We start from the raw sequence: 144179 nt of genomic DNA on the forward strand, positions 1-144179 counted from the left end.
CCAGCAACGGATTGTAAACTCCGGTGGACCTTGGCAGACTTCAGCAGCGACACCTGGTGGACGTCGGAGGAACTGCCTTAGTGCTGGAAGACCCGAATCCACCGCAGAGAACGCGCCGCTGGATCGCGAATGGACCGGGTAAGTAAATCTGCCCCTTTGTGTTGGGATGTCATCACAGAGAGGTGCAGGATCGGCAGTATACAGAATATAGCAAAGGTCTAGGATTTTTTATATTTATAACCTCTCCTTGGGACTACAGCATTCGGATTAGCACTGTGGCTTCTTCCGTTTCACATTTCTTCTGCCAAATCCTTGTCATAGTGGCTCTTCTAGGTATTGCAGCTTCTTCCATACCTTTAAAAAACATGAGATTTTGGTACGTCCCCTTTAACATATACATTATTCATATAATGTATTATAACTGTGACCACAAACTCTATATTAAATGGTATAAGATAATTTTATGCCCCATATTATGTTTGGCTAATTGGGCACCTTTTGATGATAATTAATACAGGACGGGACTAACATATACGGTAAGCTCTTCCTCAGAGTATGGATTATTTCTAGTCTTCCACATAGAGGTGAAGCAATTATTTTTTTTTATGTGTTTTTCACTTTAAGATATGGCAGAGCATTCACAGGACTAAGGTGCAGCAGAGAAGCAGTTTTTCCTAAGAAGTGAATTTTCCCGTGTTCCCGCCATGCAGGAGCAGTATGGATAATTGAGCGCAGTGTGGAAGCAGAAAGGTGTCCTCTGTAGATAGCGCAGTGCCACCTCTTATCTGCGCCTTCCTTTGCCGTACTGAGTATCTTAATGCATTGGGCTTAGTGCTGTCTATCAGTATAAAAACATGTCTATACTAACAACATTGTGACGCAAAAATAAATCCTCTATATAAACAGCACTGTGCCGTCATTTAAAGGAGGTGAATCAGTTGTCTAAAAAAGTTTAAGCAAGTTCTACCAAACTATTTCAATGGCCCAATGAGTAATTTCAGTATAGGGCTAGTGTCTAAATTTAAAGGGGGTTGTCTACAAATACAACTTATGATGGATGGACATATGTTGGATGAGTTAGAAATCAGTGGGAGTCTGGGTGATCTATGAACCCCCAAGCATGAGCACCCTTGTACTTCCATCTTATTTTGGAAGTTTCTGAAAGTTGCGTAGAAATAAAATAAATGCAATTATACGGAAATGAGCCTGACCTCTAGGGGGCGGTATCCAGTCCACATATTCCTGCTTGGCTATTAAACAGCTGTTATTGACTTGACTTTCTGGCTCCTTGGTGATATTTTCAATTATTCTGCTGTGTTTTGCTGTGATTGTGATTCTTGACTCTTCTTCTACTTTACAATGTTGTACCTTGCCTCCATCTTGGTTTTGATCTGGTTTGTCTATCGCGGCAGGACAGGGGCTCCAATGTAAACACCGCTAATAAGCCTCAAACGTACCCAGTGCGATTTACAGTTTAAGAATGATGTGGGACTCGGGCCCCAGGACTTTTGATGTTGATACCTTTTCAAAATCAACAACTTTGGAGACCACAAGTTTAATTTTTGCATGTAATACAGTAGTAGTGTAGAAGTTAAATATAAAAACAGTTATCTCTTGTTGCTTTTACAGAAGAAACCAATAAGTCTCTGTTAGCGGTCATTTATACATTTAAAAATATACATTTCTGTACATTGGGCCTAAAATACACAAATTAATAAAATAAAATAATACTGTACTCTTTATGTGGTAATATTTGAGTTCCATAAATCCATGAATTTAACTTAATAATAAATTAGAAAGATTTTAGTTGTAAAATGTAATTGTCATCAACAATATAGACAGATTTACTTGGTTGTATGTACAACTAAATCAGCTACAGAAATCCTAGATCTGTCTCTGTGGGCTAATAGGATTCTAAGGTGATGCTAATATCCCATAGACAATGTAAAGGGACAACCTAATGGATTTTGAAAGAGTTTTTGGCTGCAATCCAGAAGCTACAGTAGTTACACCTGGGTTGGAGGATGTCCATTTTCTATGGCATGCCGAAAACTACCATGATAGGTGGTGGCACGGAAAGTATAAGAGTGTCCTCGAAGAGAGCCATCGGGTTGGCTGTTTTGCAGTTTGTTCTTGCAGCCAAAAAACAAAAGAAATCCATTCCTGTAATTCTTATTCATCCAACCGTAGAGGAGAGGGTTAGCAAAGGTAGAGCACATGGCAATAACATGAAAGATGGAGTAAAGGAGCTTGTATTCCCTGAATACAAGGACCCAATCTAAGTCAATGGCCAACTGGAAGACATGAAAAGGAAGCCAACAAACTGCAAACACAACCACCATCATCACCAGCATCTTGGTCGTATTCTTCCTTCGTTGTTGGGTATCACTTCTGGGTGTCGGACTTATGTGGTTCCTTAGCTTCAACCATATTCTGATATAAGCATAGCATATTACAACAAGAGGCAGAACATACTGTAGAAGAAGCATGGAGACACTGTAGATGGCGGCATCCCTGCTGTTATTTGAGGGCCACTTCTCAGCACAAACAGCTATTTTGAGGTTCAAAGCTGGCAAGTCCTCGAACCTATACTCTCGGAAAATAGCTAAGGGAATAGCGAAAATAGAAGCTGCCACCCATGTGATGGTGACAATTAAGAAGCTAAACGTCTTGGAGATCCGACTGCTAAGGTGAAATACAATGCACCAGTATCTATCCAAAGCGATGACAACAAGGGTCAACGTTGAGACATTGACACTCATGGCTTGTGCATAAGGGAACAAATGGCAAAGTACAGATCCAAATTTCCACTCATCCATCAATGTGTAAACCAGAGTGAACGGTAGGCAAAGACTATCCACCATAAGATCTGCCACAGCTAAATTGGCAATAAAAAAGTTTGTGACCGTCCTCATATTTTTGTATTTTACAATCGTGTAGATAACCAAAGAGTTTCCGACAAGCCCAAAGAGGATAATCAAAGAATACGCTGTGATGAGGATCACTTGAACCCAAATGAGATTGGTGCTGTCCGTCATCATGAAACTGGATCCATGGAAATACTGGACAGGGGACACTGTGCTCTTTGTGTGCCATCCTCTCAAGTCAAGTTCTTCTGTCATGTTGCTTTGCTTTAATGGGCCCGTTTGTACTGAGAACATAACTTGATTTTACCTACAATTGAAAATAAGAACGGTCATCAAAATAATTATGGAAATGTTATCACTTTATGTCATAGTAAAAAATTATTGAACTTATTCAGAACTACCCGATACAGAGAAGCAGAATGTAGGTTGTTCATTGGTGGGGGCTGGATAGAGTGAATGAAACTCTGGGAGTTTCAACATTACACGAAAAAACCCTTTGAACACTGCATGCAAATGACCTACGGAGGAGTTTCAGGGGTGGAGAAGGGTCAGTGTGGCCTCTTCTGCAGGTAGAACGTCATAAGTTACATTCAGCACTTTCCAGCCCAGACTTTTGATGATGTACCTGGCCAATGGGACATGAATTTCACCAAGAGGGGACATCCCATTATAACTCTTCTCCACCACCATGATGCCTTATGACCATTGTTATACAGAATTCATAGATCTATTTATATGTAGTGCTGACTCTTCGAGAATAATGGACATCAATGTGATACTGTCTCTGTCCTGAAAAATGGGTTGGTTTTGGCTTGCAGACCCAAATCCTCAAGACAAGACAAGTTGGGGAATCATCACAAAAACATATCCTCCTTATATCCTCCTAGTCCTGACCCAATTACCCTACAGATTGGATATGTCTTTCCATATCTGTATTTTTGGCTCTATTTTACCCTACATAATGTCACCAACTTTGAAAACGATTTTGAAGTTTACTACAAATACAACATCTTTCTATCAAAGTTGGTCATCTCATTCCACTCATCGTGTGAAACCTTAAATGGGGATTAAATGTACACCTTTGCAAATCCAATCTTTTTCTAATCTTGTACAACCCCTTTACTGGTAGATAAGGGAGCAATTTAACGAGTCTTCATCATCGATTTTTTTGTAGCTGGCTTTACGAGCCGGCGCATGAGCAGTGAGGCCCATTGTGTCACTGTATATACTCATCATGGCTTCGTGATGAGGTGATTAAGCAATGCTCCACAAGCATGTAACAGCCGTAGACCATGGAGTTCGAAGAGGTTAGGGTGAAAACCCCTTGTGCGTCTTTCATGAGCCAGTGTGGTGGATTCATCCAGAAAATCAACTTTGAAGTAAGATTTAAATTGGTTTTATAAAGTCAAGGAGGTGGAGATTTTAACACTGAAGTCAAGCTCTCTCTTCCTCAGAAAGCCCTTTTCTCTGTAATTGATAGTCCTACATCCAGAGACAACACTAGATCTCCTGAACTAAATTCAGACCTCCTGAAGTCTGATCCATGTCAACCACAGAGGAGGAGGCGTTCAGAGTTCCCCACCTTGACTTCAGTGTTAAACTCTCCACCTCCTTGACTTTATACAGCCAATTTACAGCTCACTTGAAAGTTGATTTTCCCGGATAATGCCATCACACTGGACCTTGAAAAAAACAATAACTAGAAGGTATTACGCTGTTTGACAGTATACTGGTAGTGGCCAATTGCTGATGACAGGTTCCTTTTAAAAATACTTTTTTGCCCCAGAGATCCCATTATTGTACTAATCAATATCACTACCAGCATCACAGTGCCCTGGGGGAATCTACCATGGGATCTACTTGGGTACGAAGATTACCCAAGTGCTGAGGGAGAAGGGAAACACAGTGTAACAGCTAATAAAGCCAGATCACAGAGTGGCTAGGGTAGCACCTCATGTTTCTTAGCATTATTTTAAAAGTTGATTTTAGAAGGAACCAGCGTGTCTGTGTTTTTCATTGTCCTCTTTACACAGCAGAGCAAAACAATGAAGGAACGCAACCGCAACATGCCAACAGCTATGATTTACTAGCCTCATACAAACCCTTACACAAGTACATACTTCCATTATAGGGTAATTCCTGAGAGGTTAGACCAGAGGTGATCCTATAGCTGGAATGCAGCTGGTGCTGTACAAATTACATTCTAAATTACACCTACAAATTCTGGGCGAGTAGAACATTCAGAAATGAAAGCAATCTGTCACACCTAGGGAGACGGCGCGGCACATGAGAAAACGGGGATAATACTAATGACTATTTTCTTCCGCAGCCCTATACGCTGCTTTATTAGAAAGTGTAAAGAGGTTTATTCACAGAAGAGATTGTGAAAAGACAGCAGGGAGCAAATGGAGGTGTTTTATGAAAATATGTTAAGAGAATAGACAGACACAGATTTAGATTAAGAAATTTAATGGGGGAGATTTATCATAAGTCTCTTAGAGCAGAACTGTTCTAGTTGCCCATGGCAACCAATCAGAGCTCAGCTTTCATTTTCCCATAGTTGATTATAAAATTAAAGCTGAGCTCTGATTGGTTTTCGTTGGTAACTAGAACAGTTTATCCTTAGAAACTTGATGATAAATCTCCCCCATACTATCTGGATAGGCAAAAGTGTTTTCGATTAATAGGGATCACCTGGGACCACCAGTGATGACCAGTGTGGATTGGATCGAGCAGCAGTGGGCTTACTGAATTCATTTCTATCAAATTTTTTATCCTTTATGTTTTTGATAGGGAATAGGTGTCATTACTTCTATCAATTTGGGATACCTGCTCTTCAAAAAAGAATTCTACCAACATGATAAACCAGGGGCACTGATCCAGGCACTGTGACAGTGGTAATCTTCTTATATTAGTTATTCATGGCCTCCTTCCTTCTAAAATAATTTTGTATTATTATACTAATGAGGCTTCAGAGGCTGTACACAGTACAGGCGCACTAACCCCCTCCAACTGTGTGAGATTAGAGCAGGCAAAGGGAGAGGAGAATTGCCCAGGAATCAGGGGGAGGCAGAAGCCAGAGCACGGATGAGCTCTGGGAATCTACCCAGTAGCCCTTTAGGTTCGTAGTACAATAAACCATACATTATAGTCTGGAGCCTGGCACAGACTTTGCACTGAAGCCCACCAGCTGAAAGTTTTGCCTCTAGTCCCCGGATAGTCTAATTTACAACATCCGCAAAGAGTTTGTGTGTTTTCTCTGTGTTTGCATGGGTTTCCTCCAGGTCCTCCGGTTTCCTCCCACATTCCAAAAACATACTGTTAGGTTGTTTAGATTGTGATCCCCATGGGGACAGGGACCAATTCGCCATGCTTTGTGCAGTGCTGCGTAATCTGTAGGCGCTATATAAATAAAGAATTATTATTATTATTTCCTCAGAAAGTGGAATCATAAAGGTAAAAAATTTCCAGGTATGGAATGAGTTAATCATTAGCTTCGTTATCTGTATAAAGTGAAGGGTATTCAGATATACTGCTCGCTACAGGAAAATGAAGCAGGAAAAGGCAGAGAAGATGCTGTACTGGAAGGGAACTTGTCATCAGAAGCCTTTTTTCTGGCTCCCCCATGTCCCATGTACACAATTTATAGTAAAACTGTCTTTTTCAGAAAAAAAAAGTTAGATCAAATTTTTTATTTCTGTATGCATTGTTATGTCCCTAATCCCAGTGAGCCAATGCCCAGTAAGGAGTGGTTTCATGCATCGATTTCAAATTTAAAAAAATCCCATGTCCCCCATTTCCCCCCCAGGAGGTCATACATGTCTGCCCCACTCTTCACTGGCCACTCCCATGGGACTAGGGACACAGCTCTGCATACAGAAAGGTGAACTTTTATCTTATCTTTTTTTTCTGAAAAAGGGCTCCTGATGACAGGTTCCCTTTAAAGAAGTATATTACAAAGTTTACCATTATCACCTGCACTATTCATTTCTGAAGTTAATTAAAACTATTCTTCATTGTACAGTTACACTTGAAAGGTAAGGCTAGACCTTAAGTTTAGGTAACCACCTGTACTAACCTGTCCATCAGTTGTAGGTAATTATATTACAGTATGCCATTGCTTACAGTATATTTTGATATTTCGATCTGTTTGTGCAGTCCTAGTATCGTAGTCCAGCTGTATCTCCTATAGTCATGGCCACCTTATAGTATGTAGAAATCATGGTGTCATTTTTCTTTATACAGGCAGTCCCTGGGTTACGTACAAGATAGGTTCTTAAGTTGAATTTGTCTGTAAGTCGGAACTGTATAGTTTATAATTGTACCTCCAGCCAAATTTTGTTTTGGTCTCGGTGACAATTGGATTTTAAAAATGTTGGATTGTTATAAGAACCAGGATTACCAATAAAGCCTCATTGCAGACACCTGTGATAACTGTTACAGCTGTTTATTATAGCCTAAGGCAAAAGTACAGTAAATTACCAACATCCAGAGGTCTGTTTGTAAATCAGGTGTTCTTAAGTAGGGGACCGCCTGTATCAGCAATAAGTACACATTACCCAATAAGTGTTGGCTATAGCCCCAGAATATTCTATATTACAATACATTCATGCGTTTGGTTTTCTCATTTCTGTTCTCATCCCACCTGTAATACCACGCACTGAGGGTGACATTCAATGACAGGAATAACTAGAGCATTATCCAGCCCCAGCAGCTTTTGTTTAACTAGTGCTATCACTGGGATCTTTAATTATAGAGGGGAAATGGGAAAAGGGTCTTCATACAAGCCCTGCTTAACCCAACACCTGCTGGAAAGAAGAGAAGCAATGTAGCAGAAGCAGAATTTCTGTTTTAATGCTTTGGTAATTATTTGTCTACCATAAAACTTAAGACTTAAAGGGAACCTGTCACCAGGAGACCCCTATTTAGCAATCCCCCAGTCCCCACAGAGCATAGTACATACACTGCCAAAGTGTTTTTGTATAAAAAAAAATAGGTTTTACAGAAAAAAAGATATGTTATATTGTACCTTTCATTAGCATCTGCTGTGTGACTAGGCAGTTGCCAATTGGGAGGGGCTGGAAAGGAGCAGTTCCCCCGCCACCTTTGGGAAACATGTGACCTTTTCAAATATATGAATAACTCCCCACACTCGGGATTGGCTGTAGAGGAGCAGGGGGCGTCGCTAAGCCCAGTGATGGGTGTTTTCATATATTTGTAAAGGACACATGGAGGAGCTGTTCCCCAAGGGTGGGGGGTAAACTGCTCCTTTCCAGCTCCTCCCAAAAGGCAACTGCCTAGTCACACAGCAGATGCTAATGAAAGGTACAATATAACATATCTTTTTTTCTGTAAAACCTATTTTTTATGCAAAAACACTTTGGCAGTGTATGTACTATGCTCTGTGGGGACTGGGGGAGTGCTAAAATGGGTCTCCTGGTAATCTACTATTAAAATCCATCATGATAAACCAGGGACATTACTCATAGATCCAGGCACAGTGACTGTGGTAATCTCCTTATATTTGTTATCCATGGCCTCCGTCGTTCTTAAATAATTTTTAAAATTATGCTAATGAGCCTGAGGGGCTACCCTAGCCCCTCTGTGATCTGGCTTTACAGGGTAGTTGTACTCAATCTCAAACTCCCTCCCTGCTTTCTCAGCACTTGTGCGATGAGTACTTCCTGCTGTGATCTCAGTGCTGAAGGAGCAGGGGGGAATGTGGAGCCTGTAGAGCCAGATCACAGAGAGGCTAGGGTAGCCCCTCAGATTCATTAGCATCATTTTAACAGTTGATTTTAGAAGGAATGAAGCCATGGATAACAAATATAAGAAGATTACAGCAGTCATGATACCTGGATCTATGAGTAAGTGTCCCTGGTTTCATGGTAGATCTTCTTTAAGTGTAACACCATACATTGTAATGACAGTTATATTTGTGCATATCTATCTATCCATCCATCGCTGGGGTCCTGGGTTCAAGTCCCAGGGGCAACATCTGCAAAAAGTTTATATGTTCTCTCCGTGTTTGCGTGGGTTTCCTCCAGGTCCTCCGGTTTCCTCCCATACTCCAAAACATACTCGTAGGTTGATTAGATTGTGAGCCCCATTGGGGACAGGGACTGATGTGGCAAGCTCTGTGCAGCGCTGCGTAATCTGTGTGCGCTATATAAATAAAGGAATTATTAATTATTATTATCATCTTTATCCGATGTAGACCAGCAGACATACTACAGTTTCCTCATGAGATTCTGGCCTTATCTGAGTGAAAGAAGCCAGGTGTGAATTTACAACAGCCGGGACTGATTCGCACCTAAACCAAAGTTGCCAACATTTCAGATTCTTGTCCACAGACAATTTATTAGTATGAACTCATCGTCCCAATCCCATACGTCTCCTATTAGTCATCCTGAATAAATACAATCTCAGAGAAAACAGTCGCAGAGAACAGGGCACATGCTTTTCAGCATTTACTGAGTGGTGCAATTCCTAATAGTATTACTGGACTTTCATTATTTGTTATAGCCATCATTTGGGGTGGACAGGTGGTAGCCTAAGCCTTCTAGGGGACTCCTGGCAACCCAAACCACTACCAAATTTTATACTGTAAAGGACCTTCACCAATGAAATCTGTTTATGCTCTCAAGACACATATACAAAAGAGCCATTTCGGGACCTTTGAAGGTCCTCCAAAGGTCCTGAAACCGCTTTGTAAAAGCAGGTAGAAGGGATGTGTCCTCCAATTTCAAAGAAGCTGATTCTAGTACCATATTTATGAAGTGACTTCCAGACTTGTAGGGGATACAATATTCATACAGCCCAGGGCCCATGGAGGTCTTAATGCGCCTCCTGATATCCATTATATGGATATGCTGTTTTTGGTGTTGAACAGTAGCATCAAAGCGTCTAAATGCAACCCCCCACCTATCGTCCTGGACACCCATTTTTGGTTTGGGTACTTTTTGTCCTATTACTCCAGCACTTGCATCCCCATCTGTGGCAAGCAAAAACAGGAGACAGTCTTAATACTGGGACCTGGAGATGGAGTAAGATATTATCCTGGACATCCAATTTCAGTAAACCCCAACCCTTTTTCAGGGACCAAATTTTTAGTTTTTCTACAATATTAGGCAGTCCAGAGAAGTCTGGTTGTCCAATTAAAAGAGGTTTCCAGGAAAACTCCTGAAGGCTGAAATAACAAAAAAAAATAAAAGAGGGTATTTACCCCGCTCTGGGTTCCGGTTCCAGCATTGCGACTGACTCCTGTTCTTGGAAGTGGCAGAAGTCATGGGACCAGCTTTGACTAGGTATGTGCTCAAAAAAGTTATAAAAATAAGAGAAAAAAAATGAAAAACTAAGATAAATGACCCCCCATAGACTTGAATTGCTCTCCATTACTTACTGGAAGCAGTCATATGTTCCTGCATATGGAAATTATGGCAAGTAGTTAAAAAGTAACCTACATATATAGTATCCCATGCTAAATGGATAAGTTTAATGGGAATAGAAAAATATGACAACAAAATAGAATAGAAACATATGAAATACATGACTGTGGGATGTGCCTGGTACTACTGCTCTACCATGCAAAGGGTTGTCCCACCTACTGCTGGGACCTCCAGTGATTGGGAGGGTAAGGGAGTAAAAGTGCTACAAAAGGTAAAGGGGTTTTGTAAATAACAATATTTATTTAAATTATATACATATAAAATTGCTAAAAGCATTGGCTGTGAGACCCATCAAAATCAGCAAAAAGGGGGATCTTAAGCCCCCCTGATCTGCTCTGTACACAGAGACTTCTTAGTTTTACTGTAAGCAATCTGGAAGTTCCATAAAAGTCAAAGGAGCATAGAACGGAGCTCATTCCTCTGTTCCATTTATTTCTATGGGACTTCCAGATCAGCTGACATTATAGCCGAAACCGGGAGTTCAAAGCATATCAGGGAACCTCTTCTGATTGCCATCTGCATATACACAAAACTTCCTCTCTCTCCACTGCTCTAGGCTGTCTTTATGTCTTCTCCCACTGTATCTTTATTCTCACAGTCCATCCTCAATGATAAAGACAGAAAGAGGGGAGAGAGGGAGAAGGATAAGTCATAACTCTCCAGCTACAGCTACTTCTATCCAGCTGAGCTCCGACATGTAAACAAAGAAGCATGGAGAGTCTGCAGACAGTGCAAAAGTGAGTAGCAGGAGTACTTAATCACTTGATCATCATTCAGGGATTATTATTAAGGCAGTAAATGCACATGGACAACTTAGATAAAAGAGTGACCAACCCCTTTGATAAAGCACCACTCACACATGCACAGTGAAGTTCACTCCACAGAGGAACCTAATGATGAACAGGATATTTAACAGATACTTAGATTATCAAGTCCCTTAGTAACAACCGGTGATGACTTTGGGGCGAGGAGGTAGCGCTCTGCCAGGTTGCTGTGCGCTTGTATATGTGCTTATATTGGATTAATTAGTTGGGATTTTTAGCTTTATCCCGCTGCTGAGTTTATCTCGTCTACCAGATGGAAAATGACTCCGCAGCACGTTTCTCTCTGCCAGTTTGCTGGTTATAAAATATATTTCCCTTGCAATATATGACCTTATAAACAGAAAGCAAACAGAGCAGACAGCCGCGTGAGTGGCAGAATACAACATTCATTATTCTAGTTACTCCATGTTTGGGTAGTAAGGGTCCAACCTCATGTAGAGTGACATGAATTATTAATAGCTAACCCCAGAAATAGAAAGAAGTGTAACTACAGTAGAGCTGTAGTGTGGCCACAGGAGACAGCAAACACTGGGTAAAATTGTAGTGTAGGCTACAAAACTTGACATTTACTACAATAAATAATAAGAAAAAGTGATACCGGTATGACTGTCTCATGCTTTATCTTAGTTTAGACCTGGATGTTACTCAGTGAGCACGTGCAATGAATTTCTATGTAGCTAAGTGACTCCCTCTGCAGTCTATAAAAATGACTCAGGCAAAAAGTCACTCTTCTCAGGTCACACTTTAGAAGTGATTTATTTATGGGTAAAGAGGTGAGATTTCACATAAAAGAGTTAATTTGTATCCTACTGAAAGGGGGTTTGTAGTTTAGAGGTGTAAAAAGTCCCAAATCCTCTAAAACCCCATGGGGCTGGGGTAACAAATAGAAAGTGTACTTATCTGTTTCCCAGATCCAGTGTTGTAGTCGTGTTCCCATCTTTGGCACAGATAACTCATCTTTAATTTGGCGAATCACGGGACTCGGTTCAAACAGGACTTCTAGGACCATGGGACATCACTTGTTACCTAGCCAGAGCTGGGTAAGTACAATTGTTTGTAAAACGCGTAGTGACATATAGGGGGAGATTTATCATCAGGTTTCTGAGGTAAAACTGCTCTAGTTGCCCATGTAAACCAATCAGAGCTCAGCTTACATTTTAAAAACAGCTGTGGGAAAAAGTGACCTCTGATTGGTTGCCATGGGCAACTAGAACATTTCTGCTCTGAGAGACTTATGATAAATCTCCCCCAAATTGTCTTTCAAGAGGACACTTGTTTTAGTGTCCAGTCATTGAAATGATTATTCTTAAAGGGGTTTTCCCACAAAAAATAAAAGTTAGGCCCAATCTAACTTGCTGATGAGTGGGGGTCTCAGTGATAACCCCTCGTTGCTTCGTCAGACTAATGGAGCGGACGGCCGCACATGACCGTTCTGCTCCAAAAATCTATATGGAGCTGACAGAGATCGCCGAGGGGCCCGACGCAGGTGCGCGGATCCCTAGTTTTTGTGATCTGTTGGGGTCTCAGCACTGTTAGGCCCTATCCTGTGGATAGCGCCTAACTTTTCTTGGCATGAAAACCCCTTTAAGGAAGTTGACTAATTTGCCCTAATTTCAATAAAATCTTGTACCTCTTTATCCAAACTGACTTACTATAGGGCACCCTGGGAGTGTTATTGACATTTTTTACTTTAGATTTATGTATCATTTCACAGAAATCCCTCTTTATCAATATGCAAATGAGGATTTCTTCCCTTTCTGTATCACAAAAACATCATTCATTTTTAGACATGTCCTTTTCCTAGAGCGGATTTACATCTCAGCCGTGAAAAGCTTCCTTATATTGTGTGCATTTGCACATCAAGAATTGTGGGGTGCAGGCTGAAGAAGTAAAATCTAGAAGATTTGGGTAATTCTGGAAAAGAGATTATTTTAATAAGGGGTGGAGTTTGCGCCTCGAAGACGGCTCGATGCAGGGACTCGGGATGAGCTGACCCATTTGGCTGAACCTGGAACAAAAGTTAAAACGAAAAAATGTTTTTAACCCTTAAATGCCACCAACACCACAATGTTCCTTAGAATTGCTGCTCCGTGGTGCTGGGATAGATCTAAACTCTCTGCTGCCTGAGGCGCGTTACAGAACGTCGTCACCTCCGCTCCATCCAGATGTAATATATCATGTTATTTATTTTTAGTAAGTGGGTTCTTCATGCGGTGTCTCACTATTTATAGGTGTCAGGTCCTGCTTTATTGCCTGAGGCAAGAATCTCAACTCCCCTTATGGATGGTGCACCCCTGCCATGACATCATGAGGAGTGAGAATCCTAGGGGAAATTTAAATGGTTAACACTTGAGATCAGTGCCATTGTTATTACTGATGGGTGAAAAGGCTGGGCTGAAGTCCAGATTCGGGGGACCCGAACCGCAATTTTCATCACTACTCAGGGGCTTAGAATAACAGAGGAACATTAAAAAATATCTCAAAGTGCCCTATAAGCCTCTATAGTTACTTTGCATTCAGTTAGGGAGAGGAAAGGTTCTTAAAAGGAATTCCAAGATCAGAAAACATGATCATTATTACCTAGGACTCTCTGTAATCTAAAGAGGTTTTTAATTTTGGACAAAAAAAAAATTATGTAAAGTTTTTTCAACAATAAATGTAACCCATGATTTTCTATCTGATCGGCAATGCTCAGCTATGGAAGAACTTGATGTCAACTATACCGTTGCCCTGCAGTGCCTCTACAGGATAAAACTGAGCATTACATGGAAGTCGTTGCAGTGATAGGATTATTGGGGGTCATTTACTAAGGGTCCGATTCGCGTTTTCCCGACGTGTTACCCGAATATTTCCGATTTGCGCCGATTGTACCTGAATTGCCCTGGGATTGTGGCGCACGCGATCGGATTGTGGCGCATCGGCGCCGGCATGTGCGCGACGGAAATCGGGGGGCGTGGCCGAACGAAAACCCGATGTATTCGGAAAAACCTCCGCATTTAAAAACAGAAAAAGTGTCGCTTGGGAAGCGCTTACCTTCACTTGGTCCGAGCTGGTGTATTCCGGCGCGTTCAGATGATTTTCAGCGCAGCAGCGCCACCTGGTGGACGGCGGAGGAACTACCTTCATAAATCCCGTCCGGACCCGGACTAGCGCTATATACGGCAACGCCGTTTCAGATGTATTTTTTCCAGGTTTTCCCACTTCTGAAAACAGCAAATAGCTATACAGCAAGCAGCGTTGGCACCAGTACTGGGCACACCTGGGCAAGTGCCAAGGCCCAGAGCTGCTGGGTGGCCCACATAAGGAATCCATGGGGTGAGGGGGGCTGTATCTAAGGAATCCATGGGTGATGAGGGGAGCTTTATATAAAATAACCATGAGGGGGCTCTTTGGGATGATAAACTAGGGAATATTTTAGGGAACAGGAGACTGTTTTTAGTTTCTGAACTTTTAATGCTGCCATGTGTCTTGTCTGTCTGCTCTGTCACCCAGTGACCTACTGAAACCTAGAGCCAACCCTGACGGCAAGACATATGTCACAAGGCTGAAACATTGTCAACAGAAAATTAAATTAAAAAATCAGCTAGAATAAAATACTTGAACAAGTTTTGTAGTATTTTATGAAATGAGGTCCTTCCAAGTAACCAAACAAAGCCCAGACTCCAAGGTGCTTGTACGTTTCCTCCATCATATTACGCATCAGATAATTGTCCCCATGTAAATATTTACTTGAAGTATTATGGGGCCGTGCAGGCTGGCCTCCGAGACGGAATAATCCAAACAAAAGTTTTCTCCATTTCCCATGATAGGTTGTTTTTCCGCTCTGTGATTAAAGCAGCAGGAGAAAAGCAATTGGCGGAGTAATCTACTAACTGGGCACACACCTCAGGGAACATTACAGAATAAAAAAAAATCACTTTGTGCATAATGAATGTAGAAATGGAGGTTAAAACAAGGTGACTTTCCTGCCTTACAGCATAATACGTATAAGACAATGTACATGTTCACATTCCACTTACCAAATTCCATCTTTCACAGTCGCAGTCAGTGATTGAGATCAGTAGGTGCGCTTACATAGCGTGAGTACACGCTCCATCGCACACGAGAGCTCGGAAAACTTATTTAAAGGGGCTGTCGGGATTGGAGAAACATGGCCGCTCTCTGTCAAGAACGGAGACGTGACTGTCTAATTAGACTAATGAGAATCATGCGATGGACAGTGCACTGGCCGAATTTCACAGACCAACCAGAATGCAGAGGACAGGACTCCGAGCATTGTAGTGGTATATGATGCAAGCAGTCCCTGCTTCCCAGTGGCACAGCATCACCGAACTCTGGGATGAATGAACTCCTAGCCTTGTGTAATAATTATAATTCCTTTATTTATATAGCGCACTTAGATTACGCAGCGCTGCACAGAGCTTTCCAAATCAGCCCCCATAGGGCTCACAATCTAACCAACCCCCAGTATGTTTTGGAGTGTGGGAGGAAACCAGAGGACCTGGAGGAAACCCACACAAACACAAAAAGAACATACAAATTCTTTGCAGATGTTGACCTGGATGGGAGTTAAACCCAGGACCCCAGCACTGCAAGGTGTATCACTATGATGCTCGGAGTCCTGTCTTCTGCACTGTGGTCAGTCAATGAAATATGGTCACTGCACTCTACGTGGTTCATGGACCGGTGTGTTTTAGACCCTTAAGGGAGTACAGCAGCAGTTTGGACCATACATAGTTTGGTATAGGTCCTGGAGATATGTGTAACCATACCATTGTTAGCAGCAACACTCTGAAAATTTATCCATTTTCCAGGATTGTATTTCTTATGTCCAGGCTGGGGAGGGCTATTTAAACACAATAAACATGTACTTACCTCCTCCGGTGCTGCCGATGTCCCGCGCCGCGGCCAGTCTTCTCTGTGCACCAGTTTCATTACAAGTGCGCACAGGGAGCTTCCGGCCGTCCAGAAGCTCCCATGCGCACCATCTCCCAGCGCTTACAACGCTGAGAGATAGGGACGGATGGGAGGAGCCGTCCACATCGCGGACCGGAAGCTCCCTGTGCGCGGCTTCCGTGCCCCTGTAAACAAACAGGTGCACGGTTCGAAGGGACGGCGGCGCGGGACATCAGCGGCGCCGGAGGAGGTAAGTCCATGTTTATTATGTTTAACTAGCCCTCCCCAGCCCGGCCATAAGAAATTTTTTAAACCCGGTTAACCCCTTTAACATCTAAAAAGTTTGAGATGTCTTCACTGAAAACAGCATCGGCTCTCTTCTCTGCTTTTGGTAAGAGATGTAGCAGGCTTCTGTTTAGATATTACAGCAGAGGGAGCAGCTTGAATGTCAAGATCAAAGAACACAGCAGTATGAAGAGACATCCCCAGGGCCCCAAGTACAGCTACAATCCTGGAACATAAAGGCGTATTTCACAGTCCTGTGGCTACTAACAGCAGACACAAAGCCGTGGTTACAAAGATCTCCAAAGTAGCCATTCTTGTATTAGTACAGCGTAAAAGTTATGATTAGAGATGAGCGAACATGCTCGTCCGAGCTTGATGCTCGGTCGAGCATTAGGGTACTCGAAACTGCTCGTTACTCGGACGAATACTTCGCCCGCTCGAGAAAATGGCAGCTCCCGCCGTTTTGCTTTTTGGCGGCCAGAAACAGAGCCAATCACAAGCCAGGAGACTCTGCACTCCACCCAGCATGACGTGGTACCCTTACACGTCGATAGCAGTGGTTGGCTGGCCAGATCAGGTGACCCTGGGATAGACTAGCCGCTGGCCGCGCTGCTCGGATCATTCTGTCTCTGGATGCCGCTAGGGAGAGAGCTGCTGCTGCTCAGGGAAAGCGTTAGGGTGTTCTATTAGCTTACTGTTAGGCAGGAGTGATTCTCAAAGAACCCAACAGCCCTTCTTAGGGCTACAATAACGTTCTACTTTTTTTATTTTAATTTGCATCTTTTACCATTTTGTGAGGAATTAGCAGGGGGACTTGCTACCGTTGTGTTTAGCTCTTAGTGGCACACATATCCATAGCAAAGACCGAAGTGGGAAAATTCAGTAGGGGTTGGATTTCTATTAGGCAATAACTCAGTGTCATCTCATCTGGCATAGTACTGTGCTTCCTTTGATACTTGGCTAGAAAATAGCCATAGGAGAATACAAACAGCTTCTTGAAGCCTACAGTAGCGTTCTATATATTTGATTTCTGGTTGATCTGCTGGTGACTGTAGTTTCTGCAGTGCATGTACTTGCCAATTCTGAGCAATTTGTAGTGGGACTTGCGACCGCTGTGTTCTGCGCTTAGTGGCGCACATATCCATAGCAAAGGCTGAAGGGGCAAAATTCAGTAGGGGTTGGATTTCTATTAGGCAATAACTCAGTGTCATCTCATCTGGCATAGTACTGTGCTTCCTTTGATACTTGGCTAGAAAATAGCCATAGGAGAATACAAACAGCTTCTTGAAGCCTACAGTAGCGTTCTATATATTTGATTTCTGGTTGATCTGCTGGTGACTGTAGTTTCTGCAGTGCATGTACTTGCCAATTCTGAGCAATTTGTAGTGAGACTTGCGACCGCTGTGTTCTGCGCTTAGTGGCGCACATATCCATAGCAAAGGCTGAAGTGGCAAAATTCAGTAGGGGTTGGATTTCTATTAGGCAATAACTCAGTGTCATCTCATCTGGCATAGTACTGTGCTTCCTTTGATACTTGGCTAGAAAATAGCCATAGGAGAATACAAACAGCTTCTTGAAGCCTACAGTAGCGTTCTATATATTTGATTTCTGGTTGATCTGCTGGTGACTGTAGTTTCTGCAGTGCATGTACTTGCCAATTCTGAGCAATTTGTAGTGGGACTTGCGACCGCTGTGTTCTGCGCTTAGTGGCGCACATATCCATAGCAAAGGCTGAAGTGGCAAAATTCAGTAGGGGTTGGATTTCTATTAGGCAATAACTCAGTGTCATCTCATCTGGCATAGTACTGTGCTTCCTTTGATACTTGGCTAGAAAATAGCCATAGGAGAATACAAACAGCTTCTTGAAGCCTACAGTAGCGTTCTATATATTTGATTTCTGGTTGATCTGCTGGTGACTGTAGTTTCTGCAGTGCATGTACTTGCCAATTCTGAGCAATTTGTAGTGGGACTTGCGACCGCTGTGTTCTGCGCTTAGTGGCGCACATATCCATAGCAAAGGCTGAAGTGGCAAAATTCAGTAGGGGTTGGATTTCTATTAGGCAATAACTCAGTGTCATCTCATCTGGCATAGTACTGTGCTTCCTTTGATACTTGGCTAGAAAATAGCCATAGGAGAATACAAACAGCTTCTTGAAGCCTACAGTAGCGTTCTATATATTTGATTTCTGGTTGATCTGCTGGTGACTGTAGTTTCTGCAGTGCATGTACTTGCCAATTCTGAGCAATTTGTAGTGGGACTTGCGACCGCTGTGTTCTGCGCTTAGTGGCGCACATATCCATAGCAAAGGCTGAAGTGGCAAAATTCAGTAGGGGTTGGATTTCTATTAGGCAATAACTCAGTGTCATCTCATCTGGCATAGTACTGTGCTTCCTTTGATACTTGGCTAGAAAATAGCCATAGGAGAATACAAACAGCTTCTTGAAGCCTACAGTAGCGTTCTATATATTTGATTTCTGGTTGATCTGCTGGTGACTGTAGTTTCTGCAGTGCATGTACTTGCCAATTCTGAGCAATTTGTAGTGGGACTTGCGACCGCTGTGTTCTGCGCTTAGTGGCGCACATATCCATAGCAAAGGCCGAAGTGGCAAAATTCAGTAGGGGTTGGATTTCTATTAGGCAATAACTCAGTGTCATCTCATCTGGCATAGTACTGTGCTTCCTTTGATACTTGGCTAGAAAATAGCCATAGCAATAGGATAGCATTGTTTGGTTTTAAAAACTCAAAAAAAAACAAAAAACACAAAAAAAAAAAAAACACAAAAAAAAACAAAAAAAAGTAAAAAAAAAAATAAAGTTATAACTCTCATTTTAAAAATGTTTAACCCGAGGGCTAGGGGTAGAGGACGAGGGCGGGGACGTGGGCGTCCAACTACTGCAGGGGTCAGAGGCCGTGGTCCTGGGCGGGGTGAGACACCACCTGCTGATGAGGGAGCAGGGGAACGCCGCAGAGCTACACTCCCTAGGTTCATGTCTGAAGTTACTGGGACTCGTGGTAGAGCACTGTTGAGGCCAGAACAGTGCGAACAGGTGATGTCGTGGATTGCTGACAATGCTTCGAGCAATTTGTCCACCACCAGTCAGTCTTCCACGCAGTCCACCCATGTCACCGAAATCGCCACTCCTCCAGCTCCTGCACCTCAGCCTCCTCCCCCCCAGTCTGCCCCCTCCCAGGAAAATTTGGCATTTGAACCGGCATACTCTGAGGAACTGTTTTCTGGACCCTTCCCACAGTCACAAACCACTTGTCCGGTTGCTGCTGAGCAATTTTCCGATGCCCAGGTTTTCCACCAGTCACAGTCTGTGGGTGATGATGACCTTCTTGACGTAGTGGAAGTGTGTAAAGAGGTGTCCGACGATGAGGAGACACGGTTGTCAGACAGTGGGGAAGTTGTTGTCAGGGCAGGAAGTCCGAGGGGGGAGCAGACTGAGGGATCGGAGGATGATGAGGTGACAGACCCAAGCTGGGTTGAGAGGCCGGGTGAACACAGTGCTTCTGAGACGGAGGAGAGTCCTCGACCTGAACAGGTTGGAAGAGGCAGTGGTGGGGCCAGACGGAGAGGCAGGGCCAGAGCTGGTGCATCAGCGCCACTGTCAACTAGTGAAGCTCCCGTGGTGAGGGCTCTTGCGGCGAGGGCTAGATCTTCAGAAGTGTGGAGGTTCTTTAAGGAAACACCGGATGACCGACGGACTGTGGTGTGCAACATTTGCCAAACCAGGCTCAGCAGGGGTTCCACCACTACTAGCTTAACTACCACCAGTATGCGCAGGCATATGAATGCTAAGCACACCACTCAGTGGCAACAAGCCCGTTCACCTCCGGCCGTGCACACCACTGCTCCTTCCCCTGTGTCAGCTGCTAGTCAGCCCCCTGCCCAGGACCCTGCCACAAAAACCCCATCGTCGCCTCCACGATCCTCCACAGCATCCACCAGCGTTCAGCTCTCCATACCCCAGACGCTGGAGCGGAAACGCAAATATAGTGCAACCCACCCGCACGCCCAAGCCCTTAATGTGCACATCTCCAGATTGCTTAGCCTGGAGATGCTGCCCTATAGGCTAGTAGAGACCGAGGCCTTTCGCAACCTCATGGCGGCGGCCGCCCCTCGGTATTCGGTCCCCAGCCGCCACTACTTTTCCCGATGTGCCGTCCCAGCCCTGCACCAGCACGTGTCAGACAACATCATCCGTGCCCTGACCAACGCCGTTTCTGACAAGGTCCACCTGACCACGGACACGTGGACGAGTGCTGCCGGGCAGGGCCACTATATATCGCTGACGGCACATTGGGTTAACTTGGTGGAGGCTGGGACCGAGTCTGACCCTGGGGCTGCTCATATACTGCCGACGCCGAGGATTGCGGGGCCTACCTCGGTCCAGGTGTTTCAGGCCTACTATGCCTCCTCCTCCTCCCACCCCTCCTCCACCTCCTCCTCCGAACTACCATCCGTGGGCACGGCGCCATCAGTCAGTAGCTCTAGGCACAGCAGCAGTGCCGTCGCTAAGCGACAGCAGGCGGTGCTCAAACTGCTGAGCCTAGGCGACAAAAGGCACACCGCCCAAGAGCTATTACAGGGCATCACGGCGCAGACTGATCTGTGGCTGGCACCGCTGAACCTCAAGCCGGGAATGGTTGTGTGTGACAACGGCCGTAACCTGGTGGCGGCTCTGCAACTCGGCAGACTGACACATGTGCCATGCCTGGCCCATGTGTTAAATCTGATAGTGCAGCGTTTCCTCAAGACATACCCCAATCTGTCTGATTTGCTCACGAAGGTGCGCCGCATCTGTGCGCATTTCAGGAAGTCCAGCCCAGATGCTGCCACTCTCAGGGCAGCGCAGCGCCGCCTCCAACTGCCCGCTCACCGACTGTTGTGCGACGTGCCCACGAGGTGGAATTCAACACTGACCATGTTATCCAGAGTTTACCAGCAGCGCAGAGCGATTGTAGACTGCCAGATGTCAACTTCCACCAGAACTGGTAGTCAGGTCAGTCAGCTTCCTCAAGTCTACAATGAGGAGTGGACGTGGATGTCTGATATCTGTCAGGTGCTGAGTAACTTTGAGGAGTCAACACAGATGGTCAGTGGCGATGCCGCCATCATCAGCCTCACCATCCCGCTGCTTGGCCTGTTGAAAAACTCTCTGGTCAGCATGAAGTCGGAAGCTTTGCGCTCGTCACAAGAGACGGGGGAAGAATATTCCCTTGTTGATAGCCAAAGCACCCTGAGGTCTGTTTCTCAGCGCATATCGGAGGAGGTGGAGGTGGAGGAGGATGAGGAGGAGAATGTTGGCGAGACACAAGAGGGGACCATTGTTGAGTCCTTCACTGTTCAGCGTGTATGGGCAGAAGAAGAGGAGTTGGAGGAGTTGGAGGAGGAGGAAATGGACAGTCAGGCCAGTGAGGGGAGTGAATTCTTACGCGTTGGTACTCTGGCGCATATGGCAGATTTCATGCTAGGCTGCCTATCCCGTGACCCTCGCGTTCAAAGAATTTATTCCAGCACCGATTACTGGGTGTTCACTCTCCTGGACCCACGGTACAAGCAAAATCTTCCCACTCTCATCCCTGGAGAGGAAAGGAGTGTGAGAATGCATGAATACCAGCAGGCCCTGGTGCACAAGCTGAAACAGTATTTCCCTTCTGACAGCGCTAGCGGCAGAGTGCGTAGTTCTGCGGGACAAGTAGCGAGGGAGAGTAGGCGAGCAGGCAGCTTGTCCAGCACTGGCAAGGGTACGCTTTACAAGGCTTTTGCCAGCTTTATGTCACCCCAGCAAGACACTGTCACCTGTCCCCAGTCTCGGCAGAGTAGGGCTGATCTTTACAGAAAGATGGTGAGGGAGTACGTAGCTGACCATACCATCGTCCTAAATGATCACACAGCTCCCTACAACTACTGGGTTTCAAAGCTGGACATGTGGCACGAACTGGCGCTGTACGCCTTGGAGGTTCTTGCCTGCCCTGCCGCTAGCGTCTTGTCCGAGCGGGTTTTCAGTGCAGCTGGTGGCATCATCACCGATAAGCGTACACGCCTGTCGACTGACAGCGCTGACAGGCTGACGCTTATTAAAATGAATAAAGGCTGGATTTCTCAGAATTTCCAATCTCCACCAGGTGAAGGAAGCTCAACCTGAATAATTGATCCACTCCTCCTCCTCCTCCTCATTTTCCTCCTTCTCCTCCTCTTTGTACAGTAAAGCAGAGGAAAATGGCTATTTTTTGACAGGGCCCACTGGCTCTTGCTATAGTACTTCATGCATTTAATTTTTCTGGAGGGCCACCTACCCGGTCCTCTGTTTGAAACAATTTTTGTGAGTGCCACATACAGGCACTCAATCTATTCCATTTTTCTGGAGGGCCACCTACCCGGTCCTCTGTTTTAAAAAATTTTTGGGACTGCCACATACAGGCACTCAATCTATTCCATTTTACTGCAGGGCCACCTACCTGCTCCTCTGGTTTGAACAATTTTTGGGACTGCCACATACAGGCACTCAATCTATTCCATTTTACTGGAGGGCCACCTACCTGCTCCTCTGGTTTGAAACATTTTTGGGACTGCCACATACAGGCACTCAATCTATTCCATTTTACTGCAGGGCCACCTACCTGCTCCTCTGGTTTGAAACATTTTTGGGACTGCCACATACAGGCACTCAATCTATTCCATTTTACTGGAGGGCCACCTACCTGCTCCTCTGGTTTGAAACATTTTTGGGACTGCCACATACAGGCACTCAATCTATTCCATTTTACTGCAGGGCCACCTACCTGCTCCTCTGGTTTGAACAATTTTTGGGACTGCCACATACAGGCACTCAATCTATTCCATTTTACTGCAGGGCCACCTACCTGCTCCTCTGGTTTGAACAATTTTTGGGACTGCCACATACAGGCACTCAATCTATTCCATTTTACTGGAGGGCCACCTACCTGCTCCTCTGGTTTGAACAATTTTTGGGACTGCCACATACAGGCACTCAATCTATTCCATTTTACTGGAGGGCCACCTACCTGCTCCTCTGGTTTGAAACATTTTTGGGACTGCCACATACAGGCACTCAATCTATCCCATTTTACTGGAGGGCCACCTACCTGCTCCTCTGGTTTGAAAAATGTTTGGGACTGCCACATACAGGCACTATCCAAATTAAATTGTCTCCATAGCAGCCTCCACACGTTGTCTCCATTGCTACCTCCAAAAGTCGTCCATATAGCTGCCTCCATACATCGTCCCTTTATCAAACGAGGTGTGTCAGGCAGAAATTTGGGTTGTTTTCATGGATTCCACATCAAAGTTGTTAACTTTGTCGCCACCCTGCTGTGTAATCCCCAAAATATACTGGCAAACTTTTACCATTTAGGGATATTATTTCAGCGCTTCTTGCGCATCTGTTTACATTCCCCTCACCCGGCATATCCTAAACTTATAAGAACGCTACTACACTTGATCTTATACAAAAGGTTCTTAGAAGTGCTGTTTGGGGAGTAGCCTAGAGACAGGGGCTTGGATTGGCGAAAGCTCGCCTGGCAGCGGAACGCCAGCTCCATGCGCATCATGCGCTTCTTGCGCATCTGTTTACATTCCCCTCACCCGCCATATCCCAAACTTATAAGAACGCTACTACACTTAACTTGGTGCAGGCTGGGACCGAGTCTGACCCTGGGGCTGGTCATATACTGCCGACGCAGAGAATTGCGGGGCCTACCTCGGTCCAGGTCTCAAAGGCCTACTATACCTCCTCCCACCCCTCCTCCTCCTCCGAATTACCATCCGTGGGCATGGCGCCATCAGTCGGTAGCTCTAGGCACAGCAGCAGTGCCATCGCTAAGCGACAGCAGGCGGTGCTGAAACTGCTGAGCCTAGGCGATAAAAGGCACACCGCCCAAGAGCTATTACAGGGCATTCCACATCAAAGTTGTTAACTTTGTCGCCACCCTGCTGTGTAATCCCCAAAATATACTTGCAAACTTTTACCATTTAGGGATATTATTTCAGCGCTTCTTGCGCATCTGTTTACATTCCCCTCACCCGGCATATCCTAAACTTATAAGAACGCTACTACACTTGATCTTATACAAAAGGTTCTTAGAAGTGCTGTTTGGGGAGTAGCCTAGAGACAGGGGCTTGGATTGGCGAAAGCTCGCCTGGCAGCGGAGCGCCAGCTCCATGCCAAGATCCAACTAACATAGTTTTAACTGCAGCACCTTTAATCTACTACTAGTTCACTGCCTCCATACATGGTCCCCTTATCAAACGAGCTGTGTCAGGCAGAATTTTGGGTTGTTTTCATGGCTTCCATGTTAACTTTGTCGCCACCCTGCTGTGTAATCCACAAAATATACTGGCAAACTTTTATCATGTACCGATATTATTTGAGCGCTTCTTGCTCACCTCCTTTGGTTCCTCTCTGCTACCCATTGGTTTGAAGCCTGAGTCCATTTAGGGTATGTTGCCATGCCTGCCGCTGCTGCCGCTGCCTCTGCATGCCGTCCCCTATAGTGTCAGGGTCAATTATTGGATGTTTTAGATGCTATCTAGCTTCATTCTGTCACTCTGTCATGGCCATGCTGTTGCCCATAATTTTGGCATAATGGTGCGATTATGCAGCCTCAGAGGCATCCATGCATGCTGCCCCTGCTGTTTCCTGTCCATTTCCGTGGTGTTTCCATCCTTTTCTGAGGTTCCCAGGTGTTTGGCCAAGCTTCCCTGTGCAGAGCCTTGGTCCCCTTGAAAAATGCTCGAGTCTCCCATTGACTTCAATGGGGTTCGTTATTCGAGACGAGCACTCGAGCATCGGGAAAAGTTCGTCTCGAATAACGAGTACCCGAGCATTTTAGTGTTCGCTCATCTCTAGTTATGATCAATTAGGACCCTCATATTTGGCATTCCAGGGAGGATCTATACCCTGTAGTAAATTTTAAAGAGAACCTGTCACCAGGCTTTAACCCACTAAACTAATAGCACCAGTCAGGCAAATATGACTCTTCTCATGCCATTGGCACATGAGATGAGTCAAGTTTAGTGGTAGTGTCACATTGGAAGCCCCTAGCTTCAGTTCTACAGTACCTAAAAACATACTTTTTGTGTCATTTTAAAGATATGAATCACATCTTTCAAACGTATGGCTTTGTGAGATACAGGCAGCTAAAACATTGGTCCACATTTATTAAAGCCCCTGCACCAGTTTTTTCTGACTTTGCGCCTTCTTTTCAATGCAAACTGCTTGTAGTTATAAAGTGTCCATGCGACATACACTTCTGTCAGATACTGCATGATAAATGTGGCGCACAGGTTGACTGTGAACCAGAATCCCCCTTTCATTGCAGAATTTTGGGTCACGTCAGGTATAGCACAGCCACAAAATTCTGCAATGGAAGGGGCATTCCAGTGCACAGACGCGCCACATTTATCATGCAGTGTTCGACAAGTGTGGCACATAGCCAATGCTAAAGGTGCCCCCAAAAAAACTGTCGAAGCAGTTCAGAGTTGGGCACATGTTGGCCAAAAAAGTATGTTTCTAGGTACTATAGAACAGAAGATAGAGATTTAGGCTACATTCACACGACCGTATGATTTCTCCAGTCCCGTATTTACAGGCCGTATGAGCCCGTATATACGTGACGTTTTCCATCCGTATGCAGCACCTGTATTTTATACGTCACCCATAGACTTCTAGGGCATACGGAACTGAAATACGGGAGAAAATAGGACATGCTCTATATTTTTATACGGCTAGTATACGGTACGGTACGCTACGGTGTCAAAAACGGCAATATAAATGGTTGGACGTATTGTCCATTGAAATTAATGTGGCCGTATGTAACCCGTAAAAAAACGGTATGGTACGGTACGGATACGGCCGTTTTCATACATCCGTGTGAATGTAGCCTTATGAAGTGACACTCCCCTGCAACCACAAAACTTGACTCATCTCATATAAAAATGCATTGAGATGAGTCATATTTGCCCGACTTTGGGGAGATTTTTTTTTGTTACAGGTACATGGTTAAGATATAACATAAAAGAGGGAATTCTATAAATTACATTTCATATCCTAACTGAGAGGAGTAGTAGTTTAGTGGGGTAGAACATGTTGACAGATTCTCATATTGAGTCCAAAACCTGCTTTTGAGGGAACGAAAAAGTTTTTCTGTATAAGCCCTTAGAAGTCTATTTTTATCAATAGCTAATGCCATATTTCTCTTCTTTATGTTATATATTGACATAGGGGGATAGTTATCATAGGGCGGCGCTCGCATTTTCGCAGCGTGATACATCAAGAGGCTTCCACCTTCCAGGGTGCGTATAAATTAAACGCACCCAATGACATTTCACAGCGAGTGCGCCGGCGGGAGGACAGTACAGCCCAGTGCCGGCCCACTCCCGACCGACCACGCCCTCCGTTCAGTCAACCACGCACCCCTTCACACTCCACTGGCGTGAAAGTGGCGGATTGGGGCAAATAATCGTAAGTGCTACCAATAAACTAGCATTTGGGATTATTGCGGGGCCTGATAAATATGCCCCATAATATTTATTATTTACAAGGTTACGTTAATTACATTTGTATATGTATAAATTAGCTGCAGACATTTTTAATCCTCCTCTCACAAAGCGCAAATGCAATTCCTCCTCTTTACCTCATGCGGGCGCCTGGGATTCGCCGTGCTACGCCTATTGGCAGCGCTCTTTGTGTTTTAATAATATCTTTTGAATCTCTTAAAATAATGGCTGTTTTCGTTTTGTTCTAATTTACATACAGATGAGTTGTTTTTCCAGGGTGCACGTTCTCCTTGCAGCAGGAGCAGGTGAATTCTCTCACACCCGGCACGGCTCCCGCTTATTATTTGACAAAAATGTGGCGATTTCTTATCTACAGAAATAAACTCTGCAGGCAGTGAGACTGTGGGCATGTATAAATAGATCCTCGTAGATAACACGAAAGTTACCAGAAGTTGGTTCAACATGAACTTTTTCAGCATGAAATATTAATGTAGATTTTAGTATTAGGGATTTGTATTATATTTTAATGTATTATATGAACACTATGGGGGGCATTTAGCATGTGCCGGAGCATTGTGCACCGGTGTATGATATAAACCCTGCTCCTCCGCCACGCCAAATATATCAGGACTCTTGGCATCCCGAATAGAATTGTGCGAATACCTGCGTCTGTTCAAGCCTATTCGTGCCCAGTCTGTAGCAAGTGCACACGACCCCTCTTCATGACCCTCCATGCCAAAATAATCGCAATTCCTAATGGTTCGCAAGGCACTTCTAAGCTTGTACACCAGAAAACTGCCGTACGAGTCCTGATAAGTCTCCCCTCTATGTGCCAGTATTTTGTGACCTGTCTAGGGCTATATTCACACTGCCGTTGCCCGCCCTACCATAGCACGGTGGGCACACGGCAGTGCCGCTCACCCCCGCCCCTCTCCGTAGGAATATATGGCGCACGGTGCCATATTCTGGAGAAAGATAGGACATGTGTGTGGCACAGTACTGCTCCCGTTGGGCGCCATGAGTCCATTGCGATGTATGGGGGACGTAAATACGTCCCCATACGTTCGTGCGAATATAGCCTTAGGCTGTATTTAAAGCATATTTTGGATGGTGTTTTTAAGAATCAATTTTTTACCAAATTAACTGGTTATTAAAGTAAGAAAAGTTATAAATACACTTAAAAAGAAATCTACCATCAGAGTCGAGTATGATAAATCAGGGACACTGACTCATAGATCCAGGCACCTTGCTAATCTTCTAATATTTATTATCCTTGGCCACCTTTCTTCTAAAATCATCAACATTATGCTAATGACCCACTTATAATGAGCCAGAAGGGCTCTTTGGGGTGTTACCAAAGCCCCGTCATGATGCAGCTTCTCTGGCCATTACACTGTCTCAATCTCTGCTCCTTCAGCACTTCCTACCTCCCTCTGCCTTCTGTAATCTCACACAGTGGAAGGAGGAAGTGCTAATGTAACAACCTGTGAAATTAGAGCACAGAGGGGCTCTGGTAAAACCCACAGAGCCATTCAGTATCATTAGCATAACTTTAAAAGTTGATTTAAGAAGGGAAGAGGCCCTGGATAACAAATATAAGAAGATTACCACAGTCACGGAGCCTGGATCTATCTTCTGGTTTATTATGATGGATTTTGATGGTAGGTTTTCTTTAACACCATTTCATTAAAAATGTATTGAATCCATAATGAAATAATTTGTGAATATATTTCTTTAAAACTTTACACTGTGCTGATACTCCTATAAATGCATGAATAAATTGACAACTAGGTGAGCCCTGAGGGAAAGAAGTGTCTCTAGACACTTTGAAAAGAGACTGAGGAGTGTGATGGTGATGCCAAGTTGTCAAAGGATATGTAAATAATGGAATATGCTAAAAACAGACATATCAAGCGAGATTACAGGTCTTCTTAAGTATATGAGATGGTGCCATTAAGGGTGCATGGAGAGAGCTCACAGGCTGAGCACCCACCATACATAGCAAGTGTCAGCTGTATTATACAGCAGACACCTGCTGTTAATTGCTACGATCTGTGCTAGCACCAGTCATGGAAATTAAAACAACACTTCCTCCTACAAAAAACAACACCATATCCTTTGTATATCAAATGTGAAAAAGTTCTGTGTGTCGGAATGTAAATGCACAATATATTTTTTCAAGGTTCTTAAATTTTAGTTTCATAATAAACTAATACTAATACATACTAAAACTATAAAAAATTGGTACCTGTAAATTCACAAAGCATTTCCAGCTTCCCAGTACATGGCACAGAATATTAAATAGTACCATTAGGAAATGCAATTTGGCATGCAGATAACAAGCCGTGATATAGTACATCTTTGTGTAATGGCCCGCAGAGTGGGGCATTACTAAGTTTTACATTGCAGCTGGCCCCTGGCAAGTTGATGGAGTCTGGCCAAATCTGTCAATTGCCAATGAACTAATGCCTTATCCTATGCTGCCATCTAATTGTTATTTATGGTATTGCAGCTGAAATTGCCTGTGAAAGCAGGGTTAATGTTTGCATTGTTTATGATTGATTGTAGCAACTGTGTAATCCTTCCCTGCAAAGAGGTCAGCCATTGTTGGAAGCCTGAAATAGTTTATAAATACTTCCTCTGGATGGTTTTCCAGGTCAGTCATGGGGGGTCTGGAAGTCTGTCACCATCTGAAGATATGCAGAAGATAAAAGAGGGAATTCTAGAAATGACATTTCATATCCTACATGAGGAGACTAGGAGTTTAATGGGGTAAAACCTGCTTCAGGTTCTTTTTAAGCATTAACAAATCATCCACTCTAGTCTTGTGGTCAGACTAAGCATAGCTGCAAACGTAAGAGTGTTTTTCACGAACTGCCAACAACAATTCCACAGCTTATGTATAATCTGTGTGAGGTCCGCTTGTGTGCTGATGACAATAGAAAAAGATAAGCCCAGACGCAAACTCTGGCAGGAAGAGGACCTGCTCTATTATTCATGCCACAGTCAGTCAGCTTGCACATGGGGCAATAGAAGCTGTGACGCTATTGAAATACATGGGGACATGTAGCTCTTGTCCAAAATGCATGATCGTGTGCATGTATCTAAACAATAGTTAGACACAGTGGGGCTTATTTACTAAGGGTCGCGCTCTGCACTATCGTCGGACTTTGCGCCGTATTCGGGTTTTGTGTGGCTTTGACGAGTATTTAACAGGGGTCTGTGCTCGGATTGTGTCACACGTGATCGGATTTTGTCGCAGCTGCGCTGGCTTTCATGCGACAAAAATCGGCGGGTGGGCCGTTGGATGATCCGACTGATTCCTGAGCGCGGGATTTCACTTTCAAATTGTGTCGCAAGCTGCAGGACTTACATGCACCATTAAGAAGAAGCTAAACTCCTGTGGACCTGAGCGGGGAAGCGACACATACAGGAAATTGGGCGCACGATCGTAGTCAATTGCGGCAGAGTGCATTATAGACGGACAATGCACTTTCAGGGAACTCGATGGACCGGGTAAGTAAATGTGCCCCATTAGGAGACTGTCAACACCTATGCTCGGCTGAGCATGCATGTAATATGAAAAGGGGAGACACCACAAGAGGTGGCTTATCTTCTTAAAAACATGTTGAAAACAAATTTACAGAATGGGGATGTTGAAAACAAACTTACCCCCCCCCCCCCCCTTGTCTCTAGAATCTGCAGCCATGATAATATCCTCTAGGTCTAGATGAAAGATATGAAACACAATCAAAGGGTTAACTTAAAATTTGTAACATAACAATATGCTTTACCAATTATCAATCTCCCACAACTGGGGCCACCATGTCTATTGCAAATTGTGTCCGGAAAATATATCCCGGAGCTCATTTCCAGTTGTCTTCATACAGGATACTTAGAAGGAAAACAGTTTATTTCGTAAATCAGGAAGAAAATGTTTGGTTGACATAAAACATGTAATGTGATTGTACTACTGCATGGTGTCAGGCGGCGTGACTGGGAAGCCAAATGTTAGGAGTAGAGATGAGCGAACACTAAAATGCTCGGGTACTCGTTATTCGAGACGAACTTTTCCCGATGCTCGAGTGCTCGTCTCGAATAACGAACCCCATTGAAGTCAATGGGAGACTCGAGCATTTTTCAAGGGGACCAAGGCTCTGCACAGGGAAGCTTGGCCAAACACCTGGGAACCTCAGAAAAGGATGGAAACACCACGGAAATGGACAGGAAACAGCAGGGGCAGCATGCATGGATGCCTCTGAGGCTGCATAATCGCACCATTATGCCAAAATTATGGGCAACAGCATGGCCATGACAGAGTGACAGAATGAAGCTAGATAGCATCTAAAACATCCAATAATTGACCCTGACACTATAGGGGACGGCATGCAGAGGCAGCGGCAGCAGCGGCAGGCATGGCAACATACCCTAAATGGACTCAGGCTTCAAACCAATGGGTAGCAGAGAGGAACCAAAGGAGGTGAGCAAGAAGCGCTCAAATAATATCGGTACATGATAAAAGTTTGCCAGTATATTTTGTGGATTACACAGCAGGGTGGCGACAAAGTTAACATGGAAGCCATGAAAACAACCCAAAATTCTGCCTGACACAGCTCGTTTGATAAGGGGACCATGTATGGAGGCAGTGAACTAGTAGTAGATTAAAGGTGCTGCAGTTAAAACTATGTTAGTTGGATCTTGGCATGGAGCTGGCGCTCCGCTGCCAGGCGAGCTTTCGCCAATCCAAGCCCCTGTCTCTAGGCTACTCCCCAAACAGCACTTCTAAGAACCTTTTGTATAAGATCAAGTGTAGTAGCGTTCTTATAAGTTTAGGATATGCCGGGTGAGGGGAATGTAAACAGATGCGCAAGAAGCGCTGAAATAATATCCCTAAATGGTAAAAGTTTGCAAGTATATTTTGGGGATTACACAGCAGGGTGGCGACAAAGTTAACAACTTTGATGTGGAATGCCCTGTAATAGCTCTTGGGCGGTGTGCCTTTTATCGCCTAGGCTCAGCAGTTTCAGCACCGCCTGCTGTCGCTTAGCGATGGCACTGCTGCTGTGCCTAGAGCTACCGACTGATGGCGCCATGCCCACGGATGGTAATTCGGAGGAGGAGGAGGGGTGGGAGGAGGTATAGTAGGCCTTTGAGACCTGGACCGAGGTAGGCCCCGCAATTCTCTGCGTCGGCAGTATATGACCAGCCCCAGGGTCAGACTCGGTCCCAGCCTGCACCAAGTTAAGTGTAGTAGCGTTCTTATAAGTTTGGGATATGGCGGGTGAGGGGAATGTAAACAGATGCGCAAGAAGCGCATGATGCGCATGGAGCTGGCGTTCCGCTGCCAGGCGAGCTTTCGCCAATCCAAGCCCCTGTCTCTAGGCTACTCCCCAAACAGCACTTCTAAGAACCTTTTGTATAAGATCAAGTGTAGTAGCGTTCTTATAAGTTTAGGATATGCCGGGTGAGGGGAATGTAAACAGATGCGCAAGAAGCGCTGAAATAATATCCCTAAATGGTAAAAGTTTGCCAGTATATTTTGTGGATAACACAGCAGGGTGGCGACAAAGTTAACAACTTTGATGTGGAATCCATGAAAACAACCCAAATTTCTGCCTGACACACCTCGTTTGATAAAGGGACGATGTATGGAGGCAGCTATATGGACGACTTTTGGAGGTAGCAATGGAGACAACGTGTGGAGGCTGCTATGGAGACAATTTAATTTGGATAGTGCCTGTATGTGGCAGTCCCAAACATTTTTCAAACCAGAGGAGCAGGTAGGTGGCCCTCCAGTAAAATGGGATAGATTGAGTGCCTGTATGTGGCAGTCCCAAAAATGTTTCAAACCAGAGGAGCAGGTAGGTGGCCCTCCAGTAAAATGGAATAGATTGAGTGCCTGTATGTGGCAGTCCCAAAAATTGTTCAAACCAGAGGAGCAGGTAGGTGGCCCTGCAGTAAAATGGAATAGATTGAGTGCCTGTATGTGGCAGTCCCAAAAATTGTTCAAACCAGAGGAGCAGGTAGGTGGCCCTGCAGTAAAATGGAATAGATTGAGTGCCTGTATGTGGCAGTCCCAAAAATGTTTCAAACCAGAGGAGCAGGTAGGTGGCCCTCCAGTAAAATGGAATAGATTGAGTGCCTGTATGTGGCAGTCCCAAAAATTGTTCAAACCAGAGGAGCAGGTAGGTGGCCCTGCAGTAAAATGGAATAGATTGAGTGCCTGTATGTGGCAGTCCCAAAAATTGTTCAAACCAGAGGAGCAGGTAGGTGGCCCTCCAGTAAAATGGAATAGATTGAGTGCCTGTATGTGGCAGTCCCAAAAATTTTTTAAAACAGAGGACCGGGTAGGTGGCCCTCCAGAAAAATGGAATAGATTGAGTGCCTGTATGTGGCACTCACAAAAATTGTTTCAAACAGAGGACCGGGTAGGTGGCCCTCCAGAAAAATTAAATGCATGAAGTACTATAGCAAGAGCCAGTGGGCCCTGTCAAAAAATAGCCATTTTCCTCTGCTTTACTGTACAAAGAGGAGGAGAAGGAGGAAAATGAGGAGGAGGAGGAGGAGTGGATCAATTATTCAGGTTGAGCTTCCTTCACCTGGTGGAGATTGGAAATTCTGAGAAATCCAGCCTTTATTCATTTTAATAAGCGTCAGCCTGTCAGCGCTGTCAGTCGACAGGCGTGTACGCTTATCGGTGATGATGCCACCAGCTGCACTGAAAACCCGCTCGGACAAGACGCTAGCGGCAGGGCAGGCAAGAACCTCCAAGGCGTACAGCGCCAGTTCGTGCCACATGTCCAGCTTTGAAACCCAGTAGTTGTAGGGAGCTGTGTGATCATTTAGGACGATGGTATGGTCAGCTACGTACTCCCTCACCATCTTTCTGTAAAGATCAGCCCTACTCTGCCGAGACTGGGGACAGGTGACAGTGTCTTGCTGGGGTGACATAAAGCTGGCAAAAGCCTTGTAAAGCGTACCCTTGCCAGTGCTGGACAAGCTGCCTGCTCGCCTACTCTCCCTCGCTACTTGTCCCGCAGAACTACGCACTCTGCCGCTAGCGCTGTCAGAAGGGAAATACTGTTTCAGCTTGTGCACCAGGGCCTGCTGGTATTCATGCATTCTCACACTCCTTTCCTCTCCAGGGATGAGAGTGGGAAGATTTTGCTTGTACCGTGGGTCCAGGAGAGTGAACACCCAGTAATCGGTGCTGGAATAAATTCTTTGAACGCGAGGGTCACGGGATAGGCAGCCTAGCATGAAATCTGCCATATGCGCCAGAGTACCAACGCGTAAGAATTCACTCCCCTCACTGGCCTGACTGTCCATTTCCTCCTCCTCCAACTCCTCCAACTCCTCTTCTTCTGCCCATACACGCTGAACAGTGAAGGACTCAACAATGGTCCCCTCTTGTGTCTCGCCAACATTCTCCTCCTCTTCCTCCTCATCCTCCTCCACCTCCACCTCCTCCGATATGCGCTGAGAAACAGACCTCAGGGTGCTTTGGCTATCAACAAGGGAATATTCTTCCCCCGTCTCTTGTGACGAGCGCAAAGCTTCCGACTTCATGCTGACCAGAGAGTTTTTCAACAGGCCAAGCAGCGGGATGGTGAGGCTGATGATGGCGGCATCGCCACTGACCATCTGTGTTGACTCCTCAATGTTACTCAGCACCTGACAGATATCAGACATCCACGTCCACTCCTCATTGTAGACTTGAGGAAGCTGACTGACCTGACTACCAGTTCTGGTGGAAGTTGACATCTGGCAGTCTACAATCGCTCTGCGCTGCTGGTAAACTCTGGATAACATGGTCAGTGTTGAATTCCACCTCGTGGGCACGTCGCACAACAGTCGGTGAGCGGGCAGTTGGAGGCGGCGCTGCGCTGCCCTGAGAGTGGCAGCATCTGGGCTGGACTTCCTGAAATGCGCACAGATGCGGCGCACCTTCGTGAGCAAATCAGACAGATTGGGGTATGTCTTGAGGAAACGCTGCACTATCAGATTTAACACATGGGCCAGGCATGGCACATGTGTCAGTCTGCCGAGTTGCAGAGCCGCCACCAGGTTACGGCCGTTGTCACACACAACCATTCCCGGCTTGAGGTTCAGCGGTGCCAGCCACAGATCAGTCTGCGCCGTGATGCCCTGTAATAGCTCTTGGGCGGTGTGCCTTTTGTCGCCTAGGCTCAGCAGTTTGAGCACCGCCTGCTGTCGCTTAGCGACGGCACTGCTGCTGTGCCTAGAGCTACCGACTGATGGCGCCGTGCCCACGGATGGTAGTTCGGAGGAGGAGGTGGAGGAGGGGTGGGAGGAGGAGGAGGCATAGTAGGCCTGAAACACCTGGACCGAGGTAGGCCCCGCAATCCTCGGCGTCGGCAGTATATGAGCAGCCCCAGGGTCAGACTCGGTCCCAGCCTCCACCAAGTTAACCCAATGTGCCGTCAGCGATATATAGTGGCCCTGCCCGGCAGCACTCGTCCACGTGTCCGTGGTCAGGTGGACCTTGTCAGAAACGGCGTTGGTCAGGGCACGGATGATGTTGTCTGACACGTGCTGGTGCAGGGCTGGGACGGCACATCGGGAAAAGTAGTGGCGGCTGGGGACCGAATACCGAGGGGCGGCCGCCGCCATGAGGTTGCGAAAGGCCTCGGTCTCTACTAGCCTATAGGGCAGCATCTCCAGGCTAAGCAATCTGGAGATGTGCACATTAAGGGCTTGGGCGTGCGGGTGGGTTGCACTATATTTGCGTTTCCGCTCCAGCGTCTGGGGTATGGAGAGCTGAACGCTGGTGGATGCTGTGGAGGATCGTGGAGGCGACGATGGGGTTTTTGTGCCAGGGTCCTGGGCAGGGGGCTGACTAGCAGCTGACACAGGGGAAGGAGCAGTGGTGTGCACGGCCGGAGGTGAACGGGCTTGTTGCCACTGAGTGGGGTGCTTAGCATTCATATGCCTGCGCATACTGGTGGTAGTTAAGCTAGTAGTGGTGGAACCCCTGCTGAGCCTGGTTTGGCAAATGTTGCACACCACAGTCCGTCGGTCATCCGGTGTTTCCTTAAAGAACCTCCACACTTCTGAAGATCTAGCCCTCGCCGCAAGAGCCCTCACCACGGGAGCTTCACTAGTTGACAGTGGCGCTGATGCACCAGCTCTGGCCCTGCCTCTCCGTCTGGCCCCACCACTGCCTCTTCCAACCTGTTCAGGTCGAGGACTCTCCTCCGTCTCAGAAGCACTTTGTTCACCCGGCCTCTCAACCCAGCTTGGGTCTGTCACCTCATCATCCTCCGATCCCTCAGTCTGCTCCCCCCTCGGACTTCCTGCCCTGACAACAACTTCCCCACTGTCTGACAACCGTGTCTCCTCATCGTCGGACACCTCTTTACACACTTCCACTACGTCAAGAAGGTCATCATCACCCACAGACTGTGACTGGTGGAAAACCTGGGCATCGGAAAATTGCTCAGCAGCAACCGGACAAGTGGTTTGTGACTGTGGGAAGGGTCCAGAAAACAGTTCCTCAGAGTATGCCGGTTCAAATGCCAAATTTTCCTGGGAGGGGGCAGACTGGGGGGGAGGAGGCTGAGGTGCAGGAGCTGGAGGAGTGGGGATTTCGGTGACATGGGTGGACTGCGTGGAAGACTGACTGGTGGTGGACAAATTGCTCGAAGCATTGTCAGCAATCCACGACATCACCTGTTCGCACTGTTCTGGCCTCAACAGTGCTCTACCACGAGTCCCAGTAACTTCAGACATGAACCTAGGGAGTGTAGCTCTGCGGCGTTCCCCTGCTCCCTCATCAGCAGGTGGTGTCTCACCCCGCCCAGGACCACGGCCTCTGACCCCTGCAGTAGTTGGACGCCCACGTCCCCGCCCTCGTCCTCTACCCCTAGCCCTCGGGTTAAACATTTTTAAAATGAGAGTTATAACTTTTTTTTTTTTTTTACTTCTTTTTGTTTTTTTTGGTGTTTTTTTGTGTTTTTTTTTTTTTTTGTGTTTTTTGTTTTTTTTTGAGTTTTTAAAACCAAACAATCCTATCCTATTGCTATGGCTATTTTCTAGCCAAGTATCAAAGGAAGCACACTACTATGCCAGATGAGATGACACTGAGTTATTGCCTAATAGAAATCCAACCCCTACTGAATTTTCCCACTTCGGCCTTTGCTATGGATATGTGCGCCACTAAGCGCAGAACACAGCGGTCGCAAGTCTCACTACAAATTGCTCAGAATTGGCAAGTACATGCACTGCAGAAACTACAGCCACCAGCAGATCAACCAGAAATCAAATATATAGAACGCTACTGTAGGCTTCAAGAAGCTGTTTGTATTCTCCTATGGCTATTTTCTAGCCAAGTATCAAAGGAAGCACACTACTATGCCAGATGAGATGACACTGAGTTATTGCCTAATAGAAATCCAACCCCTACTGAATTTTCCCACTTCGGCCTTTGCTATGGATATGTGCGCCACTAAGCGCAGAACACAGCGGTCGCAAGTCTCACTACAAATTGCTCAGAATTGGCAAGTACATGCACTGCAGTAACTACAGCCACCAGCAGATCAACCAGAAATCAAATATATAGAACGCTACTGTAGGCTTCAAGAAGCTGTTTGTATTCTCCTATGGCTATTTTCTAGCCAAGTATCAAAGGAAGCACAGTACTATGCCAGATGAGATGACACTGAGTTATTGCCTAATAGAAATCCAACCCCTACTGAATTTTCCCACTTCGGCCTTTGCTATGGATATGTGCGCCACTAAGCGCAGAACACAGCGGTCGCAAGTCTCACTACAAATTGCTCAGAATTGGCAAGTACATGCACTGCAGAAACTACAGCCACCAGCAGATCAACCAGAAATCAAATATATAGAACGCTACTGTAGGCTTCAAGAAGCTGTTTGTATTCTCCTATGGCTATTTTCTAGCCAAGTATCAAAGGAAGCACACTACTATGCCAGATGAGATGACACTGAGTTATTGCCTAATAGAAATCCAACCCCTACTGAATTTTCCCACTTCGGTCTTTGCTATGGATATGTGTGCCACTAAGAGCTAAACACAACGGTAGCAAGTCCCCCTGCTAATTCCTCACAAAATGGTAAAAGATGCAAATTAAAATAAAAAAAGTAGAACGTTATTGTAGCCCTAAGAAGGGCTGTTGGGTTCTTTGAGAATCACTCCTGCCTAACAGTAAGCTAATAGAACACCCTAACGCTTTCCCTGACCAGCAGCAGCTCTCTCCCTAGCGGCATCCAGAGACAGAATGATCCGAGCAGCGCGGCCAGCGGCTAGTCTATCCCAGGGTCACCTGATCTGGCCAGCCAACCACTGCTATCGACGTGTAAGGGTACCACGTCATGCTGGGTGGAGTGCAGAGTCTCCTGGCTTGTGATTGGCTCTGTTTCTGGCCGCCAAAAAGCAAAACGGCGGGAGCTGCCATTTTCTCGAGCGGGCGAAGTATTCGTCCGAGTAACGAGCAGTTTCGAGTACCCTAATGCTCGACCGAGCATCAAGCTCGGACGAGCATGTTCGCTCATCTCTAGTTAGGAGTAAATTACTGGTCACTGTTGTTGTGTTAATTAAATCAAAGGTTATTAATTGTCCCCTGCCTAATGGTAAGGTAATTTCCTTAAGTAGCTTCTGGTTTCTGCCAAAAGCAGAGAAATCTAGATTTGTAACTAATATGATAACATACAAAATACTGTATGATAATGCTTGAAAGTTGGTGTATCCTTCATAATTTGCATAAATTTGACCTAAAACGACATCAGAATTGTACAAATATCCCAAATATGAGTTAATAGAACCAAATCCAACAACATAGTCAAAATATTAGCCATTTTTAGTGGAAAGGTGACAACAATAACTGCAACTGGTCATTGTTAATGTGTCCTTTACATCGGCTTTGAGGAATTTTAGCCAATTGCTTCAAATACAAAAAAAAAGGCTTAAAAAAGTGTATGCTGGTGGGTCTCATCCCACGAACCTCTAGTTCCAGGTCCTTCCACAATTTAAAATTTCTCCAATAGCATTGTGGTATGTCCAAGTAATGATTGTTGGCTTTCTCCTCACAATCTACACCATTGTTGTTTAGTATCCTTCTGATGGAGGACTCATGATACTTTAAAAGGGTGGAAAAACTCTAGAGGTGGGCTGGGGGTTTCTGCTAAAAAAAATAAATCAGTAATTACCTCCCATGGAACTCCCAGTCTCCCGTACTGCCTTGAATCAGAGACATGTGCAACACCCCTGCCAATACATTGTCAGAGGGGTAGTTGCAAACAGTGCCCTGTACAGGTTAGGAGCTGGCAGAGGGAGTCGCAAACCCACCAGTAAGGTTCAAGACCTGGTCATCAGGGGTTAATAGCAGTAGATCCTGCCTGAACAGGCAAGAGTTATTATCCAATTGTATTCCTTTATCTGAACTGGAGTGTGATTGGAGAGTGAGACACCACCTGACCAGGGAATAACAAAACCCCTGGACAGGAAGGGGCAAGGCCTTTTGGAATCCAGCTCTCTTACCAGAGAGATATTAGAGCACATGCTCTTGCTACAGGCCTCTTAGGCCTCAGCTCTGAATATAGAGCTCACAGACTGTCAGTGACCAGATAGTGCAGTGTGATGCACACCTCCATTGCCACACACAGAACACCCAGGACAAAGCTGCAGCTTCCATACCTGGACACTGCTACCTCCCAGCCTGCACCCACAACCAAGCTGGTGAATCTACTCCTGAGCAACACTCTCCATGACCACTCCAGTAATCCGGAATCTCCAACAATCCGGTATGTGTAACCAGATCGTTTGGCTCGTTGCCTGCAGTTGTTCGAATAAAGAACCGTGAGTTGTCTGCACCACGTTGCCTCCGTCTGATCCCTAAATACGGCTGTAACGCTAAGGGCAGCCTTCTCCTCTACATTTTCTTGCACACACCACCTGCTGGAGACCTGCCAGGCTGTAGGACAGCCCTCCGATCCCTATCCCAAGCACTGTGACCACAGCGTGCCCAAGGCCGCACTAGCCAGCCACTTCGGTATTCTGGGCCCCGGCTGCCTCCAGGCCCCAAGAAAAGGCTAGGCTAGTGGGGGATATTGCACATGTCTCTATTTGTTTACAGGGGCACAGCACCTTCACTCTGTCTGGCACACTCATATGTCCCCTGCTGTATCAGGCAACACATTTTCACAAGTACTGCTAGTGAAAGGTTTCCACAGATCCCTATTAACAAAATGCAACCCTTCTTTTAGATAAAATTACCTCATATCCCCATAAAATTAACGTTATGTACTGTAGTTATATTACCTGCCCATCCCATCTACTCCTCGCCATGCCTTATGCATCCTCACCATTTGCTACTCATGTCATGTGACTAGGGTAATGTTATATATGCATATACTGTATGGGGTACATTTTGTGAATGTGAAGGGTAAAGGACCTTAGATGACATTATGTAGTCATCTGTAGTTGAATATTGGCAGACGGTCCCTAACCACTACTTCAATAGAGAAGCATGTCCTAGCTGTGGGACCTGTAGGCCAGGTATAAGAAGACAGGGATGTGCCCGAGATTTGAAGTGACACACAGCTATCAGTCAAAATAAGGGGGCGTGGTTTACTGACAACCGGAGAGAATCCAAGAGTAATATCTTAAATATCAAGTAATCTTGAGTCAAGTAAGCTAATTAAAGTACAGTACCTCACTGGCAGCTAATTTTAGGTCACATGGGGAGGACTTTAAGTTAATTATGGCACCACAGAAGTGCAACCATGAAGAGTCACAATGGTTCCTTGTGGTATCTATACAGAATTTATCACCACCACTAACTCTTTGCAGCCATGGTGCTTAACCAATTGCAGCAGAAATTGATTTTCTTCTCTAGGTTCCACTGTTTCTGAACAATCACAGTGATTAGTTTCGGCATCCAATATGCTTATTAGGATCTCTATCAGGGGTTTGGTTCTGGACTTGAATCCATAAGAAGTAATTGGAACATTGGTCAGGCATGTATGGTAGTACCCCATTCACAGGAAGGACTATGTGGGACTTTTAGTCCCCTGTTCTCTTGAGTTCTCTCAGAGTTCAAGTGGTCGGGATTGAAGTTTTTTTTGGATATTCTCTATCCACCAATGTCATCTATGGTATGATTGGTAGGACATATCATGGCTTGTACGCCTTCATAACAGCATACAAACCATGACCAAGTCCAGTGGCGTAACTTGACGCTGATGGGCCCCAGTGCAAAGTCTGTGCCAGGCCCCCGACCATAAGGTATGGTTCATAGTACTAGTCTTCTCATATGGGACCAAAGCCTCCCGGTTGCAACCGCATTCTCTGCATCCCCTCAAGTTACGCCCCTGACCAAGTCACAATACCTAGCGAGGAGTCGGGAATTGCGACTCATTCCCCCTCTACGCCACTTCGATGAGAAGCGTGCAGCGCCGGGCCGTGGAGTGGGCCAGTGTGGGGCAGGGATACCTTCAGCCTACTCACTAGCTTTAGCCTAAGGTCCAGTGCAGACTATAGCACATTTCTGTGCCAGACAGGACCTGGCATAGAACTGTGTCTAGTGGATACTTTCCGCTTCTTTTATAGATGTTAAATGTGTTTCTAGATAACATTTTTAGACACCATGTGAATGCTAGTAATTTCCTTTTCTCTTTATGGCCGGGGGTATAGAAATATTGAAATATGAGGGGGTGTAGATGGCAACATTAAAAAAAGTCAGTTCGATTTCCCTTTCACAAAGGAGAGAATGAGCTCCTGTCGTGTGGCTTTCAGCGTCTGCGCTTTTCTTTTCTCACCTGCACGCGTTGGCATGAGCACTAATTTCCTCTCATCAGCGCCATTGTCCTCTAGCTCAATTAGCCATCTTCTCTGCCAGCAATTACACCAGGGAGTGAGCGAGTTACAGCTGAAATAGACACTGTCTCATCCGCCACCTCTGCTTGTCCGTCACTCGCTGCGCCCGGGTCACTGTCGCTGACCACATCCACTTAGAGCATAAACTCTGCAATTACGAGAAGTTATAAATGACTGTATCGGAATCTGCACCCGTCACTCTTTGACTGTTTTTACACTTTTCATTGCTTTGTATTTGCTAATCTGAAATGTGAATGTATGTGTCCTAATATCACCCCTATTCCTACATTTATTAAGTACATTAATTTTAGCTTTCAGAGCATCTTCTGCATAAATTACCATAATAAAAATGGGGGTTTAGTCCCACTCCCCTTAATGTATTCTTGAAGGAGTTTTCCCACAAAACAAGTTAGACCCTATCACAGGATAGGACCTAACTTGCTGATCAATGGGGGTCTCAGTGATGAGACCCCCCACAGATCATGAGAACGGAGGGTCCGAGGTACCTCCATCAGACCCCTCGTTGCTTCCTGAGATGAGCTGCAGATGGCCATGGATGGCTATTCATCTCCATGGAGCTGATGGAGATTGTCAAGCTCAATCATAAGTTAGTCCCTATCCTGTGGGTAGGGCCTTAACTTGTTCCTTAGGAAAGCCCCTTTAATAATGAGAATACGTTTGAATAGAGCTGGATGCAATCTGATGGCACTTTATATATTAGTTTTCAAAAAACTTTTCAGAATACGGTAGTGCGGTGTATGTGCATGAGATATAGCATAGGTTATGGACACTGTGTGTCAGCTCTACAGTCCTCTCAGAGTTGCTGGATGGAGATCTAGTTGCTGTAACTCACTCTTCCCTCTATATAAAGCATGTGCAACACCCTCGCCGATGCAATGGCGAGGTAGTGCTTGCGAATACGTCCCACCTGTAGGTAACACCATATTACACTACATGGTCCTTATAGGATCAAAGGGGAAATTGCAGTGGTTAATCCTGCCTGGCAAGGCAGAGGTTAAGTATTTTGTATAATGCAAGATGCTATTGACCAATGTCTGTGTTACATCCTGTGCTTTGTGAGCTGAGATGTGATTGGAGGAGCAGCCACCACCTGACCAAAGGGAGGTAATAAAACCTCTGGCCCAGGAATGTTCTGGGGCACTCTTAGAGAGTTAGACTGAGAGAAGTCTCTCAGTCTATGTAGTGAGTGAGTGAGTAAATCTCTGTCTGGCCCATACCAGAGCAGGAAGAGCCTAGCCCCTGCCTCTGAAGAGTGGAGCTATTAGACTAGAGTAGTGTAGTGAGGAAAGGGGTATCATTCCTACCTTCAAGGGTGATACCTGAAGCTCTACAGGACAAGCTGAAGCTTCCTATAAGGACACAGCTGCCTCCCAGCCTGCCCTCTACATCCAGGCTGGTGAACTATCTCCTGAGGCTCCCTCCAACTCACATCTCGGCACTCCAGCTACCTGTTAAAGGCTCGTTTTCTGCAGTTCCTGCCGGTTGCAATAAACTGTAAGTTGTTTGCTTCAACTTCTGTCTCCGTCTGGTCCCTGCTAATACGGCTGCCTTCATCACCGGCACCCTGTCCATCACCCAGAGACTCACACTCGGGACATTAAGGGGTTGCCCCAGGGAGATCCGCTATAGCAGCCGCTCCCTGATCATTTCTTGCCAACACCACCCTGCTGGAGACCTGCCAGGCTGTAGGACAGCCCTCCGGTTCCCCCGTACCAAGCACCGTGACCATAGCGTGCTTAGGCCGCAACCGCCAGCCACTCCGGTACTGCGGGCCCCGGCTGACTCCAGGCCTCACCTTTAAAGGCTAGGCCCCGGTGGGGGATGTTGCAAGTGGCGTCACGAACAGGATATAGACTTCTGTGCCTTATTACGGCATTAAAGACTTTCCTTTATTAAAAAGACTGTGCTGCCTAACCCTGCTGCCATCCGGGTTTAGGCCTAAGGACTTGTGTGTTTCTGAACTGTGTTATACTGCTGCCACGTGCTGCCGAGCGTTGCTCCAGCGCTCTGGAGGTTAATCCTGGCAAGAACTGTACCAGCTCTGCTACATCCGGCGCTGCCGCGCCTGAAGATTTTTACCTCAGAAACTGTGGCGCAGCAAATAATTCAAGCCCGCCAAAACCTTCACTGGCGGGAAATCCAGATGACACACCAAGCTCCACCCACGCGCGAATGGCGCGAACCCCGCCTCCTGTGGCGCAGGAAAAATTAGAGCCCGCCACAGCTCTTGGCGGGAAGGACTCAGACTCCACCCCCTGGCCCGAGGCGGACGTCCTGCCCTGCCTCAGAGAAGCGCCAGATCTCAAGTGGATGTTGAGCAGAGAGGACTACATCATGTGGGGTCCTCCGCTCTTCCCTCCTGTGGAGCGTCCTGAGTTTTATGAAGTCCTAGAGACGATGGTGGTAGTCTCCGCGCAGCCCGTCCGAAGACCTTCCGCGGGACATCGGCTGCACCGAGGAATTACTCGGGCTTTCGTCACCCGGACCTGCTACCACACGGTGACGCAGTACCCGATTCCACCCGGGCGGATCCTCGTCCCTATCCCGGCTGCCATTCCGGTAGCGCGGGCCCACGTGGAGGCGCCACGTGGAGAGGCCCCGACACCTGCGGAGCCAACGCCTGGGCCTGGTATGGCCGTCCCACCTGCTCCGAGGCCTACCCCTCCGGCTACGCGGCCTGCTAGCCCCGCTATGGTGGTTCCTGACCCTCCGGTGGTTCCTGCTCCTGTTCCGGCACCTACCTGTCGCCCAAGGAGATCCGAACCCGAACCGGAGCCTCGAGCCCCAGCACCGGAACCTCCGCAGCCTCAAGGCCGAGGTGAGGCCACCCGCCGGCGACTCCGGGACGCTGTCTCGGAGCAGCGACGCCGAGAGAAGGAGGCCCAGCGGTATATGGCCGGCAGATCCACAGCGGGAGCTTGGGTCGAGAAGAACCGCACCACCGGCATGGTCAGGTTCTTCGACAAGCGGAAGGGCTATGGCTTCGCTACCCAGGACTATACCGGACGGGAAGTATTTATACCCCGCCGGTCCGTCAAGAGGCCTGATCTGCCGGAGAGCCAGCGCAACCTCAAGCCAGGCGAGTGCATCGAGTTCTCCCTGCAGGAAGGACCGCGAGGACCCTGGGCGGCTGGAGTGATCCGGATCCCCGACTCCGATGAGGACCGCTACTACCCGCAGGACGGCTGGTATGAGGACGACGAGTGGCCGGAGTCTCCGAACACCTCTTCCTCCTCGGCTGCAAGTCCCCGGGCGGTGACCCATGTGAATGCCCCATCCACGGTAATCGTGAGTACGGGTCCCATTGCCATCCATGGGCCGGGCATGATACAGGGCGCCACCCCCACCGGTTCCCCTGCTGGGAGCATTGCCAGGTCCCGCGGCTCTTCCGTGGGTGAGGACATCCCGGCTGGTGAGCCTTGTCCGGAGGCTTCCACTAGGCCCTCTTCTCCAATTGTCACCTACCAGTGGGGTGATGACCCGGCCCCAGAAGAACCGGAGCCGGAAGGAGCCGCGGCGCTGCCGCAGGTTCCCATTTATTTCTTCATGGACCCCTCTGTGGTCCCTGGCTCAGTTGAGCCCCCGGCTGGAACAGCCAACACCCCGGGCGACAGTGCTCCTCCCCCTGAAGGTCCGGAGGATGTTGCCGCACCTGCAGTACCCACTACTGCCACCGGGTGTCCCCAGCCGGCACCTACTCCCGCTGAGGAAGCACAGGATTCCTTATTGACTCTGGATCCTGTCCCTGTGGAACCCAGCGAAGATGCTGACTAATCCCTGAAGGGCTGTCGCCCTCTCCAGGTACTATGTACATATTGTATATTTCTCCATTTACCCCAAAGAGCCAGAGACTGTCCTGAGACTCTTACCCTTATTTATCTCAGTCCAGAGATTATGTGCTATGATAGCACCCTTCCTCTGCCACAGCAGAGATGTCATCAAAGGACTCTGTCCCTCTCCAAATAGAGGAGACCCTTTGTTTCTTCATTGCACTTTTCCCCACCTCAAGGGCTGTACCCAGAAGATGGACTTTGTCAGTAGAGACCTTCTGAGAGACTTTTGCCAACCTCCAGGAAAAGTTGCGATGTAATTGACTACTATTTTGCACTTAATGCCTTCCTTTTTAGGTATGGACATTCTGCTTGCACCTTTTTATGCCTTTTCTTTGCAGGAAAAGAGACATTTGCTATCGCGCTACCCTGAGTAGCCTATCTACCTCTGTAACGTTTGCACGTTATAAGATGTGTACCCATTGGGCTCCTAAGCCAATGTGATTTTGCCAAATGTTTGCACACTGTCTATATGCCAGTAGTCTGCATTAACCCTTTCATAGGCTTTTCAGGTTGTAGTGTGGCTGTGTCGGACCGTCTTTCTATGTAAAACACTGACCGCTACCTGATCCCTCAAACTGAGGTTTGCACATGGGGGTAGTCCGTAAACTGCGGGTCTTTAGGGGACCGGGGGTGTTACATAGATAGCACCTGGATGCCACCCATACATGGGTAAGGATGCCAGTCAGGAGGTACTCGTGTCGCATATGCTAATGCAATGCAGATAGACACACTATATAATTGCCGCCAGGGAAGAAGTGTTGATAAAACAAATATACAGGCCTTGGTGCAAGGAGTGGATTACAGGACATGACACCACACCTTTCCTACTGTACAGTTCGGTTTAATGGCGTCAGCGACCAACTGTCATACAGCTACATATTTTTGTCTTAGTCCGACACCAACCCAGGTGCCTGTCTCCAGGACCATGGGCGGTTTGTCCCTACACCTCACATAGCCTGCACTTCCCAGAAGTGCCTTTAGCCCCCTCCGTGCCCCAAACCATCTGTAGTCGAGCCGAGGGCGGCTCTTTCAATTGCCCCCGGGGTATGCAACACCCTCGCCGATGCAATGGCGAGGTAGTGCTTGCGAATACGTCCCACCTGTAGGTAACACCATATTACACTACATGGTCCTTATAGGATCAAAGGGGAAATTGCAGTGGTTAATCCTGCCTGGCAAGGCAGAGGTTAAGTATTTTGTATAATGCAAGATGCTATTGACCAATGTCTGTGTTACATCCTGTGCTTTGTGAGCTGAGATGTGATTGGAGGAGCAGCCACCACCTGACCAAAGGGAGGTAATAAAACCTCTGGCCCAGGAATGTTCTGGGGCACTCTTAGAGAGTTAGACTGAGAGAAGTCTCTCAGTCTATGTAGTGAGTGAGTGAGTAAATCTCTGTCTGGCCCATACCAGAGCAGGAAGAGCCTAGCCCCTGCCTCTGAAGAGTGGAGCTATTAGACTAGAGTAGTGTAGTGAGGAAAGGGGTATCATTCCTACCTTCAAGGGTGATACCTGAAGCTCTACAGGACAAGCTGAAGCTTCCTATAAGGACACAGCTGCCTCCCAGCCTGCCCTCTACATCCAGGCTGGTGAACTATCTCCTGAGGCTCCCTCCAACTCACATCTCGGCACTCCAGCTACCTGTTAAAGGCTCGTTTTCTGCAGTTCCTGCCGGTTGCAATAAACTGTAAGTTGTTTGCTTCAACTTCTGTCTCCGTCTGGTCCCTGCTAATACGGCTGCCTTCATCACCGGCACCCTGTCCATCACCCAGAGACTCACACTCGGGACATTAAGGGGTTGCCCCAGGGAGATCCGCTATAGCAGCCGCTCCCTGATCATTTCTTGCCAACACCACCCTGCTGGAGACCTGCCAGGCTGTAGGACAGCCCTCCGGTTCCCCCGTACCAAGCACCGTGACCATAGCGTGCTTAGGCCGCAACCGCCAGCCACTCCGGTACTGCGGGCCCCGGCTGACTCCAGGCCTCACCTTTAAAGGCTAGGCCCCGGTGGGGGATGTTGCACATGTAATGTGACATTTTAGCAAGCTGTTGTCCTGTTGTAAGCAAGAAAGAATTCAGCTGTTCTTTCATAAAAAAAAACAAAATTAGAAAGGACCACTAGTAGAAATACTGTTATAGTCTCCATAATGACTGTGCAACACGGTGCAACACAAGGTGGTAGTTGCGAATAGCGCCCTCTCCATGTCAGGAGGTGTTAGGGAGACTGATCACCTCTCTAGGAGGTCTCTAAGTACTGGAGTACTTAGTGATTGCAGCTCTAGCCACTTGGTAAGGCAAGAGTTAACAGTGTATAATGCTGTTGTCCAATGATGTTCTTGTAAAGCAAGCTGGAAGCTAATTGGAGAAGTGCTGCCATCTGACAAAGGGGGTATATAAACCCCTGCTGGGTGAGAGCACATGGTCTTGGATTCCAGTCAGTAAATAGAGAAGCAGGTCCAGTATGCAGCTCCCTGCAGAATTGCCCTCCAGACCCACTACCAGGAAGAAGAGGTACCTCAGGCCGCTGCCTGATACCTGAGGGCAAGTCAGGAGATTTAAGCCCCAGAACTGAGGTCCCCATCTAGACTCACCAGGCTGAGAGTAACCTTCCTGCGGACCAGCTATCTCCCACCAGCTTGCTGAAATCTGCTGTTAATCACTGCTATGGCTGCTACTGTTGTAATAAGTACTTTACTACAGCCATCTGACATTGACTTTATTTTGGTTTGACATTTACCTAACAACACTGAAACGTAAAGACAGAACTTCCGTATATAACTATGTATCTTGTGTCCCAATGTCTGATCATGGGAGCTGGAAGTTATCAGACCTTTGTGAATTACAGCTTTGATGGTGCTGGGATATAGGATGAGATGTGGTTGTCAATATTAGACAATGTGACATGGTCTGTAAATCTGTAATCTACTGTACACAATAATCTCCTACTCATTTAGCACCAGTCATTTTGGAAATGGAACAGAATCCATGAAGGTGATATCGATTCACATGTGAGGATTTCATTAAATAGACAAGTGTTTTCCCCGAGGACCTGTAGAATAAGAGGTAAATCACATGGGAAGAAAGACCAGAGCACAAAGTGTGCAGGCCGGACCCCCGGCAAATAGCTCTGGTTTATTTCTGTTCTATATAATTAGTTTTCCCCAGCTGTCGGCCACCTATCCATCCAGACTAATGATTATCCCCTAATATTATCTCTTCAAACCGATCAGCAAAGTCTATGACCAGAAAAGCAGCTATTTTCTCAAGTGAAATGTCCATTTACTTGAAATATTCTGTGACTTCTGATAACATAGTCATAGTGAATTTATCAAGTAAATTTGCAAAAACCAAGGGCAATCACTGATCATTTGATATGGAACTTCAAGTAGCAACTTCTCTGAATCCACATCTTCAAGAAGGCTCCCAAGTGGATGGAACTATATAGCACAAATAATAGGAAAAATAATTGGGGATTCAGTGTCTTGGAACTGCTTATTGGAAAACTATGTTGAATCTACTCAGTTCCTTCTGCTATATAATATGCTGTATCTATATATATATATATATATATATATATATATATATATATATACACACTCACCGGCCACTTTATTAGGTACACCATGCTAGTAACGGGTTGGACCCCCTTTTGCCTTCAGAACTGCCTCAATTCTTCGTGGCATAGATTCAACAAGGTGCTGGAAGCATTCCTCAGAGATTTTGGTCCATATTGACATGATGGCATCACACAGTTGCCACAGATTTGTCGGCTGCACATCCATGATGCGAATCTCCCGTTCCACCACATCCCAAAGATGCTCTATTGCAGGGGTCAGGAACCTTTTTGGCTGAGAGAACCATGAACGCCACGTATTTTAAAATGTTATTCTGTAAGAGCCGTACAATATGCACATGCCCCAAGTAGATAGGTAGTCCGAGTGTCACGGGTGCCCCTGTGATCTTCGCCTCGGATCGCAGACACACCTGAGCCCCTCTCCATGGCGGCTCCCCTTTCCGAGCTCACTCAACTCGCCACTTTCCGGCTCCCATCCCGCACTCGCTGGCAGTTTAAAAGGGCCAGTGCGCCACTGATTGGCACTTCCCGGGTTCTTCTAAAGACCAACAGCTCCCAGCATTCCCTGCCGGATCTTAGTGCTTCATGACTATGAGAAAGCTTTCCACATTGTTTCCTTCCCAAGAGTTGACCTCCCGTTGTGACCCCGGACCTGCTCCTTCGCTGCCAGCCCTGATCTCTTGCTCCATCCCCGACCTTGCATCATTGCCTTGACCGTCTGCCTGTTCTTGACCACGAGACTGCCTAGTGATACTGTACCTCGACCTTGGCTGCCATCGTGGACAAGTTGCGCCTGTGAAACGACCTGGTGGTTCCATCCTGCAAGACCATCCTGCAAGACCATCCTGCTTTGCGGCTGGCTCTGGTGAAGACCGGGTGCCACTTAGATTCTGGTCCCAGGTGTCTGCTTACAACATTGTCCGCGCTGGTCCAGGGGGTTCACTACTCCACATCCTGACTCCCTCCACACGCATCCCAGTAGATATGTAGTCACAGCATAAAAAAAATATTCACTTACCAGCGCTCCCTGCAAGCAGCTCCTCATCGCTCCCACGGTCTTCTCTTTGACTCAGGCTTAGACGATGGTGGCGATGGCACCTGGGTCGTACAAAGGACGTAGGTGGAAGTAACATCGCTGCCTGTGTCCAGTGATCAGGCTAAGAGACACACAGCAGCCATCACTATTTATTAAAGATCTGTCTGAGAGCCAGATGCAGCCAACAAAAGAGCCACATCTGGCTCCCGAGCCATAGGTTCCCTACCCCTGCTCTATTGGATTGAGATCTGGTGATTGTGGAGGCCATTTGAGTACAGTGACCTCATTGTCATGTTCAAGAAATCAGTCTGAGATGATTCCAGCTTTATGACATGGCGCATTATCCTGCTGAAAGTAGCCATCAGATGTTACAGGGTACATTGTGGTCATAAAGGGATGGACATGGTCAGCAACAATACTCAGGTAGGCTGTGGCGTTGCAACGATGCTCAATTGGTACCAAGGGGCCCAAAGAGTGGCAAGAAAATATTCCCCACACCATGACACCACCACCACCAGCCTGAACCGTTGATACAAGGCATGATGGATCCATGCTTTCATGTTGTTGATGCCAAATTCTGACCCTACCATCCGAATGTCGCAGCAGAAATCGAGACTCATCAGACCAGGCAATGTTTTTCCAATCTTCTACTGTCCAATTTCGATGAGCTTGTGCAAATTGTAGCCTCAGTTTCCTGTTCTTAGCTGAAAGGAGTGGCACCCGGTGTGGTCTTCTGCTGCTGTAGCTCATCTGCCTCAAAGTTCGAAGTACTGTGCATTCAGAGATGCTCTTCTGCCTACCTTGGTTGTAACGGGTGGCGATTTGAGTCACTGTTGCTTTTCTATCAGCTCGAACCAGTCTGCCCATTCTCCTCTGACCTCTGGCATCAACAAGGCATTTCCGCCCACAGAACTGCCGCTCACTGGATGTTTTTTCTTTTTCGGACCATTCTCTGTAAACCCTAGAGATGGTTGTGCGTGAAAATCCCAGTAGATCAGCAGTTTCTGAAATACTCAGACCAGCCCTTCTGGCACCAACAACCATGCCACGTTCAAAGGCCTCAAATCACCTTTCTTCCCCATACTGATGCTCGGTTTGAACTGCAGGAGATTGTCTTAACCATGCCTACATGCCTAAATGCACTGAGTTGCCGCCATGTGATTGGCTGATTAGAAATTAAGTGTTAACGAGCAGTTGGACAGGTGTACCTAATAAAGTGGCCGGTGAGTGTGTATATATATATATATATATATATATGTATATATATATATATATATATATATATATTATCTGTTCAGCTCATCCTGCTCTATAACATGCTGCATACAGATAGGACACTTTGTACAATCTTCTCAGCTCCTCTTGCTTTATTACATGCAGCCTACAGATAGAACACTATGTACAATCTACATAGCTCTTCCTGCTCTATAACATACTGCCTGCAAAAAGGTTAATATGTACCTGTTCATAAAGCAATCTGTTCTGCTCCTCCTGCTTTATGACATTCTGCTTGCAAATAGGAAAGTGGGGAAAATTTACTTACCCGGTCCTGTCAAGATCCCCGATCCGGACGGTCCGACGAAGATGAAATCTGGCGCATTTCACGTAGCTCGTGCACCCGAGTTCCTGCATCCGTCGCTTCCCCGCCGAGGTCCGCCGGAGTTCACCATCTTCTTCCCGGTGCTTGTAAGTGTGTGTCTTGCGACACAATTTGAAATGTTAAATCCTGTGCGTAGTCCGAATCTCTCGGGTTGTCCGACGGCCCACCCCCCCCTCGCGTGCAAGCCGGCGCCAATACGCCAAAATCCGATCGTGGGCGCCAAAATCTCCTGTTAAATGTGGAGCTAATCGGAAATCATCGGGAAACCTGACGAAAATGCGCTCCGCGGACCCTTAGTAAATGTGCCCCAATATTTACAATCACCTTAGCTCCTCCTGTTCTATAACATTCTGCCTGCATATACAGCACTATGTATAATTTGTTCATCTATTCCTACTCTATAACATGCTGCCTGCAGGTAGGACACTATCGGGGTATTTATCAGAGCTTTTGTGTCAGAACACTAGCATAGAAGCCCAGAAATAATTACAAATTCTAGCTTATCGCTAGTACTTGCGATTATTTTCCCCTTCCCGCCAACTCAACGGCAGGGGGACGTGGAGGGGCATGAAGGGAGGCGTGGCCAGCCGAGGAGTGGGTCGGGGCAGGTCCTTCCTGATGCCACGCCGATGCACTCGCTGTAGCCAGTAACTTTTCTTATAGGTGAACAGTCGCCTGCTGCACCTATGCCAGGTAGTGTCTACCTGCCGATAAATATTCCCCTATGTGTAGAATTTGCTCAGCTTCTCCTGCTCTATAACATGCTGCCTGCAGATAGAACACTGTGTACAATCTGCTCAGCTCCTCCTGCTCTATAATATGCTGCCTGCAGATAGGACACTGTATGCAATCTGCTCAGCTCCTCCTGCTCTATAACATGCTGCCTGCAGATAGGACACTATGTACAGTATGCTCAGCTACTCCTGCTCTATAACATGCTGCCTGCAGATAGGACACTGTGTACAATCTGCTTAACTCCTCCTGCTCTATAATATGCTGCCTGCAGATAGGACACTGTATGCAATCTGCTCAGCTCCTCCTGCTCTGTAACATGCTGCATACAGATAGGACACTTTGTACAATCTTCTCAGCTCCTCTTGCTTTATTACATGCAGCCTACAGATAGAACACTATGTACAATCTACATAGCTCTTCCTGCTCTATAACATACTGCCTGCAAAAAGTTTAATATGTGCCTGTTCATAAAGAAATCTGTTCTGCTCCTCCTGCTTTATAACATTCTGCTTGCAAATAGGAAAGTGGGGAAAATTTACTTACCCGGTCCTGTCAAGATCCCCGATTCGGACGGTCCGACGAAGATTAAATCTGGCGCATTTCACGTAGCTCGTGCCCACCCCCTGATTTGTGTCGCGTGCAAGCCAGCGCCAATGCGCCAAAATCCGATCGTGGCCGCCAAAATCTCCTGTTAAATGTGGCGCTGCTCTATAACATGCTGCCTGCAGATAGGACACTGTGTACAATCTGCTTAACTCCTCCTGCTCTATAATATGCTGCCTGCAGATAGGACACTGTATGCAATCTGCTCAGCTCCTCCTGCACATGGATGATTGAAAAGTAACTAATAGTAAATGAACCATAATAAATACAATCAATAATCATTTACATGTAAAGCCAACATTAGGAGTTTAACCATTAGTTCAAAGGGGAGGGTCTGCTGTCTTCTTATTTAAGGGTTTTAGGACTGGGTGAGCTGAAAAACTCAAGTATTCCCTTTACCCAGAATGTATTCTGAAAATACTGATCCCACATAGGCTCAGAGATATTCAAATGATCTGCTAATTCTGGGGGCGAAGTAACCTTCATCTCAGAAACTAGAGCAGGCAGGTCACAACAAAAGCTTTGTTTTTGGCGTGCTCACCCTGATACCTCCCATGTAATGGAATAAAAAAGGTAAAAGTTGAATATCCTCCAATGGTAGCAATGAAAATATTCACGTATCTTCTAAAAACCAAGCCCCCAGGCAGTTCCAACTATGGAAAAAGAAACATTTATTAGCCCACAAAAACACAACACAAAAAAGTAGTAACAGTACGAAAACTGTACATATTGGGTATGCTTAGAATAACAGGGGGCCTCATAATTATTTTATCTGTACAATGTGGTGGGCACTGCAAAATTGCTTCTATAGTAGTTAGTCTTCAATTGATGTGGTTTCCAAAAGTTGTTCCCAATTTAAAAAGGCTCAAAATTGCTCATGAAAAGTGAGTATGAATTTTTTTCCTAAAGATGATCAGTCATTAAGGGGTTGATTTTGGATTGTACTCACAAGCTGGATTCAGAAGGAAAAGTAAAAAAATGTGAATTGATATGTCTCTTTTTTTTCACTCCTGTGTTTGGTATAAAAAAAAGGCTTATAATTTGCCTTATAATTTTTTTAGACTAACAATATTTTTGCAACATGCTTTTTGAGGACATCCACTTTAAAGAAACTTTCTACAACATTGGATAAAACTAAATAATGTGCTTTTCCAATATCCGAACATTAGGGGCACACTACACCTGAAAGCTTTGGATCCCATGTAAGACAGAGCACTCAAAGTGGCTCAATTGCTGGAAATTTTGATACTTGCCCATGGTTGACTTCATAGGGGCTGCCATACTACAGTATGGCAGTATATGGGGATTTTCCACAAATTGCACATTGTAACGAATGGGTTAAAGCGAGACAGGTCTTCGGAAGACCTGAGGCTGTCATGGCGACTGATCGGCACTCCCCGATGACATCACGGGGAGCGACGATCGTCACCAAGATGGCGGCGCCAATGCTAGCACCGATCACGGGTGATACCGGTAAGTCTTTGCTGCAATATGCGTAAAGACCTTCCGGCTATGGAGAAGACTCAGCCAGTGAGCCCTCTCCATGTACCCACAGCCGACGTGCACCGTACTAGTACGATGCGCGTCGTTAAGGCAGTGATTTTCAACCTTTTTTGAGCCGCGGCACACTTTTTATACTTAGAAAATCCTGAGGCACACCACCAACCAAAATAGCACAAAATGACACTAAAACAGTCATAAAAGGCCCCCTTTACTAATAAAAACCTCTAGCGCCCCCCTTTACTAATAAAAACCTCTAGCGCCCTCCCTTTACTAATAAAAACCTCTAGCGCCCTCCCTTTACTAATCAAAAGCCCCTAGCGGCCTCCCTTTACTAATCAAAAGCCCCTAGCGGCCTCCCTTTACTAATCAAAAGCCCCTAGCGGCCTCCCTTTACTAATTAAAAGAACCTAGCGGCCTCCCTTTACTAATTAAAAGCCCCTACCGGCCTCCCTTTACTAATTAAGAGCCCCTAGCGGCCTCCCTTTACTAATTAAGAGCCCCTAGCGGCCTCCCTTTACTAATTAAGAGCCACTAGCGGCCTCCCTTTACTAATTAAAAGACCCTAGCGGCCTCCCTTTACTAATTAAAAGACCCTAGCGGCCTCCCTTTACTAATTAAAAGGCCCTAGAGGCCCCCCTTTACTAATTAAAAGGCCCTAGAAGCCCCCCTTTACTAATTAAAAGGCCCTAGAGGCCCCCCTTAACTAATAAAAAGCCCCAGCCTCCCTTTACTAATAAAAAAAAGCCCCTAGCCGCCTTCCCTATACAAACAATAACCCTCTATACTTACCCTTGATGTCTTCTTCTGCGTAACTTCTCTCCTAATGGCGATCCACCTATCTGGAGGAGCTACGGAAGATGGGCGGATCGCCGACGAGGGCCTTGTTCGTAAGTATGGGGGCCAAGGCGCGGCGGCAGCGCTACACAGGGGCTCCCCGCGGCACACTCAACCATGTGTCGCGGCACACTAGTGTGCCGCGGCACACAGGTTGAAAATCACTGCGTTAAGGGGTAAAAGGGGTTTTCCCACAAAACAAGTTATGCCCTATCCTTGACCTGCTGCTTGGTGGGGGTCTTGGTCATGAGACCCCACAGATCAGGAGAAGGGAGGGTCCGAAATACCACGAGATGAGCGGAGCAGCTAGTTGTGCATGGCCGGGCTGCCCCATTCATCTCTACAGAGCTGATGAAAATTACACAGTACGCGCTCACGCTCATTTCATCTCATCTCGGGCAGCGGCTAGTGGTCTGACGGGTGTACATTCACTTAATCTCATCACATCACATCACTTGTTTCATGGGAAAATCCCTTTAAGAGACACTATTTTTAACTCACCCACTGATGAAAGACACCAGCGGTCGCGGGTCCCAAGTCAATGCAGCGACATCTTTTCATGTCAATGCAGTTTTTCTTCTGCCCCTACTCCTCATGGCTGCTGAACTCGCCTCATGGCAGGTGACTTTACTTTGCCCATACTGACCGCAGCCTCATTTATGGCTACATCTCTGCTTGTCCTTTTGGTGGTTCATCTTGACCAACCTTCACATGACTAAGCCGTCACATGACTAAGGCTACTCCTAAGTAATGACTTGATGGTTCTTTGCCATGAAGCCCAGATCCTTCTACGGGGGTTAAAGGGTGAATACCAGGGGACTACTTAGACAACTCAATTGAGAGTAGCCCAAAGGCAAATCAGGGTTTTCTTTTATTTTTATGGAAAAATAACTAGTAAAAACATCTGAATTTACAATATAGTTCGTCGGAAAGACTGACAGGGGCCTCCATGTGTTTTTGTGAACGAGTCCGCCATGTGGGTTATTAGGAAATTGAATTGAATATCTGGATTAACATTAGTATTGACACCTTCAGATATCAGTGTTTTGTAATCTAAACTTATGATAAACTGTGAATGTGAAAAATAAGAATCATAAAATCACTCATGGGAACGTCCACAGATATCTGCCCCCGGTGTGACATCCAGCTGTGTATCACCTGTCAAAGCCAAGTAAATCTCGACATAAAATTTCCTACACTCCAGCGGAGACTGTAAATCCATCTCTCATCTCGTCTTGCCCTCGGGTGATAACATTTTCTGCTCCACTAAAAATCTCTTTTCCGCTACGTATTAGAAAACGCTGATTATGGAACCAAGAAAAATAACTAGTCTCATGTAAAAGGACTTCTCTTAGGCCGGCAAATTGAATTTACTTGTTTCTTTTTGGAACAATTGCATTATAGGAATTTATTGAATCATTCTAAGTGATCTATACGGCTTCTGAAGACGAGCGCGATCTGATTATACAACATAGGAGCCACTGGAAGTAACCTCTGTAACCTGTCTCCATAGTGATCAATATCATGGAGGCAGTGGATATAGCACACAGCTACTTGTATGAATGTTCAGGTGAAAACCTAAAACTTTGCATGAGAAAAAAATAACCTTTAAGGTATTGGAGCACATATGCTGCTGCTAAGTGGACCAGAATAATTAGGGTTTGTATTCTAGAAATCGGTACAAGCCTGAAATGCGCAATTCCTGGAGCACAGCCAAGAATTGCGCCTACTTCCCCCATTACGCCACCTCCACGGAGTTCCTGCCCCTCTTGGTGTCCTGCCCAACGCCTGTGCAATACCTATAGTATAGCCGGATAGCAGGTAACATGTTATAAAGCAGGAGGAGCTGAGCAGATTGCACATAGTGTCCTATCTGCAGGCAGCATGTTATAGAGCATGGGGAGCTGAGCAGATTGTACATAGTGTCCTATCTGCAGGCCGCATGTTATAGAGCAGGAGGAGCTGAGAAGATTGTACATAGTGTCCTATCTGCAGGCGACATGTTATAGAGCAGGAGCACCTGAGCAGATTGTACATAGTGTCCTATCTGCAGGCGACATGTTATAGAGCAGGAGGATCTGAGCAGATTGGACACAGTGTCCTATCTGCAGGCAACAAGTTATAGGGCAGGAGGAGCTGAGCAGATTGTCCACAGTATCCTATCTGCAGACAACATGTTATAGAGCAGGAGGAGCTGAGAATATTGTACGTAGTGTCCTATCTGCAGGCGACATGTTATAGAGCAGGAGGAGCTGAGCAGATTGTACACAGTGTCCTATCTGCAGGCGACATGTTATAGAGCAGGCGGAGCTGAGCAGATTGTACACAGTGTCCTATCTGCAGGTAACATGTAATAAAGCTATTTCTGTATTCATTCTTTGATTCATTGCAGGGGTCAGGAAACCTCTTAACAAGAAGCTGATCGACCCCAGTGCAAAGTCTGTGCCAGGCCCCCAATTATAATGTGCGGTTTAAATTACTAGTATTCTAGTACAAGTGACACCTTATGGGCCCCCTAAGCCTCTTGGGCCCAGTTGCGACTGCACCCCCTCAAGTTATATGGTGTATCGGTACCATAGATGGGGACTGCCTCTATCAGACAGTTATGGTAAAGATAATATTGTGTAATTTTTGATTTTTGCTCCCAGCATGGTAGAGGTAGGTGCAAGGGTGTGCAATTAGCAGCCCAGAGCACCTGACATCTTGTCCCAACGCTTTGGGCTACTAATTATATATTTCTTTTCTAGGTGATTCCAGGGTGTCAAGACCACCGGCCTATGGAGTGGGAGGGGCGGTCTGGGGAAGAAGCAATGCTGGTCCGCTGTGAGATTGGTCCGGCGTTCCTTTTATATGGCGCTGCAGGGTTCCGATAAATCTAGCAGTTTATCACTGCTAAAATGTGGTAGCGCTAGGAGCTGCTTAATTTAGTAAGCATCTCCTAGTGCCTTTTTTATGAATGACAGATCCCCTTTAAGGGATATGATAAATTTAGCAAAGGTTTCAGAAACAGCATGGAAGACATTATAGATCATGCCTGAACAGTGCTCACATAAATCCTTGAATGAGATACAAACTCTGCAGTGAGATACAAAACTTACTATTAACTGCAGCTAAAGTTTCTTTTGATTTATGCAAAGTTTGTTGAAAGTTCAGTGATTTCTTATGGGATCTGCTCCTTTGTCTTTATATGTTTTGTATCCACTGCTATACAAGGGTCATACATAATACAGAGGTATTAGATGAGGTACAGGATGGAAGCAAATGCTAACACTACTAATGATACTGCCTCCCCTGCTGCAGGCTACATCCCTGTCTATTCTGTAGATGTGAGATCGATATAATTCCTCTCTTTATAAATTTCTATTATTATACGGTAGATTTCCCTTATTATGTGATGTGTTTGTTTTTCTCCATTTGTTCCTGTACCCGGGACCCGTCTCTCAGCATTTACGCCTGGCTGAAATGATATGAGATCACAATACTTTAATTATAGCGAACCAGAACGCTTTACATTAATGTCACCAGATGTCACAAAAACAGAGCGAGACAAGAAAAGCGTCAGCGCCTGTAACTCCTAAACCTCCAAGTGCAAAGTGAAGGTAGTGGTGGGTAGGATCTCATGGCGAATGTGTGAACGCTGTGACAGATTCACTCCTGACTAGAAGCACACAGCACCTCTTGCTTTTTAAGGGGACAGGCCACTTGTTTTATGGGACTGCATCTAAGATTTCATTCATTGCTTATATGGAGAGGACAGAAAGGCACTCAAACAGTTAAAGCAGCATACCTGTATATACAGTGGTATATAGACAACTATATCACACATTCAGAATTGATACATCTGTGCATTTATAAATGTAGCAGAGCCCCCCCCTCATTCTCATAGACTGTAAGCTCTTGTGTCACCCCCTCATCCTCATAGACTGTAAGCTCTTATGTCACCCTTCATCCTCATAGACTGTAAGCTCTTGTGTCAGCCCCTCATCCTCATAGACTGTAAGCTCTTGTGTCCCCCAACCCTCATCCTCATAGACTGTAAGCTCTTGTGTCACCCCTCATCCTCATAGACTGTAAGCTCTTGTGTCACCCCCTTCATCCTCATAGACTGTAAGCTCTTGTGTCCCCCAACCCTCATCCTCATAGACTGTAAGCTCTTGTGTCACCCCCTCATCCTCATAGACTGTAAGCTCTTGTGTCACCCCCTTCATCCTCATAGACTGTAAGCTCTTGTGTCACCCTATCATCCTCATAGACTGTAATATCTTGTGTCACCCCCTCATCCTCATAGACTGTAAGCTCTTGTGTCACCCCCTCAACCTCAAAGACTGTAAGCTCTTGTGTCCCCCAACCCTCATCCTCATAGACTGTAAGCTCTTGTGTCACCCCCTCATCCTCATAGACTGTAAGCTCTTGTGTCACCACCTCATCCTTATAGACTGTAAGCTCTTGTGTCCCCCAACCCTCATCCTCATAGACTGTAAGCTCTTGTGTCACCCCCTCCTCCTCATAGACTGTAAGCTCTTGTGTCACCCCCTACTCCTCATAGACTGTAAGCTCTTGTGTCACCCCTCATCCTCATAGACTGTAAGCTCTTGTGTCACCCTCTCATCCTCATAGACTGTAAGCTCTTGTGTCCTCCCTTCATCCTCATACACTGTAAGCTCTTGTGTCACCCCCTCATCCTCATAGACTGTAAGCTCTTGTGTCCCCCCTCATCCTCATAGACTGTAAGTTCTTGTGTCACCCCCTCATCCTCATAGACTGTAAGCTATGACTGTAGACTGTAGTTCAATAATGTAGGTTTTTTATCCGTGGGGACCCACAAAGTACAATTTTTATCATCTATCTCACATCTATCATTATATGTACAGTATATATCATCATTAAATTTAGAGTATTTATCTATCATTATATCTATTCCCCAAATAGGCTTCCATTATATATTCAGTATCTTGTATCATTTATCATCATTATATCTAGAGTATCTATCAATCTATCTACACTTTATCATAATTATATCCATCTAACTATAAATCATCTTTTGATTCAATCACAATTATTAAATCTGTAGCATCTCATATCTATCATCATTTTATCTAGAGTAGTTATCAATCTATATATGATCATAACCAGATCTTCCTACCTATAAGTCATCAATCTATCTATATATATTTCTATATATCTGTAATCATTAAAACACAGTCATTATAAGTTTATCTACCTATGCTATAACCTCATTACATTTCTATCTATCTATCTATCTATCTATCTATCTATCTATCTATCTATCTATCTATATATCTATCTATCTATTTCATATCTATCTGTCTGTCTATCTATTATATCTACAGTATATATCTATGGTCATTTCATCTAACCACTTATATATTATCATTCTATCTACTGTAGCTATCCATCTATCTATCTATCTATCTATCTATCTATCTATCTATCTATCTATCTATTTAACTATCAATCTATCAATCAATCATTCTATCTATCTATCTATCTATCTATCTCTCTACTATCTCTCTACTATCTATCTATCTATCTATCTATCTATCTATCTATCTATTTCCTTGAGAAAGGCTCCTTAGGGGCTGAAACGTTGCATTTTTGATGGAATAAAAGATCCACTTTTCTTCATCTTTGCCTGTGGGAGTTCTGTTTTTTCCATTTGGGTATCTATCTATCTATCTATCCTTCCATCAATCTATCTATTTATCTATCTATGTCCTATCTATGTATTTATCAATCTATCTATCTATCTATCTATCTATCTATCTATCTATCTATGATTCTATATTTCCTATTTATCTATCATTTTATCTATCTATCATTTTATCTATCTATCTATCTATCATTTTATCTATCTATCTATCTATCTTTCCTTGACCCATTATTCCATGAGGAACCATAAAACTACATAAAACTACACCCCCGGCAGCTGTAATAACTCGCACTCAACACTGCTACATGTGTGCAGACGCATAAAGAAACATGTATGAGCCTGTTAGCACAATGTGACTTTACATGGGACTGCAGGTAAAACCTACTACATCACTTTATCCTGATTGCATTCTGTTCCCTGTACAATGTCATTCTATTACAGGAAGACTTTTCTGACTTTACATTTCCCTGGTTGATAATTTTGATAATATTTAGCTTCATTTTCAAGGTGATTTCCATATAGTAAATGCCCATAGGACCCACTAGTAGCATTAACTCTTTGTTATCTGATTACGCAGTATAATGTATATTAGTGTAATGACCTCCTAGTAAGATAGAATATTGTATAGAATAGGATACATGGTATTACCTGTAGGATTCACATCCCGGAGTCCTAGGAGCACAGTGTAGAGTAGTTTGTCCTCACCGCCAGCCGGATACATGTGTAGATGCTTGGAGGGAGAGAACATAATTGAGGGGAGGGAGGTGAACCGAGCCTGAGTGCTGCCTGCACAATGCTAAACCACGCCAAGGGTTGTATCCTCCGGGGAGCACATTTAAATACTTATCTACATTGTCACCCTCTGGATTAGCTGCGGATGACGGGAGTGGAGATGACGGAATAGGCAATGAGGTCCTGGAGAGAAGGTGCACAATCGAAGGAGCTCAGCGAGGTGTAGCCCTGGGTTCCCCGTCAGCTCGGCTCATTTCACACTCCCCAATTCTCATCTCTCTATTCTTCTTCTCAGCAGTCAAATTATTTCAAGTTATTGGATTTGAGGAAGGGACTTCTTTACGTCTCATCTGAGGATTTGGAGAATAGAGGAGACTTTAGGCAAAAGGTTCTGGAAAGTCAATCATTAGGAACTTCCACTCCATGGAAACCGTATGGAGCGGAAGGAGTCACCGGTGGAGGGCAAGATGTAGGTTATTTCCATGACATTTGTGTTATTGGGGAGATGTTCGAAAATGTTTTATAGAAAAACCCCAATTGTGTGAAAATACTTGTAGTTATCCACATGATATGGAGTGTCTGTTTGCTGGAGGTCTGACTACAAGAACAGGCTCCTCAAGCGTGCCATGTGTATAGAGTGGTTGTGGGTATGAATATTCGTAATGTCCTGGCGTTGGGCCTTTACTACCGTATTTTTCGGACCATAAGGCGCACCTTCAATAAATGCCTGCTAAAACGTCTAGGTTCATATATAAGGCGCACTGGATTATACGGCGCATCGGATTATAAGGATGAATGACCAGCAGGTGGCAGACCTGTGCAAAGTTCAAGGCAGCTGTTGTCTGTAAGTATGGTTCATATATAAGGCACACCTTTGATTTCTGAGAAAATCAAAAGAATTTTTTGTGGCACCGCTCACTAAGAAGAGTCAGCTCATCTGGCTCCTGAACGGCTCCCTATTAAATATATAATAGGGAGCTGCAGGAGTAAATACCAAAATACCACTATAGAGAATATATAGCATCTATAGAGGAGAGTACTGATTTCTGCCATTTGGTGGTAGTGTCGTATGGCAAGTGGAGCGCGGCTAATAACATAGAATGGGAGAGGGATAAAATGGCAACGCAGCTTGGCTAAAGGGATGGAGCTTTACTTCAGTATCTGCTGAATGTGGGCTGGTAGAATTAATACCTGAGTTGCTGGGACCAGTTTGAGGACCAGTCCCAACTGGGAACACTTAGCATGGACACCAAGTCGATTAGCAATAGCTCAACCCCATGACATTACTCTTTCGCTTTTATGTGACTGACTCAGCATTCACACCACCACAAGATTTCTATGGGTCGCTCGATAACTTGATGTTCTTATGATCACTTGGGGTGGTCACCCCCCCCCCCCCCCAACCCCACAAGCAGACACTTACTGCATCTTACTATTTCTAGCTATCTTATACTGATCCTCAGTACTTGTACAGACCCCACTGAGGTGTAACTAGAAATGCAGCTGTATGTTGTAGTGTGCAAACATGGCAACCACCCCAAACCACTAGTGAGCCCACAAAGCATAATGCCCCTTTTAGTTGCCTCTGATTCTGCACCTCCTCACCCTATATCTCTTTATTGTAGCCCTCCCCTCATGTCTCAACTTTTATAGCCCCGCTTCCCCTTTGTTTGCTTCCCCCAACACATTTTAGTCCATTTTACCGCAACACCCTTTCCCATCTTTTTGATGTAAAATTGTGAATAAAGTATCTGCTACCTACATTTCCCTGTTCTCCTGCAGCAGTTATCCTCAGTGATGTAGTGGGAAGCATATGCAACACCCTCGCCGATGCAATGGCGAGGTAGTGCTTGCGAATACGTCCCACCTGTAGGTAACACCACATTACACTACATGGTCCTTATAGGATCAAGGGGAAATGGCAGTGGTTAATCCTGCCTGGCAAGGCAGATGTTAATCTGTGATGTAATTATGTCAACCAATGTCTGTGTTACATCCTGTCTCTGTGCACTGAGAGGTAATTGGAGGAGCAGCCACCACCTGACCAAGGGAAGGTAATAAAACCCCTAGCCCAGAATGTTCTAGAGAAGTCTCTCCCCAGAGAGAGAAGAGAGCAGTCTCTCCCAGAAGGGAGAAGAGACCGGTCCTAGTCAGGCCCTCTGGGTCTGCAGGACGCAAGCAGAGAGTAGTTAGCTGAGCAGCAGCTCAGAGACTCTAGCATACCAGACCAGTGCAGGAAGAGCCTAGCCCCTGCCTGAAGTGGAAGATAAGACTAGAGTTAGTGTAGTGAGGAAAGGGGTATCATCCTACCTTCAAGGGTGATACCTGAAGAGATCCAGGACCGAGCTGAAGCATCCTCTAGGACACAGCTGCCTCCCAGCCTGCCCTCCACAACCAGGCTGGTGAACTACATCCTGTGGCTCCCTCCAAATACCTCTCCAGTACTCCACCTGTTAAAGACACGTTTTCTGCAGTTCCTGCCGGTTGCAATAAACGAACTGTAAGTTGTTTTCTTCAACCTCTGTCTCCGTCTGGTCCCTGCTACTACAACTACCCTCATCACCGGCACCCTGTCCATCACCCAGAGACTCACACTCGGGACACTAAGGGGTTGCCCCAGGGAGATCCGCTATAGCAGCCGCTCCCTCATCTTTTCTTGCCAACACCACCCTGCTGGAGACCTGCCAGGCTGTAGGACAGCCCTCCGGTTCCCCCGTACCAAGCACCGTGACAATAGCGTGCTTAGGCCGCAACCGCCAGCCACTCCGGTACCGCGGGCCCCGGCTGTCTCCAGGCCTCCATCCAAAGGCTAGGCCCGGTGGGGGATGTTGCACATACGGCTCTCTGGACCACCAGTGCCATCTATCTCATGGCACAGACAGATGGTAGCTCCTCACTGGGCAGACTGGGTCCCCCACCGGCAGCAGTCACTACTATGGAGGTAGTTTCACCAGAGCTCCCCTGGTGCTATAACAGACACCAATGATATCTAAAGGTCTCTGCTGACATTGGGGTCTGCCATGCTTTCATTGGCGTGTCTGCTTTCACTGCATTCCAGGAGCATAAAGGGGTTGGCCACTTTACCTCATGGTTTTGTAATGTGTATGTAAGTGTAGGGAGCAGGATATTAGGTAATTTACCAATATACATCTAGTAATAGTTCTGCTCCACTTTCTTGATATGTAAAGTGAAGCCTCCTGTCTTTTACCTCATCAGCCAGAGATTCCTGTCCATAAAATGGCGGCAGATGGAGATCATGTGATCTCTTTCTGTACATGAGAAATCACCCTGCCAGGACCTTATGATAGTATTCATGAATATAAGATCAAGGTCCTGACAGGGAGATTGCTTATGGACAGATAGAGATCACATGACCCTCCATCTGCCGCCATTTAATGGACAGGAATGTCTGACTGATGAGGTAAAAGACAGGAGACTTCACTTTATGAGGCTTATTTACTTAGGGTGGTGGATCGCACTTTCGTCGTACTGTTCACGGTTTTTGGGATTTGCGCAGCTTTGACAGTTATTTTACAGGGGTTTGCGCTGGGATTGTGTCGCACACGATCGCATTGTGGCGCAGCTGTGCCGGCTTTCATGCGACAGAAATTGTGGGGCGTGCCGATTCAGACTGAGCACGGGATTTAAAATTCGATTTGTGTCTCAAGACAATGCACTTACATGCACCAGGAAGAAGATGGTGAACTCCTGCGGACCTGAGCGGGGAAGCAACACATGCACGATATCGAACGCCCAGTCTTAGTGAACCGCAGCAGAGTGCATGATTGTCGGCCACTCCGCACTTTGTGAACTCCGCAGGACCAGGTAAGTAATTGTGCCCTAGTATATCAAGAAACCAGCAGAGAACTACCATATTTTCCAGACTTTTGGTTTTCTCAGAAATCAAAGGTGCGCCTTATAGTCCAGTGCGCCTTATATATGAACTGTGCTTACAGACAGCTGCCTTGAACTGTGCACAGGTCTGCCACCTGCTGGTCATTCTTCCTTATAATCAGGTGTGCCTTATAATCCGGTGCGCCTTATATATGAACCTAGACATTTAAGCAGGCATTTATTGATGGTGCGCCTTATAATCCGGTGCACCTTATAGTTCAAAAATACAGTAGTACTAGATGTATATTGGTATATTACCGAATTTCCTGCATCTCACCCTTACACACATTACAAAGAATATGAGGTAAAGTGGCCAACCCCTTTAAGTGAATTATAAAAAAAAAAAAGCTGTTGACAGTTTTCAACACCAGCCAGCAAAATAATAAATGCAGCTCTGGATTATAATAAAAGCTGTAACTCAGGATCAGTACAAGATAAGTGATGTACTTATTAAGCCACTAATCACCACAAGGTAATTTACTCGTCAAGTCCACTGTCAACATTACAATAAATGTTAGCATACAGTAACTTTAAGTGTCCTTTTCATGCGGCTTTTACAATTAATCCGCTCCGGGTGCGGAATACTAACAATGGAATTCTGTTTATTTGCATTTGAAAGTAACAGCAGAATTTTTTTTTTGCTCCCATCCAGAGAATAATAACCCTAATAAGGTTCAGAATTCATTGATTGTAATAATAAGCCTTTGGCTGGCTGATTGCTAATTTTAATAAATAATTGATATTTAAATGACTGGCTTTGTGCTCAGAATATGCGCCGCTCATACATTATCAAAATCAAATAATTTTACTTCTCATGCAGAAATGCTATTAGGGCTGCCGTGCAAATCTCCCTTGCTGGGAACATCTGGCTGGTGGTGTAGGAATAATAAATACATGGCGGCGCTCGCTGTCATGGCGAGAATTTTTGCTAAATGTCATGTACAGGATTGGGATGGTGAAGATGGCGAAAAAAGAAATTGTAATTATATTTTCTTCTAATTCTGAAAATAAAATCACAAAAATTTCAACGTCAGGCCTCAGTAAAAGGGGCTTTGCCCATGAAAGAAAGTTCTCAAGTTTAAATCCCCTTTTGATGTTTACACAATTAACATTTTTAACCCCTTATTATACCTGAGATCCTACTCAGTTTTAATGCTGTTTAAGCTCCTATCACTCAATGATGGACAGTGTCAGGCCCCTTCCACACTTTGCAAGTCACACGCGTGAAAAACGCACCATACAAATCTATGGAGATGCATCAAAAACGCATCGCACTCTGAGACACATGCAAGTGCAATGCGTTTTTCACGCATCAATTCCCATAGAAAAGATAGAGCTCAGTCCTGAGTCCTTTTCACGCGCATTACCTGCACGTGAAAAACGCATTGATATTGCATTGAAAAACAGAGACACTGAACAAACTCTGACTGAAAACTGATTGAACTCTGATGCAAAATGTTTTTCACTGACCAAACCCTGATCGCACCCTGATCAAACTCTGACGTGATCTGCAGCGCAAGTGTGGAAGGGGCCTAAGATTCCAGAGTGTGAGAGGGGACTCTTTAAGCAGACACTTCATGATCCCTCTGTACTATGAGATGCCTTGTGCTGACAATGTGCTTAGATCATCAGGGTACAGGGTTTATATATACTTTTATTTAGCTTCAAAACATTCTACTAGTATCTGACACATAGAAACAGAGATGATGAGATCCATGAGAAAGATATAAAACACAACGACACTGTCAGCTCTGTAACTTGCCTATAACACAGAGGGGGTCATTTACTAAGGGGCCGATTCGCGTTTTCCCGACGTGTTACCTGAATTGCCCCGGGATTTTGGCGCACGCGATCGGATTGTGGCGCATCGGCGCTGGCATGCATGCGATGGAAATCGGGGGGCGTGGCCGAACGAAAACCCGACGGATTCGGAAAAACCGCCGCATTTAAAAAAAAAAATTGTGTCGCGAAAATTTCACTCACCTGCATCCAGGATAGGCCGGTGTATTTCGAGGCATTCCAGCGGACTTCAGCGCAGCAGCGCCACCTGGTGGACGGCGGAGGAACTACCATCATAAATCCCGGCCGGACCCGAATCCAGCGCAGAGAACGCGCCGCTGGATCGCGAATGGGCCGGGTAAGTAAATCTGCTCCAGAGAGTCAGCTCTGCCATAATGACCTTATCTGTCTGTAGCTTGTAGAGTAAGGCCGGCGGAACGCGGGGAGAGGAGCAGGGGATGAGTGCTGCTAACCCCCGCCCCTCCTCATAGGGATATATGGCGCACGGCACTGTATGCCGAGAAAAGATAGGACATGTCTTTTCACGGGTTAAGGAGCGGTACGGAGCCACACATGTGCTGCACCGTACCACTCCCATAGGGTGCTGTGAGGTCCACTGCCGTCTATGGAGGACGTATATCGGCCGTATATATTTCGGCCATATATACGTCCCTCATACGGCCCTCTGAATGTATCCTAAGTATCTGCACACTTCTGCTTTCCGATAAGAAGTGGCTGTGTCTGAGCTGGTCTTGTAATGCAGGGAGAGGGGCAGGAAGCAGAGTGCACTGCAGTGTGCAGAAAAGAGAAGCTATTCATGAGAAGAATCCAGCCATAGTCAGAAACCATAATTGTGTACACCAGGACTGATAGAGACAGGTTGGAATTATATCTGTGAAATGCGGTATTTTTGTTAATAACAGTGAATTAGAGAATGTGTTATTTTGTTATCCTGAGTACATTTAAGAATCTTTTTTTTTGTGGGAATACACCTATAAGTGGCCATGCAGTGCATAAAAAATACTTGCTCACTGTATATTATCCAAGTAATTTAATCGCAGAATAGCGTAAGACCTTGTTGTACAAGTTTAGTATAGACCCTCTGCACAATCCCCCTTCAAACTCACAATGGTATCTAATGTATCCATCTTTATTATATTCGAAAAGGTTTTGCTAAGATTTTAAAAAATTGAAAGGAAATCTACCATCAGAATCCTGCATGATAAACCAGGAACACTTAGCCATGGATCCAGGTACAGTCACTGTGGAAATCTCCTTATATTTGTTCTTTATAGCCACCTTCCTTCTAAAGTCAACTCTTTAAATTATGCTAATGAGTCTGAAGGGCTACTGGGGTGGTTCCCAGAGCCCCTCAGTGCCGCAGATTCACAAGCTGTTACATTGAGCTAGCAATGCAGTGTACATGGTATTAATAAATATGTTAAAGGGGTTTTCCCACAAAGGAAAGTGAGGCCCTATCTATGGGGTAGGGCCTAACTTGCTGATCAGTGGGGGTCTCAGTGCTGAGACCCCAGCAGTTTGCGATAAACAAGGGGTCTGTCGAACCCTTTCCTTTGTAGGAAAACTCCTTTAAGTTCTATATAAACATAATAGAGACACAATGCAAACTAAATATTTACATAGTGTAAATGCAATTGAATTGCATTTACTGTGTGTTAAAGGAGACCTGTCACCAGGAGATCCATTTTTAGCACTCTCCTAGTCCCCACAGAGCATAGTAAAAGTGCCAAAGTGTTTTTGTATAAAGAATAGGTTTTACCGAAAAATAGATATGTTATATAGTACCTTTCAATGCCATGTGCTCCGTGACCAGGCACTAGGCACCTGGGAGTGGCTGTAGAGGACTTAGTCCCCCTTCTTCTCCTTGGGAAACAGCTCCTCCATGTGTCCTTTTCAAATATATAAAAACGCCCATCACTTGGCTTAGCGACGCCCCCTGCTCCTCTATAGCCACTCCCAGGGGATGGGAGTTATTCATATCTTTGAAAAAGAGACATGAAGGTGCGGTTTCCCAAGGGTGGGGAAACTGCTCCTCTATAGCCACTCCCAGTGATCAAGTACCTATAGAGGTAATATATAACATATCTTTTATTCTGTAAAACCAATTTTTTTATACAAAAACTCTTTGCCAGTGTATGTACTATGCTCTCTGGGGACTGAGGGAGTGCTAAAAATGGGTCTCCTGGTGACAGGTTCCCTTTAACGAACCCAATGTGTGCTGGCAGCTTAAGTTTAACTGATGGGAACCGATTCTTTAGGGGCATAAGAGCAACAAGACTCCATGGGAAATTGTTTAAAAAAAAACTGTTATCCTGATCACAAGTTTTATGCCACAAGGATTTCCACCTGACTTGTTCAACAACAACAAATTAGACACATATTTACGGAAAGTTATACAATTTCTATATAATAACATAATAAAAACCACATGCGGATTCCAGCTTCTGGGAACATAGCCTTAAAATAGCTTCTAGTAAAAAAAAAAAGAACATTTTACAATCTACAAATGTTCTATGGTCGAGTCCGGCATACATGTTGTACTTAAAGCAGCAGCATTGTGTCTAATGTGAACCAAGGTCCTTTTATTAATCCCTGGGGCAGAGATCGCTAAATTCCATCTTGGAACATGAATGAAATAAACACAAAGGAATTGTAAGCGTGTAATCCAGAAAGATTTGGCCCGTAGATTTTCTTTCCCACTACGATATAAAATAGATTGCCTTCTCTTACACGTAATGTGAACCTGAACGTGACATGAAAATCGGAACCACTGGGGAAACAACAAACATATATTGTATAATTGCATAATTACAGTGGGTACAGAAAGTATTCAGACCCCTTTACATTTTTAACTTTTTGCTTCATTGTAGCCTTTTGGTAAGATCAAAAAGGTTTTTTTCTTGCTCGTTAATGTGCATCTTGACAAAAAAAAACTTGCTAATTTATTAAATAAGAAAAACTGAAATATCACACGTCATAAATAGTCAGAAACTTTTGCTATGACTCATATTTAACACACATGCTGTCCATTTTCTCCTGATACTCATTGAGATGGTTCCACTGTTACATTAGAGTCCAGCTGATTGGACTTAATGGTGAAAGCACTCACCTCTCTATATAAGACCTCACAGCTCACAGTGCATTTTAGAGCACATAAGAATCATCAGGTCAAAGGAACTGCCAAAGGAGCTCAGAGACAGAATTGTGGCGAGGCACAGTTCTGGCCAAGGCTTCAAAAGGATTTCTGAGCACTTAGGGTTCCTAAGAGCACATAATCCTTAAATGGAAGAAGTTTGGGACGACCACAACTCTTCCTCAACTTGGATGTCCAGCCAAACTAAGCAATCGTGGGAGAAGAACCTTGGTGAGAGAGGTTAAGAAGATCACTCTGACTTAGCTCCAAAGATGCAGTAGGGAGATGGGAGAAAGTTCCATAAAGTCAACTTTCACTGCAGCCTCCACCAGTCGGGGCTTTATGGCAGAGTGTGCCGACAGAAGCCTCTCCTCAGTGCAAGACATATGAAAGCCGCATACAGTGTGCAAAAAACACATGAAGGACTCCCAGACTAGAAAGAGTAAGAAAGATAAGATTCTTTGGTCTGATCAGATGAGGATTGAACTTTTGGTGTTAATTCGGTGTGTGTGGAGAAAACCAGGCGCTGCCCATCACCTGCCAAATACAATCCCGGCAGTGACACATGGTAGTGGCAGCATCATGCTATGGGGTCAGGGTAAGGTCCACTGATTGTAAGTGAAGGATAGATAAATGTGGCCAAGTACAGAGATATCCTGGATGAAAATCTCTTCCAGGATTTACTTATGAAAAAAGTCGTAAATTTAGCATAGTAATTTTTTTTTATTTCTCCATTTTCAAAGTTCTAAATTCTTTGCTTTTCAGGCAGATAGTCATAACTGGGTTTGAATCCCCAACCAGGTGAACATCTGCAAACAGTTTGTAGGTTCTCTCCTTGTTTACGTGTATCTAACTTTTAGTCTATGCTCTTAAAACACAATGTAAATGCTCCACACACATAAATAATGATGAGTTGCATTCTAGAAGTAAGTTCTCTCTTACTTCCCCTTAGATCAGTAATTTACTGCGGCAGATAAAGATCAAGTATACACAACATACCATCCACAATTGATTGTGGCTAGAAGGCGGAGAAAGTGCTCTCCTCGGGAATACATCAGACTCATAACCATGTTTCCAATGGATTCTTTGAGTGATCTAAGTAGCCCAATTATTTGGTGTATATTTTCGGTTCTATTTTTGGTTTGAAGCAGGATTTCAGTTTTTTCTTTGAAGGACAGTTACTGCCCAGAATGATAGTTTACTATATTGTGGTGACATATAAGTTGATGATATTCTTGACAAAACCAAAGAAATTGGACTTAATGGAGAAGTAAAGTCAAAAATAAAGATGATACCCAGCACAGAGCGTGAATACGCAGCACAAAAAAATTGGTTACTTTTTCATCATTGTGGTTTGGATACCTTAGAAGTCAGCGTTATTTCTAAAGATATAAAAAACAAGTCATTCAATATGTGTCTACGTTTGTCTTGTGTGACTGCTACCTGTCAAGGTTTCTGCTAGCAATACACAATACTGTATTGATTTGATGAGAAATTGGATTCCTTAAAGGAAACCTACCACTTGTAGTGGCAGGTTTCCGATGGCAATACCGAGCACCAGCTCAGGGTGAGCTGGTGCCGGAGCTTATTTTAGTTAGTGTTTTAAACCGCAGTATCGCGTTTTAAAACACTTTTTAAACTTTATAGCCGGCGCAGGCAGGTACGCGCTCGGCGCTTACCGTGCGCGCGGCTACATAGGAAGTGAATGAGAGCCGCGCGCATGGTAAGCGCCGAGCGCGTACCTCCATGCGCCGGCTATAAAGTTTAAAAAGTGTTTTAAACCGCGATACCGCGGTTTAAAACACTAACTAAAATAAGCTCCGGCACCAGCGCACCCTGAGCTGGTGCTCGGTATTGCCATCGGAAACCTGCCACTTCAAGTGGTAGGTTTCCTTTAAAGGGATTTTTCAGGATTTCTAGAAAAAACTACAAGAGCTTGGGCAGGGGTAAGCAAAAAATAAATTGTACCCTGGCTCCCGTTGAAGTGGGCATCTGAAAGCTGAAAGTGTTGGAGGTCACTGGCGACTGCTGAGCCAATAACAGAAAAGCCGAAAATATAACCTTCATTTGTCATTAGTCCCCTTAGAACATCTCTTTAGATTTCACAAAAACACAGTTGTTCGTGGTGCACAGTTTGCCCCTTAAGGAGCTTACTCACGGTATAAGACCGGTCCACACAGTCTTTGAAAAAGTCCATATTTGAATATTTTCACTATGACCGGAGCTCCAAGGATTCTTCTTCTCCCTCTTATTTTATCTTAAAACTTCGATGAACAGCACCAATCTTCAGTTTCTCCTGCTGAAAGTATGTCACCATTCAGACTAGCACCATCGCACTCTCATTCTCCTCTTTTAATTGTATTGTAACTGGAAGAAAATATGCAGGCAGATGGTGTGGTACGTTCCAATAAGGTTAAAATTTATTCCAATTCATCATACTCACAAAAATCCATTAAAAATGCGCATATCACAAATTCACATAACGGGACGCTAGCTTTCTCTCCGCCCGCCCGACCCCGGGGCGTTCCAGCAACTCCCCGGAAGAAGCCTTGCCGGCGAAACCCTGGGTCGGGCGGATAGAAAGCTAGCGTCCCGTTATGTGAATTTGTGATATGCACATTTTTAATCTCTTTAGATTGTCATAAATTTTATTTGTAAGGTTAATAATTCATAACAGTGAATACAGTGAAGTGAATATTTCAGGTCAACAAAGATTATTCATTTTTTTTATTAATGACCTCATAGAGGGTTTACACAGTAGAGTTTCAATATTTGCAGATGATACTAAGCTCTGTAATTAATACTGAAACTGATAGTATATTGCAGAGGGATTTGTGGAAGCGGTTAGAATGGGTGGAGAAATGGCTGATGTAGTTTAATGTAGATAAATGTAAAGTTATTCAGTTGGACCATGGAAACAAAAATTATAATTATTTTCAGTCAATTACTTGGAAAACTTCAACACAAAAAATTGAGGGTATTGAAGGATAGTAAACTTTTTTTTAGAGTAAGCCAGCTGCTAATAAAGCAAATAAAATTATTAGATGTTTCAAGACGGGAATAGATTGTCATAAGGGCATTATTGTGCCTTTACACAAATCACTGGTCTGACTGGACATATAATATTGTGTACAGTTTTGGGCACCAGTAGATGACTGGTAGAACTAGAACTGGTGCAGAGGAGACCAACCAAGACTATTAGGGAAATGGGGGTTCTAGAATGCAATGGTAGATTAAAAACTTGGTTATTCAGTTTAGAAAAAAGACGACAAAGGGGAGATTACATTAAACAAATACTTGAATATGCAGTACAAGAATCTTTCCACAGATATTTTTATTCTTAAGCCTGCGACCAGGACAAGGGTGAATCTTCCTTACCTTGAGGAGAGGCAGTTCTACCATCGCCTTGGACAAGGGGCATTTTCTACACCTTTTGGAGAGGGGGTTCTACCATCACCATAGACAGGGGACATCCTCTACACCTAGAGGAAGGGTGGTTCTACCATCACCATAGACGGGGGCATCCTCTACACCTAGAGGGGAGGCGTTTCTACCATCACCATAGACAGGGAATATCCTTTACCCCTAGAGGAGAGGCAGTTCTATCATCACCATAGACAGGGGGGCATCCTCTACACCTAGAGGAGAGGTGGTTCTACCATCGCCATAGACAGGGGGCATCCTCTACTCCTAGAGGAAAGACAGTTCTACCATCACCATAGACAGGGGGCATCCTCTATGCCTAGAGGAGAGGCAGTCCTACCATCACAACAGACAAGGGGGCATGCTCTACTCCTAGACCAAAAGCGGTTCTACCATCTCCATAGACAGGGGCATCCTCTATTTCTGGAGGAAAGACAGTTGTACCATCACCATAGACAGGGGGAACCTCTACACCTAGAGGAGAGAAGATTCTATCATCACCATAGACAGGGGACATCCTCTACACCTAGAGGAGAGGCAGTTCTACCATCACCATATACAGGGGGCATCTTCTACACCTAGAGGAGAGGCGGTTCTATCATCACCATAGACATTGTACATCCTCTACACCTAGAGGAGAGGCATTTCTACCATCACCATAGACAGGGAATATCCTTTACCCCTAGAGGAGAGGCGGTTCTATCATCACCATAGACAGGGGGCATCCTCTACACCTAAAGGAAAGACAGTTCTACCATCACCATAGACAGGGGGCATCCTCTACACCTAGAGGAAAGACAGTTCTACCATCTCCACAGACAGGGGCATCCTCTATTTCTGGAGGAAAGACAGTTGTACCATCACCATGAACAGGGGGGGAACCTCTACACCTTAGAGGAGAGAAGATTCTATCATCACCATAGACAGGGGGTATCCTTTACACTAATAGGGGAGATTGTTCTACCATCACCATAGACAGAGGGCATCCTCTACACCTTGAGGAAAGGAGGTTCTATCATCGCAATAGACAGGGGGAATTCTCTACACCCAGTAGAGAGGTGGTTCTATCATCACAATAGAAAGGAGGCATCCTCTACACCTACATGAGAGGTGGTTCTACCATCACCATAGACAGGGAGAATCCTCTACACCCAGTAGAGAGGTGGTTCTATCATCACTATAGACAGGGGGCATCCTTTACACCTAGAGGAAAGGTGGTTCTACCATCACCATAGACGGGGCATCGTCTAGACCTAGAGGAGAGGCAGTTCTACCATCACCATAGACAGGGGGCATCCTCTACACCTAGAGGAGAGGCGGTTCTATCATCACCATAGACATTGTACATCCTCTACACCTAGAGGAGAGGCGTTTCTACCATCACCATAGACAGGGAATATCCTTTACTCCTAGAGGAGAGGCGGTTCTATCATCACCATAGACAGGGGGCATCCTCTACACCTAAAGGAAAGACAGTTCTACCATCACCATAGACAGGGGGCATCCTCTACACCTAGAGGAAAGACAGTTCTACCATCTCCACAGACAGGGGCATCCTCTATTTCTGGAGGAAAGACAGTTGTACCATCACCATGAACAGGGGGGGAACCTCTACACCTTACAGGAGAGAAGATTCTATCATCACCATAGACAGGGGGTATACTTTACACTAAGAGGGGAGATTGTTCTACCATCACCATAGACAGAGGGCATCCTCTACACCTTGAGGAAAGGAGGTTCTACCATCACCCTAGACAGGGGGCATCCTCTTCACCTTGAGGAGAGGAGGTTCTACCATCACCCTAGACAGGGGGCATCCTCTTCACCTAGAGAAGAGGCAGTTCTATCATCGCAATAGACAGGGGGAATTCTCTACACCCAGTAGAGAGGTGGTTCTATCATCACTATAGAAAGGAGGCATCCTCTACACCTACATGAGAGGTGGGTCTACCATCACCATAGACAGGGGGCTTCCTCTACACCTAGAGGAAAGGCGGTTCTACCATCACCATAGACAGGGGGCATCCTCTACACCTAGAGGAGAGGCGGTTCTATTATCACTATAGACAGGGGGCATCCTCTACACCTACATGAGAGGCGGGTCTACCATCACCATAGACAGGGGGCATCCTCTCTACCTAGAGGAAAGGCAGTTCTACCATCACCATAGACAGGGAGAATCCTCTACACCCAGTAGAGAGGTGGTTCTATCATCACTATAGACAGGGGGCATCCGCTACACCTACATGAGAGGCGGGTCTACCATCACCATAGACAGGGGGCATCCTCTCTACCTAGAGGAAAGGCAGTTCTACCATCACCATAGACAGGGAGAATCCTCTACACCCAGTAGAGAGGTGGTTCTATCATCACTATAGACAGGGGGCATCCTTTACACCTAGAGGAAAGGTGGTTCTACCATCACCATAGACGGGGCATCGTCTAGACCTAGAGGAGAGGCAGTTCTACCATCACAATAGACAGGGGGCATCCTCTACACCTAGAGAAGAGGAGGTCCTACCTTCACCATAGACAAAGGTTCTTTACTGTAAGAGCAGTGAGACTAGGAAACTCTCTGCCGCAGAAGGTTGTCTAGGTAGATTCTTTGTACATGTTCAAGAGGTGCCTGGATGACTTTCTTCAGAGCAAAGAACTCATGAGTTATGGGAAAAACACATTTGTCTAATCTTATAGGTTGGATTTGAGGCTTTCCAACCTTACATACTATCATACTATGGTAGCGGGCCCTCTCAACCATTCAGAGAGGAATATCTGGCAACCTCTTAAAACTGTGCAATATGTATGTGACTGTGTCACACAATGGCCCACATTTATCAAAAGTAGTGCACTCTGTACTATGTGCAGTTTACCTTTGGAGTCTGCAGAGGGCACCTGATTCATGAAATGTGGCACACGGTCTTCATGAATCTGGCGCCACTGGCACTGCTCTGGTGGAATGCACCAACTTTTTTTGGTGCCCTATTAACATTGAGCGTTCGACACAATTCTGGTGGATGCTGCATGATAAATGTGTCACAAACTCTGACTCTGCACCAGAACACCCCTTTATGTGCAAAATTTTGTGTCACGGTGGACCTTAATGCCGAGGACATTTCTTAAATACATGTGCAAGAAGTCCATGGCATTAAGGTCTGCAAAGTCAGACAGAAAACTGGTGGCACCAGTAGAGGCACCAACAGTTTGTATAAGTTTGTAAAGTCTTGAAATTCCAGGGACCCTGGAAAGTCTTCAAAGGGATCCAGGAGGTGGTTGTTTCACCTGGAACTTTTTAATCCCCTGCCACCAAATCATCCATCCTGTGGATAAATTGGAGTTCCTGTATTCACTCAACCAAAGTGGGAGGATGGGGATTTCCAATTTTTACTATTTTTATAATTGGTCCAATCTATTTATACATACCAATATGTTCCTCATTGAAAAGGTAAAGGAACTGAACCGGTGAACCACCGCCAAAGGATTTGGTAGACTTAGACACCCGTTTTGTGTTTTTGCTCCTCTTGAAGTCCAATCCCAACAGTAACAGCAATCCTCTACCGCTTAATCTACAATTCTCAGCTTATGGTGCATCCATCAAAACAAACCACCAAATCCATATTGATTGTATCGATTGATTGATTATTATATTTATATGATATGTTTTGTTGCACCGCTTGATTTGATTTTTTTTTGCTCCCTGGAAAATAAAAATTATTGCTTTGCATAGCGTGAATTGGAAGACCTCATGTATAATTTATTTGCATACATTATAGTACATGTTAGTATAGTATATGTTAAAGAACCCAGGAAAGGCAAAGCAATCATTTTCTATTTTATGCTTTGGAGCTTTTTCATGAATAGACCTTGTAATGTATGTCACAGGCAGGAGGGGAAAAAAACCCCCAATCCCCAGATCTGAAGAACGTTCAGATGACTGTACCAGAGCAGACGATGTTTATCTGGATGGGAGCATGGAAATGTCACAGGCATGCAAAACAGACTCCATCAGCTGTGCAAAGTGCTGAGAATCCCTGCATATTAAGTAGTAGTATTAATCACATTGCTACAGATACCTGGGCTTCTGTCTAGGTCATACATTCAGGAGAACTGAATAAGCATTAGGTTTTTTAATAATAAAATTACTCCAGAAGACAATAGATATCTGGGGATAGTTCAAGCATGAAGTAAGGTCACCTTCAATCATCTGTATATAATGTAATCCACAAAAAAATAGCCAAGTATATTAGCACTATGTAGGCAAAAATGATGATTGGGATACAAAACAGGGTGGAAGAGTGGCTTCCTGTGAAGACGTGTGACATCATACTTGGTCATTGGGTAATTTTGTGTTGTACCCTGTAGTATGTGTATAACATCTGTTTGGGCATCATCCTGTCTCCTAGCCAGACTAGGACAATGATGCTGTTTAAGCTCCTCCTGGTGAGTGCTCTGTTCTTTCCATATACAGCAAGCTCCTGGTATCTTGATATTGTGCTTTTTTGTATTCTGGTATCCTGACTTTTGGCCTGTATTTAGACTACCCTTCTGCTTTGTTATTCTGTACTGCTTTGCCCCCTTTGTTGTGACTCGGCTCTGGAGAGTATTCTTCTGAGTTTGTTTGTCTTGTCTTTTGCACTTTAGCACAGAAAGGGAACATCCTTCAGTTGTCTACCCACCACCTAGAGTGGGAGGGGAAATAGGAACGGACAGTTGCGAAGTGGGTTTAGCGTTAGGGCACACTGTCTGTGTCACGTGTCTATTCCAAAAACCTGCCTTTCAGTGTGTCCATGCTATGTCTCCAGAAGGTACTTGGTTTCAAAGACACACTAGGTTACTGCATTAAAAATTTCAAAAGCTTTGGACATGATCTAGAACAGTAAAGGTTTAGACCATAGTGGTTTAGGGTATCGGAGGAGTTAATGTCAGAATTTCTTGTTAAAACCTTTTGCGGTCAAAGGTAACAAAAAAAAAAAAGAGTCAATTTAGGTTGTCTAGGTCTACAGTGGTGGAAGAGATTATCTTAATTTGGCAATCTCTGTGTAGCACTGCATAATCTGTGTGCGCTATATAAATAAAGAATTATTATTATTATTAGAATCCCAGTAAGAGGCTCCTGCGATGCTTAGAAGACACTCACCTCTTAAGATTTGTGTAGTCTCCATGAGTCAAAACTAAAATCTATGTGAGCCAGAAGTAGGGATAGATTTTTTCAGGTGTAGTGAAATCGGGGCAGGACCCAAAGCAAGTTGAGGTATTGGGTCATATGGTAATCAAAGGCAGATTAAGGGTGAATTCACACAAACGTGTGCCCGCCGTACCGTAGTACAGTAGAGGAGGAGTAAGTGAGCGCTGCTCACTCCCAGCGCTCTCCATAGAGATACACAGCACCGTATTACGGGGAAAGAACGGTACTGCTATGTATGGGTCCATACACCCATTGACGGCCTATGGGGGACACCCCTACCTTTGGCTCTATAGTACCTAGAATCATGCATTTGGTATCATAGTGAATATAATATTACATTGTACCCCGCCGCAGTGTTAGATAGCGTTATCGGAGGTTTCCGGTAACGCTATCACTCTAACACTGCGGCGTTTGTTTAAGCACTAGGAGCTGCTTACTTTAGTTATTCGCTCCTAGTGCAGAATTTATGGGTGACAGGTCCTCTTTAAGAAAACAAAATGTAAATGTGAACAAAACTTCACAAATGAAAAAAGCGGAAGATAATCAAATGTGATCAACTGCAAAAATAGGCAATAATAACAGATAACGCATTGCAGCCGCAGGTTTCCTGCCTGATAACTTCATGGCGCAGAGTCAGAAATTTTCCATTTTTATATTTATACAGAACCAAAATGACATAAAGTAGCTGCAAACCTGTGGTGCTTATAATAATACAAGGGATAGAGTCCTGTACATAAAAGTTATAATGTTTAGAAGTGTTTATATAGGAATAATATGCATCATATCTCCGCTCTCTGCAGGGATTCATTTGTAATTAAGTTCTTGCAGATAAATCAAAGATAGAAAAATCATGAGGGCCTAGGGACTCCTTCTCTTAAGAGCTTTGCTGCTTACAACTTATATTTGCTGTAACTTATTAAAATGTGTTCTTTATCACTTATAGGGCTCGTTCACATTGCCGTCTGCGGGGACTTACTTGCGGCCGCACACTTTAAAAAGATAGAGCATGCTAAAAGGGAACCTAGAATTCCCTCTTTTATGTAAAATGTAAGCCCTTACACAGGAGGTCCCCTACTTAAGTACACCCGACTTTCAGACGACCCCTAGTTACAGACCTCTGGATGTTGGTAATTTTTGATGTTAATAATATGTGACTTGTCTGAGCTGCAGGCTGCCTCCATCTTTGTACTCCTGTACAGCTCCTCCCTCCCCGAATGATGTCACGCTGATCAGGCTGTGACCTCTGAGAAGGAACAGGAGGAGAAGCTGTACAGAAGCAGGTGGGGGCTGAGATCTGAGGAGTGAGTAACACAGACAAGCCACATGTTTTTTTTTTTTAAATGCATCCAAACCAAAGTCCAACCCATGTGACTACCCCAGGATTTTGTCAGAGTGTAAGGTAAGTTATACCACACAATTATATTGTAATGCAAATGCTTAGAAAAGGCAGAAAGGCAGATTTGCACTGCAGGTGTCATGGGCTTCTGCAACCTGTCTTTAGTGAAAATAAGTTTCCTGGTGACAGGTTCCCTTTAAACCATGGTAGATATTGCTATATAAATGTGTTCTATTCAAGTGGGATGTGCAATATGAATATGTCCCATATCCTGGTCTGGATATATAAATGATTCAGTGACTATTTTTTATCTATATACTTTTTATTTTATTTTATGCATGCACAGTTTTTATCCATTGGGTTTATATGCTTCAATATCTAAGTGTATGTGGAGAAGTGTTCACACACTGCAGTTTACAAAGCCAGCAGTAGTGTAGGTTGCAATCAATCAGGATGCTAGGAGGTCATTTGACCTTAATTTAATATAGTATAGATTCTTAGCCACCCACCAATTGAGGTTATTGGTGGTTCCACAATCATACTGCGTAATACTGTATACTGAATATATTCATGTTTTTATATGTTGTATAAAATGTTACATTTGTATGGGATGTGCAATTTCATGGACATGTTGAGTTAAACAGTAAGTTGTGCATGGTATAAACTTCTAGTTAATGAAATGAGTTGGGAAATAGCTTTTTAGAGCCCAAGTTGGGCATCTAAATTGATACTCCCTTTTCAGCCTGTAAAAGTGACTAATCTCAGGGAAAAAGTGACTATTCTCAGCGCATACACATTTGAATTTGGAAAGGATTTTATGGGTAAAAAGGCTAGTTTAAATCTAAAATATGGAAATTACATTTTATTCGATACCTGAGATTTTTTGTAGTAAAAGCAGGTAACAGATTCCCTTTAAAAAAGTTGTTTATTGGATTCACAAAATCCTGTGGTCAAAAACAGTGAATACTATACTCTCCACTTTAATCATTTTTGTTCCAGCTCCACTGCTTCCGTGGTCCCCACTTATTTAAAGCGTACCTAATAGTATTTGTCTGCCGCCTTCTATGGAGGGTTGTGGACCCGATGTGTTATCCGGTTTGATTTTATCCGGTTTGACTAAGGCTTTGTGGCTCTCTAGGAAGTATAAACCTCTCTCCTCTGAGTTCTGTCCTGGCTCAGACGGGTCAACTAATCTACATATCTTTCATTTATCTTGCGTCTGTGATTTCATGCAAGAAAACTTTAATGACTTTTAAAAAAAAATTGATGAAATTGGTCTGCAGTTATGTTCAGGACCCGTCGTTTAAGCACAGCTGGTGCTAAAAGGTAATGACCATTTTAAGTGAACCTGTCATCATCAATATACAGCAGCCTGCTAGGCTTTGTGCACATGGACAGTATAATTACTATGGTATCTGATTATTAGGGGAGTTTTTGTGTCCCTTATGCCATTGAAAAAGCTACACATTTGTAAGTTTTGGGCAAATTAATGTAGTTATCTTACCTCTTATCACTTCCGTTAACTCCAAATCTTTGCATTCATTAGTAGGTTGTACTGAATAGATTGAGCCCCTACCACTTCAGTGCCATAATATACTAATTAAAATCTCTACTGTCAGGTGGGCAGTTCTTTCTTGGAACATACATCCACCCACTTGACAGTAGAGATCCTGCTTAGCATATTGGGCGTTCAAATGTTTGCACAGAAACATTGGAGGCTCTAAAAAAAAATCCAAAATCAAAGCCTGTAAAGGAAGTTGAGAGTTGGTTAAGGAGAGGAATGTTAGCATGGAGATAGCTGTAAGTGGGCGGAATGCGGCCATGACAGGATGGGCTGGGAGGGCAGGAAAAGGTGGGTTTTTCAGAATTGGGGGTGGAACTTTATGTGAGGTGATAGGTGGGCTAGCTTGGGGGGTGGAGACCTAGGGGGTTTATAAGGGGTGCCAGGAAGGGCACGCCATCTTTTGGCTGGAGAAAATTGTAGGGAGAGGTGGTGCCGGTCCGTTTTGGCGAGTTTTTTCGGTTTTGCGTTTTCTCCAGCGGTTTTTTGGCGACAGGACTGGGGATGGCGGAGTTGGAGGCCTTTTTGGCCCAGATGCGGGCACAAGCGGAGGCCAGGGGAGCAGAATGGATGAAGGAGCAGGTGGCCATGTTTGCCGCAGTGGATGACGGCGGGACCCGGCGGTCGGTCAGAGCATCTAGGGCAAGGCCCCCTGAGAGGTTAAGCCCCTCGGAGTCACCTGTACGGGCCGGGAGGAGTGAGGACTGTGGCTTACCTGGTGGTTCCGGAGGAGCTGCGGCAGTCGGCGGTTCCGGGAGGAAGAGGAGCAGGCGGCCGTCGGTGGCATCCTCGGAAGACGGAGGGGCTGGCGTGAGGAGTCCTAGGACGCCAGGGAGTGCAGGATCGTCTGGAGGCGCTAGGCGCAAGATGGCGGCGACACGTGGAGGTCCCAAGATGGCGGGCGGACGTGCCAGTGGGCGGAGCGGCAGTGGCCGGAAGTCCGGAACCGGAAGTCGGAGGTCGGCGGGAGCAGAGGGGAGGAGCCAGCGGCGACGCGACACTCACCAGGAATACAGAGCGGTGAGTGTGAATCGCGGGCCGGGCAGAGCGGCAGCAGCGAGCGGCAGTGGGGGAGCGGGGGCTGGGGAGGAGGACGCCCCCAGCAGCCCAGGCAGCGAGGTGAGCGAAGCGGAGGAGGCCGCGGTCGGGGTGCTATATGCGGCCGCGGCTCCGAGCTCAGCAGCGGCGGGTGGGGGGGGTCGGGTCCCCCCTTCACCCAGGTCAAGCGGTGGGGCACGGCAGCAGCATGGGTCCGCGGATGGGGGCACGAACCCTCCATCCAGGCACAGGGGAGACGGCAGCTGGATTGGTGTGCCTAGAGATGGGCCTGCTGGAGGGATGCAGCACCTCACGGGGCCTCCTGACAGCAGCATGGGTGTGGGGATGGCGCAAGGTGCGCAGTGGTTAGGCGATGCTGGTTGTGTTCGTGGTGTTTCGTCTGTCTTTTTTCCTTACCAGATGCAGAGTGGCGCTGAGGCGGCTATGCTGGACACAGTGCGTCGTGCGCTAGGACTGGCTGCGACTGGAGGGGGTCCCATGGTGTCGCCGGCAGCAGGATCAGCGGTTGCGGTGCCGTCTGTGGCTCCAGGAGTGATGGCAACGGCGGGAGCGGGTCCATCAGGCCAGGGCATCGTTGCGGGCCCCGGCGATGCCGGGCAGACGCCAGGAGGCAGCGGCGTCACAATTACAGGTGCGTCCACAGCTACACAGGCACATCTACATACGAACACACTTAACAATCCAGGGGGATTAGCCGTTACTACGTCTGATGCAGGGGCCGTTGCTAGTGGGGGGCCCCTTCAGGAATTTATGCAGGGGATGCAGCGTTTGATGTCAGTCTTTGAGAGGGCTATGGGGTCACAGCATGGGGGGCCTATATCGGCCTGGGGTGCTGGGGCGTCTGGGTCATCTAGTTCAGGGGTGACCACAACGTCTAATGCGCTAGTGGCAGTGACGCCCGTGGTGGCGGAGGTAGTCAGCACAGGGGCAAGGGAGAATTCGGTGGGGGCAGTTAGTGCAGGGTCAGTGACGGAAGGATCAGAGAAGGCAGTGGTAGCAGTGAGTGGTGATAAGGCTCCGGCAGCTAAGTCTGCTGAGGCGTCCAAATTATTGCCGGTGTCGGACGCGGCGTTGGGGAATTTGTACATTTGTTTTGATGGGCCTCTTGGGGGGCATCTAAAACAAGAAGTGAAGGATAGGATATGGAAAAGGGAGAATTTGGATATTTTTACGCTGTTACCTTTGGAGCGTTTTAGCGTTGAGCGTTGGGAAAAGGGGAAGGAACATCGTAAGGAAGAGGATGAGGAGAGGCGCCGGTATCGGCTGATTCCTCGTAATTTTGGGAATTGGCTGCACGCTTTTTCTATCCTGGGCAGTGTAATTGGGGAAAAACAGCCTGAATGGTGCTCGGGGTTGTTTTGTCATCAGGAGACTATATGGGAAGCGTACAAGACATATGGGGGGATAGCGTGGCTTAGATATGATGAGCAGTTTCGTCAGAGAATGGCCGTGAGACCTTCCTTGGAGTGGGGGCATAGGGATATTGGGCTATGGATGAGGTTGATGACGGCGCCAAAGCCGGCGCCGAAGAGTTCGTCTTTTGGTGGGGTGGCAGTGGCTGGTTCATCCTTTCAGTCGGGGCCCGACGGAGCCAAAGCTGGGCCCCCGTCGGGCGGTGGTAAGAAGGGAGTCTGTTGGAGGTATAATGAGGGTAACTGCACTTGGGGATCCTCTTGTACCTTCAGGCACGAATGCTCTGGTTGCGGGGACGTCAACCACCCCTTATCTCGTTGCTTCAGAAGAAAAGGTCAGGGACAGAGGACGGGGGATAGTGCTCAAAAAGGGGGTGACTCCGGTGAGGCTCGGCGTAATGATGCCGTGGCTCGGAAGATATCCAAATGAGGAGAAGGCTTGTCTGTTGATTCAGGGCTTTCAGGAGGGGTTTCGGATCCCTTTTAAGGAGGGGGAGACGGGTTGTTTTGCAAGGAATCTGAAGTCTGCAGAGGAATTCCCCGGAGTAGTTAGGGAAAAGCTGCAGAAGGAGGTGAAGTTGGGTCGTATGTTAGGCCCCTTTGTTAATCCACCAGTGGAAAATTTGAGGGTTTCACCATTAGGTGTTGTTCCTAAAAAGGAGGAGGGAAAGTTTCGCCTGATTCATCATTTGTCTTACCCGCGGGGGGGTTCGGTGAATGATGCGATAGATCCAGCTATGAGCTCGGTTTGCTATACTTCATTTGATGAGGCTGTGAGTCTGGTGAGGGCAGCTGGAAGTGGAGCGTTGATGGCGAAGGCGGACATCGAGGCGGCATTTCGCTTGTTACCGGTGCATCCCGAATCGATGCATTTATTGGGGTGTTATTTTGAAGGGGGTTACTACGTGGATGGCTGCCTGCCGATGGGGTGTTCTATTTCCTGTGCTTATTTTGAGGCGTTTAGTACATTCCTGGAATGGGTAGTTAGGGAGTTGTCTGGTGGGGCTGGGGTTATTCATTATCTAGACGATTTTCTGTGTGTAGGCCCGGCAGAGAGTTATAGGTGTCAAGTTTTGTTGTCCACACTGTCCGAAACGTTTGAGAGTTTTGGGGTGCCATTGGCGATTGATAAGACCGAAGGCCCGGCCACGAGATTGTGTTTTTTGGGTATAGAATTGGATTCAGTTGCCATGGAATGTCGTTTGCCAGAGAAAAAGTTGGAGGAGTTGCGTTCTTGTGTTGGTGAGGCATTGGTGAAGTCAAAGTTGACATTGCGGCAGGTACAATCCTTGCTGGGGAGATTAAACTTCGCTTGTAGAATTATGCCCATGGGGCGGGTTTTCTGTCGGAGGCTGGCGCAGGCGACAGCTGGAGTAAAGCGGCCTGAACACTTTGTTCGGCTAAGGAAAGAGCATAGAGCGGATTTGAGGGTTTGGGATGAATTTTTGGTGGCTTACAATGGGAAGACTTTGTGGCTGGCGGAGCCTGTTTCCAATGCGGAGCTCCATTTGTTTACGGACGCGGCAGGGTCGATAGGTTACGGGGCGTTTTTTCAAGGGGAATGGAGTGTGGGGTCTTGGCCGGAGTGGTGGCACGAACAGAAGCTGACGGCTAACTTGTGCCTGCTGGAGTTGTTCCCGATTGTAGTGTCATTGGAGTTATGGGGCAGCCAGTTAGCAAACAGGAGTGTGGTTTTCCATTGTGACAATATGTCAGTGGTTAATGTCATTAACAAGCAGACGTCGAGCTCTCCACCGGTAATTGTGTTGTTGCGGCACCTGGTGTTGTTGTGCCTTCGTTTGAACGTATATTTTCGGTCAGTCCATGTTCCGGGTGTGGATAATGAGGTGGCGGATGCTCTGTCTCGATTACAGCTGGTCAGGTTCCGGGAGTTGGTGCCGGGGGCGGCGATGCAGTCGATGCGGTGTCCGGAGCATTTGTGGGAGATGCTGCGTTGAAATTATTTCCATGGGTGCAGTTGTCGTTAGCCCCTTCGACATGGGATTCTTACAAGAAGGTATGGCGTGATTGGTTTCTGCTGCTGGATGAGTGGGGTCCGGGCAGGGAGGTGCCTAGTAGAGAATCTGTTTTGTTTTGTTTGTTGATGCGCCATTTTGAGAGGGGGGCCTCGGTGGCTGTGGTTCAGAGGACATTGGCAGCTTTGGCCTTTTTGTTCAAATTAACCGGGGGAGAGGATTCGACTTCTTGGTGAAGCAGGCGGTGAAGGGTTACAAGAAAGGTCGTTATAGAGAGGACTGTAGGAGACCTGTATCTTTTGATTTGTTGAGGGACCTGTTGGGGAAAGTCCGGGAGGTATGCGTGTCGGATTACGAGAGTTGTTTATTTTCCTTGGCATACTCATGGGCATTTTTTGGGGCGTTCAGGATTAGTGAGTTGGTAAGTGGAAGCTGCTCGCGTAACGGGGGCATTCAGATGCGGCACGTGCAGCGGGTGGAAGGTGAGGTTAGGATTGTGTTGACAAATGCTAAAACGGATAGCTCTGGTCGGGGGTTCTTGGTGCGTTTGCGGCGGGTACCGGGGTTTGTGGGTTGCCCGGTGGAGAGCCTGGATTCCTTTTTGTCTGTCCGTTTAGCGTCGGGGGAGGCGTTATTGGTTCATCAGGATGGGAAGGCTTTGTCTAGATTTCAGTTTGTGGCAGTTTTTAGAAAGTGTTTGGGTCTGTTGGGGTTAAATGCAAAGGAATATTGTTCACATTCATTTCGCATTGGGGCTGCAACTGAGGCAGCCAGGTGGGGTCTGTCAGAGGCCGATATCAAGAAAATTGGGCGTTGGGAGTCGAGGCGTTTTCGGTCATACGTTCGGCTTCATAGACTGGAGAAGTAAAAAGGGGAAGTGGGCTTTGTTGGCTGTTACGATTGTTTATTTCTTGATAGGTATTAGAAGGTGTGTCATCTGGATTTTCGGACACTCTTTTATTCATTGGGCGGAAAAGAGGGCTCAGCTTCGTTTGGGTGGTAGGTTTCTTGGGCTCGATGGAAATTTGGTAAGTGTGCGTTGGCTTGGCTATAGGGGGCTTCAGTGGGAAGCGGTGCGTGCAAAGTTGCGAATGGCAATTGAAAGATGGGGTGCTCCGGATGTTTTGTTGATCCATGCTGGGGGCAACGACATCGGGAGTTTTCCTATGCGTCAATTGATTAAAGCGATGAAGAGAGATGTGTTGTGGATTATGAGTGAGTATCCGGATGTTTTGTTAATTTGGTCGGAGATGGTGAGAAGGGAGCGATGGAGGAACGCAGTTTCAGTGGCGGCACTGAATCGGTCTCGGGTGAAGATCAATAAGTGTTTTGGTAAATTCATCCGTTTGAATGGTGGTTTGGTTGTGCGACATGGGTTGTTGGAGGCTGATCGCAGCTACACGGGTAAGGATGGTGTGCACTTGACGGACCTTGGGTTGGATGTTTTTAATTACGGATTGTCTGAGGTGGTTGGTTTTGCTTGGAGGGTGTGGCGGTGCACAGCGTCTTGAGGGGTCAAGACGCTGTGCTGTGGCGGGTGCTTGGCAACAGATAATTTATATTTTGGTAAATTGATTGCATCATTTGGGATAAAGTCCGGGAATTTGGTGAATTGGATTGCAGTCTCCTTGAGAGTTTGACCTCAGGAGCTGGATTCATTTGATATTTGCCACATTCTGCCCTCGTCACTCGCCAGGTTGGTGTGCGGCTTGTGGATTGGTAGGTGTGGTTGTTTACACGCTGAGCGTGAGTTATGAGCAATTATATTTTACTTAATGGTTACACCGGACTTAGTTGGTTGTCCAAAAAGGGACAAACAAGTTCTGCTCTGTTGTCAAGTACTCGGCCACTAAGGAAATTGATGTTTAACGTATTTTTATATTTTGCAATTGTTAATATATGTTTAAAAAAGTTTATATTTTACAGATTTTCAAAGAATAAATAAAGCTGTGACCAGCACTTTTCCAACAACAAAATGTGTGTGTTTTATTTAGTTGGTTAAGGAGGGTTCCTTTTTCTGCTCTGTGAGCCGGTCCTACGACTCAGCCCTATCCTGGTCATGGTTCATAAAGCGCAAATGTACATTTTTTCTTTCGCAAATCAATAGCACTTTGGACGTACAACAACTTTGCCTTCTATCCTGATTGTCTATATTCAGCAGTTTCTTTGCTATACCCCTCAGTTTAGCTTGGTTTTTGTACCAGGTGCTCATAGAGAAGGGAAGAAAGGGAGGTCATGTGACAGTGTTCTCTGTGTGTATAGCAGCGCTGAGTGTGTTCAGTGCTGCGGATACAGATTTCTCGTACACAGAATAGTGAGGCACAAAATCTCCCCTGTTTCCTATCAGTCCATCCATTCCAGTCTGCGATTTTACAGAAATTTCACCTCATGCTGCACACCCTCCCACACCTTGGTCTTGGCATTTTATGAACAATGCAGAGAAGCTATTTAGCCTTAGGGCTCACACACCACAGGCTATACACATCATGTAAATGTTTTCAGTTGATTTACTTGTCGGAATCTCACTGTATTTACTGCTAAATTACTGAATGAGAGAACACAAGGTATCATGGGATCTGTGGGCAAAGTCATTTGGACTCAGCTTCAGGGCAGATACGAGAAGAGTTTAGTCTTTACCCACTTCCTAACTGGTAAGAAAGATTTTGTTACTTTCATAGTAGAAAATGCAATAACTTAAAAAAGGAAATGGGGCGAGCAGCACAATATTGTGGGATCATTGTGATTATTTTTAAAAGGGGAATGACAATTTTCCCCTGTCCGCGCTCTGGTGATGGCTGCTGTGGTCCAATGTGCACCTCCCCACTACCTAGGGCAGTGGTGGCGAACCTATGGCACGGGTGCCAGAGGCGGCACTCAGAGCCCTTTCTGTGGGCACCCGGCCATCACCCCAGCACACCAGAAAATTTTCCATCTTTCTACTGTGTTGCTGTCCTCAGGAGGCCAATACGATTGAAAGTTGTTGAACAGGGAGCAATAAGTTACTGCTTTAATTTTTGGTTGGCACCTTGCGATAAATAAGGGGGGTTTTGGGTTGCAGTTTGGGCACTCGGCCGCTAAAAGGTTCGCCATCACTGACCTAGGGCATGTGCGCACCGACTCTGTGAAATGTAAAGGGCCAATTGCTAATTGGCAGCAGCTGATTGCAGATATATTCCCTGCCTCTTCTTGTAACCCTGCCGGATCTTGGTCCCTTGTTGCCTAAGAGAATGCGCTATATTGAGACTATTTTGATATATCTGTTGTGACCTTTCCTTTGTTTCCTGACCTCGATTCTCTGCCCTGTCTTGACCTTCTTATACGTCCCAGACTCCGATCTTGTGCCACCTGTCCTGACCTCCTGCCTGACTACAACTCTGATTCTGCCTGCAGTTTCTGTACTTCGCCTTGGCCACTACCGCAGAGCGACCTGGTGGTATCCGGCTCTGGTGAATTCCGGGTGCCGCTTAGACTCCGCTCCCAGGTGTCGGGTTACGTCATCGCTCGTGGTTGTTCAGTGGGTCCACCACCTCCCATCCTGACAGGAATCTACCAATAATTTTTGATAATTCCTCCAAGAGATGTAAGCCATTTGTTTTATATTTCAATAGAAGACTAAACCCAAAAGCAAGAGAAGAATATTTTGTAATCCGTAGGCATTCACAGTGTAGAGTTTTTGCAAAGATCTCTGGAAATAAACCTTTCCTAAAGCATGTTCCAGTGGCAGAACCAAATTCAAGCCTCCATTGACTGCATTTATAATGTACAATCCTCTAGGGCGCATGTACGTGCTGTTCTAGCCTGTGATTAATGAGAGAAGGATAAATCCAGTATGCCTGATGCATGAAAAACTTTTTGTATTTTGGTGCCAAGTAAGGGCAATGAACTTAAACTCCCCGTTACAAGCATTACACGCTTTGAGAAAAATATTTTTGATTTAATTTATAAACCCCCAATATCTCTGAGGAAATAGAGGGTCACCTATACAAAACAGATGGAGCGGGCTGCACAGGGGGGGACAGTAGTGATAATAGGAGAGTTTACAAATATAAATTGGGGTCAGGGCTCTACTTAATCTGTGAAGGGGAAACATTTTATCAACTTTCTGCTGGATAATTTTATGGGGCAGCTTGTAGAAGATCCCAGTGAAACTTTGTGGAAATTGTTCAAAATGTCAGTGTCCGGGAACCCCTTGGGAACAGCGATCATAACATAATTATTTTCCTCTTAAGCTGTAAAAAGCAAAAACAGGTGGGGAAATCAAAAACATTGAATTTTAAGAAGGCGAATTTCCCGAAACTCAGCGCTGCACTAGAGGATATAGACTGGGATCAGATACTGTCACATGATGATACTAATATTAAATGGGAGAAATTCACATCTATCCTGGGTTTTTATACTTCTAAATTTATTCCAATAGGTAACAAGTATAGACGGGCTAGATTACACCCCGCGTGGCTTACAGCTACAGTTAAAAGGGCAATTAATGAGAAAAAGAGGGCATTAAAAAATATAAATCTGACGGGTCACCTGAGGCTTTCAATACTTACAAAAAACTTACCAAAATCTGTAAGAAGGAAATAAAATCAGCCAAAAATACAAGTTGAAAGACAGGTGGCTAAAGATAGCAAATCAAATCCTAAGAAATGTTTTAACCCCTTAACGCTGAAGCCACTTTTCACCTTCCTGACACGGCCCATTTTTTCAAATCTGCCCTGTGTCACTATAAGTGGTTATAACTTCGGAACGCTTTAACATATCCAAGTGATTTTAAAATTGTTTTCTCGTGACACATCGTACTTCAGGTTATTTGAAAAATTTTGGTGGTATGTTTGCATTTATTTATGAGAAAATCAGATATTTGGTGAAAATTTGGAAAAATTTTAGATTTTTGAACTTCAAAATGTTCTACTTTTTCCATACATAGTCATAACCGCAAAAAAACGTAATAACTAACATTCACTAAATGTCTTCTTTATGTGGACATGGTTTTTTATGCATACTCTTATTATTGTAGGATGTTATGGGGCTTTGAACATTAGGTGCGATTTTTCACATTTTCATAAAAAACGCAAAATCCTGCTATTGAGGGACCTGCTCTGGTTTCAAGTCACTTTGTGAGACCTAAATAAAAGTAAACCCCATAAATTACCCCATTATAGAAACTACGCCCCTCAACGTACGTGAAACAACTTTTATGAAGTTTGTTAACCCTTTAATTGTTTTACAGGGGTTAAAACAAAATCGGATGCAATTTTGAAAGTAAAATTTCTTTGGCTAAATTAATGTGTTTTTCAAAAAATGTACAAATTCTCAGTGGATAAAATACCAAAACGCTCCACAAAATTTGATACCCAATCTCTCCCATGTATAGTAATACCCCATATGTGGTGGTAACCTGCTGTATGGGCACACGCCAGGGCATCGAAGGGAGCTGCGCTATTCAGAGCAGATTATGCATTGTCAATTTTTATTGGCTATACAATCTTTATTTTTTTGGCAATTTGGACATATAAGGGCTTATTTTCTGTGACATGAGATGCACTTTACAAATACTTCATGTTAGTGGGTCATTAGCTTATTGATGAGATTTTATTAACTCTTGAATGTATGGGTGAAAAGAAAATTGTCAATTTTGGTTTAATTTCTTTTCGTGTTTTTTTGGGGTCGTACACCGTACACTAAAAATATTATATTATCTTCATTCTATAGGTCACTACGATTACGGTGATACCTCATTTATATAGTTTTTCATTTATTTTTACAATTTTACTGGATAAAAACTAATATAGAGGAAATCTCATTTGTTTTTGCATCGCCATCTTTTCGGAGACGTAACTTTAATAGTTTTCGGTTGACAGAGCTAGTTTAGGGGTTATTTTTTACGTGTTGAGTTGTTCTTTTCAGTGGTACCATTTTTGCGCACATAACTTTTTTTGATAACTTTTTAGAACATTTTTGTGTAGAGATTTTATGAAAAATGTACATTTTTGGTGTGTTTTTCGGGTTTTGTTTTTACAGCGTTCACCGAGCGGGTCCAATAATGTTTCTGAGTTATTGTACGGTAAGCGCGGTAAGCGCCGCGGGGGGGTCCGATTCTTCTGAAATGCCCCTTGCATGCCGCGGTCAGCACGACTGCGGCGTGTCAGGGGTTAACACAGATTTCTCCGATCGCGGGTGTTAGAGGCAGGTGTCGGCTATAATATATAGCTGACACCTGCAGCTTCTGGCGCCGGCTCCGTTCAGGAGCCGGTGCCAGAAGCATGACGTAATAGTACTGCATTTTGCGGGAACGCACCTCCCGCGATGCAGTACTATTACGTCAAATGTCTGGAAGGGGTTAAGTATATCAATGTGGAAAAAAAATAGGTCAGAGCAGGTTGGACCCTTTTACTCTGAAAATGGGGCATCGGTGACTGGAGACCAAGATAAGGCGGAGATACTTAATAGGTTTTTCAGCTCCGTTTATACGATAGAAGAAAGAACTTCTGACGTGGGTGGTGCCAGTGCGGGTCATGGATCCTGTGATATACTAGACTGGCTGAATGTAGACATGATCCAATCTAAGCTCAATAAAATCAATGCGTATAAGGCTCCTGGACCAGATGGGTTACACCCCAGAGTTCTTAAAGAACTCAGTTCTGTTATTGCTTCAAAATAGTCGGTGGTTGATGTGATGCAGGAGGTAGCATCACTGGATCACTGTGCAATGAGCACTGTTTGGGAGGAGGGAATATCCGTGAGACCTGTGCTTCTCTTGGTGTTTGATTATAAGGGGCAGGCACTTACCCTTACCTTATGGCTGGGGGGAGGGCTGGAGGCAGTGATGCAGCCGGGACCCGAGACTGAGAGAAAGAACCAGCCATAGCGTGAACTGTCCCTTCTTCTACCAGAAAGTTTGGCAGGAGCAATAGCAGCAGAAGCGTGCTCCCTAAATGAGCCGATGTAGCTTGAAAAATCCCACTGCAACAGGGCACCTCTTTCGAACCTTTTTAATGGCAAGGGAGATGTTTTATTCCCCAGATAAACTCTTTAAGCAGGTTAAGACACCTCTTTAAGCTAAAGGTTAATAGACCCACACCTCAATTCAACTGAGAAAGGAGACCTTGTTGCTACTTTACCACCCATTTCTCTTTAACTGTGCTTTGCTTTATAAGACATAGTTTGCATAATCCAGTAACAAGTATGGTTAGTTGTGGTGTGAGAGGTATAATTCTTATATCTCTGGGCAGGGGCATTGCTAGGGTGGTAAAACATCCGGGGCACGGGCCCCAATGCATATACATAACACTTTCAGTAATGTTGGTTCTTATGACAAGTCAACATTTTTAAAATCCAATTGTCACAGAGACCAAAAAAATTCTGTCTGGGGATACAATTATATAATATACAGTTCCGACTTACATACAAATTCAACTTAAGAACAATCCTACAGAACCTATACTGTACGTCACCCTGTATATATACATACATTCTGGTTTACACACAATGAAGCTGACAATTACTGCCCCTCTATGTCCTGAGGATGTAGATAGCGATGAGAGTGGGGAAATTTCCCCGGACATTCGGGGCACAGGTCAAAAGATCCGGGGCACGGGCCTAGCGACACCCCTGTCACTGGGCACAGTTTGGTTATTTGTGGTATGAGGGGTATATATCATATATATTTCTGGACACAGTGGGGGTCATTTACTAAGGGCCCGATTCGCATTGTTACCCGAATATTTCCGATTTGCGCCGATTTTCCCTGAATTGCTCCGGGATTTTGGCGCACGCGATCGGTTTGTGGCGCATCGGCGCTGGCATGCACGCGACGGAAATCGGGGGGGGTGCCCGAACGATAACCCGACGGATTCGGTAAAAACTGCCGCATTTAAAAAAAAAAAATTATCACATGCACCACGATGAAGACGATGAACTCCGGGGCACTTCGGCGGACTTCGTTCGGAGCAGCGACACCTGGTGGACATCGGGCACAGGACCTTCATGAATCGCCGGAAGACCCGAACGCTCGTCAGAGAAGCCGCCGCTGGGACGAGAATGGACCGGGTAAGTAAATGTGCCCCAGTGTGATTTGTTGTGGTGTAAGGGGTATATCTTATATTTCTGGGCACATTGTGGTTAGTTGTGGTGTGAGGGGTATATATCATATATTTCTGGGTACAGTTTTGTCGGTTGTGGAGTAAGGGGTACATTTTATATATATATATGGGAGGAACACTGTGGTTAGTTGTGATGTGAGGGAAACATATAATATATGCAGCAGGCACAGAGTGGTCAGTTATGGTGCGACAGATATAAATGACACATGCATGGGGTGCATTATGTTAAGTTGTGGGGCCCCCCCTTATAGTTTTGTCCAGGGGCACACATGGTGTAAAACCGGCCCTGACCACACCCCTTCATTAAGCTCCACCTAAGGGGTGTTGGCTACTATACCAGCAGAGATGTGGGTGGCAATATTAACATCCTTTACCAGCAATTTTTTGCTAAACTAGATGTTATGATATGTTATCTAGATTTCTGCTATTTTTGAATTGTAAAATCATCAAAAATGAACAAAATGTCCACATCGGTATGTAGTCTATACACATAAACCAGAGCGTAATATAACCTGAATGGCATTCTATACTAAAGTGCTCTAAAAGTAGAAGGTGAAAAATGAGTCGGAAATAACATTGACTGCTGAATCAGAAAAAAAAAATGTTTCTTCTAAGCGAAATCTAGTCTACGAATAATTTCCACCCGGTGAGTTAAATCATGAGACAGGCAATCAGAAAAAAAGGACAATGTAACAAGAATGATACCGATACAAAGAAAATTACAGCGCGGTCTCAGAAGAATGAGTTTCTGCCGAAGAAGAAATAGTGAACTGGGATCTCAAGGTGTTTGTAGGCAGGAAAAACTTCAGACTGGAACATTAGAGAAACGGGCAATCTCCACATCTTACTGATTTACTGACGTCCCCTCATGTTTGGTCACCCTGAGGAAACCACTTACTTATTTAGACGAAAGTAAAGATAAAAAGACAAAGCAGATGAACTTTACTATCTTGATTGTAAATACAATAGCACTTATGTGTATGAATTACTTGTACAACTGGAAAGGTGGCCTGAAAGGCAATCTCCATGGGAAGAGTAAATTTCCTTCCTGACCTACGTCCATGGCCTCTAACTAGTACCCTACACTTTACCCACAAAATGTAACAACATCACACCGGTGCCTCTGCCTGTTATCTCATCATCTAGACCAGTGATGGCGAACCTTTTAGGGACCAAGTGCCGAAACTACAAGCAAAGGCAAATTTAAAGTAACAGGTTTCAAACGTATTGGCACCAATACAGGAGAAAGAAAGAGAAATTCATATTATTATTGTAGTTTCCCTCTAAAGTCCCCTTAACAGGATGAATCACAGGTCCAGAGAAGGGTCTACAATAATAATCCAGCTCAGTCCACACCTCCTTGATTCAGGTCTTGAGTCCCGAATGTTGACCTTTGTGCTGGGTGATGGCCTGGGTGCCTAAAGAGAGGGCTCAAAGTGCCACCTCTGGCACCCGTGCCATAGGTTCGCCACCACTGATCTAGACATAACTGACAGCAGATGGAGGGTCATGTGGTCTCTATCTGTCCCTAAACAATCGCCCTGCCAGGACTCTAAACATCTATTCATGAATACTATCATAAGATCCTGGTTGTGCAATTGTTCATAGACAGTTATAGATCACATGACCCTTCATCTGCGGCCATTTTATGTACAGGAATGCCTGACAGACGGGGTAAAAGACAAATCAACATAAAAAATGTTTTGAAATAAAATGATTGGCTGCAAACACACTGTGACGGCGCAAGAGAAAAAACAATGGGGTAAAAGTCAAATATCCCGTTTCAGTCCAAACATACAACAATAAAGATTTTCTCCGCATAGACGTCTCTCAGAAATACTGTATGATATAGAACAGTCAGTTCCCCCTCTTAGGCGATTGCTATTATTGGTCAGTTAGTACAGGCGGACAAATCACAGGCTTCCCCCGGCTGAACTCAACTTATCAGTATCAGACCTCCTTATTCTCCTTCACAGAGAAAGGAGATCAGATGCCTACAGTGACCCTCCACACCATAAATCACTTGCACACCACACACAATTAACCCCTTCACATTTTTAAAAATGGTTCTATTCTATTCTTTTCAGTTTTCTTCATAAATAAATTCAAAATATCATGAAGTACAATGTTTCACAAAAAAACTATCTCAAAATCAACTCGATATATAAAAGTGTTCCAAAGTTATTCCAATTTAAATTGACACATTTCAGATTTGAAAAATGGGTCTGTGGATCCTGTGGATAAGGCCTAACTTGTTTGGTGGGAAAATCTATTTGCTTTAATGTGCTTAAAGTGGACAACCCCTTTAAACCATTAGGTGGCAGCAGTGCACATGCCCTATTGTCACTGGCAAAGCCTATAAAACCTAGAATAGGAAGAATGGATACTCTCTGCTCTCACAAACAACTCTCAGGCCTCAAATAGAGGTTCATGATATACCACCAATTAACATTTATACGGCCAATCTTTTTGAGGACGGCTGTCGCTGTCCGCTGAAGATGTTTCCCCAGTCTATTAACATGTATCTATTTGCATCTATTCTAAGGTCTACACTGCTGTAGACACAATCGTGGATGCAGTCTACGTGGGGAAATATGAGGCCAACTTCTCACATGAAACCAGGCTATAGCCACCGAAAATGGCCATTGGGAAGTCAACATACTGGGGCACATTTACTTACCTGTCCGAGTCACGTTCCCCGATGATGATGCCCTGTGCCGCGATCCACGTAGATTGTGAGCCTGATATCCTGCATGCGTCGCTCCCCGCACAGTTCTGCCGGAGCTCACCTTCTTCTTCCCAGCGCATGTAAGTGCTTGGCTTGCAACACAAATTTGAATGTGAAATCCTGTGCTTAGTCCAAATCCGGCAGATCGACTGACGGTCCGCCCCCCGATTTGTGTTGTGTGAAAGCCGGCACGATTGCGACATAATCCGATCGCGAGCGACACAATCCCCGACAGGAAGTTGGAAATTCCCGGAAAGTCTGGAAACCCGATGAAAATGCGGCCGCGGGACCCTTAGTAAATAAGACCCAAACTATAGTAACCCATTATTATGGTTTTGCTTGGAACTGTCATTTTAGGACTCCTATAATTCAACCTCATTCCAAATTGGTCATCTTGTCCTCTTCTTCTTCTTGTCGCCACCACATTCAGCTTAATCTGTTTCCCTTTCAGTCTACATGATGATGGTGTACCCAACTTTAGCATTTGTACATTTGTACCTCAGGTGCACAGAAGATGGCTGAATTTGGGACATATCTTTATGGTCATTCATTTCCGAGAATAAGAAGTAGCACACATTGTCCATTCTCTACAATAGCACTTTAGGCCCCCTGTGATTTCCTGGAAATCTCAATGCCTGTTGCGTAGATCGTTATTATATAGTATTGTGTTTTTTGGAACATCTTGACGTCTTATTGCATATTTTTTTATCAAGAAAAGAAATGTAAAAATAGAAAACGAGATGAAACTAACTTTATATGCAATTTTTTAGAGAGACTTCTCGTAGACGGTAACAATGGTCTTCTAATTAGCCGCAGCAGTTCTGTGCCTGATAAGGATAATGGTTAATCTTGTACGTCTGTGATATGGTTATTAAGGATCAATGCAGCTCCGTGTAGCTCTTCCACTGTCATTTAATTAGTTTTTACTGAACCCGTAAAGAGCAAGTCACTGCGTCGTGAGGCTGTTTTTCTCCGTCAATGAAGAAGGCCAAAGGACTAAGAATTTTTATGTGGTTTGTTTTATCACGCTCCACAGAACCAAGGAAACTTTAAAGGAGTTATCTGACCTATGGAAGAAAAAAAAATAACAGCAGTGAAAATACTTAAAAACAATAACTACTTTTTCACCTTTAATCGGTGGAGTGGTCAACCAAATGTTACTGAATTGTAAAACAATGTCAAACTGTTATATTGGGTTTCCATATGGTACAATAAGAGATGCGCAAATCATCCAAGATTCTCTAAAGCTTCACCCTTTATTTCAAAAAATTCTCATCAGATCCAAATCTGTTCTGCCCAAACCGATGATGCTCCAATGGTCCTGAAAATTGCTCTATTGTCCCTTTAGTCTTCCAAACTCCCAATTTTTCATGAAAAACTCCTATGAAAATGTAAAAAATTCATTAAAAAATTAACATAATGTTTTTTATGATTTTCTTATTCCATGTTCCCTCATCTGGCTGCCCTCCTTAAAAGGAATTTTACCACCAGGATCATGGAATTGCAGACCAAGCACACTTACATACTGGCATGGCCCCCTTTTGGCAGGATCCATTCTTCTTTTAGGTTATTATGCCCTTGTTTTTACAAAATAAAAGGCTTTAAATTTTTTTCAATTGAGCCTGAAGGGCTCTTGGCTCCATAGCTGTTAATTGAGCCTGGAGCTCCTAAGGCTCATTTGCATAACCTGTAAAGCCTTTTTTGTAACAATCCCCACAATGTCCGCCAACGGACACCACCCATTCCTTTTATTTATTTTCCCAACTGCTCCTTCCATGCCAAAAGTTAATTTTAGCAATATGTAAATGAGGCTTTTAGTGCTTTTGGGTGGAGTTAGCAGAGCACCACCACCCTTCAGCTATGTCACTCCTGGGCCCAGATAGATGGGGAGTTGGAGCCCTCAGGAGCTCTGCCAAAGCCTAACTAGCCTATTTCTAAAGTTTAGTTTTGGCATGGATGGAGCAGCATGATAATAATGAAAAAAGTAAGTGTGACATGTGTGGCCCTAGATAACATAAGAGTTAGTCCATGAAGGTAATTGTGGTGACCGATTCCACTTTAAGGTCTGCCAATTCTACCACAATAGATACATTATCAAGCATAGTAACAACTTTTATATCAGTCTTTTGTCGTCACCCACGTTCACCTTAAATAGTATATAGGGAGGATTGGGGTTCTTCTCCACTGCATAGAACCAGCTCAGCTGAAACAGTTGGACTTAGATTGGGTGCAAAGCAGTTGCCTTTTTACTGCCTTTAGAATTTAGTGTGAAGGAGATGACATTCCTGGTGACAGGTTCTCTTTAAGGCATTTAGAACCCATCAGCAAAAATCAAAGGCCCTAGTGTTGGTGCCTCTAGGGTCCTACCTATTGAGCTGTAGGCAGAAGCGTAACTAGGAGATGCAGTGCCCCATAGCAGACTTCTGAATGGGGCCCCCTTCCTGCTTTAAAATATGCATATTGCACTCACATACATACACACACATTGATATACCTATATACAGAAACATACAGTTCTTCACTCTTACACACATATAGAGCATACGAACAGCATATGTACACACATACAGTGCTATATACAGACGTACAGCATATGTACACACTTACAGTGCTTTATACAGACATACAGCATATATACTCACATACAGTGCTTTATACAGACCTACAGCATGTATACACACATACAGTATATATACACCTTACATCATGGACATATACAGCATATATACACACACATATATATGTTATATACATATCATACTGTACCATGTGCAGAATGATATGTATATAATGGTGCACATCCTCCATTCTTTAGGGTCAGGTCGGATGATAGGGCCCCCTGACACTGTGGGCCCCATAGCAGCTGCTATGGCTGCTACCACAGTAGTTACGCCCCTGGCTTTAGGTCCTGCAAGGGGTTATCATTGAGAGCTGTGTTATAAGTCTAGGGACCAATGTACTATTCAGGACCAATGTGTACTGTAATAGCAACTTAAACCAGTACTAAGTAAAAAAGTAAGCAAACATTATAGCTTTGTGATCTTTCAATTTGTAGAGATATTAATCTCTTAAGCACATTCTTTTAAGGAGCGTATAATGCAATAAGATTCATTTTCCCCAAAGGCGAAGAAATTATTTGTCCACGAAAACAAGGGAAGATACATGACCGTTCCCTCTAGAGTAAAAGGGTTCATTACCCATGAAAGTACGTTGTGAAGTAGAGCGTCTCCCCTGGCATCTCCGCAGCTCCCGCTCGCCCCACTGACTGCAGTTTCTATGGTTTCTGTGAATTAAGCCTTTAGCGCAGAGCTGCATCCTCTGATCCCCTGGCTAATCCAGTGGAAAGTGTTAATCAGATTTCTACCTTGTATCTGCTTGTAAAATCCTGTGAAAATTTCCCCAAATTCACAAAAACCGTATCGTGAAATGTTTTAGTATAAAGCTGAAAAAATTGGGTTTTGTTTGTTCAGAAAAAAATTATGCCTTAAACAGTAAGGTCAATACAGCAAGACAAGGTCAATAAACAAAGTATACATGGTCTAGAGCAGTGATGGCACACCGAGTGCCTAAACTACAACCAAAACCCACATATTTTGCAAAGTGCCAATTTTACAATTTAGACAGTTACTTGTTACTCCCTGCTCTGTTACAGGTTTAAATCGTATAGGCAGCTGAGGACACCAATAAAGTAGAAAGAAGGAGAAGTTTGGATTTTCATTGTAGCGCTTGGTGCGCTTGTGCGCTTGGGTGAAGGTGCGGTTGCGGGTGCCAAAAGAGAGGGCTCTGAGTGCCACCTCTGAATGCACCCGTGCCATAAGTTCGCCACCACTGGACTAGAGTATAGGAAAGGCTTGAGAAGAAAGACTTATCACAGCACTTCCATAAAATCGTAATCTTTATTCCAATAGAATTAAAAACATGGTGTAGTAGGTAGGTAGCAGCCGACGCGTTTCGGGCAACTCGTGCCCTTAGTCATGGCATACAAACAATACATCATCACATCAATTTAAACAAAACAACCACCAATCACCACCTAGGGGTGTGTACGAATCATGTGATGCACCACGTCAGTGGGAGGGCGTGTGCATCACATGCTGTGTCATGCATCAGCGACGGAGCGTGTGTAATACACAGTCCTCGAAAGAACAATACAATAGAATGCATATATTAGTCGCCATCGTACACAAATTCGACATGGGAATACAAAATTTTAGATAGAAAAATGACAACATTACCTAATCCTTTCATGCCAGAGTGAAAAGATTTGAATATAAAGTAGCATTTGGAAGAAGTCAACTTGCAGGGTACGGGATAGAACAAAAAGTAAGTGCCAATAATTAGAATAAAGGATTAACACTAATATCATAGAAACTTTCAATAGAAGTATGCAAAGTCCGTTCTGAAGTTCAGGCCGGTTGGAAAGCGTGTACCTAGCCTGAAGATCCAGGGGACCTCTCTCTGTAATAAAACACTCTTTTTGTTACCTCCTCTTTTGGGGAAAAATTTTTTTTCTATGCCCAAAAAACGAAATGTGGTTGTTTCCCCTGAATGTACACTCGCAAAGTGCCTGGATGCACCTGACATATTGCAAGATAGATCCCTTGTGCTGTCCCTTAGGTGTTCCGCTATCCTGGTCTTCAATTTGCGAGTGGTAGACCCTACATAGAGGACTTTACATTTGGTACATTCAATAATATACACAACAAATGTTGTATCACAGTTGATGTACGTCTTAATGGGATATCTGCACGTTTCATCAGTAGAGAGAAAATGGTCAGCACACTTAGAATAAATGCAAACATTACATCGGGACGTTCCACAACGGAAAAAACCTTTGGTATCCAGCCACGTTCTTGTATTGGAATTTCCGCTAGTAAATAGGCTCGGGGAAAGAATAGAACCCAGGGTTTGTCCTTTTCTGGACACAAAGTTACACCCGTTCTTTAGAATGGCACTAAGCTTGTCGTCCTGGTATAGTATCGGGAGATTTTTTTTAAGAACATTAACTACCTTGTTGTAATCGGAGCTATATTGGGTGGAGAAAGTAACCACAGAATTGTTTGGGTTTTTGGATAAATTCCTACTCGTCCTGTTATTTCTAGTACATGACAACATGGCGGAACGATTTTTGCTTTTGCCTATCTTGAGGCCTCTCTGTATCATCCAATTTGGATAATTCCGAGTGGATAATCTGGTGCTCAGTGCATTAGCTTGACACAAGAAATCTTCATGGTCAGAACATGCTCTCCTTAACCTGGTAAATTCCCCTACAGGGATAGCTTTGACTGTGTGGGCAGGGTGATTGCTGGATGCGTTAAGGATAGTATTCCCTGCTGTAGGCTTTCTATAGAGCGTAGACACTACCCTGTTTTGTGATGGATAGCCCACTAACAGGAGATCCAGGAAAGGTGTCATGGTTTTGTTGACACTGTATGTGAATCTGAGATTAACATTGTTATTGTTGATGTAGGTGACAAAGTCTGGCACGGACGGCACACCTCCCGACCACACAATCAATATGTCGTCGATGTACCGCCCGTACCAGACAATGCCATCTCTAAACACATTTCTGTCTGAGTAGATGAACTCTTCCTCCCACCAGGACATAAAGAGGTTCGCCAATGAGGAAAGGCTTGTTTACATTAGTCAAGATCTCGAATAGTGTATAAAACCGAGTATAAAAGTCTTATAAAACAGGCGGTTTGTGGGTCCAAGGCTTCTAGGAGGCTTATGGCCACCAAAACCACCCAGCAAGTTTGGAACTGCTTTGTAGAGATAATAGAGAAAGGAACCTCTAGCCATGGAATCCTCATACATGTGTGCTAGCTTTTTACACACATGTATACAAAAGCCCTTTCAGGACCTTTAACTGTCCTTTAAGGTCCTTAAAGTACAGAACTGAAAACGGAAAGAAGCTAACACCCTCTTTTATTTCTAAAAAGTTTTGCTCTGGAAAAGTATGTAGACAGTAAGTGTCTTAGGCTCCATTCACACATACGTGTGAACAACCAGCTGGGTGGGGAGGAGACGAGCCGAACAGGAATAGGACCTGCTATCTTTTGCGTTGTGGGCACACACGGTTCGGACGTGGTGCATTAAGACCCTGGTAGCCATGAGAGTGCTGCCATTTTTGCGGCTAGCTCACCATATGTGGACACGTGAATAGAGCCTACATCTGATCATGGTCCTAATAATTATTAAGTGCAAGCAGAGCATCCAAATTTTTGAATTTATCCCCAGGGACAAAGATTCAGTTTTGTGCTGGAGCTCTGTGTCTTGATACCCTGGCCAGGGCAATACACACTGACACCCAAGACATGCCCTGCTCAAGCCTCTCCAGCTGTTGTATGGTTGTCACAAGATTTGTTCGTCAAAAATCTCTTCATGGAAATTTTTTCCCTTCTTTTGGCTCGCACACATCTACTATCATACCCGTAGAGTTTGCTCCAAGTAACAAACATACGGTCAATTTCTTTTTAAAAAATGAGGCTACATCTGCCCATGTTGCCCAATGCACCATGGTTGGCGCCGTTTCTGGAAGAAAACAACCATGTTCCTCTTCCCATGTACAACCCCTTTTTTAAAAATTGAATTTGATGGATCAAGGTTTATAAAAAATCTAAAACTATTGAGCTCCTGCTACATAAAATTATAATTTTAAAATTAACATTTTTTCAGGACAGAGGATGGAGAATGCTTTTTCCTAAGACCAATTGTAAACCAGAGGTTAAATAATACAGGAATGATCGGAACATACAACGGTGTCAAGGACTAATGATATGTAGTCACGGTGGGTCTCTGGCTTTCCACTTCCCCTTGAATTATTTATAAGCTCACCTGCCAGTAAGGGAACAAGTAGATAATCCATGACCCCTTCAGTATGTGACATTATCATCAGTAAATATCAATTATCTCCTCTACTTTGAGTTTCCCATTATCCTCGCCTTGATCAAGACGTTCCCTGGAAAGTAATGAATATCAGGGAACACTGTTATTTTAAAAGGATTTTCCAGTGAAAAACTAAAAATTTAATTATCTTGACAGGAGCTTTGTATATACATTGATAACATCCAATCCTCTTTGCTCTGCTCTTACTGCAATGAGGTTCTTGTATTTAGGGATGTCTTTACTGGACCAGAAAGAGCCAGGAATGGATGTTCCATATGCTGAGTATGATTTTTTTTTTAAACATTTTTAATGGAGGGCACTGAAGACTTTACACAATAAAGTCCTTTGAGCTCTACAGGAGGACAAAGGTGGGGGCTGAGAGCTGAGGAGTCTGCAGCACAGGTAAGTCACGTGTTGTTTTTTGAAATGCATCCAAACCAAAGCCCAACCCCTGGGACTACACAGAGGATTTTGTCAGGGTGCAAGGTAAGTTATAACACACAATTACATTGTAATGCAAATGCTTATAGAAAGCAAAAAGGCAGATTTGCAGTGCAGGAATGATGGGCTACTGTAAACTGTCTTTAGCGAAAATGAGGTCCCTGGTGACAGGTTCCCTTTAATCCTGCTGCTCTCCTCCCTAAGCCACTCCCCCTTCCATCACACAAAAGATAGCTCAGTCTGATACAGGCTTCCCTTCCTCAGCCGCCCCTCCCCATCTGTGTGTGATACTTACTCATTGCTCTGTCTTTTAGGAATGGGAATTCCGGCTCTTCTTAGTGAGCGGGAACATTAGGCTCCCATCACTAAGAAGAGCCGGCTCTACTGGCTCCTGAATGGCTCCCTATTAAATATATAATAGGGAGCCACAGGCCAGTCAGTCACTCTACATCACACCACTTTTAACTCAATTGTATCGGGTTAAAGGGGGCGAAAGTGAGCCTTTTACACCATAATCCTCAGCATTTGTGCAGATTAAGTTTGATAAAAGTCCTTAGAGTGGAAATCACTCATTAGTTATATTTAGATGTAAGGAACTCCTGTCTTTTACCTTGACACCATGGTGACAGATCTGTAGGAGGGTGTCAGGAGAGAACGGGATGCAACACACAATTAACAGATATTAGTCAGTGCTAGGGAAATCAATTCTATGCAGTTTCATGAAAAGCTTCTGGCATAATTACTATCTGCCATTGTGGAAATGTAGTGAGTCTGACATTGGTTCAGAGGAATTAAGAATCTATAGCCCCAAATAGGCAAGAGAAGGGACTTGGGACTTCAGGCAATTGCCCCCCCCCCCCTCTTACCCTGGGTAGTCAGCATTAATAACTTTTTTAAACTTTTCTTTTCTTATTCATTTAACACAGTGCAATAAACATGCATTACACTGTGTTATATAACATGCTGCACGAGCTCAGTGTATTACAGCTGGCAGGGCCGGCCTGAAGGAGACATCACAAAGCCCCAGGGCACTCGCTCGGGATGCCACAGAATGGATCAAAACCCCCGGTAAGTAGCAAGGGGGGGCCGATCCTCACCGGAAGCATCTTGCATGCCTGACCATTAAATGTAAGAGGTTAACACCCTCAATCTGAGGAATCTCCGATCATGGGTGTTACAGGTGGATGTCAACTGTAATTTGCAGCTGACACCCACAGCTTCTGGCATCAGCTCCGTTCTGGAGCCGGTGCAAGAAGCTGGATGTAATAATACGGCACGAGTCAGCAAGTCACTGTCGCCCCGTGACGTACTATAACGTCAAATGTAGGGAAGGGGATAAAGAGAACATGTCCCCTTTTAAATTGACCTAATAAGCGACCACCATTATGTTGTCAAGCAGCTTTACACCTTTCAGATGATGTGTCTTTCATGGCCCAGCGAGGTTGCAGAAAATCAAGTTTGAAGTGAGATGTATACTGGTTGTATAAAGTAAAGCAGGTGGAGAGTTCAGCACTGAAGTCAAGCTCACCCCACCTCAGAACTCCCCTTTTGCTGTATTTGATGCCCAGGATCTTCAGTAATCAGCCCTTTGAACCCTTTTGCGTTATGTCAATCACAGAAGGGGAGGTAATTTTGCAGTGACAGAGCTTGACTTCAGTGATAAACTCTCTGGCTCTATGACTTTATACAATTGATCTATTTTACATCCAAAGTTGATTTTTCCAGATGATGCCACCAATTATAGCTGCTTGCCTAACTGGTAGTGGTCTATTAGGTCAATTTCTGCTTACAGGGTCCCATTATATGGGCACACTACTAACCCATAAATATTGGGCCACATTTATCACTTTTGTGCGCCTAAGTGTAGTAGTTGCGCCTAAATTATCACAAGCTACAACCATCTGTGATAAGGTAATTTCCTGCCTCTTATTAATCACTTTACTTTAAAACAGTTTAGGCGCAATTTTGGCGCAGTTTAGGCGCAATGTTAGATTCAGGCACTTACATGTCATCCTGCTACAAGCTCCTCTCTGCTTCTCCCACAGCCCAGAATGAAGATAACACTCACAGCAGCACCCAGGTGTGTGACACCCAGCACCCAGTGACCTCCTCAGCAGGGGCTTCACCTGGAGGGGATCCCCCAGTGCTGGTCTCCTGCTGCACCCCTGTAATTCTGCACAGTATCCCCCTCAGACACACTGGTGATTCTGTGCAGAATTACATGGGGGACACTTGTATGTCGTATCTGCAACATTCTGCAAACTTGTGCAAAGTTCTCTTCTCTCTTGCTGTGAGCTCAGCGTTTTGCAGAATATTTTGTAAATAGAAGGTGATGAACTGTAAATAGAGTCTGCAGCTCCTGTCTGCAGAGTATCTAATGTATCTATTATATGTTCCAGTGTCTGGCTGAGCTCTGCTGCTAGAAATGAGCTGTTCTGCAAAGGGGCTCAGTGCTTTCTTCTCAGATAATGCCACCTTTGGGCTGGAGTGTTTTTGCGCCCGTTTTTGCGCCTAAATGAATACGTTGCAAGTGATGAATATCATTAGGCGCAGCAAAACATCTGGATTGGTAAGATAGATGAGGGAAAGCTGGTTATTTTTGCTGCGCGGCTAGTTTGGCGTTTAAACGGTGCGCCTGAATGAAAAGGCGCAAAAACAACAGAAAAAATGAGTGATACATGTGGCCCATTGTTAGTTATACTTGCATCCACCCTGGTTATGTCTGCACTACCCCAGCTACACCTGTGTAGTATTACGCAGAGATATTGGGGCACATTTACTTACCTGGTCCGCGGAGTTCACCCAAAGTGCATTGTCTGACGATCATGCACTGTCCTGTGATTCACTACGATCGTGCGCCCGATATCCTGTGTGTGTCGCTTCCTCGCTCAGTTCCGACAGAGTTCACCTTCTTCTTCCTGGTGCAGGTAAGTGCTTGGGCTTGTGACACAATTTGAAAGTTATATCCCACGCTCAGTCTGAATCAGTTTGACCGTCTGACGGCCCACCCCCCAAATTTGTGTCACATAGAAGCCAGCGCAGCTGTGCCAAAAAACTATCGCGTGTGACACAATTCCAGCGCAGACACCTGTTAAATACCTGTCCGAGCCGTGCAATCCCCGAAAAAAGTGCAAAGTCCGAAGAAAGTGCATCGCCTGACCCTTAGTAAATGAGCCCCATTGAAACTAATATTTACAGAAATTATATCGGAAAATATTATAACTTTACACTACACAAAAAATGAAGTAAATTTATGTTACTATTGAGCCAATCCTCTATGTGCAACATACAACACGACACTTTACTTAGTTTAGCTGTTATATGGTAAAATAGACTATTAAAAGCATAAATGAGCGACACAGCATTTACCAACATTGCCACCTGCTGGTGACACACTGGAAAGGCAGGCTTTAAGGATGCAGACATCTAAAATATTTTATACTATTAAATTCAGGAAAAAATAACAGCGCTGGCAAAAACTACGACGTGAATAGACAATTTCTAGACAATTTTATTTCTGTCTCTTGCAATTACGTCTACGTTGGAAAATAAGGAAGTGCCTCTTCCTTTGTTGACACAAGAAGAGACATTAGGACAGGACTTGATGATAAGCAGTGGTGCTCCAGCTGTACATCAAAGGCTGCAGATGTGCTATCCCCACCCCCCTAATTTTCCTGCCTGTAGGTGATTAACCCAATTCTGAACACCTCCTTTACTTTTGATAAAAATCCATGTAAATTCTACTGCTGGAACACCCTGTAACTGTGTATGCAGATACAACAGCAGGAGATAAACTATACTAGGACGCAAGCAGGAATGACAAGTGCTGCAGAGCTCAATAGTAAGTAGGAAAATGTGTCAGCACTAGAGATGAGCGAACACTAAAATGCTCGGGTACTCGTTATTCGAGACGAACTTTTCCCGATGCTCGAGTGCTCGTCTCGAATAACGAACCCCATTGAAGTCAATGGGAGACTCGAGCATTTTTCAAGGGGACCAAGGCTCTGCACAGGGAAGCTTGGCCAAACACCTGGGAACCTCAGAAAAGGATGGAAACACCACGGAAATGGACAGGAAACAGCAGGGGCAGCATGCATGGATGCCTCTGAGGCTGCATAATCGCACCATTATGCCAAAATTATGGGCAACAGCATGGCCATGACAGAGTGACAGAATGAAGCTAGATAGCATCTAAAACATCCAATAATTGACCCTGACACTATAGGGGACGGCATGCAGAGGCAGCGGCAGCAGCGGAAGGCTAGAGAGTGGCATGGCGACATACCCTAAATGGACTCAGGCTTCAAACCAATGGGTGGCAGAGAGGAACCAAAGGAGGTGAGCAAGAAGCGCTCAAATAATATCGGTACATGATAAAAGTTTGCCAGTATATTTTGTGGATTACACAGCAGGGTGGCGACAAAGTTAACATGGAAGCCATGAAAACAACCCAAAATTCTGCCTGACACAGCTCGTTTGATAAGGGGACCATGTATGGAGGCAGTGAACTAGTAGTAGATTAAAGGTGCTGCAGTTAAAACTATGTTAGTTGGATCTTGGCATGGAGCTGGCGCTCCGCTGCCAGGCGAGCTTTCGCCAATCCAAGCCCCTGTCTATAGGCTACTCCCCAAACAGCACTTCTAAGAACCTTTTGTATAAGATCAAGTGTAGTAGCGTTCTTATAAGTTTAGGATATGGCGGGTGAGGGGAATGTAAACAGATGCGCAAGAAGCGCTGAAATAATATCCCTAAATGGTAAAAGTTTGCAAGTATATTTTGGGGATTACACAGCAGGGTGGCGACAAAGTTAACAACTTTGATGTGGAATGCCCTGTAATAGCTCTTGGGCGGTGTGCCTTTTATCGCCTAGGCTCAGCAGTTTCAGCACCGCCTGCTGTCGCTTAGCGACGGCACTGCTGCTGTGCCTAGAGCTACCGACTGATGGCGCCATGCCCACGGATGGTAATTCGGAGGAGGAGGAGGTGGAGGAGGGGTGGGAGGAGGTATAGTAGGCCTTTGAGACCTGGACCGAGGTAGGCCCCGCAATTCTCTGCGTCGGCAGTATATGACCAGCCCCAGGGTCAGACTCGGTCCCAGCCTGCACCAAGTTAAGTGTAGTAGCGTTCTTATAAGTTTGGGATATGGCGGGTGAGGGGAATGTAAACATGCGCAAGAAGCGCATGATGCGCATGGAGCTGGCGTTCCGCTGCCAGGCGAGCTTTCGCCAATCCAAGCCCCTGTCTCTAGGCTACTCCCCAAACAGCACTTCTAAGAACCTTTTGTATAAGATCAAGTGTAGTAGCGTTCTTATAAGTTTAGGATATGCCGGGTGAGGGGAATGTAAACAGATGCGCAAGAAGCGCTGAAATAATATCCCTAAATGGTAAAAGTTTGCAAGTATATTTTGGGGATTACACAGCAGGGTGGCGACAAAGTTAACAACTTTGATGTGGAATGCCCTGTAATAGCTCTTGGGCGGTGTGCCTTTTATCGCCTAGGCTCAGCAGTTTCAGCACCGCCTGCTGTCGCTTAGCGACGGCACTGCTGCTGTGCCTAGAGCTACCGACTGATGGCGCCATGCCCACGGATGGTAATTCGGAGGAGGAGGAGGTGGAGGAGGGGTGGGAGGAGGTATAGTAGGCCTTTGAGACCTGGACCGAGGTAGGCCCCGCAATTCTCTGCGTCGGCAGTATATGACCAGCCCCAGGGTCAGACTCGGTCCCAGCCTGCACCAAGTTAAGTGTAGTAGCGTTCTTATAAGTTTGGGATATGGCGGGTGAGGGGAATGTAAACATGCGCAAGAAGCGCATGATGCGCATGGAGCTGGCGTTCCGCTGCCAGGCGAGCTTTCGCCAATCCAAGCCCCTGTCTCTAGGCTACTCCCCAAACAGCACTTCTAAGAACCTTTTGTATAAGATCAAGTGTAGTAGCGTTCTTATAAGTTTAGGATATGCCGGGTGAGGGGAATGTAAACAGATGCGCAAGAAGCGCTGAAATAATATCCCTAAATGGTAAAAGTTTGCAAGTATATTTTGGGGATTACACAGCAGGGTGGCGACAAAGTTAACAACTTTGATGTGGAATGCCCTGTAATAGCTCTTGGGCGGTGTGCCTTTTATCGCCTAGGCTCAGCAGTTTCAGCACCGCCTGCTGTCGCTTAGCGACGGCACTGCTGCTGTGCCTAGAGCTACCGACTGATGGCGCCATGCCCACGGATGGTAATTCGGAGGAGGAGGAGGTGGAGGAGGGGTGGGAGGAGGTATAGTAGGCCTTTGAGACCTGGACCGAGGTAGGCCCCGCAATTCTCTGCGTCGGCAGTATATGACCAGCCCCAGGGTCAGACTCGGTCCCAGCCTGCACCAAGTTAAGTGTAGTAGCGTTCTTATAAGTTTGGGATATGGCGGGTGAGGGGAATGTAAACAGATGCGCAAGAAGCGCATGATGCGCATGGAGCTGGCGTTCCGCTGCCAGGCGAGCTTTCGCCAATCCAAGCCCCTGTCTCTAGGCTACTCCCCAAACAGCACTTCTAAGAACCTTTTGTATAAGATCAAGTGTAGTAGCGTTCTTATAAGTTTAGGATATGCCGGGTGAGGGGAATGTAAACAGATGCGCAAGAAGCGCTGAAATAATATCCCTAAATGGTAAAAGTTTGCCAGTATATTTTGTGGATAACACAGCAGGGTGGCGACAAAGTTAACAACTTTGATGTGGAATCCATGAAAACAACCCAAATTTCTGCCTGACACACCTCGTTTGATAAAGGGACGATGTATGGAGGCAGCTATATGGACGACTTTTGGAGGTAGCAATGGAGACAACGTGTGGAGGCTGCTATGGAGACAATTTAATTTGGATAGTGCCTGTATGTGGCAGTCCCAAACATTTTTCAAACCAGAGGAGCAGGTAGGTGGCCCTCCAGTAAAATGGGATAGATTGAGTGCCTGTATGTGGCAGTCCCAAAAATTGTTCAAACCAGAGGAGCAGGTAGGTGGCCCTGCAGTAAAATGGAATAGATTGAGTGCCTGTATGTGGCAGTCCCAAAAATTGTTCAAACCAGAGGAGCAGGTAGGTGGCCCTGCAGTAAAATGGAATAGATTGAGTGCCTGTATGTGGCAGTCCCAAAAATGTTTCAAACCAGAGGAGCAGGTAGGTGGCCCTCCAGTAAAATGGAATAGATTGAGTGCCTGTATGTGGCAGTCCCAAAAATTGTTCAAACCAGAGGAGCAGGTAGGTGGCCCTGCAGTAAAATGGAATAGATTGAGTGCCTGTATGTGGCAGTCCCAAAAATTTTTTAAAACAGAGGACCGGGTAGGTGGCCCTCCAGAAAAATGGAATAGATTGAGTGCCTGTATGTGGCACTCACAAAAATTGTTTCAAACAGAGGACCGGGTAGGTGGCCCTCCAGAAAAATTAAATGCATGAAGTACTATAGCAAGAGCCAGTGGGCCCTGTCAAAAAATAGCCATTTTCCTCTGCTTTACTGTACAAAGAGGAGGAGAAGGAGGAAAATGAGGAGGAGGAGGAGGAGTGGATCAATTATTCAGGTTGAGCTTCCTTCACCTGGTGGAGATTGGAAATTCTGAGAAATCCAGCCTTTATTCATTTTAATAAGCGTCAGCCTGTCAGCGCTGTCAGTCGACAGGCGTGTACGCTTATCGGTGATGATGCCACCAGCTGCACTGAAAACCCGCTCGGACAAGACGCTAGCGGCAGGGCAGGCAAGAACCTCCAAGGCGTACAGCGCCAGTTCGTGCCACATGTCCAGCTTTGAAACCCAGTAGTTGTAGGGAGCTGTGTGATCATTTAGGACGATGGTATGGTCAGCTACGTACTCCCTCACCATCTTTCTGTAAAGATCAGCCCTACTCTGCCGAGACTGGGGACAGGTGACAGTGTCTTGCTGGGGTGACATAAAGCTGGCAAAAGCCTTGTAAAGCGTACCCTTGCCAGTGCTGGACAAGCTGCCTGCTCGCCTACTCTCCCTCGCTACTTGTCCCGCAGAACTACGCACTCTGCCGCTAGCGCTGTCAGAAGGGAAATACTGTTTCAGCTTGTGCACCAGGGCCTGCTGGTATTCATGCATTCTCACACTCCTTTCCTCTCCAGGGATGAGAGTGGGAAGATTTTGCTTGTACCGTGGGTCCAGGAGAGTGAACACCCAGTAATCGGTGCTGGAATAAATTCTTTGAACGCGAGGGTCACGGGATAGGCAGCCTAGCATGAAATCTGCCATATGCGCCAGAGTACCAACGCGTAAGAATTCACTCCCCTCACTGGCCTGACTGTCCATTTCCTCCTCCTCCAACTCCTCCAACTCCTCTTCTTCTGCCCATACACGCTGAACAGTGAAGGACTCAACAATGGTCCCCTCTTGTGTCTCGCCAACATTCTCCTCCTCTTCCTCCTCATCTTCCTCCACCTCCACCTCCTCCGATATGCGCTGAGAAACAGACCTCAGGGTGCTTTGGCTATCAACAAGGGAATATTCTTCCCCCGTCTCTTGTGACGAGCGCAAAGCTTCCGACTTCATGCTGACCAGAGAGTTTTTCAACAGGCCAAGCAGCGGGATGGTGAGGCTGATGATGGCGGCATCGCCACTGACCATCTGTGTTGACTCCTCAAAGTTACTCAGCACCTGACAGATATCAGACATCCACGTCCACTCCTCATTGTAGACTTGAGGAAGCTGACTGACCTGACTACCAGTTCTGGTGGAAGTTGACATCTGGCAGTCTACAATCGCTCTGCGCTGCTGGTAAACTCTGGATAACATGGTCAGTGTTGAATTCCACCTCGTGGGCACGTCGCACAACAGTCGGTGAGCGGGCAGTTGGAGGCGGCGCTGCGCTGCCCTGAGAGTGGCAGCATCTGGGCTGGACTTCCTGAAATGCGCACAGATGCGGCGCACCTTCGTGAGCAAATCAGACAGATTGGGGTATGTCTTGAGGAAACGCTGCACTATCAGATTTAACACATGGGCCAGGCATGGCACATGTGTCAGTCTGCCGAGTTGCAGAGCCGCCACCAGGTTACGGCCGTTGTCACACACAACCATTCCCGGCTTGAGGTTCAGCGGTGCCAGCCACAGATCAGTCTGCGCCGTGATGCCCTGTAATAGCTCTTGGGCGGTGTGCCTTTTGTCGCCTAGGCTCAGCAGTTTGAGCACCGCCTGCTGTCGCTTAGCGACGGCACTGCTGCTGTGCCTAGAGCTACCGACTGATGGCGCCGTGCCCACGGATGGTAGTTCGGAGGAGGAGGTGGAGGAGGGGTGGGAGGAGGAGGAGGCATAGTAGGCCTGAAACACCTGGACCGAGGTAGGCCCCGCAATCCTCGGCGTCGGCAGTATATGAGCAGCCCCAGGGTCAGACTCGGTCCCAGCCTCCACCAAGTTAACCCAATGTGCCGTCAGCGATATATAGTGGCCCTGCCCGGCAGCACTCGTCCACGTGTCCGTGGTCAGGTGGACCTTGTCAGAAACGGCGTTGGTCAGGGCACGGATGATGTTGTCTGACACGTGCTGGTGCAGGGCTGGGACGGCACATCGGGAAAAGTAGTGGCGGCTGGGGACCGAATACCGAGGGGCGGCCGCCGCCATGAGGTTGCGAAAGGCCTCGGTCTCTACTAGCCTATAGGGCAGCATCTCCAGGCTAAGCAATCTGGAGATGTGCACATTAAGGGCTTGGGCGTGCGGGTGGGTTGCACTATATTTGCGTTTCCGCTCCAGCGTCTGGGGTATGGAGAGCTGAACGCTGGTGGATGCTGTGGAGGATCGTGGAGGCGACGATGGGGTTTTTGTGCCAGGGTCCTGGGCAGGGGGCTGACTAGCAGCTGACACAGGGGAAGGAGCAGTGGTGTGCACGGCCGGAGGTGAACGGGCTTGTTGCCACTGAGTGGGGTGCTTAGCATTCATATGCCTGCGCATACTGGTGGTAGTTAAGCTAGTAGTGGTGGAACCCCTGCTGAGCCTGGTTTGGCAAATGTTGCACACCACAGTCCGTCGGTCATCCGGTGTTTCCTTAAAGAACCTCCACACTTCTGAAGATCTAGCCCTCGCCGCAAGAGCCCTCACCACGGGAGCTTCACTAGTTGACAGTGGCGCTGATGCACCAGCTCTGGCCCTGCCTCTCCGTCTGGCCCCACCACTGCCTCTTCCAACCTGTTCAGGTCGAGGACTCTCCTCCGTCTCAGAAGCACTGTGTTCACCCGGCCTCTCAACCCAGCTTGGGTCTGTCACCTCATCATCCTCCGATCCCTCAGTCTGCTCCCCCCTCGGACTTCCTGCCCTGACAACTTCCCCACTGTCTGACAACCGTGTCTCCTCATCGTCGGACACCTCTTTACACACTTCCACTACGTCAAGAAGGTCATCATCACCCACAGACTGTGACTGGTGGAAAACCTGGGCATCGGAAAATTGCTCATCAGCAACCGGACAAGTGGTTTGTGACTGTGGGAAGGGTCCAGAAAACAGTTCCTCAGAGTATGCCGGTTCAAATGGCAAATTTTGCTGGGAGGGGGCAGACTGGGGGGGAGGAGGCTGAGGTGCAGGAGCTGGAGGAGTGCCGATTTCGGTGACATGGGTGGACTGCGTGGAAGACTGACTGGTGGACAAATTGCTCGAAGCATTGTCGGCAATCCACGACATCACCTGTTCGCACTGTTCTGGCCTCAACAGTGCTCTACCACGAGTCCCAGTAACTTCAGACATGAACCTAGGGAGTGTAGCTCTGCGGCGTTCCCCTGCTCCCTCATCAGCAGGTGGTGTCTCACCCCGCCCAGGACCACGGCCTCTGACCCCTGCAGTAGTTGGACGCCCACGTCCCCGCCCTCGTCCTCTACCCCTAGCCCTCGGGTTAAACATTTTTAAAATGAGAGTTATAACTTTTTTTTTTTTTTTACTTCTTTTTGTTTTTTTTTGGTGTTTTTTTGTGTTTTTTTTTTTTTTTGTGTTTTTTGTTTTTTTTTGAGTTTTTAAAACCAAACAATCCTATCCTATTGCTATGGCTATTTTCTAGCCAAGTATCAAAGGAAGCACACTACTATGCCAGATGAGATGACACTGAGTTATTGCCTAATAGAAATCCAACCCCTACTGAATTTTGCCACTTCGGCCTTTGCTATGGATATGTGCGCCACTAAGCGCAGAACACAGCGGTCGCAAGTCTCACTACAAATTGCTCAGAATTGGCAAGTACATGCACTGCAGAAACTACAGCCACCAGCAGATCAACCAGAAATCAAATATATAGAACGCTACTGTAGGCTTCAAGAAGCTGTTTGTATTCTCCTCTGGCTATTTTCTAGCCAAGTATCAAAGGAAGCACACTACTATGCCAGATGAGATGACACTGAGTTATTGCCTAATAGAAATCCAACCCCTACTGAATTTTGCCACTTCGGCCTTTGCTATGGATATGTGCGCCACTAAGCGCAGAACACAGCGGTCGCAAGTCTCACTACAAATTGCTCAGAATTGGCAAGTACATGCACTGCAGAAACTACAGCCACCAGCAGATCAACCAGAAATCAAATATATAGAACGCTACTGTAGGCTTCAAGAAGCTGTTTGTATTCTCCTCTGGCTATTTTCTAGCCAAGTATCAAAGGAAGCACACTACTATGCCAGATGAGATGACACTGAGTTATTGCCTAATAGAAATCCAACCCCTACTGAATTTTGCCACTTCGGCCTTTGCTATGGATATGTGCGCCACTAAGCGCAGAACACAGCGGTCGCAAGTCTCACTACAAATTGCTCAGAATTGGCAAGTACATGCACTGCAGAAACTACAGCCACCAGCAGATCAACCAGAAATCAAATATATAGAACGCTACTGTAGGCTTCAAGAAGCTGTTTGTATTCTCCTCTGGCTATTTTCTAGCCAAGTATCAAAGGAAGCACACTACTATGCCAGATGAGATGACACTGAGTTATTGCCTAATAGAAATCCAACCCCTACTGAATTTTGCCACTTCGGCCTTTGCTATGGATATGTGCGCCACTAAGCGCAGAACACAGCGGTCGCAAGTCTCACTACAAATTGCTCAGAATTGGCAAGTACATGCACTGCAGAAACTACAGCCACCAGCAGATCAACCAGAAATCAAATATATAGAACGCTACTGTAGGCTTCAAGAAGCTGTTTGTATTCTCCTCTGGCTATTTTCTAGCCAAGTATCAAAGGAAGCACACTACTATGCCAGATGAGATGACACTGAGTTATTGCCTAATAGAAATCCAACCCCTACTGAATTTTGCCACTTCGGCCTTTGCTATGGATATGTGCGCCACTAAGCGCAGAACACAGCGGTCGCAAGTCTCACTACAAATTGCTCAGAATTGGCAAGTACATGCACTGCAGAAACTACAGCCACCAGCAGATCAACCAGAAATCAAATATATAGAACGCTACTGTAGGCTTCAAGAAGCTGTTTGTATTCTCCTATGGCTATTTTCTAGCCAAGTATCAAAGGAAGCACACTACTATGCCAGATGAGATGACACTGAGTTATTGCCTAATAGAAATCCAACCCCTACTGAATTTTCCCACTTCGGCCTTTGCTATGGATATGTGCGCCACTAAGCGCAGAACACAGCGGTCGCAAGTCTCACTACAAATTGCTCAGAATTGGCAAGTACATGCACTGCAGAAACTACAGCCACCAGCAGATCAACCAGAAATCAAATATATAGAACGCTACTGTAGGCTTCAAGAAGCTGTTTGTATTCTCCTATGGCTATTTTCTAGCCAAGTATCAAAGGAAGCACACTACTATGCCAGATGAGATGACACTGAGTTATTGCCTAATAGAAATCCAACCCCTACTGAATTTTGCCACTTCGGTCTTTGCTATGGATATGTGTGCCACTAAGAGCTAAACACAACGGTAGCAAGTCCCCCTGCTAATTCCTCACAAAATGGTAAAAGATGCAAATTAAAATAAAAAAAGTAGAACGTTATTGTAGCCCTAAGAAGGGCTGTTGGGTTCTTTGAGAATCACTCCTGCCTAACAGTAAGCTAATAGAACACCCTAACGCTTTCCCTGACCAGCAGCAGCTCTCTCCCTAGCGGCATCCAGAGACAGAATGATCCGAGCAGCGCGGCCAGCGGCTAGTCTATCCCAGGGTCACCTGATCTGGCCAGCCAACCACTGCTATCGACGTGTAAGGGTACCACGTCATGCTGGGTGGAGTGCAGAGTCTCCTGGCTTGTGATTGGCTCTGTTTCTGGCCGCCAAAAAGCAAAACGGCGGGAGCTGCCATTTTCTCGAGCGGGCGAAGTATTCGTCCGAGTAACGAGCAGTTTCGAGTACCCTAATGCTCGACCGAGCATCAAGCTCGGACGAGCATGTTCGCTCATCTCTAGTCAGCACCTATTTGACATTGACAACATGATCCTGAAGGAAGGAGTCCTATATATTCATAATTGTGGCAAGTATGTACAATGTACAGGAACCTCATCTGCGGGAAAACTAGGGGAAAGCTGGTGACACATGCAGAATAATTACTCTGTCTACCTCTTTCCAACCCCAAATTCTCCTGTTTTCCAGTTTTAAATCTACTATTCTGGTTGATACAACATGTTCCTGCAAAGTAATACCTATACATCCATGGTAAGTAATCAGGGCCGGTTTTAGATACAGTGGGGCCCTGAGCAAAACTAAAAGTGGGGCCCCAAAATAAAACTATTTTGTGAACAGTTACAGTCAGTAAGAGGCTCCTTTTGCCCTGCACAATAATAATACTTTGTATTATAGTAAGGCAATTTGTAATATGGGACTGTAGGAGGATTGTATAGGACAGTGGTGGCGAACCTATGGCACGGGTGCCAGAGGTGGCACTCGGAGCTCTTTCTGTGGGCACCCAGGCCTTCACCCCAACACAGAGTTTGCCAGCTAGGACTCAAGGCTTCCTCCTGTGATCAAATACAGCCCAGGACGTGCCATGCTATTTGGCTGCCAGGACTAAAGGAGGAGCAAGAAGGTATGGGTAGAGATGGATTGTTATTGGAGCTCCTGCTCTGGGAACCCTGATCCTTCCTCTTCAGGGGACCCTGGAGGGAAGCTACAATCCAAATTTCTCCATCATCTTTCTATTGTATTGGTGAACTCAGGATGCCCATACGATTAAAACCTGTGATACAGCAGGGATCAATCAGTTACTGCTTAAATTGTCAAGTTGGCACTTTGCGACATATAAGTGGGTTTTGGTTGTAGCTTGGGCACTCTGTTCCCAAAAGGTTCGCCATCCCTGGTATAGGAGATAGACAGATGATAGGGAGATGGATGATAGAAGATAGATATGGAAGATGATATAGATTTATAGATGCACAAATATAAAGTAGATTAGATAGATAAATAGATGATAGATAAGAGATACAGTAGAGATAGAAGATCGATTGATTGATAGATGGACTGATAGATAGCTAGATAAATGATAAATATACACACAAGAGACAGATTACAAGCATCTTCACCTTAGCATTCAATCAAGGGTTATTAAAGGAGCAATACATCCTTTGCCAAAAAAAGTCCATATGCAGGGGGCCCCTTTAGGACAGGGGGCTCTGGGCCTATGCCAAGTCTGTAAGCCCTGTAAGTAATACAAATATTGGATTAATACCAAAATCTGGATCCGCATGCAAAGTGAACATTGAAATCATATCTGTACAGCTGTATCAGCACATACGGCAATCCCACCGCCCAGGGGCAGTGGCCAAAATCTGATGCCCCCTTCATGTGCCCCCCACCATCACACACACTGTACAATATCCCCATTTTTCTAGTCCCCTATATAATTCCCCCCTTTCTGTATACACCTGATTTATTACCCATTATCAGCTAAAACTCATGTTTGTACTACCTGCTTCCAATTTTTTAATTGCCAAACTGTTGTGAACCCAGTCAGGTTGTGATTAGCCAAAGTAGAGCTAAGTTAATGGAGGACACATCTGTATCTTCATACACATGGAGTATGTTGGAGCACAGCAGGCTCTTCCATGTGGTCTCTAGGACTTGTTCCTGATGTTGTTAAAGGGGTTCTCTGGAGGTGGAAAAACATGGCTGCAGTCTTCCAAAAACAGTGCCTCACCTGACCATGGGTAGTGTGTGGTATTGCAACTAAGCTCCATTCATTTCTATACAGCTGAGCTGCAGTACTGGCAGTAACCATGGTCAGGTGTGGTGCTGTTTTTGGAAGACTGCAGCCATCTTTTTCCACCTCCTGAAAACCCCTTTAACGGACACTGTGATTGCTAGTTACATTTCCTGTTATAATTATCCATGTCCTATTCTAAGTGACGATGAAAAGGTGGAGAATTGCAACACCCTCGCCGATGCAATGGCGAGGTAGTGCTTGCGAATACGTCCCACTTGTAGGTAACACCACATTACACTACATGGTCCTTATAGGATCAAGGGGAAATTGCAGTGGTTAATCCTGCCTGGCAAGGCAGATGTTAATTTGTGATGTAATTATGTCAACCAATGTCTGTGTTACATCCTGTCTTTGTGCACTGAGAGGTAATTGGAGGAGCAGCCACCACCTGACCAAGGGAAGGTAATAAAACCTCTGGCCAGGAATGTTCTAGAGAAGTCTCCCCCAAGAGAGAGAAGAGAGCAGTCTCTCCCAGAAGGGAGAATAGACCGGTCCTAGTCAGGCCCTCTGGGTCTGCAGGACGTAAGCAGAGAGTAGTTAGCTGAGCAGTAGCTCAGAAACTCTAGCACACCAGACCAGTGCAGGAAGAGCCTAGCCCCTGCCTGAAGTGGAAGATTAGACTAGAGTTAGTGTAGTGAGGAAAGGGGTATCATTCCTACCTTCAAGGGTGATACCTGAAGAGATCCAGGACCGAGCTGAAGCATCCTCTAGGACACAGCTGCCTCCCAGCCTGCCCTATACATCCAGGCTGGTGAAATACATCCTGTGGCTCCCTCCAAATACCTCTCCAGTACTCCACCTGTTAAAGGCACGTTTGCTGCGGTTCCTGCGGTTCCAATAAACGAACTGTAAGTTGTTTTCTTCAACTTCTGTCTCCGTCTGGTCCCTGCTACTACAACTACCCTCATCACCGGCACCCTGTCCATCACCCAGAGACTCACACTCGGGACATTAAGGGGTTGCCCCAGGGAGATCCGCTATAGCCGCCTCTCCCTCATCATTTCTTGCCAACACCACCCTGCTGGAGACCTGCCAGGCTGTAGGACAGCCCTCCGGTTCCCCCGTACCAAGCACCGTGACAATAGCGTGCTTAGGCCGCAACCGCCAGCCACTCCGGTACCGCGGGCCCCGGCTGTCTCCAGGCCTCACCTCAAGGGCTAGGCCCCGGTGGGGGATGTTGCAAGTGGCGTCACGAACAGGATATAGACTTCTGTGCCTTATTACGGCATTAAAGACTTTCCTTTATTAAAAAGACTGTATTGCCTAACCCTGCTGCCATCCGGGTTTAGGCCCAAGGACTTGTGTGTTTCTGGAATGAACTGTGTTATACTGCTGCCCGCACTCCAGAGGTTAATCCTGGCAAGAACTGTACCAGCTCTGCTACATCCGGCGCTGCCGCGCCTAAAGATTTTTACCTCAGAAACTGTGGCGCAGCAAATAATTCCAGCCCGCCAAAACCTTCACTGGCGGGAAATACAGATGACGCATCAAGCTCCACCCACGCGCGAAGCGCGCGAACCCCGCCTCCTGTGGCGCAGGAAAAATTAGAGCCCGCCACAGCTCTTGGCGGGAAGGACTCGGACTCCTCCCACTGGCTCGAGGCGGACTTCCTGCCCTGCCTCAGAGAAGCGCCAGAACTGGAGTGGACTTTGGACAGAGAGGACAACGCCATGTGGGGTCCTCCGCCTTTCCCTCCTGTGGAGCGTCCGGAGTTTTATGAGGTCTTAGAGACTATGGTGGTGGTCTCTGCGCAGCCCGTCCGAAGACCCTCCGCTGGACATCGGCTGCACCGAGGATTGACTCGGGCCTTCGTCACCAGGACATGCTACCAAACGGTGACGCAGTATCAAATCCCACCCGGGAGGTTCCTCGTCCCTGTCCCGGCTACCATCCCGGTACAGCGGGTCCACGTGGAGGCGCCACGTGGGGAGGTCCCGACTCCTGCTGAGCCAACGCCTGGTCCTAGTGTTGCCGCTCCACCTGCTCCAAGGCCTACTGCTCCTGCTGCGCGGCCTGCTAGCCCCGATGTGGTGGTTCCTGACCCTCCGGTGGTTCCTGCTCCTGTTCCGGCACCTACCTGTCGACCAAGGAGATCCGAGCCTGCACCGGAGCCACGAGCCCCAGCACCGACACCTCCGCAGCCTCAAGGCCGAGGTGAGGCCGCCCGCCGGCGGCTCCGAGACGCTGTCTCGGACCAGCGACGCAGAGAGAAGGAGGCCTAGCGGTACATGGCCGGCCGATCTACAGCTGGAGCTTGGGTCGAGAAGAATCGCACCACTGGCATGGTCCGGTTCTTCGACAAGCGGAAGGGCTATGGCTTCGCTACCCAGGACTACACCGGATGGGAAGTATTTATACCCCGCCGGTCCGTCAAGAGGCCTGATCTGCCGGAGAGCCTGCACAACCTCAAGCCAGGCGAGTGTATCGAGTTCTCCCTGCAGGAAGGACCCCGAGGACCCTGGGCGGCTGGCGTGCTCCGGATCCCCGACTCCGACGAGGACCGTTACTTCCCGCAGGACGACTGGTATGAGGACGACGAGTGGCCGGAGTCTCCGAACACCTCTTCCTCCTCGGCTGCAAGTCCCCGGGCGGTGACCCACGTGAATGCCCCATCCACAGTAATTGTGAGTACGGGTCCCATTGCCATCCATGGGCCGGGCATGATACAGGGCGCCACCCCCACCGGTTCCCCTGCCGGGAGCACTGTCAGGTCCCGCGGCTCTTCTGTGGGTGAGGACATCCCGGCTAGTGAACCTTGTCCGGAGGTTCCATCTAGGCCCGCATCTCCCCTTGCCGGTTACCAATGGGGTGATGACCCGGCCCCGGAAGAACCGGAGCTGGAAGGAGCCGCGGCACGGCCGCTGGACTCCGTTTATTTTTTTCCTGGACCCCTCTGTGGTCCCTGGCTCAGTTGAGCCCCCGGCTGGAACAGCCGACACCCCGGGCGACAGCGCTCCTCCCCCTGAAGGTCCGGAGGATGTTGCTGCACCTGCAGTACCCACTGCTGCCACCGGGTGTCCCCAGCCGGCACCTACTCCCGCTGAGGATGCGCAGGATTCCCTGCAGGAGCTGGATCCTGTCTTTGCTGAACCCAGCGATACTGACTAATCCCTGAAGGGCTGTAGCCCTCTCCAGGTACTATGTCCTTTGTACATATTGTGTGTATTTACCTCCACTTTCCCTAAAGAGCCAGAGACTGTCCTGAGACTCTTACCCTTATTTATCTCAGTCAAGAGATTATACACTGTCATGTGCTATGATAGCACCCCTTCCTCTGCCACAGCAGAGAGTTTCTTCAAAGGACTCTGTCCCTCTACACTAGAGGAGACCCTTTGCTTTTCAGTGCACTTTTCCCCACATCAAGGGCTGTACCCAGAAGATGGACTTTGTCATTAGAGACCTTCTGAGAGACTTTTGCCAGATACTCCAGGGAAAAATTGCTATGTCTATTGACTTATTATTTTGCACTTAATGCCTTCCTTTTTAGGTATGGACATTCTGCATGCACTTTTTATGCCTTTTCTTTGCAGGAAAAGAGACATTTACTACCGTGCTACTCTGAGTAGCCTATCTATCTGTAACGTTATGTTATAAGATGTGTACCCATTGGGCTGCTAAGCCAATGTGATTTTGCTAACCTGTTGCACACTGTCATATCTGCCAGTAGTCTGCATTAACCCTTTCATAGGCTTTTCAGGTTGTAGTGTGGCTGTGTCGGACCGTCTTTTATGTAAAACACTGACCGCTACCTGATCCCTCAAACTGAGGTTTGCACATGGGGGTAGTCCGTAAACTGCGGGTCCTACGGGGACCGGGGGTGTTACACAGCTAGCACCTGGATGCCACTCATACATGGGTAAGGATACCAGTCAGGAGGTACTTGTGTCGCATATGCTAACGCAATGCAGATAGACACCTTATATAATTGCCGCCAGGGAAGAAGCGTTGATCAAACAAATATACAGGCCTTGGTGCAAGGAGTGGATTACAGGACATGACACCACACCTTTCCTACTGTACAGTTCGGTTTAATGGCGTCAGCGACCAACTGTCATACAGCTACATATATTTTTGTCTTAGTCCGACACCAACCCAGGTGCCTGTCTCCAGGACCATGGGCGGTTTGTCCCTACACCTCACATAGCCTGCACTTCCCAGAAGTGTCCTTAGCCCCCTCTGTGCCCCAAAACAACTGTAGTCGAGCCGAGGGCGGCTCTTTCAATTGCCCCCGGGGTATGCAACACCCTCGCCGATGCAATGGCGAGGTAGTGCTTGCGAATACGTCCCACTTGTAGGTAACACCACATTACACTACATGGTCCTTATAGGATCAAGGGGAAATTGCAGTGGTTAATCCTGCCTGGCAAGGCAGATGTTAATTTGTGATGTAATTATGTCAACCAATGTCTGTGTTACATCCTGTCTTTGTGCACTGAGAGGTAATTGGAGGAGCAGCCACCACCTGACCAAGGGAAGGTAATAAAACCTCTGGCCAGGAATGTTCTAGAGAAGTCTCTCCCAAGAGAGAGAAGAGAGCAGTCTCTCCCAGAAGGGAGAATAGACCGGTCCTAGTCAGGCCCTCTGGGTCTGCAGGACGTAAGCAGAGAGTAGTTAGCTGAGCAGTAGCTCAGAAACTCTAGCACACCAGACCAGTGCAGGAAGAGCCTAGCCCCTGCCTGAAGTGGAAGATTAGACTAGAGTTAGTGTAGTGAGGAAAGGGGTATCATTCCTACCTTCAAGGGTGATACCTGAAGAGATCCAGGACCGAGCTGAAGCATCCTCTAGGACACAGCTGCCTCCCAGCCTGCCCTATACATCCAGGCTGGTGAAATACATCCTGTGGCTCCCTCCAAATACCTCTCCAGTACTCCACCTGTTAAAGGCACGTTTGCTGCGGTTCCTGCGGTTCCAATAAACGAACTGTAAGTTGTTTTCTTCAACTTCTGTCTCCGTCTGGTCCCTGCTACTACAACTACCCTCATCACCGGCACCCTGTCCATCACCCAGAGACTCACACTCGGGACATTAAGGGGTTGCCCCAGGGAGATCCGCTATAGCCGCCTCTCCCTCATCATTTCTTGCCAACACCACCCTGCTGGAGACCTGCCAGGCTGTAGGACAGCCCTCCGGTTCCCCCGTACCAAGCACCGTGACAATAGCGTGCTTAGGCCGCAACCGCCAGCCACTCCGGTACCGCGGGCCCCGGCTGTCTCCAGGCCTCACCTCAAGGGCTAGGCCCCGGTGGGGGATGTTGCAGAATCCTAATGTGTTATCTGTGATGTAACATAACATTATAGGTGAGCCCAATGCATTATATAGCACCGAGAGCGCTGCTCTGAAGAGCTGTATTCTGCTTACAGTTTCAGATATAATTTGCATCAAATCCTATAACAGTAAATTTATAATGAACTTTATAAATCTTTTGTGCTTGATGATTAGATAGAGCCCATCAAACCCTCCTGCTCCGTGTCCTTGTACGTCTTTATAAATCTTCACTTACTCTTCCTATTTATTGTGTGGGCCCCTTGATTTATGGCGTCTATTGACTTTATTGGTTTAGATGTTATAAAACAGCTCACAGCTACTGTGGATCTAAACAATGGCGAAATGGGGGGGTAAACAGGAACTTCATCAGGACATTACCAATCACTTAAATTACTGTTCCGATTAAACAGGCATAAAAAAACAACCCAAACTAAACAAATATATAATTGTAAGGCATCTAAATGCTCCCCCAGCATTTAGTACCTACCAACCACAACTATGCCCAGTATGGGAATGGCTTTGATTGGTCAGGCTGGAAATGTAACACAGTGAATAGGACGTCGGGTCACGTGTCCCAGTGGCATTCCAGTTGGGTAGACTAGGGAGGGAGAGGGAAAAACTGCAACTGGAGATAGGGGCAGTGAGGGAATTAGAAAAATGTAATAATTGCCCTTTTCAGGGCAGGTAGGTAAGAGGGCAGGCTACTATAAGGAGGGACAGCTAGAAATGTTAAACAATTGCCCTTTTCAGGGCAGTGATAATAACTTTGTGTGTATACTCATAGCATTTTCTGGCGCAGCCGCAGCCACAGTAATTGTGTGTGTACCCATAGCATAGCATAGAACAAGTAATTGCATGCGTTTACCCATAGCATCTTTAGCGCGGTGACAGTAACTCCATCTGGATATAGATAGTGTTTTATCAGTGTCAGTAACTGCTTCTGGATGCTGCTGAAGCATAGGGACAAAAATCAGGTGAGTATTTTTAGTATATCAGCTTTCTACTATGAGATGAGTAGAACCAGCTGACGATAGAGAGTCTAAATGTTTCGGGACCCAATATTCTAATTGGGTTTCTATGGTCAGATTGGTGGCACTTGGCTGGAGCAGATAGCCTTGCTCTGCCCATCTGACAGTAGGAGAGCTGAAAATTATTCACTGATCTGCTCAGAGAATTTAAGGTAAATCAGAATTAGTGGGGTGGCACCTATTAAAGAATGCAAAAGTTGGCGAAGGTGCAAAGAGGTCTTCTTTAGGCTGGCCAGCTGCTTGCTATTGCCCCCAAACATCATCAAAATGACAGTAAAAAGTCCCATTATTCTACCTCATGCAAGTCAGTGAAACACGTGACTTGGAGCAGACTTGGAGCAGCATTCTGATGATCCAGGCCGGTCCCAGTAGTTAGAAGAACGATATTCAGTTTACCCTTACTCGCAAAAAAGAATGGAAAAAAAAAACGGCGCAAGGAGGATACAGGTTAAAAAGATCCAAAAAAAATAACCAGTAAATGTTAGTACAAAATTGATTAATCCTCCGCCTCTATGTTCATCCACTCCACATTTAGGAAAAAAGGTGCAGTACCTTTCCAACCAGAGATTTTTGGTACTCACGGGGACAGTCCTTAGTCCATACCCAATGTCCTCAGCGTTGCATGCCTAGGGCATGAAAAATCCTCATACAGGGTAAGGTAGCTCGGCACGGCATCCCTCCTGGGGATTCTCAAGGTAGCTCGTAGCTTCAGTGCTACTCCTAATTGTTCCCACCCGGGAACTTGTTCCTCCACTACTTGTTCCACTTTCTTCATTCCTTCTTCTAATTACTATTAGATTTGGGAAGAGAAAGGAAAAAAACGATGGTGCAGTACTTTTTTGATCGTAAAAATTGTTTTAATGGAAATACTCACAAGAGTAAAGATTAAAAAGGCCTTATGGATAAAACAAACACGCTCGGTATACCGCCCGACTCCGAGTTTCGCCTGATATGGCTTCTTCCGGGGCTTACCGGTGTGTTGGGCTACATGTCTTTTATATGCAAATTCAATTCATATGCAAAACCCATAGAGCCCTAGTAATTAACTGCCATCCTTTTTTTTTTTAGCTAAATTGCGTTTCTTTCAGATCTCATAAATCAAATTTAACTTATATTCCCTGGCATCAGAAAATGCTTGTCTTGCTCGAACGGCCCCTCCCATATACACCTTCCCATGTCCCATGCTTCTTCTCAGCATGTCATGTCACCAGGGTGACATCATCACAGGTCATTTAGCCTCCTAACATTAGCAACTGTACACCATGCATTTGTCTGATCAGATGGCATGACTTTTACTCCTCCCCATCCTCCATGGAGGCTGCTGTGATTTCATTTGATCAGATACATACATGGGGTAGAATGTGCAAATGTAACAGGATCTCAGATGATGTCACCCTAGTCACATGAAGTGGGAAACAGAGTAACAGTTTGTAAAGCCAGATCACAGTGGGGCTACGGTTGCTCCTCAGACATAATTTTAAAAGTTAATTTTAGAAGGACGAAAGTCATGGATAACAAATGTAAGAAGATAACCACAGTCACGGTGCTTGGATCCATGAGTACTTACCCCTGGTTTATCATGATGAAATTTGATGGTAGATTTCCTTTAAGAAACCTGCATGGCCTTCCATAAGCATAAAGGAATATTAAGCACTATAAACAGTCTACTGTAGGAAAAAGTCAGTGACCCCCAGTCCTGGACACAATTTGATTTATTACATTGAGTACAAAGTCACCACAAGACTAAAGTGTTTTCCCCTTCCTTTCCTGATTTTTCTGGAATTCGGAGGGTGTACGTCCGCCTCTATCGTGACCCGCAGACACTGAACACAAAAACCGTTCACTTCCATTTTGTAGCGCACTTTGTCAAACTTCTGAAGTAGTCTACAACACTGTCACATTACACAAACCCTTGACATTCAGACATAATGGGCGGCATTTATCATAATGTTACTCCTTTCATTGTAGCATTGTACTACAGATTACTCATTAGTGATATGCCAGGGAGAAGCCTGGACCTGCGCCAGCGAAAACACGGAATCGTGTGCGTATGAATAACCGGACCCGCTCATGGCTCTGCATAGAAGGTCACCTAGAGGATAGCAATTTAATGACTGCTAATATGATAGCTGGATGGGGAGATTGGTAGGTAGGCAAGTAGGTAGGTAGATTGATTGATGGATGGATGGATAGATAGATAGACATGAGATAGATAGATAGATAGTAACATATGAGATAGATATGAGATAGATAGATAGATAGATAGATTATAAATAGTTGATAGAATGATAAATAGATAGATCAGACAGAAAGATTGATAAAAGATAAGAGATAGAAACAATGGGCCACATGTATCACTCGTTTTTTCTGTTGTTTTTGCGCCTTTTCATTCAGGCGCACCGTTTTTGCGCCATTTTGCGACTAAACGCCAAATTAGCCGCGCAGCAAAAATAACCAGCTTTCCCTCATCTATCTTACCAATCCAGATGTTTTGCTGCCCCTAATAATATTCATCACTTGCAACGTTTTCATTTAGGCGCAAAAACGGGCGCAAAAACACTCCAGCCCGAAGGTGGCGTTATCTGAGAAGAAAGCACTGAGCCCCTTTGCAGAACAGCTCATTTCTAGCAGCAAAGCTCAGCCAGACAGTAGTACATATAATAGATACATTAGATACACTGCAGACAGGAGCTGCAGACTCTATTTACAGTTCATCACCTTCTATTTACAAAACATTCTGCAAACTCCTGAGCTCAGAGCAAGAGAGAAGAGAACTTTGCACAAGTTTGCAGAAGTTTGCAGAATGTTGCAGATACGACATACAAGTGTCCCCCATGTAATTCTGCACAGTATCATCAGTGTTTCTGAGGAGGATACTGTGCAGAATTACAGGGGTGCAGCAGGAGACCAGCACTGGGGGATCCCCTCCAGGAGAAGCCCCTGCTGAGGAGGTCACTGGGTGCAGGGTGTCACACACCTGGGTGCTGCTGTGAGTGTTATCTTCATTCTGGGCTGTGGGAGAAGCAGAGAGGAGCTTGTAGCAGGATGACATGTAAGTGCCCGAATCTAACATTGCGCCTAAACTGCGCCAAAATTGCGCCTAAACTGTGTTAAAGTAAAGTGATTAATAAGAGGCAGAAAATATACTTATCACAGATGGTTGTAGCTTGGGATAATTCTGGCAAAACAGTGCGCCAGAATTTAGGCGCAACTACTACACTTAGGCGCACAAAAGTGATAAATGTGGCCCTTGGATCCAATTCACTGCCGTAAAATAAGTAGATTTAAACAGAACCTGCAAATCGTAGCACAGATTCGCTCATCACTAATTACCAGTTGTACCAGAACATTGGAAGTTATTTTAAAGTATAACTATTACATCTTATACCAAAAGAGGGCGCTGTGCTCTCAAACATATCATATTCTCCAACTATTCTAAAGTCTAAAAATGTCTAATGGTAAGTGACCTGCAGAGAATCTTTAAAGTGATGGATCTTGAAATAAATAAAATCTACGTCTGTGATGATCTATGAAAATCAATACCAGGTAAAAATGTGTGTTAGTAATTTCTGTTATTTTCCGTCTTTAGTGATGATAAATCTCTAAGTACTTGTCTACACGCCCTCCACTCCCTTATCTTGCCAGGTAACAATTTTGGAGAGGCAAAAAAAGTCAGACAGAGGGTGGATATAGTGTTCTATAATACATGTGTGCTGTAATACAGGTACATCATACATCCCTCCCTTAATGCTTTTTCTATAAAGTGTACAATTTTGAATTCATAATCATTTCCCCCAATATACAGTAGATATAATATATAAAGCTGAGTCTATGTGTGTGTATTTGTATGTATGACCACTAATAGAATCTAAATCGCTTTTACAATCACCGAATTTTGCACAGCTGCTCTCTGTGACTCAGGGAACGGCATAGACTAGGATTTGAGTCGGAATTTTCACCCTGAGCTTTCCAAAAATCCACTTATCAACCACCATATGCAGGAGCCATTGTCTATGATATGAGTATAAGGCAATTAGTATAAGACGCTTATGTGTGAGGTAATATGGAGCGAGACAGAGAAAAAGAGACAGAGAGAGACAGACAAGGAGAGACAGAGTGACAGACAAGGAGAGACAGAGAGAGACAAAGGAAGAAAGACAGAGACAGAGCTCTGAGCTTTGATTACTATAGGCAATGAGTATAAGACAGCTTATATGTGAGGTAATATGGAGAGATACAGAGAGAAAGAGACAGACAGAGAAAGACAGTCAAAGAGGGACAGAGAGAGACAGAAAAAGACAGACAGAGACAGAGCTCTGAGCTCTGATTGGTCGCTAGAGGCAATGAGTATAACACAGCATGTTTGAGGTAATATAGAGAAAGAGAGAGAGAAAGTGATAGAGAGAGAGACAAAGAGACTGAGCTTTGACTTTTAATTGGTTACTAGAGGCAATGAGTATGGGACAGCTGCCCTGAGGTAATATGGAGATCCATAGAGACAGACACATGGGGACAAAGAGAGATAGACAGACAGGGAAACACAGGGACAAACAGAGAGGGAGAGAGACAGGGAGAAAAGGAGAGTAACAGAGAGAAAGAGACAGACAGACAGACAGACAGAAAAATATACAGAGAGAGAGAAATAGGGAGAAATAGATATAGAGATAAATAGATATAGAGATAGATAGATAACTCATTCTGCTCTATTACACGCTGTCTGCAGACAGGACATTATGCACAATCTGCTCAGCTCCTCCTGCTCTATAACATGTTGCTTGCACACAGGACACTATATACAATCTGCAGCTCCTCCTGCTCTATAACATGCTGACTGTAGATAGGACACTATGTACAATCTGCTCAGCTCCTCCTGCTCTATAACATGTTGCCTGCAGATAGGACACTGTGTACAACATGCTCAGCTCCTCCTGCTCTATAACATGCTGCCTGCAGATAGGACACTATGTACAATCTGCTCATCTCCTCCTGCTCTATAACATGCTGCCTGCAGATAGGGCACTATGTACAGTCTACTAAGTTCCTCCTGCTCTATATCATGCTGCCTGCAGATAGGACATTATGCACAATCTTCTCAGCCATTCATGCATGAAATGTATCACACGGGGCATCCACAAGGAGGAGGAAATATATATTACAGTTACTAATAATAACTAACCTCCTCCAGGCTCTAAAAGTGACTCGTCTCTGATGAAAGGAGACTCTTTTCAGCTCATTTGCCTATGACTTTGGAAATTATTTTTTTTTTTTCGTTTATGAAAAGGTAAGTTTTTTTATAGCCTCCCTGCTGACAGATTCCCTTTAAAATGGCTTTTATTGGCCTATGACTAAGCCTAAGTGATAACTTCAAGCTCCTGTGCTCCAAAGTAAAACCTCAGGACCCCCTACTATTAGATGTCATTTATAGATCTCTCCACATGGAACACGCAGCCCATTCCTGGCCCCCTGTAGTTACCCCCCTGACCACACTACAATAATGGCCTTTATCTAAGCAGACGGAGCAGTGCAATGATGAAATTTCATGTCAAGCCGCGCCAAGGCCGCACTGAATGATAATATCCTATATCCTTTCGAAAGGCTATTCAAAATAAATATGCCGGGTCATGAGAATCGAAGCCCACTGGGCCCTACAGTAAATGCGGAGCCAAGGGCGCTCATATTTATAATGGAACTGATGACCTGTTCATGCTCGGAGTTGCCATAAACATCGGAAAGGATACAGGTTTTCTCTGTAGTAGAGAGAGAAATCATTTGTCAGCTTCCTGCACACAGGAAAATGCGAGAGGAAATGACTGAATATCTTTCACGCTTGGAGTAAGCATTATCCAGGAGCGCTCGCACGGGGAACATCTAAAGGGCTGCACACATTGTTTAAAGGGCATCTGTCATCATAACTTTGGGTAGTCAGTTTTGGTAAAGTCGGACACCCCCCTCAGCTAAAAAACATGAAGAGAGGACAGCGCTTTGATAGAGATCCTATAGAACAGTGATGGCTAACCTATGGCACTGGTGCCAGAGGTGGCACTCAGAGCCCTTTCTGTGGGCACTCAGGCCATCACCAGAGATGACTCCAGGTATCTTCCTGCAGTCCCAGACAGCCCAGGACTTGCTGTGCACAGAGCTATTTTAAAGTGACAGCTGTACCTGGGACTATTTTCTGCTATATTGGTGTCCTCAGGTGCTGGTATTAATGAAAACTGTGACAGAGAAGGGAGTATAAATCACAAATTAAATTTCTGTGTTGGCACTCTGCGATAAATAAGCGGGTCTTTGTTGTAGTTTGGGCACTCGGTCTCTAAAAGGTTTGCCATCACTGCTATAGAATATCCCTGAGGAGATCTACAGTATTGACTAGAATTCCAAAATTACTTCTGAGGGAACCTGTCACCAGGATCCAATTTTCAGTGCACCCCATGTCCACATCAGCAATAGTAAGCCCTATCCAAAAGTTTTTATAATAATCCTTGCTTTTTTTACTAATTTCATACACTTATATCCTCTTCTGGCGAGTCCAGTGTCTTCTGCGTGTGTGCTAGTGATGGGTCGTTCGCGAACGAGCTGGCACAAAGAGCCGGCTCATTCACGTGAACGACCTGAGAGTACTCACCTCAGTGAGCCGATGGCTCACTAAAGCCCGCCCCTAAACTTCTCACCCTGCCCCCTTAAACCCGATAATATTAGGTGAAAAGTGCAGTGGTGCGGGGCGCCTGACTGGCCTGCGGCTCCCTATTATATGTTTAATAGGGAGCCGTTCAGGAGCCAGAAGAGCCGGCTCTTCTTAGTGAGTGGAGCCTAATGAGCCAGCTCACTAAGAAGAGCCGGAATTCCCATCACTAGTGTGTTAATTCAGGAACCGTTTAACCCGCATCTTCGCAAAATTGCTTCGTCATCATGCAAATGAATTTAAAAAAAACACCCCATCGCATCCTGAAGTCCCAATCATGGTCCCGCCCCTGGTTTTTCTTCTCCCAATTCTTGCGCCTGCACGGTCAGCATCTTCTTGTGGACATGCGCAGATGAAGCGGAGATGGCCACCCTGGTCTCTGCATCGATTTGCAAATGCGGCACACTGCACCAGGGGATGTTAGACAGTGATGCGCCGGGAGGTAGGAAAACTTCCTCACTGCCTCACTAGGGCTCTCAGCTGTATGTTACCAGAGTCCCTCAGGGCTGCAGATTCACAGGCTGTTACAATGAGCATTCTTTGTCTTACCCAACCCCCTGCTCGCTCCCCCCTCCCTCTGCCTGTGTAATCTATTAGCAGCAGGAAGTGCAATGGGAGACCTGCTCTGCTCACTGTGCACCAACAACACAGAGGGGCTCGGGAAATACCCACCAGAGCACTTTAGGTTAATTAGCATAATTATAAAAGTCAATTTTAGAAGGACGGAGGCCATGGATATCAATATTACCACAGTCACAGTGCCTGGAGCTATGAGTTAGTGTTCCTGGTTCTGATGGAAGATTTTCTTTAACGACGCTGGACCGTATTAGATTAAGGGGTTAAAATACTATTTAGTACTGTGTAAACATAGGCTACAATTGATATAGGTCTTTTAATGACTGCCTTAAAGGGGCATTCCAGGATTGTTTTTATTAATCATATTTAATAGGTGATTGATATTTCGGCACAATTATTGTTGCGCGAGCATTCAGGTGATCATTTTGGCTTTTTCAAAGTAAACCAAGCACAGGGCTGTGCATTGTATAGTGGCAGTGCTTGGTATTGCAGCTCTGCACTATTCACTTGGATGGGACTTAGCTACAACCAGACCATGTTTCCAACATCATAAGCGTTGGAAGTGGAAGTAGCGCCCACTAGAGTCCTGTAGTTGCTTAGTGGAAGTGCCAGTTGTCTGACTCCTGCCATTCTAATATGGATGACCTTTCCTAGGAGTGAAAAAAATCCTGAAATGCCCTTTTAAAGGAGATTTTAAGAAAGGAGTTGTCTTTTTAACAGCACCACTGCTGAACATGAGCTTTGTCTGGTATTGTATGTACTTGGTTTGAGCAATGCTGCAATACCAGTCTCAGCCTATTGGTAAGAGTGGCGCTCTTTGCAGATTAGGAGCTTTGGGATATAATTTTTTCAAGCAGTGTGCATAGCAGTAGTAAATCCAATGGCCCACTCCAACACTAGGAAAATTCTACTCGATGTTCTAAGCTAATGGTATAAGCCATATAACCCGTATACAATAGCAGAGAGGTGGTTCATATTGTTTTATACTCTCATGATTTTCCTTTGCAATAAAGTTCCCTTATTTTCATAGTTTAAGGAATTTAATAAGATTTAATGAGCTTTTATGTCCAGGCTGGGAAAGAACAGGACTGTGCAAAGAATAACCCCATATTGAAGTTGAATTAAAACCAAATTATGTCACATGACTTTTATGTGACTTATGTGAGTCTTACAGTAAAATTTAAAGTTTTCTATGAAAACTGTTTCAAATTTGTATTTCACCTATCAAGTCTCCAACCAATGAGGATGCAGGAATTCCTGATTCAACACGTGGCACAATTACAATGGCAGCCAAAATTTTATTTTGCTGACCTCATAGGAGCACACATTGTACTATGGAGACAGATCGTGCAGCTGGTTTGGCACATAAGACGAGAGGAAGCCTTGCCCTGACCAGTCTCTTCCCCTTCAATACTGGATAGGCAATTTTTTGGAGGTATTTTTAAATAATTTATAGTGGTGAAAGGGTTATATGTAAATTTCATGGCAATCTAATAAAACTATTGATTTACATGTTATGCTCCCTGGTGGTCAAGGCAAATATAAGATGTTTTTAGGGGTGATGTCCTTGGAGAGACACCTATGAAATAGAGGCCTGAACAATTTACTAAATCTCAACCCCTTAAAATAAGCCCTGGTTGCAAATTCCTTTAACCACCCAATTATGGACTCCCAAAACCAAAGGGGGTTAAAGGACCGTTGAAATCCATCATGATAAATCATAAACACTTACTCATAAATCAAGGAACCGTCCTAATCGTCTTTGTTATCCATGATCTCCATTCAGAAATCAAATTTTATAACTATTCTATTTAGCCTGAAGGGCTCCTGGGGGTGTTACCAGAGACCCTCTGTGCTGTCACTTCGCAGGCTGTTACACTGTCTCTTCCCACCATAGCACCTCCCCCTCCCTCTGCCTGATGTAATCTCATTGTAGCAGAGGAAGTTACCGCACATGTTGGATGGGGGAAAGTGTTCCTACACAGTGTAACAGCATATGAATCTGCAGCACAGGGAGGGGGGCTCTGGTAACCCTTTACTATAATTTTCATTAGCATCATTTAAAAAAATTATTTTAGAAGAAAGGAGGCCATGAATAACAGATATATGAAGATTACCACAGTCACACTGGTTTAACATGCTTGATTTTTATGATTTAGATTTCCATTAAAGAAATGCTGTTTTGGGGTAGGCAAAATCTATAACTATTATAAGTCCAGGATGTCAATCAGTTCTTTACTTTCCGTACTTTTTACATATTAGGACCAATAATACTGACAGCCTAAGTCTTCTAAATATTCCAAAAATTAGTTCACAATGTTGCAAATGTACTGTTTCACAACTTTATAAAGCCAGAATTTTGGAGTATGGGCTTCAAATATATGCCTTAATATAATAAAATGTGCTTTAACTTCCCTATAATGAAGTGCACCCTATATTAAAATTATACCGTTGAATAGAAATGAAATTAATATTAAAAAAAGAGCAGGTAGACCACCACATTCCACTTTCATTGAGAAATTCAATATTTTTCTACGCTATACTGTAAATAAAAACTACTTAAAGGGGTTGTCTGAGTTTTTTTTTTTTAAATCAACAATAAACTTTATTCCAAGGAATTTAAAAAGACAATGGGGCTCATTTACTAAGGGTCCAAACGTCGGGTTTCGCGATTATTTCCGTTTTGTGCCGAATTGCGCCCGGTTTTTGGCACAGGCGATCAGATTGTGGCGCATCGGCGCCGGCTTGCATGCGACAGAAATAGGGGGGCGTGGCAGTCGGACAACCCGACGGATTCGGACAATTTAAAAAAGGAAATGTGTTGCAAGATCAAGCATTCACATGCACCAGGAAGAAGCAGGTGAACTCCGGCGGACCTCGGCGCAGAAGCGACGGATGCAGGAACTCGGGTGCACAATGTTTGTGAATCGCGGCAGACCCGAATCCTCGTCAGACAACGCACCGCAGGATCGCAACAGGACCGGGTAAGTAAATCTGCTCCAGTATGGTCACGCAAGACCCTTAACAGAAAGTTGCGATGTGCTTGTGTGGGTTACACCAAGTGTGACTGTTATCCCCTATCCACTGGATTGGTGGGGTCCCACAATCATAATTGGACCCTCACAATCACAAGAACAGATCCCCACTGGTCACGGGAAGGAGGACCTATTCTAATTGATGGAGCTGCCGGTTTAGCATGCGTCCTAATGCCAGGGGGCCGCTAGGCCAAAAGATCTGGAGCCCGTGGACCTAATCAGTGGGACACTTCTCCACTTTTCAGGCAGCTCTCCACACTCTCACCTCTATCTTCGTCCTCTCCAGAAGCAGATAGAGGCCAGTGGAGAACGGAGTCATCAGCTCCATACTTTACTACAAATAGCACAAGACCAGTGGCATAACTATCAGGCCCAGTGTTGGGGAGGGCCCGGTAAGGGCACTTACTGGGCAGCACTTAAGAAGGCAGTGGTGCTGGCATCAGTGCCATCACCAACACTGCACCGACCACCTCAAAAAGTTAATTTCTTGGGGAAAGGGGGCCACCGTGAGGGACATCCTTTTGCTGTGGATCTATGGGGAGCATTAATTCTCTTGTGAGGGACATTCATTGCTGGGGAGGGAACTAGGGGGACATCAATGATCAGGGGTGGCATTAATTAATTGGGGGGATCAATTGCTATCGGGAACATAAATTTCTCGGGGGAGGGGACAACTTCAATTGTGGGATACATCGATTACTGGGAGGGGCTAGTGGGACATCCATTGTTGAGGGGACTGTGTGAGGCATCAATTTCGGGGGAAGCGTTGGGGGGCATTAATTTCTGGAGGGCAGTGGGGGACATTAATTGCTTGGAGGCTGTGGGGAACATTACATACTGAGGGCTGTGGGGGACATTAATTGCTTGGAGGCTTTGGGGGACATTAATTTCGGGGGGGACAGTGGGGGACATTATTTACTGGGGGTTGTGTGGGACATTTTATACTGGAGGCTGTGTGGGACATTATATACTGGGAGCTGTGGGTTGTGGATTTTCAGTGTAGCGGTATAACAGTATTTGGGGGACAGTATTGGGGGACCAAGATGTGGGAACAATGAACATCAGATGCTACTACTGATAATTCAATACACATGCATTGGGGACAGTGCCCCCTATCTTTTACAACCCTAACAACACCCATTCAATACCATAGAGAAAGTTGCAGCCACACTCCAGCGAGTCAAATGTTCTCTTTATTTTCAATGGAAACTCAAGCAACGTTTCAACACTTGGTCTTTGTTAACCAAAGAAAAGCAAGTTTGACCAAAAGTCAAAACACTTGATTCACTGTTGCTGCTTCTTCCTATATTGTATCTTCCTGGATTCATACAACCAGGATCTTCCTGCTGTGGGCACCCACCATGGTGTAAGCAGGCCCAGATTGGGCAAATTTCATGTCATAGACTGTGGATGAGAGAACCAGAGATACAGTAGATGAGCACTATGCTTGCCAATTTCCGATGCTCCCAAAGTATTGAATGGAGTGGCAGGATACATCCCGATCTGCAACCCCATCACAAAGCGAGACTCCCACGTTCTTACGATTGTTGGGATTCGATTCTCGTGATCGATGGGGGTCCCATCACTCAGACCCCCACTGATGAGAATGTTATCCCTATTGATAATAATCAAACTTAGTACAACCATAAACCATACACAATTGTAAACATACGTATTCATCAAAAATGTGATGATTATTTGTGAGTCTGTCCATTGATAACAGAGTATGCTATGGAAACTCTCTACAATATACACTGTACAATATTAACTTTTAATCTTCTCATTAGCTTTATTTGTTTTTACAAGTGAAGATGTTTCAAACCTTCAGCCTCACAAGATGATCAGAAAGTTCCTAATATATCACATAATGTTTGTATATGGCAGCCATCTGGCCAAGCTCAATCATCGGGTCTTCCTTTTCTAGTATCTACAAGATCCTCAATGTTTCGACATGTTGCGTTTGTTCTCTCAACAATCGCGGACATATGTCTGGACTTAAGGTGTCATCTATGAACCTGTGAGTGATACCTGACAATGGAGATCCCACAGAGCTACAGATAGAAGGGCCAGATTAAGGTTGTTGGAGGTTTGAGGGCCAAATATTTTTTCTTGGAACGTGTCTAAAAATAATAATACATGTAGATATTAAAAAATACACTCATACAGTGCTTGAACTAGAAAATCATACACAAAATAAAACTCCAAGAACCTGCACAAATAGATTAGTCAACCATGTCCCCCAGATTAGAAACCAGATGACCACCACCTGATGTTTGGGGTCGTTTATTTCACATATTTGGGCTCTTTAATGGAGTCATGGCAGGACCCTACAACCCCACACCAAATTTGGTGGCAGGGATACTTAAGGTTAAAATTTAGAAGATAAAAGAGTACGAATTGGTGAGGCAAAAGAGCTTGTAGGCAGGTCCAGCCCACATTAAACAGTAAAATATGCCAAGCTACTACCTCAAAAACGTTTGAAAGTCCAGGTTTTTCATATAGGTAAGTATTTCAACCGTATTTAGTGCTGTGGTTAAACAGTAACAGGACTTTTTGAACTTGACTCCTCTTTTGCTCCTCACCTCATCAGAAATCCAAATTAGTTCCTCGGATGCGGCTTCCTAGAGGAAGCTAATTGGTGGGGAGCAGACCCATGGTGCAGATCATATAAACCTTCAATTAGAACTTAAGTAATTTTTTATACTTACAAACATGTGAAATTTTAGTGTTTTGTATAAAACCATTCACGATGGTAACCAGAAACATCAATGCCCGACCCGGGGTTTTGCCGTAAGGCTTCTTCCGGGACATTTCTGATGAACGGTGACCAAAGAACTGACGGGCAAAAAGGGAGTCAGGTTCAAAAAGCCCCTTAATTGTTTACTTATAGCACTAAAAAGTGCAGTTGGGATGTGTACCTTGACGAAGAACCTGGACTTTCAACGTCTTTTGAGGTAGAAGCTTGGCATTTTTTCGATTTAGGACTACATAAGGTGTCAGAGTAGAAAACAGATGCAACTGCATGGGTGCATCTCCAGCCAGGAAAAAGTGATTTTGCATGACCCTTAGTCCACTAAATCTAGGATTGGTATGAACAAGGCCCTATTTACCTTCAGTGCCAAGGGCATCGAGTATTGGAGTGGTGGGAAAATCTTAGAAGCAGTATTGTTTCTTTTTTTACTTTTATTATACTTTTCATGCTATTAGATTGTTTGCCAGACTGATTGAGTAGTTCAAAGCCTGAAAGCCATTTGGCTTCTGCATTTTTACCCTTCAGCAGAACATAGGTATAGGTGCTACAACTTCAACCCTCCAAAGCTTTTTCAGTCCCCGAGGGTTAGCTAATAGCCACAAGTCATCATCACTGGAGCATGGGTTACAAGGTAACTAGTATTTAGGGCAGTGGTGCCGAACCTATGGCACGGGTGCCAGAGGTGGCACTCAGAGCCCTTTCTGTGGGCACCCAGGCCATTACTCCAACACAGAGTTTGTCATCTAGGACTCAAGACTTCCTCCTGTGATCCAATACAGCCCATGACTTGCCATGCTCAGCGCTATTTTATAGCAACATCCTTGGCTGCCAGGACTACAGGAGGAGCGAGACGATGTGGATAGAGATGGATTGTCATTGGAGCTCCTGCTCTGGGTCCCCTGATTCTTCCTCTTCAGGGGACCCTGGAGGAAAGCTACAACATCTTTCTATTGTATTGGTGTCCTCAGGATGCCAATACGATTAAAAATTGTGATACAGCAAGAGGCAATAAGTTACTGCTTAAATTGTCATGTTGGCACTTTGCGACATATACGTGGGTTTTGGTTGTAGCTTGGGCACTCTATCTCCAAAAGGGTCGCCATCACTGATGTAGGGTCTTTGTTGGTTTTTAGGTAGTTTTGGGGGCCTACAAGAAATTTGTAGGACTCACTAATTCAATGAACAATAACTACTATTACACAAGTTGCTTTTTGTTCATTTATTCCAATAAACAGATGGAACAATGACACTTTATTAAATATGTCACCATCAAAATAGACATATCCTCTGTTGCACAGTGACCTTTTAACATTGTCCATTTCCTCTTTCCACATACATCCTTCCTTTTGTCCATATTCTTCCGGAATCTTGCACATTTTATTTGATATATATTTGAGTATCTGTAATGGTTATTCATGTAAACATATCACAGGGAATAACCTTATCACACAAATAGTACAGGGTCTGTACACAGGCCAAGGACTGAATGTAGCCCAAATAAAAATAGTTATAGACTAATACACCACGTTTCTTTATTTAGGAGGTCGAGCGTAGATTACAAGTTTAGTAGCATTCAATAAGTATCATTGTCAGGCTGTAAATGATCTGACGTTTAGTGTATATTGCGCATGGTGGGGATGGCCATCCTGAAATCACAATAAATTAATGAGGGGTGTAGTGGCTTCTACATTAATTGGGGGGGGGGTAGTGATCTTTATATTAATAGAGGGATGCCATATTAATTATAAAGTGGGTTGTTTTATGCATATAAATGAATGAAGGGGTTGCTTTGCTACATAGCAGGGTAAATTAATTAGCAGAAATATAGTGTAAATGACTGTGGTATCTTTAGGGGCGCAGTGTGGAGATGTGCTGCATGAAGCTCGGTCAACAAATTCATCAGCAATAAATGATGGCAAGGAGAAGTTAATAAGACCTTATCAAGAAGAATCGTTCACCTCTTGCTCACTACCAGAAACTGCGATTATATTTGCGGCTATGCAGAGGGGGTTGCGTTGGTGGAGTGGGCCAGCATGCGACAATCCTTCCCTGTGTCTGCATATTTTGTAACAACATTAGTTTGCAGGTTTTTACGAATAACCATAGTTTTGCTAGACCTATAACTCTTGATGTATTCACTGTAACAATAGGGGCATGGCCTTTATCATACTCCGGTGCACGAGCGCCATACTCTTTGTTTGTATCATATATGTGTACTCTGAAGTACAATCTGCAGGGTAGATATCGCCGTCACACCATTGGTGAAGTAGCATACATAATGTCACCTGTTGATATCATTCATAAAAATGGTGGCCCTCTGTATATAAAAGTGGCTTCTTATTGGTTACTGAAGCCCTATGAATATACATGAACATATACACCAGGAGTTCCATACATGAAAATATGATTTTCTCCAATAAAGTATATAAATTGCTATAATAATATTAAATGTCCCATATACAGTAATTGCCCTTCAGTTTTCTCTAATATCTAACCATTGTGTTCTTCTGATGGCGGCATTAAGAGTCTGACCTCCCTTGTTATATTTGTAAAGGTCAAATTAATTAATTTTGAATTTCTAAAAAGTTCTAAAACTAATTTGTATAAAAAATTTCAAAGCTTTATTTAACTGTCATGACAGTAAAGTGTTCAGCATTTTCCATGTGAATATTAGGCTTATTGGGGGACATGTATCATAGCTGGTGCTCCGTTCATGTGGCATATGATAAAGGCCCTGCCTGCCCTCCGTGGTGAATACATCATGAGTCTTCGGCCTCGTATACCAGTATATGAGTCTTCAGCAGGAAATTTAATGTCGGGCACAGCCTGGTACAAGTTCTCAGGCTACGGTTAGATGCGGGGTCGGAACGCCCCGTGCCGGTCCACTCTGCCCCCTTCAAAACTGGATAGTACTTTTTCTCCTATTCTGTATATGGGCACAGAAAGTACATCTACTACCACCCTATATTTATGGTCTCAGCGCATTACTGCTACTCCTATTATATATATATACCGTATATATATATATATATATATATATATATATATATATATATATATATATATATATATGAGCACTGCACAGTAATACTCATCCTATCCTGCATATATGGGTATAGAACTGTTCTTCTTCTCCAACTCTATACATGGGCACATTACTACTACTCCTATCATGTATATGTAGGCACAAGACAGTACTACTCTTACCTGGCATATATGGGCACTATTTTTCCTATGCTCTATATTTGGATGCAAAGCAGTATGGCTACACCTAGTTGATCTGCACGGTCCCAGAACAGTACTACCCCTATCCTCTATATATGGGTATTGCATAGTACTAATTCTCTTATGTTGTATATATGGTTTTCCCATGGGGAAAAGAGGGGGCTCACCTTTGTACAGTAACCTTTGCACCAGACTCCCCAATGTGTTACAAGGACCCTGATCTGACCCTTTCACCATTTGTACAAACAAATACACATAGGCATAAAAATGACACATGTTTCAGTCAAACCCCAAAATGAAAATAAACGCATAAAAGTAGCGCCATAAACAGCATTCATTTCTTGTGTTTCATGGAAAAGAAAATAGGACTTCAAACTCCGATGTAAATCTTTCCAGATTCATCATTAAGGCCATATAGACGAAGACAATTTACTCGTTATTCCTCAGTCACATGGGGACGGGTAATTAGCTCCTTCCCTATGCAGTATAATCCTTCTCGGCTGCAATGCTAAACTCTACAATATGCTCTAAATATGTGATTTGTCCTCAGTTTTACCTGTAAAATATATGTATTGTTCAAATATATGAGCAACCAGACTGGAAGGTTGTATAGACACAGACACATGTGTAGCCTAAGAGTGGGGCCAGTCCTTGAAGAAGCTCTTTACTCTTTCTCTGATGTCCATTAGCCCTTATGGGGCATAAGTTTGAACACTCTCCCTCTTTGATGTTCAATAGACTTTATGAGACATAGGTTCCCCCTCTCTGATGTCCATTAGCCCTTATGGGACATAAGTTTGGCCCCTCTACTCTGCTACCCATTAGTTTTTATGGGTCATGAGATTTGCCCTTCTGGGTGTTATCCATTTATCCTTAGGGTTATAGGTTTGGGTTATATTTTGTCTCATTCCAGTCACTTGCAGATGCCACCGATATTAAATCTAGTATTTATTGCTGTAAAGGGGCACACTGATAACAGAACTAAAAGTCTCTATGGGGAGGGTCCGGAGGGAGGAGTCTGTGGACCAATAGACCCTCTGGACCACCACAGTGGCAGCCACGGTACAGGATATGCAAGAAACAGTCCGAGCCTGGGATGACAGCAGCAACACAGAGGAACAGTTCTAATGCTGGCACGGACTGGAGACACCGCTGGACTGGAACCCTGGGAGGCACAGCAGGAACCACGGAGGCAGACTGAAGACTTGACACAGGAGCACACGGAGGTACCCTGGTAACGCTGGAGACAGGAACACGGAGGAACACTGGTAACGCTAGAGACACACAGGAACACGGAGGCGCCTGGGAACGATGGAAGACAGGACACACCAGGAGCGTATGGGAACGATGGAGACACACAGGAACACAGGAAAGCATCTGGAAACGCTAATGGGCTTTCTCTTCCACAGGAATGGCTTAGGAAAGCCTGGCAAGGAAACCATAGGAGATCCTAGGAGAAGATCCGGCGGGGAGTGAAGTGAGGTGCCGTATTATAAGGGCGAGCTGGATTAGCGGGAGCCAATCAGGAGGACAGACAACAGAACTAAAAGTCTCTATGGGAAGAGTCCGGAGGGAGAAGTCTGTGGACCAGTGGACCCTCTGGACCACCGCGGGGGCAGCCAAGGTACAGGGAATGCAAGAAACAGTCCGAGCCTGGGATGACAGCAGCAACACAGAG

At 45.4% G+C, this 144179-nt stretch overlaps 1 protein-coding gene across 1 annotated transcript; it reads right to left on the bottom strand.

Moving 5' to 3' along the window:
* Positions 1–1552: 1552 nt before the first annotated feature.
* LOC140126321 (neuropeptide Y receptor type 2-like) lies at positions 1553–62166 on the bottom strand. Its single transcript, XM_072145610.1, has 2 exons — positions 61766–62166; positions 1553–3174 (listed from the first exon to the last, which is right to left on the bottom strand). The coding sequence occupies exon 2, from the start codon at positions 3159–3161 to the stop codon at positions 2007–2009; it is 1155 nt and encodes a 384-aa protein (XP_072001711.1). The 5' UTR covers positions 3162–3174; positions 61766–62166; the 3' UTR covers positions 1553–2006.
* Between the last annotated feature and the right edge of the window lie 82013 nt (positions 62167–144179).

Source organism: Engystomops pustulosus, chromosome 4, assembly GCF_040894005.1.
Source record: "Engystomops pustulosus chromosome 4, aEngPut4.maternal, whole genome shotgun sequence".
NCBI lineage: Eukaryota > Metazoa > Chordata > Amphibia > Anura > Leptodactylidae > Engystomops > Engystomops pustulosus.

Excerpts from the sequence above, each read along its gene's own strand:
- LOC140126321 (XM_072145610.1), bottom strand. The coding sequence starts at position 3,161 with ATGTTCTCAGTACAAACGGGCCCATTAAAGCAAAGCAACATGACAGAA.